Below are 129,865 nucleotides of genomic sequence, written 5' to 3'. Positions count from 1 at the left end.
CATACAATCCAGTGGCATTTAGTACATGCACTTTGTTGTGCAAACACCAACTCTGTCTCATTCCCAAACACTTCATCACCCTAAAAGGAGAGCCCATACCCACTAAGCAGTCACTTTCCATTCTCTCTTTCCCCAGCCCTTGGGAACCCCTCATCTGCTTTCTGTCTCCATGGATTTGCCTATTCTGGATATTTTATACATGCAGAATCATACAATATGTGGTCTTTTGTGACTGGCTTCTTCCACTTAGCATGTTTTCAAGGTCCATCCATATTGTAGCATGTATCAAAATTCCATCCCTTTTTATGGCCGAATAATATTCCATTGTATGGATGGACCACATTTTGCTTATCCAGTCATTCATTGATGGACACTTGGGAATAGTGCCCTTCCTCTTCTTCTTTTTTTTTTTTTTTAAAGGTTTTATTTATTTGTCAGAGAGAGAGCACAAGCAGGGGGAGAGACAGAGGGAGAAGCAGGCTCCCCACTGAGCAAGGAGCCTGATGTGGGGCTCGATCCCAGGACCTTTGGATTATGACCTGAGCCAAAGGCAGACACTTAACAAACTGAGCCATCCAGGAGCCCCCATCTCTCCTTCTCCTCCTCCTCCTTCTCCTCCTCCTTCTTCTCCTCCTCCTTCTTCTCCTCCCCCTCCACCTTCCACTTCTTCCTCTTCCTCCTTCTCTTCCCCTTCTTCTCCTACTCATTCTCCTCCTCTTTCCCTCCTCCTCTTCCTCTTATTTGTTGCAGTTAAAATTTTGTTTGGAAAAGTAGTATTTGCATATGGCACAAAATTTAAAAGATCTCAAAGGGTATACAGTACATTGTCTCCCTTCCACCCCTGCGTCCCAGCCATCCTGTACCTTCCATGGAGACAACTTACAGCACCAGTTTCTTGTGTCTCCTTCCATTCTGCACACTGTTTGTGAAACACAGCAACAGGTAACTATTACAGGCACCTACAGCTCCGTCACCTGAAGGCTTGGGGAAGGCATCTGGAAGAGGTATTCAGCCAGAAAGCAGTCATTCTCTCACAGGCTAGAACCTCCCTCAAGAAAGACTCCAAGCCTCCAAAGCAAAGACCTGTTCTGGAGGTATTTGTTAGGCAAATGGATCCAGTGTGGTAGAAATGGTGTGGATACAGCTGTAAATTAACAGCCGGCAGTGAAGACAGAAGAATAACTAGGAGAGGGGGAACTTTTTGAGGCAGATTCTGCAATCCCCATTCAACAGCTGTGTCTAAAGTGCGATGGAAGTTTCCATGGCAGAGAGCAGGGCAGCCGGGGTCACGGCTGGTGGAAGAAGAGAGGGCGTTGAGGTTCGGTCCGTTGTTGTTAGGGAAAGAAGACTAGGGCAGGAGAGATTAGCCACCGGAGAGGCCTGACTAGGTCCTGGCTTCTACCTCTGGAAGGTCCTGCTTGCAAAGCTGGTGTGGACCTGGCGTCTGGGCACTCAGCACTTGAACCATGCCCTCCCTTCCCTAACCAATAAGGACGGTTTACTGTGCCTACACTGTTTGTTCAAACAATATGTTTTATGATGAACACCTGCTTTGCTTAAAGGAGTCTGGAATTTGGGCAGTTGCTGAGCAGAGATGCCTGCATGACCAGCCCCCAGCAAAAACCTTGGGAGCCAAGTCTCCAGTGGGAATCCCTGGGTAGACACATCACATCCATTACTGCGTCTTCCGTTGCTCTTGTGCCCCCTCGCAGGAATAAGGGAGCATCAGAAGCCTGAGCTCACATTTCTCCGGACTCTGCCTGGGCCTTTGTCCCTCTGCTGATGTGCTATGTGTCGTTTTGCTGTAATAAACCTTAGCCATGCGTACAACTACATGCTGAGTCTTGGGAGTCCTTCCAGGGAGTTGCCAAATGTGGGGGCAGTCTCAGGGACCCCAAACCCCAGGGGAACCCAGGAGAAAGAAAGAGACTAAATGGGATTCCAATAAAAACTGTCTGGATCCAAAACAGGAATCGGTTTGTGCTATATTTATGGGTTGCCTTGGCTGCCAATGGTCTGAAAACTTAGAATCCCTTTAGCAGAACAGTCGTGGAAGACAGGAAGGGGCTGTCCAGGTGAGGGCTGCAGTGGCAGAATGCAGAAGGGCATCTCAAAAGGGCATCGTAGGGAATCAAGCCCTCACAGAACTGCTCAACATCCCAGTGAGTAATCGGGCAGGGGGTAGTCCGTGTACTCTTTGGGGGCTGCCCAGCCATTCTCCACCGTTAGGACAGGAGTGCCCCAGGGCAAAAATCGTGCTCCCTTCGCGTGGGAACTGTGGGCAGCTCTAGGCCATGGGGCCTGGTCATACCCATTCTCTTTAGGCCTTCCCTGCTCACACCATCACCCTCTTCCAGACCCTCTTCCAGGTCTTCCTGGTGACTTGTCTCCGTATCCACACCCCTCCCGCCTCTGTCATACATTCCGTGGCCCACGATTCCTTTTGAGGGTGACTGCACTGTCAAGGGCTAGACTCTCTTCCTCTCCTCTTGACCCACCATGCACAGAGAGCATCACAATTTGGCAGTGACCTCCAGAAGGTCTCCAACAATGAGAGTACCAGGCAGACACGACTGTGACCGTGGGGAATGGTGGCAACAGTATGACTCCAAGTCCCAGAGAGCACCTGGCCTGCCGGGTGCTGGGACTCGTCCCTCAGCTCTACGCGATCTCTGCTCCTCATTCTCTCATCACAGAACAGATTGTCTGGGATGGTCACATTCAAGGAAAAGGGGGAATGCCAGCCGAGCTCGGCCGCTCCTGCCCTGACCAGACACCAACTGATTTTCTGACATCCTCATAGAAAGGCATGCTGTGAAAACAAAGGCAGCAAAAGCAAAAATAAGCAAGGGCGACAAGGACGACCACAGCAATCGAAACAGCTTCTGGATGGCGAAGGAAACCGTCAACACAGGGAAAAGACAACCTACAGAATGGGAAAGAATAGTTGCAAACCACATATCCGATAAGGGGTTAATAGCCAAGATACACAGGGAACTCCTGCAACTTGATAGCGAAAAAGAAAATGTTTCAACTCAATTTAAAAATAACACAATTCAAAAATGGGCCAAGGCCCCAAATAGACATTTTCCCAAAGAAGACACACAAATGGCCAACAGGTACGTGAAAAGGTGCTCAGCATCCTTCATCATCAGAGAAATGAAAATCAAAACCACAAGGAGACATTGCCTCAGGCCTGTTAGGATGGTCATCAGGAACAAGACGAGAGACAACAAACGCCGGCCAGGATGAAAAGGAACACTTGTGCACCGCTGGGGGGAGGATGCCAACTGTGGAAAACAGTATGGAGAGTCCTCAAGAAATTAAACATTTCTGCCATATGACCCAGCAATCCCACTTCTGGGTATATAGCCAAAGGGAATGAAATCACTCTAGCTCTACTCCCATGTTCATTGCAACGCTAATCACAAGAGCCAAGGTATGTCAACGGATGAATGGAAAGAAACTAGTCTATCTATATACACATACACACACACAGTGGAATATCATTCAGCCTTTAAAAAAGAAGGAAATCCGGCCGTTTGCAACGATATGGATGCACCTACAGGGCATGACGCTAAGTGACATAAGCAGATGGAGAAAGACACACGCTGCACAGTATCATTTATATGTAGCATCTAAAAAAGAAGGAAGAAGTCGAATTTATAGACACGGGGAGTAGACAGATGGATCCCAGAGCCTGGGGGGGGGGGCGGGGGGAATAGGGAGAGGTTGGTAGAAGGTACAAACTTCCAGTTATAAGATGAACAAGGTCATAAGGTCTGAGGATCTAATGTATAACATGGTGACTCCAATTGATAATACCGTCTTGTATGGTTGAAATTGGCTGAGAACGTAAGAACTTAAGTGTTCTTACACAAAAATGGTAAACACGTGAGGGGATGAATTTGTTAATTAACAAATTGGGAAGTCTTTCACGATGTACATACATCAGATCACTATACCACACACTCTAAAAATATAATTTTATTTGCCAATTTTACCTCAGTAAGGCTGGAAAAAATATATCTTGATTATGGTGTCGGTGACAAGGTGACTACACTGGTTGACACGATAACTTGTGCATGTTCATTTTGAAAGCTATACTTCAATGAAGTTGAATTTTTTTTTTTTTTAAGAAAGAAAACAAGGGCGCGCTGTGTGCTCCGTGGGGTGGAGGCAGGGAATTTGGTCTTAACGCTAAGCTTGACCGGTCTTTCCCATTTGTACACACGCCAACACGAGACACACAGAGGAACAGAACACTGTATGTGCACTCTCATGGGCACACCTCACCCCTGCATGCATGGACCCGCAGGGATGCATAACTGAACCTCTCCCCCAGACGGCACTTTGAGGCCAGGCCAGAAGAGAAGGCCCAGCTCCATCTGACCAACTGGCCACAGGTGGGTCCTGAAGCCTGGTCCCTCCTGGGTGACCTTCCTCAGAGGGAGGAAGCTTCTCGGGCAGTGGCCTCTGGTGCTGGATTGGTCTCCTAGGGCCACCATAACAAAGGACTGCAGACAGCGTGGCTTAAAAAACAGAAATCTTTTTTCTCCCACAGTTCTGGAGGCCAGAAGTCTGAAATCAAGGTGTGGACAAGGTTGGCTTCTTCTGAGGCTTCTGTCCTTGGTTTGTAGGACCTTCATACGGTCTGCCCTCTGTGTCCGTCTTTGTCCTAATTTCTCTTCTTACTAGGGTATCAGTCATATTGGATTTGACTCTCATTTTAACTTAATCTCCTCTTTAAAAACCCATCTCCATATACAGTCACACTGTGAAGTGCTGGGGCTTAGGGCTTCGATATGTGAGTCCAGGGAGGGGGACACGATTCATCCCATAACAGGTGCACACTCAGGAAACTGCCCCCCAGCAGCAAAGGGGTTAAAGTTAGAAGCCAAGGATGGGGGTTGGGGAGGGGGTAGTGTGTGCCTGCATTAAGCAGATTAAAGGGGAAATACTGCTCAGAGGCTCAGCTATAATTAGAGAAATTAAAGTCAGGGCTGATGAGAGCAGGCGCTCTCCTGCCTTATAATTAGGGTGGGACTGGGCTTGCAGAGAAGTTTGGGTTTACCGCTTAGGGGCTCTGTAATGAGGGGAAGGGGCAGCGGAACTAGGCAGACTCCAGCCAAAGTCCTCACATTTGGCTCCGAACAGATCCGGGTCTGAAGCCCCAGATGACCCCTGATCGAAGCACACCCGCTCCACCCTCTAACAGAGGAGAGCTGGCCACCAGCTCCAACCTGGTCAGGGCAGATCAGCCCTGCTCCCCAAGAACTGCTGAATTTGCTCCCTGGGCTATAAGAGGAGGTATATGAAACCTAAAGATAGCAAAGGACTAATCCAGGCACCCTGGACCCACTGGGTCTAACAGAAAATACTCCCAAGGACACTCCTGGTAGAGGTGGGGCCAAGCCAAGTAATCGAGCAGAGCAGGATGCACTTGCAGGACCCAGCATGAGCAGCAAGTCCCAACTTCAGCTTGGGTCCGATGATGTGATACAACTTCTGTCGCTCAGGAATCTCAGCCTCCCCCCTTCCTTCTACCCTCTGCCCAAAAGAGGGAAACCAAGGAGAAACGGGAAAGTGTCCTGGGGCAGTGAGAGCAGAGCCAAGCCAGCAGGGGTGCAGAGAAGGAGACAGAGTGGGAACTGTACCAAGGGCCACTCAAGTATTTTTACTGGGAGCCCAAAGATGAGCCAGACAGAGCTCAGTTTAGTTTCCCCGAGGGCAGCCAGGCACACGTCCCATCTCAGGGCCTGTGTACTCTCTAAAGAAGGCCACAGGCTGTGTTTGGGGGACAAGACCTCCCTGAGGACCACACAAAGGTGGGGAGGAGGGTCCTGAGCAGCAGGAGTCCTGGCAGTGAGGCTGGCACAAAGAAAGGCCACAGCACCCAAGGGGGCAGTAAAAGGAGGGGCGTGGGTTGAGAAGCAGGCAGACCAGATCCCCAAGGGGGCTTGTAGGCCATGGTCCGAAGGTGGACCTTTCTGGTGCCTTTGGAGTTGTGGGAGCGAGGTGCTAGGATTCATGCCCTAGACGGATCGCTCAGGCTGCTGGGTGGAGGAGGGACGCAGGAGAGTTGAGGAGACAGGGAGGCCAGCTGAGGTGGACGGAAGTGTTGGTTGAGGATATATCTGGAGGGAAGAGCGCATCTCAGGGCTGAGATGTTAAGAGCAAGAGAAAGAAGGAGGTGAATATGCCTCCTGAGCGTGGAGGTAAGCAGTGTGGTGCTTGGGGTGGCTTATCTGAGAAGGGGGGTGGGGAGATCAAGAGTTTTGGCCTGGTAAACCCCGTGTGCCTGCCAGGCACCCTGCTGGGCTGCCAGGAAGGCAGCCTGAGATGGTTCTGGAGCCCAGGGCAGGTGTCAGTGCAGGGAGTAGAGATCTGGAAGACAGCAGCAGATGTTTAAAGACCCCTAGGGTAGCACTGTCCATAATGAGGGGAGCCACAGCCTCTGCGGCTAGTTACATTTTAAATTAACTCAAACGAAGTGGGAAGGAAACCTCAGCTGCGGCCACTTGCAAGTGTACATGTGGCTCGTGGCTCCCGTATGCACAGTGGGGAGAGAAGACATCTCCCCGATGCATCGCATAAAGCTCCACGGGGCAGTGCTGGGGGGCAGAGGGGACAGCCAGGGGCCGAGTCTGGGGCAGCCAGCACTGGGGACCACGGAAGGAGGGCATGGCCAGCAAGGAAAACCAGAAAACGTGGTGCTCTAGGAGTCCACGTATGCGACGGCGCTGACAGGGCCAGCCACTGAAGGCTGAAGCCCATTGGAGCGGGCTGAGGAGAGAATGGGAGGCGCGGAAGCGCAGACCACAAGGGGGAAGAAACGGGCAGTAGCTCTACGCAATAACCAGGAGGCAGGAAGGATGCTCGGGTCAATGTGGTCATTAAGGAGGCAGGACCAGGAGCCAGGGACAATGCCCAACAGCCACTTAGCGGGCTGCCTGACTGTGCCTCTTCCCAGGTGTCCCAGAGGCTGGGGGTCAGCAAGGGGAGGGGCCACCTTATCCCTCCCCCCACACACACACCCTCCCACCCTGGGCCGGCTGCCTGGAATGAGGGACAGCGGCACCCTGCTTTCTACGGATTCCAGATCCAGGTCCTACTGGCGCTGGCCCATTTCCAAGGACGGCTGAATTCTTCAGTGGGAACAGAACTGCTCTCAGGGGTCTGGGCCAGCAGGGCCATTTGTGCAGGGGCAGAGCTTTCTCCCTGGGGAGGACCCGCTCCCGGGCCCTGTGCCTGGAAGGCTCTGAGCTGCTTCGTGGCACCTTGAGCTCAGGGCAAAAGTGGTGGCCCCAGCCCCAAGCAGGCCGAGCAGAGCACAGGGGTGGGCCCCAGCAAGGGTTCTAAGGCCAGGCCCTGCTACTTCTTGTGACATCATAGCCATCACCCCACAGATCCCCCACAGGGAAACAGCCCCGGTCAGTCGAGGGTCCCACCCCACTCGTCCCCCTGTTCCCACAGAGGGGATCAGACCCAGGATGTTCATTTGCTGGGGCTGCCACACAAAGTACCGCGGACGGGGCGGGAGTGTGGGGGGGGCGCCTAACCAGACATTTACTCTCTCTCGCTCCTGGGGTCTACAGGTCCAGGGTCCCGGCGTGGGCAGGGCGGCTCTCTCCCAAGGCCTCTGACCCTGGCATGTGGGTGCCGCCTTCTCACCGCGTCCGCTCGGGGTCCTTCCTGTGAGCATGAGCACCCCTCACGTCTCCCAGATTCACCTCCTGTAAGGACACCAGTCAGACGGCAGGAGGGCACCCCCCACAGGCCTCGTTTTAGCGCGGTCACCTCCTCGAGAACCCGTCACCAGATACAGTCACAGTCTGAGGTCCTGAGGGGCTGGGGCTTCCACATACAAGTCTAGGAGGGACACAGCTCAGCCCGTAACACAGTCTATGGGTCCTGTTCCCGGACACTCCGGAGACAAGAGGAGGCACAGCAAGACGCCCCTTCCTCACAAGGAACCGCCCTCCGCCGCCACCAGGAGACACACCTCAGCCTGTTGCTGTGACCCAGCTCTGGGTTCAAATCCTCACCCACTGTAATGGTCCAAACTATGAAAATTCAGTTTGGGGACAAAGGAAATATTCCAAAATATTGAATGGTAGATTTATAAGTGGGTTCAATTTTTTCATTTCCCAGTTTTTTTTTTTTTTACAGTTAGTATGCATTAACTGTTGTCTTTAATGAATATTTTTTTCAAATCCCAGTTCAGCCACTTACTGTGAAACCATGAGCAAATACCGTGTCAGGCGCTTCATGTTTCCATCTGTGGAATCAGGATAATACTGCTTCCCAGGTAAGTGGCTGGATAATTATATACTACTACTTATCTCCACAGTTCTCAAACATTTTGTCCCAGAATCCCTTCTACCTTCTTAACAATTATTGAAGATCACAAAGAGCTTTTGCTGACATGCATGGTATTGATCCATATTTACTGTATTAGAAAATAAAATGGAGAAATTGTGAATTTTTAACTCACTTCAAAATAATAAATGCAATGATAAACTATTGCATGTTACACTAAGTCACATTTTTTAGTGAAAAGAATTCTAGTTTCCAAAACCACATAATTTTAGTGAAACGAAAGGTATTGTTCTGCATTTGTGAGAGGCTTAATCGAAGCCAGCTGGATTCTGGTGTCTTTGCATTTGGCCAGTTTCGACCAAAGTGTGCGAAGAACTCCTGGAGCCTCATGGGGACCCCAGGTTGAGAAGCGCTGGTGCGTGCTCACTCTGGCGCCAAGGGTCCAGTACGAACAGGAGCTATGCATTGGGCTGGGCAGGTGGATGTGCCTGGTTTGGGCCCCCCCAGGGGCACTGTCAGGAGCACAGGGGTGGCCCTATACCAGGTCCCAGAGATAAAGAGAAGTGACAAGATGAGAGACAACAGGTCGGGAGGTTGATGAGAGAGAATAGAATCGACCCAGAAAGGCAAACTGATTTGCTAAAAATATCCATCAGTTAGGCAGCTGCCCCCAACCCCTGCAACTGCCCCTCCCGATTCAAATCCACAGAAAGCCAAATGCAAGGCGCCCAGCCAGGATTGAGATGGCGCAATTAGACCATTTAAGACAAACTTTCAAAGCTCAGCCTCCCAGACATCTCAGACACACAAAGAAAATGTGTGTTCCGTGGACACAATGAGAAAAAAAATCCTTTTCCTTTTTTTGTTGCCCTTCCCTGTCCCTGCTCAGAGGCCAGCGAAGGGAAAAAATAAGCATAATTCAGCACAGATAAGACAAAAGTTTAACAACAAAGAGAACATCTTTCAGGGAGATGATTCAGCCACATGCGGGTAGGGAACAGCATTCCCCCAGGAACAGCATGCTGGGGTGCTGTCTGGCCCCTGAGTCCACAGAGGCCATGGGATGACAGGGGCCAGGTTGTGGGGGCGGGGCGGGCCTGAAGGCAACCAACCACTCTCCGGGGTGGGAGGTCCTTGCTGAAGCTGCAGAGATTGGTGGGGGCAGCACCCCCGAGGCTGCAGAGGACCTCTTTTTGGTCAGGGATGGGTGACTGTCCTTCTTCACTAAGCCTCCAAGAGGCCCTCAGAGTCTCCAAAGGAACAGAATTTGCAATTGGCTATTGGAAGAACATAGTCCCATCACTCTGCCCAAATACACTTAGACTTGCCCTGGCTCAGAATGGACCAGGTGCCTTGCTCTCAATCAGAAGAGGCCACCAAATGTCAATCAGTTACTGACCCTCCACCACCTCCAACCTCTGCTGAACAACAAGCCAACTTCTTCCTAAGAAGGGTGCTTCTCAGGGCACCTGAGTGGCTCAGTTGGTTAAGCATCTGCCTTGGGCTCAGATCATGATCCCAGATCCTGGGATCGAGTCCCACATTGGGCTCCCTGCTCAGCGGAGAGCCTGCTTCTCCCTCTCCCTCTGCCTGCCGCTCCCCCTGCTTGTGCTCTCTCTCTCTCTCTCTGTCAAATAAATAAATAAATAAAATCTTTAAAAAACAACAACAAAAAAAGAAGGTGCTTCTCTTCCATCCAAGGGTTCTGGGCCCTAGCCTTCGGCAGAAAGGGACGTCCTGTAACTACACTGGATGGTAGCTCCCACCATGCAAGACAGAAGCTTCCAGAGGGACAGTTTGGAAGGCTCTCTGCTCAGCTGTCATAACGAAATACCACACACTGCGTGGCTTAAACAGAAATTTATTGTCTCACAATTCTGGAGCCTGGAAGTCTGAGATCAGGGTACCAGCATGGTCAGGTTCTGATGAGAGTCCTTGCCCTGGCTTCTCACTGTCCTCCCATGATACAGACAGAAAGCAAGAGCTCTGGTATCTCCTTTACAAGGACATTAATCCTATCATGGGGGGCTCCGTCATCATGACCTCATCTAACCTAATTACCTCCCAAAGCCCCATCTCCAAATACCATCACATTGGGGGTTAGCACTTCCCTATGAATTTGGGGGACACAAACAGTCCATATCACTCCATAAGGCTCCTTCTCCGCTCTCCCCCCACAAGGGACCAGGGAGGCTGCTTCGCCATAAAACTCACTGCAGAGAAATGGACCAGGGCTGCCCCTGGGGAGGGGACTCCGTCAGTGCAGCAGGCCCCCTGCAACAGGAGGTCCTGAGCATCCACAGCATCACCATTTACAGAGAGATGCTCCTGGAATAAAATGCTAAGCAGAGGGACTTTGTTTTGGGGGGATGGGGAAAAGAGAGGAGAGAATTGATATTTCATGTGACCCTAATGTGTCTGTAAGTCTGCCAGGCTCTCTGCACAAACATTTAATCATCACACAACGTCACTAGTAGATGGTATTACCCCCATTTTACAGATGGGAAAACTGAGTTCTCACAGCTGGGAAGTCATCTGTCCTATCCCAAAGCCACGTAATTCCTACCACATCATATTCCCAGAAGAACCAGAGACTTCCCCAGGTTGAGTGGGGCCCCCCAAAGGGGCAACAGATTATTGGGGGTGGGGGGACAGAAGTAGAGTCTGGCTGATGGTCCTGACCAGAAGTGGTCATTCTTAGGAGGTCCCCTTTAGCTAAACTGAATTTAGCATGTCCTGTGAATTCCCTGGATTCTGAGTTGCTTTAAAATGTGTACTTGTTCAGGAAAGAGAAGAGAGTGGCCCGATTCCTGCTCACTCTCCCTCAGTGGCCTAAGGAACTGGCGTGCTCTGCTCAGTGAGGATGTCCCCTTTAGCCAGAGCGGAGGCCTGCCACGTCATTTTCACCAGCAGTGGAAGTGGTGGTGGGCACACTGTGTCCAAGGACCTCGATTCCACTCGGGTAAGCATGATCGTGAGGATGCATTCATGCAGGTCTGACCCAGCTGCCCCGGAGGATAGTCTCACTCAGCTTACCTCTCAGGCAGAGTCCCCATCTGCAACCACCGGCAAAACATCTCTTCATGCGAACATGTTATAGCTGGCATTTTTCATATACACGCTGCTACCTGCTTCTATATATAGCTGTACTTTGTGGGTTTTTTTTTTTTTTTTTTTTTTTTTTTTTTTTTTAAGATTTTTTTTTTTTTTTTTTTAATTTATTTATTTGAGAGAGAGAGAATGAGAGAGAGCAAGCACATGAGAGGGGGGAGGGTCAGAGGGAGAAGCAGACTCCCTGCCGAGCAGGGAGCCCGATGCGGGACTCGATCCCGGGACTCCAGGATCATGACCTGAGCCGAAGGCAGTCGCTTAACCAACTGAGCCACCCAGGCGCCCTGTACTTTGTGGGTTTTAACTGGATGCTCTATCATAGACAGAAGCAAGTTGTTAGCAAAGTGTAAAATTTGATAAAAATCAAATAAATTAGTAGACTGCAGAGGAGGCCTACCCGTTCCGGATAGCCAGAAAGAGAATGTTCCTGATCTATAAATGTGTGGGTGTTATTAGCTCTCCCAACACGTGTTGATTCCCATAGACAGGGCGGACTCTAGGAAGCCTCCAAGATGGCCCCAGCAATCCTCACCTCTGTGTCCTTGTGGAATCTCCTCTGCTTGGGCTCAATTGGTTGGGCAACTGCCTTCAACTCAGGTCATGATCCCGGGGCCCTGGGATGGAGTCCCTCATCAGGGTCCCCCTGCTCTGTGGGGAGCCTGCTTCTCCCTCTCCCTGCCACTCCCCCTGCTTGTGCACTCTCTCACTCTCTCTCTCTCTGTCAAATAAATAAATAAAATCTTAAAAAAAAAAAAAAAGAAGAGAAGAGCATTAACATAACTACAGTCTGTCTTAAAAAGAGCTCCACCATCCAAGGAAAAGCCCATAGGGGTGCTCGTTCACACATATGTACCTGGGCTCATCTTGGCTAAGTGCAGATCTCAGATGCAGCTTGGAAATTGGCCCAATGGGATGGGAAAGCAAGCATGAAAACTGAAGGGAACCACTGAAGGGAAGACAAGCAGCCTTGAAAGAGAAACTGGACTGGAGAGGGCTAAGGGTCTGCGAGCCCTGGGAGAAGCGAAAGGGGGAGTGAAGGGGGCAGATGAGAGGGGGCTGGTCAGGAGTCACCTACATAGGGGAGGACAGCTCAGCTCACCTCGAGAATCAGTTTTGGGACTGAAGGGCCATCCTAAAGATTCAGAACAGTGTCCCTGGCCCTTTAAGGTAGATGGCATTACTGGGCAGGGGCTTGCACGGCAGAGAGGCATTCTGTGAACGTGCACACAGACAACAGTCACAAAAACTCACGCCGATCCTCCACAGCCAGACAACTGAGCAGCCCACAAATACCCCCGAGTGCCCAGGCACACACTACCCAGAAGCCCATGGGGACCCACACTCGGACGCAGACCTGGGCTGGCACAGGTGAGTCACTGCCCCAGGGCATGGCTGGGGTGACAGCTGAGTCTCGGGGGGCCTCCCTGGAAAAGCTGGGCCCTCTCTGAATAAAAAAGAAAGGAAGATGAGGCTCTGTGGGAGGGACTTTCTAAAGAGCTCCCCCTCGGACTGTCCCCATGAAGGGCATTTCCCTTCCAGCGTTAAGCACGAAGCACATCTCTGATGATACAAATGAGCACCCCTGAGGCTTCCTGAAATGAAGCTGTTCAAAGCCACGGAAGGGACGAGCTCCCCGCCTCTGCGTCCGCCCAACCCCAAACTCCAGGCTTGGAGCAGCACCCCCAAAAGGGAGGCTCTGGCACATCAATAATAGGATGCCGCGATGATTGTTTGCTCCCCTGGAAGCTGGTAAATAATTCAGGAGAAATGCTTTCTCCCGTTTTAATTAATCCGCACAGAATTTCATCAGCAGACATGCACATCCACCCCAGCCAGGAAACAGCAGGTGCCAAGCCTCATTACCCAGCACGTGATGCCGGGGTTGCAAATAGAGACTTCACAGGAAGAAACCCTCAATCGCACTGGAAGGATGAAGCTGCCCTGAACAGGACACCCGGGGGCTTCAGAAACTTTGGGCCTCATTTCCCCCCCTCGCCACCCAGTGTCTCACCCTTAGAGCAGAGTGGGGAGAGAAGGAAAGTCCTACTCACCTTCACTGGCGGACACCCCGCCTGCAGAAGAGGCACAGTGCACCTGCTGGTACATTGTCCCGTTCAACACCCCCAGGCTCTGATCATGGTGCAGCTGAGCCTGCCAAGGGCCAGAGAAGACATGCCTCGTTCAGCATCATTAGGCAGCTGGTGAGGGGTAGAGCTGAGACCCACCCAGGTCTGTGTACCATCGCAGATGCGAGAAAGGATGCCAGGCACTCGGACGGGCCACCTTTTAGGGAGTCCTGGTGATGTGGGAAACAAAGGCAGAATAAAAATAACTAAATTTCCTGACTACCTACAGCTCATTGACAAGTCCCTGAAACAGGCAGAGGGAACTTTCTTTAGGGACTCAGCTGCCTCGATGTTTTGCTAAGGGCAAAAGGCAATCTTAGCCCAACCCCCAGGATCCTGTAAGTCTACTTGAACATATAAAAATTCCTTTGGAAACTTCCTTTATCTCTGCCCCCCACACACACACACCAAGATACATGTTGGCAATCATCCCCCAAGCATACGACCCACTGATACAAATCTGAATGGTCTCATGACTAAGGTTTTATTAGATGGTAATAAATGACCTTTTCCCAACAATAGCTAGCCCCTCAAGGTCCTGCGAACCTTGCTTCCAAAATTCCTCAGAGACTTACGCTATCCCTAACCCTTGTCCAACTTGAAGGTATATAATGGGGGGCACTCCTCATGACCCCAGTGCAGCTCTTTCTGCCCACGGGTCCTGTCCCCCGTGCTTTAATAAAACCACCTTTTTGCACCAAAGGCGTCTCAAGAATTCTTTCTTGGTTATTGGCTTCGAATCCTAATGTCTTTTCCTACATCACTGGGAAGGTGCTGGGAAAGGTCATCAAAAAAACGTGACTGCCAGGCACGTTTGAACTGAACCCAGGCACTCAGAGCCTCAACCCCACTCCTGTCCGTGGAGTGTGGGTTCTGCTTGCCTTTCACGCTCCCAGAGTCTGCTCCAAGGACATAGTCTTGAGATCATGATGTGGTGCTGAGAACACCTCCACGCTATATATATGACTGAACCCAATTAAGTATGGCAGGTGGGTACAGGGACCCATTCATCTTGCTGCCGCTAAAACTGCCACCTACCAACCAGGAGTGGCCTGCCTCCTTCTTCAGTCTCTCCCTGCCCTCCACATATGGAGAGGCTTCAGATTACACCCAGCAAGCTCCCTAGAGGGCTTCAGATCAACAGAGGGAAGGGCAGCTCAGAAACAGCAGTGGCTGCTCACCAAACACACTCACTCTCCAAATGGTGACCTCCCCCAAATTTGTCCACTCCCTGGAACCTGTCCTTGTGTCCTGATTCGGAAAAAGTCTTTGCATTAAGTCAGGGTCTCAAGATAATCCTAAATTATCCAGTTGGGCTTACATCCGATGACAAGTGTCCTTAGAAGACAAAGGCAGAGGGAGATTTGGGAGGGAGGGAGAAGAGGCCACGTGAGGATGGAGGCAGAGACTGGAGGGACTCAGCTGCAGGCCAAGGACCGCCTGGCGCCACCAGAGGCAGGAAAGATGCCCCCCTGGAGTCTTCGGATGAAGCAAGTCTCTACTGGCATGTTGATTTTGATGACTGCCTTCCAGAACTGTGAGAGAATAAATCGCTGTTGCTTTAGGCCACGCTGTTTGAAGTACTTCGTTCTTGCAGCCCCAGGACACTAATGCGCCTCCCAGGCTCAGCCAGCTGAGAGGCCAGGGATGGCTGGACGGATGGCCATCCCACGGCGGCGCGAAGAGAGCGGAACCCACGAAGGGAAGGCGGGCTGGTGCTCAGCTTGAGCAACAAGAGAGGGGGACCCCTTCGAGGGGGTGCCAGCAGGCTGGAGGCAATGCTGCGAGGAACCGACAGGAACCCAGGTGGAGACTGCGCAGTGGAAGGCCAGCAAGGCTGGGTAAAACTTAGATGCGGCGGGAGCAAATCCGCTCTACTTCGGGACCAGCTCCAACCACGCTCGTCCTTCTAGGAGCCATAGTGAGGTAAGATGGGAGACAGGGAAGTGTGCGCATGCGTGCGTGCGTGCGTCTTGCGACTACGTGCGTGCGCACGTCGGCGTGCGTGCATACGCGGGGAGGGCGGGGTACAGAATATCAAGGGTATTAGGGGAAAGTTACCCAAAGAGTGATTTGACCTTTTTCTGGCACTTTGCCATCCGTACTTTATTTTTCTCATATGTTTTTGCTGTAAAATTTCAGTCTGTGGGAAAAATTATGACAGTTCACGGTAAATATAACAGCTTAAGTCTTCAAAATATTAGAATAATTTCATATATAATTATAAAGACAATTCCGTATATAATCAAAAAATTGTAATCATGCATTAGAAAGTTAACATAATTTCATAATGTCATCTAATGATCTACCTAATCATCTAATATCTAGTCCATAGCCAAATGTTTAAAATTTCCCAAGAATGCCTGTTGTAACTACCTATTTTCAAACTGGTGTCTATTCTAGGTTTATGAATTTCATTTGATTACTCTCTAATCTTCTTTAGTCTGTAATAACATCCCCCCATGTTTAAAAAAGGGTTTGTGTTGAGATGAGATTCACACGGCATTAACAATTTTAAAGTGTTTCATCCAGTGGCATTTAGTACATTCACAATGCTGTGCAATAATTTGACTTTTTAAATAAAAATTTTTTTAATCGAGGGTTTTTTTTAATCATAAAAGTACTACATACTCAATTAAAAATACAATATATGCAAGCAGCATCAAGGGCAGAGTATTTGACCCTGAAATCACTCAGACCAGCAGCCCCTGGAGCCCCCCAGAGAAGCCCAGCCCCACAATGTAGACAGCACCATGCCCTAGATCCTTATGACTTCCTCTCTGGAAAACCCATTATCCTTGTCCCATGCCCAGAATGCTACTGGATGAGGATGGGGGGGAAGAACTCCTCAAACAACTCACTTAAAATATAAATGTCCTTGAAAGCCCTTAAGGCATGGAGGTGGGAATTCCAGTCCCCCACCCCCAAGCCTTCCTGCCACATACCAACACCCACCTCCTCTAATTTTCACCTTGTCCTCATATCCAGGCTCATACCCCAGGTGGCGGCAGCTGACCCCACTCTCCTCCATGATTGCCTCCTTAGGACCCAGGACCCAGCGGTGGTCGGTGTGGTGATCTCACCCCGGCCGTTTTCAGTGGCCAGAAATGGGAGGTGAAAGACCCAGTGTAGCTCCGACAGAATGTTGTTCCATCATAGACAGTGAAGTGCCCTGAAGACTATGGGGTGTGAATGTCTCTGTAAAGGGCGCTGAGTGGTAGGTCAGCTGTCCCCAGCACCAGAAAATGAGGCAGAATAGGGACAGAACCTCTTGCAGTTCATCTGCTGGATCCAGAGCTTTGGGGCCACAGCCTGGTGTGACCCTACCAGCTTTCCCATCCCGACCCAGCCCTTCCTGACCCAGCTCAGGATCCAGTGGCAAAATCCACTGTCAGGAAAGATCAGCAGCATTTCAACCTTGGTGTGCATCTGTCCACGTGCTCGCTCCCCTGGGAGAGGAAGACGAGAGAGAGAGAGAGAGAGAGAGAGAGAGAGAGAGAGAGAGATTTCATGCGAAGTGGCCTCAGCCTCATTTCAGCCTCACTGAACAATGAGCACAATGACCCCGTGGAGTGGCCATTCCCCAGAGTTACAGATAAAACTGAGGCCTCCAAAAGTTAAACTGCTTGACCAGGATGTCATCTAGGAAGTTGGCAGAGTATAATTTGAAGCCAGGTTTGCCTGTTTCTGAGTCCTCTCAACCAAGTGGAAATCAACCACCTCCATCTGACTTCAGTCTGTACTTTTTTAAAGATTTTCTTTATTTGAGAGAGAGAGAGAAAGAGCGCGCGCACACAAGCCAGGGGAGGGACAGAGAAGCAGACTCCCCACTGAGGGGGAGCCCAATGGGGCTCAATCCCAGGACCCTGGGATCATGACCCGAACCAAAGGCAGACGTTTAACTGACTGAGCCACCCAGGCGGCGCCCAGTCTGCACTTTCTAATTAATTTCTCCTTTCTAGCTTATCTCCTAACTCAGGCAAAAGACCCTGCGGGCAAAGTATCCAGTGGTGGGAACCAAAACTCAAGCCCCAAGCACTGCCCTGAGCCCGCAAGACCCCGCGTGATTGACCCTAAGACAATGATCAACCTGACCTTCACTGCCCACCGGCACGTATCCACCCACCTTTGTCCCACACTGTCCTTAAATAAACCTAGTAGTGTTTTCAGCACTTTCGAGACAGTCTGAGACGCTGTCTTCCCACTGCTGGCCTCACTGAAATAAATTCCTTTCTCGTTTCCCCACCACTCGTGTCTCTGCCTTTGGATTTTATCATCGGCGAGAGGCTGAGCCTGGTCTGTTTGGGACCCCGGAACCAGGTGCTTGTGCACGTGCACCCCGCTGCAGTGGCACAGGGTGAGGTCATCCTCTCAGCAGCCCCAAGTGGCCACACCGTGTATCTTCCTGCCCTGCTCCTGAACGAGGGGCCTTCCGCACACCTGCTCCCCAGCACAGATGCCCCGGGAAAGGCAGCTCCCCGGGTGCCCCAGGGACTAAAGGCAGAATGGTTTCTGCTGGAGAAGAAGCCCTGAAGCAATTGCAGATGGATGTGAGCAAGCTGATCGTCTCAGCTTATTGCTGCTTGCGTTCTGTCCTTAAAACCTTCCCGACGCCCCATTGCTGCCTGCATGTCAGGAACCTACCCTCCACCTTAATAAAACCAATCCCAGTCCTACCAAGTGAGAAGTTAGAGAGAGACCATATCCAAGGGGAGAGTTAATCTTAGAATCTTGGGTAAGAAGAGTCCACTGCAAAGTCAGTGCCCTGTCGCCCCCCACCCACCCACCTAAGTGCAGACACTGGATTTTGTTCAGGGAGTGAGTGGTTTCCTTTCACTGCAGAGAAGAGAGAGACAGGGGCGCCTTCATCTTTCCCACACGGAGCTCCCAGAGGAAGCTTGGGAGACCAGGGGAGGGTGTAAGCCTCCCAAGACCCTCCTCTTGGGGCTTTTCAATCCCCTCCACTCAGGCCTGTCATTTTCCACCCAGAGGAGGCATCTCAGAGCAGCAGGGATCCCTGTTGGCTCAGAGCTCAGCCCCAGGTTAGAGCAGAAGGACGGAAGTCTCTCCTTCAGAGTGGGGCTCGTCTGTGCCAGAGGACCCCCGGCCAGAAGCCAGCGCCCTCTGGGATGAAGCTGCAGTAGTCACTTCTGGGAGAGCTCCCAGCCTCTCCCTAACAGTCTGGGACCAAGCAGTTATGCAATTCTGGCAAGCTGAGAAGTTATCAAGATGAAACTATTCTCAGGAAATCAACAGAGAACTGAGGACAAAGCAGGAGAAAACAACACAGACCCTCTGGGACTTTCCAGCTAATGACATATGCCATCAGTCCTTTGGGCGTAAGCAGCCCACCCCAGTGAAGGCAGGAGGAAAGGTGCACAGCGGGCCCCAGGGGCAGTCACCGGAGCAAAGCCAGTGGACAGCCCACTATAAGGGCTCGGGGAGAAGTGTATTCATTTTTCCAGGTCTACCATAACAAAATGCCACAAACTAGGGGGGTTAAAACAACAGGAATGTGTCCTCACACAGTTCTGAAGTCCAGAAGTCTGAGATCAAAGTGTCGCCAGGACCAGGTTCCTTTGGAAGCTCCGAGGGAGAGTCTGTTCCAGGCCTTTTGCCTGGTTCCTGGGAGTCGCTGGCAAATCCTTGGCGTTCCGTGGTTCGTAGCTACATCACTCCTGTCCCTACCTCTGTCTTCGCATGTCAGGAACCTACCCTCCACCTTTCTCTCTGTGTCTCTGTGTCTCAGATTCCCCTCCTGTTTCTTAGAAGAAACCAGCCATCAGATTCAGGGCCCTAAATCCACAGTGACCTCATCCTGAGATCCTCAAGTTCATCTGCCAAGACCCCATTTCCAGATAAGGTCACATTCACAGCTTCCAGAGGCTGGGATATGGAATATCTTTGGTGGGGGGGACAATATTCAACCCACTACAGAAGGGTCACTGGCTCATCCTGGGGAAAAAAAAAAAAGAACAGGGAAATTCATCTAAGTCCCAGTAAGGGCAGCTCAGGCTGGTTGGCAGCTAAGTCCTCCTGCGGCCAAGTGTTGAGGGATGCCTTCACTGCAGATGTGGGGAGGGATGAATGACCCTGAAGTCAGCCTACGGGTTCCCATGCTGTATTCACAGAAGAAAGCCCAGCGGACCTCGGAGAGCATCCAGGGCCAGGAAAAGCCACTGAATTCCTCCTCGGGCATAAGTGCTCTGCCATAAGGGTGGTGACAGTGGATCAGGACCCCTCCTTTGAGCCCACATTTAGCCCTGGAGCCCCCTCATGGCGACGTGCAGCAATATGAGACATTCCGAGGCAAAATACACATATTCCTGTTCCCTAGTACTTTCTAGGAACTGTAGAGCTGGAGGAGAAAAAACAGACCCTTGGTTTAAAATGAGCTTATATATTGGTTTCAACTGTTGCTTTCCAGCTTTCCTGTTTGTGTTTTCTTCTTAGGTCAAGGGCAACAAGAGCTAAATGAATCACCCCTACTAGAGCTTGTACGTTATTATGCTCTTAGGCAAAACCACTTTCAAAAGAGTAGTATCTGGAAAGGTTTTCAATTTTCCACAAATTGAGTTATCAGTGCCTTCTAAGGAGGGAATGGAAGATACGGACAATCTGTGAACTCGGGGACTTAAATAGGAACATGAGAAAACGGCCACAAGCCGCAGGCTAATGAGGGATGCCTCACACCAACCCAGAGGGAGAGGGAGCCAGAACAGCCCAGCAGAAGCTTCATGCGAGGGCTTAGTGGAAGCTCATGGTGCGTTTGCATCTCCTACACCAGCTCAATTCCTCTTCCTTCCCTGCCCTCAGCGTTAGCCACACCAAAGGAGACGCCTGCCTCCAGATGCACACAAGCCAAAGGCATGAGCGGACCATCCAAAGCAGGGCGCCAAAGGACAGGAGCCTCATTTCTGCACCTGCAGATTTCTTTCCTGCAAGATGGCCAACCGGCACAGTAATCCCTCCATGCCTCCTGGCTGGCAAGAGACCGGGTCCACCCTCCACCCGGCACTTGTTAATTTTGCAAGTAGCGCAGGATTTGAGAGCTGGGGGCCTTGGCTAAATCTTTGGCCCAAGCTTTGGGAATTAATCTGAAGCTACTAGCTAAGGGCTGGTGGTGTTTGGTGACCAGGGACATGGAAACAAAGAGAGGTGGACCTGGTCCAGTGAGGGTCTCCACCTGCATACGAATCAGTGTGTGTCCCGGCTCACAGAAACCCTCCACGCCATCATGTTCATTCACACGCTATTTTTCAGATGAGGAAATTCAGTCTCAGAGAGTCCATGAGCTGCTTCCAGGCCCCCGGCAGGGACCAGAACCCCGGTTCCTCATCTGCCCAGAAGAGTAAGCAAAAAAAAAAAAAATCCCAGGAGGAAAGAAGGGACTCGGAAAGAGAGCCCCTGGCCCATGCTCCAGCATCTGGAGCTTTGCCTGGCCTTGGCTGATGTAGGACCTGCTAGGTAGCCCCTACACCCCAACTCTATCCTCTCCTAAATCCTGCTGGGTTGTTAGGCAGATGCCCTCTTATTCCAGCTGAGCAGACCTCGTTTGTATCCAACATTTGCCAAGCTCCCTAAAGTTCTGGGAGGGCAGAGCTCTATTACCTTTGCTCCCTAACGTACGGCAGCTGCTTGGTATTTGCTGGATTTATCTCAATAAGTGAGCATGCCTTAAACATATATTCATAAAGTTGGGAGGATTTTCCGCTTACCTGGTTGCACTCCCTCACCTGATCCCCCTCATAACAAACAATATACATCTAACAGGCAACTGTCCAGAGTTACAGGTGCCGGGTGAGGCTACATGGGAATGACACCAAGTATCTACTGAGCAGCATGTCAGGTCTGTAGTCTGCATTACAAAGGAACTGTAGGATCCCCTAGTGATGGCTATGTGCCACTGTGCGTTTGTCCACACCCACAGATTCCGCGGCACCCGGTGAACCCTGATGTTAACTCTGGGCTTCCTGCGGTGATGACGGGTTAGCACATGTTCATCGATTGTAGCAAATGCACCCCCTGGTGGGGATGTTGATAGTGGGGAAGGTTGTGTATGGGGGGCCAGGACAAGGGATATATAAGAACTCTCTGTACTTTCCACTCGATTTTGCTATCATCCTAAAACTGCTCTAAAAAATTAAGTCTATTAAACTGTTTTTTTTTAATTTTAAAGTAAAACTTAACGAATTTATGAAATCAGTGAGTTTTTGCCCAACCTGATTCCCATGGTAGATGGGAGAAGGACCCCCACATTTATGTTGTCCAACCTGCATTTGACAGACCCCGTGGCGCTGATGCTCGGGAAGAAAAGCCCAAGGGGCTCCAAGAGAGACGCTGGCTGATGGATACTTGTGGCCAAGGCTCCAGGGAGGGATTGAGGGTCCAAGGTGGACTCGTAGGGCCCAGGCAAGGCTTGCATTACTTTGCAGCCTGATTTCCAGTACCACAGTCGTATCAGCCAGTGGATTAGAGGTTACATCAAAATCCAGGCCATCAGCTTTACGTGGGTCCCTCCAGGAAAGAGTTTATGAAAAGCACTGGCTCGTCAGGACATAACTACCCTCTCGAACAAGCAAATGGGAGGGGTGCAGAAAACCAGGGTGCGCTCCCACCCTCAGAAGCCATAGCCCAGCTGAGGAGGAACAAGGAACACGCACTGCTGTGACAAACTACACAAACTCAGTGGCTTCAAACAACACACATTTTTTCTCTTAGAGCTCCAGTGCTCCGAAGTCCGAAATAGGTCTCACTGGGCTCACATCAAGGTGTTGGCCGGGCTGCGTTCCTTCCGGAGGCTCCGAGGAGAGGGTCTGTTTCCTTGCCTTTTCCAGCTTTTAGAGGGGTTTCTTGGCTCGTGGCCCCTTCCTGCATCTTCAGGATCAGCAGTGTGGATGGAATCCTACCCCTCTCCCACTCTCACCTCTGCTTCTGACACCCCTCTCCTTCCCTGTCTCTAAGCTTCCTGCCTCCCTCTTACAAGGACCCTGTGATTAGAGGGGCCCACCCAGATCACCCAGGACAATTTTCCCATCTCAGGATCCTTTACTTCATCACAGCTACGGAATCCCTTTTGTTGTACGAAGCGACATTTTCACAGGTTCTGGGCATTAGGACTGTGGACATTTTGGGGGCCATTATTCTGTGAACCACATCCACCAAACCATTAAAGTGACAAATTATATGGAGATGATTTTACTCAAAGAGATGAATTTGAGCCATTCTCAGCAAGGCAGCCCCTCTCAATGCCAAAATGCCTCACAAGCCTTCCACCTCAGCTAATTTTTGCCACCTCCTAGAACAGGGGCTCTCGGTGGGAGGCGGTAGGGACATTTGGCAATGTCTGGAGATATTTTTGGTTGTCACAACTTGTGGGGGTGGGGGGGATGGTGGTGCTACTGGGACCCAGCAGGGAAAGGCAAGGGATGGTCCACTTCCTGCACTGCACTGGATGGATGCTTCCAGAATGATCCAGCCCAGATGCCAAAGGAGTCAGGGCTGAGAAACCCTGCTCTGGGCAAGACTCTGGGCCACAAGAGGGCAAGAGGCATCCTACGGCTCTGGGCAGAATGGAAGAGATGTGCCTTCAGATCCACCAGTAGACTGAAGACGCAGGGGCAGGGACAGCCCAGAGCAACTCCCAAGCACTCCCCTACCCGAAAGGCACATGGCGTCTCTCTGTGACTCCCACCTCACCAGCGCCCTGGGCACTGAACCCCCACACTGCACAGACCCTGCTCCAGCCTCTCATTTCCCTCCCAACACCTGGGACTGCTGTTTCCCTTGCCCAGTGCAGACACTTGAAGGTACTTTGTTGCCGTGAGATACTTGTAATCTCATTTTTCTTTGCATGAAATGAAATCCACTCTGCAGGCCACCCCACCCCCACCCCCTGCCCCAGGGCCCCCGGGTCATTTGTCATCCTCACTCCCAGGGGACATTGGCAAAGAGCATAGTGAGATCTTCTTTCAGCAGCCTCTGTCATTTTTTTTTTTCCTATTTCCAAGCCTGAGTGTTAATACTTGCAGGCTTGACTGGGTTTAAATTGGCTTTACTGTGGATAGCTTGCAGTTTCCAATAACACAGAGAGACAAGTGGTAAAAAATGTGCACAGAAGAGCATAATTTGGGAGACGAAGCTGAATAAGACTGAGTCAGCAAATGCTGGACCCGCAGACCCTCTGCACCTGCTCGGCGCCTCAGCCCTACGCTTAATTTCAGAGGCACCTGGGAAGTTTAAACAATTTACTCCTTCCCCAATGCTTCTGAAATCTTCCTAGCCCATTCTCCTCATTTGATGGTTAATATGAATCCCAAACTCTACTGGACCTTCAATAAAACCGGGCCTCATGTGGGGCTATACTCCCCACATGCTGATAAGGCGGTGTTTCCACAGGCTTCCCCGAGATGCTAAGTAACTAAATTCTCTTGGACTGGATCGAAGAAAAGAGATGCCGAATGTTCTGAATTCAGCTTCTAGAATTCTAGTTAACCCAACGATGGAGTGGGCACCCAGGCAAAGGCTGTGTCTCGAGGCAACCGGGCCAAGCCTAGTGGAAAGAAGCCTGTCATGAGCTGGCTGTACCACCTACCTGCCCTCCTGGGCCAGCCCCCATCTCCACACTCCGTTCTGAGCCCTACCATGGGAATACCTAGCCCTCCCTCCAAACTCCTGTGCTGAGTTCTTGGGAGGCTCACATCAGAATGTACTTGAAAGCGTTCTACAAAGTCAGGTTGTGTAAATGTGAAGTCTTATTCCACAGATAAGGCACAGGCAACAGGAAGGGCCTTGGGGCCTGACCCACACAGAATTCTAAGGAGAAAATGCAACCCAAACCTGAACGTGACCGCAGAGCTGGCGAGTCCTGACTGCAATTTTGTGACTTGCTCTTGACCTGGTATACGACTTAACCTCACCATTTTTGCATCTTCACGTGATAGCAGGAATAACCTTTGCTCCTTGTGATGAGGGAAACAAAGGCAGAAGAAAAATTATTAAATTTGCTTACTACCTACAGCCCATTGACAAGTCCTTGAAATAGGCTGAGTGACATTCCTCTAGGAACTCAGCTGATTCAAAGTGAATACTTTGCTAAGGGCAAAAGGCAATCTTACCCTGGCCCTCCAGGACCCTGTAAGTCTACTTTAACATATAAAAATTCCTTTGGAAACTTCCTTTATCTCTACCCCCCAAGATACACATTGGCGATCATCCCCCAAGCGTATGACCCACTGATATACATCTGAAGAGTCTCACAACTTGAGTTTTTGGACCTTTTCCTAACAATAGCTGGCCCCCTGAGGGGGGTTATTGTTGTCAAAATACCTGGGAGGCATATGCTATTCCTAACCCCCTCCCAACTTGAGAGTATGTAATCGACCACCCCTCATGACCCCAGTGTAGCTCTTTCTGCCCACGGGTCCTGTCCCCTGTGCTTTAATAAAACCACCTTTTTGCACCAAGGACGTCTCAAGAATTCTTTCATAGCCGTAGGCTTCGAACCCTCACGTCTTTCGTACATCACTTGCAGTTGGGGTGAGGCATGTGTGTTCTAGCGAGGATAAAGCATGATGCCAACGTAAGCAGGAATGTCCCTTACATCTAACCCAGTCAAAACCTGAGTCCTGCTACCCTACTCTGTGGGTGTGTGGTGCTCACACTGTAACTGGGAGGAATGCCTTACTACCCCCTCATCACCAATATCGATATGAGTCAGAGTGGATGTACAAATTTTCCCCCAGGTTACTCTTGGTTGGGATCAGGAAGTGATGAATGTTTACGGGTCTGGGTTTAAACCAGCCAAACAAAAGAAAACAAACCTGAGGATAGGAACAAAGGCTGGAGAGGCCTACTATCTTGAAAACAAGTCCCATCTGTAGTCATAGATAAAGACTTAATGGCGCAGCATGAATTCCATCAACAAATGCCGTATTCATTCACTTCCCACTGTGCCCCAGGGAATAGATCTTCTCTTGGTATCCTGAATTCCATTTCCCATAAACATTCTAACTTGAAAAACAGAGGAGTATTAGTGTAGAAGAATCTGCAGTCATGGAAAGTATGGCAGCTATCTAAGTTCATCTCTTTTGCTCCTGGCTGTCCGACTGTCCCAGCGCCACCTGTGGAAAAGACTATCCTTCCCCCACTTGAATTGTCTTGGTACCTTTGTCAATTGGCCATAAATATAAGGATTTTTGGATTCTCAATTATTTTATACGGAGCCATCCTTATGCCAACACTGTGCTGTCTTGATAACACTTTCTTCAAGAGTAAGTCTGCAATAAAAAAGCAAAAGTACTTCCTATTTGTTCTTTTTTTCCAAAATTGTTTTGCCAATTCCAGGTCCTTTGTATTTCCCTACAAATCTTAAAGTCAACGTGTTGGTTTCTTTCTTTCTTTCTTTTTTTTTTTAAAGATTTTATTTATTTATTTGAGAGAGAGAAAGAAAGAGAGAGCACGAGAGGGGGGAGGGTCAGAGGGAGAAACAGACTCCCCCCCTGAGCAGGGAGCCCAATGCTGGACTCGATCCGGGGACTCCAGGATCATGACCTGAGCCGAAGGCAGTCGCTTAACCAACTGAGCCACCCAGGCACCCAACGTGTTGGTTTCTATAAAAAATGTCCAGCTGGGATTTTGAGAGCGATCACATTGAATTTATAGATCAACGTGGTGAGAGTTGACTTCTTGAATGAGACTGAATCTTCCAACCCATGAACATGGAGATTTTCTCCGTTTATTTATATCTTTAATTTCACTCAGCAACCCTTAGTAGTTTTCGGCAAATAAGAATTGCATTTTTTTTTGTTAAATTTATTACAGTTTTATTCGTTTTGATGCTATTGGGAATGAAATTGTATTAGTTCCATCTGCAGATTGTCCAGTACTAGTATATAAAATACAATTGGTTTCTGTATAGTGATTTTGTATCTCGACCTTACTAAATACATTAGTTCTGGGGCGCCTGGGTGGCTCGGTCGTTGGGCGACTGCCTTCGGCTCAGGTCATGATCCCAAGGTCCTGGGATCGAGCCCTGCGTCGGGCTCCCTGCTCAGTAGGAAGCCTCCTTCTCCCTCTCCCACTCCCCCTGCTTGTGTTCCCTCTCTTGCTGTGTCTCTGTCAAATAAATAAAATCTTTAAAAAAAATAAATAAAATTGGGGCGCCTGGGTGGCTCAGTCGTTAAGCGTCTGCCTTCGGCTCAGGTCATGATCCCAGGGTCCTGGGATCAAGCCCCGCATCAGGCTCCCCGCTCAGCAGGGAGTCTGCTTCTCCCTCTCCCTCTCCCCCTGCTTGTGTTCCCTCTCTCGCTGTGTCTCTCTCTGTCAAATAAATAAATAAAAATCTTTAAAAAAAAAATTAAAAAAAATAAAATTAAAATAAAATAAAATAAAATAAATAAAATAAATACATTAGTTCTTGTAGGTTTATTTGTCTGTGTGTGTATTCTTGGGATTATTTACATATAAGATTACATTATCTGTGATTGACAGTTTTCTTTGAAACCTAGATGTCTTTTTTTTTTTTGTCTTATTGCAGAAATGGCAAAAATGTACATTTTGCCTTGATCCTGATGTTAGGCAAAGAGCATTCAATCTTTCAGCAGTAAGCATGATGTTAGCTGTGGATTGTTCCATTGATGCCTCTATTCAGTTGAAGAACCTCTCTATTCCTACTTTAATGAAAGGTGCTTAGTTTTTGTTTAAGCATGGTGTTGGATTTTGTCAAGTGCTTTTTCTGCAATGTGAATGACCATGGAGTTTTTGTCCTTTATTTTATTTACATGGTGTACTACTGTGGTATAATAAAAAATACACAAGTCGGGGGCACCTGGCTGCCTCATTCAGTGGAGCATGTGACTCTTGACCTTGGGGTTATGAGTTCAAGCCCCACATTAGGTGTAGAGATTACTTAAAAAATAAAATCTTTAAAATATATATATACAGGGGCTCAGTTGGTTAAGCATCTGCCTTCAGCTCAGGTCATGATCCCAGGGTCCTGGGATCAAACCCCATGTTGGGCTACCTGCTCAGCAGAGAGTCTGCTTCTCCCTCTCCCTCGCCCCTGCTCCTGCTCTCTCTCTGGCTCACTCTCTCTCAAATAAATAAAATCTTACCAAAAAAATACATACGTGTGTGCGTGTATCTATATATATAGTCTTTGTCTCTCGTTCCTGGCACAGAGCTCCTAAAACCTTTGGAATTCCCTGAATGCTAAGAGCGTCTATCATTACCGTACGGGGCCTCTTCAGAGCATACCTGAGTTTATGCTAATCAGGTGACTCTGGGTGGGCCCTTACATAGCTTCAAGATGGCGGCTGGTTGCCAGAAGAACCAACCATGTGATTAGACAATTGGAACTTCAGTCCTACCTCCTCTACCTCCAACAGGGGGAGAGGAGCTGGAGGTTGCATTAATCATAACACCAGTGACTTAATCAGTCATGCCTACACAATAAAATCTTGATAAAAACTCTTGAACAAAGTTCAGGGAGCTTCCAGGTTGGTGAACACATCGATATGCTAGGAGGGTAGCATGCCCAGATAGGACATGGAAGCTCCAGGTCTTCTGCCCCACTTCACCCTTGCGCATCTCTCCTATTTGGCTGTTCCTGAGTTGGGTCCTTTATAATACAACTGCAATATTAAGTATAGCATTTTCCTGATTTTGTGAGCTGCTCTAGTGAATTATCAAACCTGAGGGAAGGGTTGTAGGAACCCCTGAATTTGTCCTCAGCAAGGCGGAAGTGTGGCAGCCTTGGGGATCTGGGATCCCCAGATCTTGCGGCTGGGATCTGAAGTGGGGGCTGAATGGGACTGAGCCTTCAACTTATGGGGTCTGTCTGGGCTAACTCTGGGTACTTAGAGTCAGAACTGAATCAACTTGTATGACATCCAGTTGATGTTGGAAAATTATTAGTGTTGGAAAATGACACAATTACATTGATTTTGGGATGTTAAACTAATCTTGCATTCCTGAGATAAATCCCACTGGGTCATGGTGTATAATCTTTCTTATATGTTTGTTTTATCTGGATTCAATTTGTTAATATGTTGGCCTCTATGTTCCTGAGGAATATTTGACTGTAGTTTTTCTTGTGATGTCTTTGGCTTTGGTATCAGGGACATATTGGCCTCATGGAATGAATTGGATTCCCCTCCTCCTCTATGTTCTGAAATAATTTGATAATTTAAACATTTGATACAATTCACAAATGAAGCCATCTTTGGCCCGGAGATTTCTTTGTGGGAAGAGTTTTAATTATTAATTTAATTTCTTTATTTGTTATAGGTCTTTTCAGATTTCCTAATTCTTCTTGAATCAGTTACAGTGTCTTTCTAGTTTGTCCATTTCACTTGAGTGGTCAAATTCTCCTTCTCCTGCCGTGGTTAACTTTCATCAATATGCCATGTAGTTCATGTTGGAAGTTGCAACATTTCCTCATTGACTCTTGCTCACCACTACATTTACACCTACAATTATCACTGCAGAGCCTGACCATGCCCATGTCAAGGAGGAAGATATGTCCTCTTCCCTTCAAGGTCCTTCTAGCTAGACTGAGAATCAAATTGACATAAGACAGATTAACAAGAGAAAACCAAATCTAGTTTGGTACATATGAGGAATCCGCACAGACATGAGATTCCGAAGACAGCCAGGCAACATGAGGCTTAGATGGGCTAAAGAGAAGGATAGGGTCTGGGGATACAAAGGGGAGGAATACCACTAGAAATGTTTGGAAAACAAAGATTGCCCTGTTATACATATACGTTTCTTAGGTAAAAAGGAATCTCTGTTAATGGCCCTCTTTCTGATACAGTCTCCTTTCTGATGTGAATTTAGGCAGTTGAGCAGAGGTAAGGAGCTTCTCCTGAATCTGCTGGGTTTTGATTGCTTTTAAAATAATGATTGAGGGGCGCCTGGGTGGCTCAGTCAGTTAAGCCTCTGCCGTTGACTCAGGTCATGATCCCAGGGTCCTGGGATCAAGTCCCACATCGGGCTCCCTGCTCGGGGGTGGGGGGGTGCCTGTTTCTCCCTCTCCCTCTGCCTGCCACTTCCCCTGTTTGTGTTCTCTCTCTCGCTCTTTGTCAAATAAATAAATAGAATCTTTTAAAAATAAAATAGAATTGCATTTCAAAATAATCTTCACGCCAAAGTGGCCCATCTTGGGGAGACCTGCCCTTGGCCCCTACATCCATCACCCTATCATACACTTGAGATGGGTATGGTATTAAGAGAGGTACAAATACAGGGAATTCAAGGTACGCACACCTTCTGCACTGGAACATGGAACACACCTCAGGTTACTTCACTGCAGCTGATCAGCTCTGTAGCAATAAGAAAAGTTTACCGGCAGCTATACACAGCATTCATTGTTCTGGGGCCAAGAAACAAATAATGATGTACCACTAATGGGCTTTTCCAAACAGGTTATTGTAACTTTCTTTCTTAAAAAAAAAAATTGGGGAGGGGCACCTGGGTGGCTCAGTCGTTAAGCGTCTGCTTTCGGCTCAGGTCATGGTCCCAGGGTCCTGGGATCGAGCCCTGCATCGGGCTCCCTGCTCCGCGGGAAGCCTGCTTCTCCCTCTCCCACTCCCCCTGCTTGTGTTCCCTCTCTCGCTGTGTCTCTCTGTCAAATAAATAAATAAAAATCTTTAAAAAAAAAAAAAAAATTGGGGCGCCTGGCTGGTTCAATCAGTAGAATATAGGACTCTTGCTCTCAGGGTCATGAGTTCAAGCCCCACACTGGGGGTAGAGCTTACTTAAAAAAAAAATTAATAGTGTGAAAATTAATAAAGGAAAACCTCACTAAAATGGAGTTGGGTTGTCCATTGTAGATCCAACAGGAAGAGACCAAAGGCGCAAGGCTTCAGAAGGTCAGCTATTACTTATTATGCCAGCAGGAGGAAGGTTTCCGCCTCACCAAGCAACAACCCAGCCAATGAGAGACAGTCATAGCCCAGCCAATGAGAGAGAGGCACAGCCCAGCCAATGACAGACTGTCACAGCTCAGCCAATGAGAAGCCCCCATGCGTCCAACTCCCAGTTTACTCCAATGGACTTTCTGTTTACAGCAGCCCTCCCGGCAGCGCCTTTGCGCCATAAAAGAGCCTGCTCTCCTTTGTTCTGTGGACCTGCATGTGGTTCTGCCGTATTTTGTGTGTGGTGTAAAGCAATTTTTTGCTCTTCCCAAATAAACCCATCTTTTGCTGGTAAAGTGACTGGTTTTATTTATTTTTAAGGTTAACAGTAGCAGCAACAACCCATTGTGAGCTGGCCACTACCCGCAGATGAATAGCCCAGCCATCCAGAGACCACAGTACAAAGGAGGAGACTGCTTAAATAGAAAGGATTACATAGGTGACCATTATCAAGGCAATTCTTCCCTCTCTGTGCCAGAATGAGTGGTTTCTTACTGGACACTTAAAGCATGCTTTTGGACTTTTTACCTTCTTTAAGGACACGGCTCCTGTCTTTTGGCTCCAAGAAAATCCTTTTAGAAACTTGGCAAGAGAAGCCCTGCCTAGCAAGATGGTGCTGCCCGCGTTGTTGCACCCGTTCTCCAAGCTGCTGGCTCCTGCCAAGGCTCCCAAGCGGCTCTGCAGCGCAATCAAAGTTCTACATTCGGGAGCCGCCACATGACAGACCTGACTGGCTGAAAGTTGGACTGACCTCGGGCACCTCCGTCTTCTTGTGGATCTATCTCATCAGACAACATAATGAAGATGTTTTAGAGTATAAAAGAAGCAATGGGTTGGAATAAACTATTGAAATACTAATATGATATGCTCCATATAGTGATTATACTAGTTCCTTTGGATTCACCAATCTGTTGAGTTGTAAACGTGAGAGAAAAAGTTGTATGTGAATGTATGTCAAATCAGCATTTGTGTTTTGCATCATTAAATGAAAAAATAAAAATATTTCTGTATTCTTCAGATTTAAGAAAAAATTGGCAAGAGAGAAAACAACAAAACTTAAGGCTGCAGGAGTGGCTAGAACAGAAAGAAGACAGTCAAGAGAAATCATGGGCCATGGGGTGTGAAATGATGCATCTGCTCAGATAATAAGGAAATGGACTGGGGTCCTGCACCCCAACAGATTTAGGTGACTTAGCTTTGGGTGGAGTCGGGGTGGGGATCAGTTTGCCCCAACATTTAGGACACAGAGGTGTGTTTCTGTGCTATATTGGGAATTAGGAAGACTTTTCTGTAACCATGTCCTAAGCTTTAAATATTCTCTGAGGTTCCTTCCATGTCTACACCTTATGATTCCAGGGCTTCCCTCTGAATCTGCCACGTTTCTGTATTTTCAAAAGCATAATAGAATAACTGTTCAGTCGCTAACTACTTACCAAGAGTCACCTTGTAGCTCAGATCTATACTAGTTGCAATAAATTAAGAAATATATTTGGCCTTTGTCCCCAGTTGTAGACAGAGCTCCTAAAACCCCTGGGATTTCCTGGGTGGTAGGAGGGTCTTTTGTTATTCATATGAGCCCCTTTGAGCACCCCTGAGTTTATGGTAATGAGGATAATTAGGATGGGGCCCCTAGATAGCCTCAGAGTGGGGCTGCTATCTGAAAGACCAAGTACTTACAACAGTGTCTGGTATAGTTAAGCACTTGGTATTTAATAGTGAAGTCTATAAACATAGAAAATTAGTCTTGGAAGGTCCCGTCTTGGAGGGCATGATGGTACTGTGTGAATGTGCTGGGGCTCATCTAGTGTATCACTATTTAACATGAAAGATGCAAATAATCATGCCCTGCTTTGGGCTATTTGCCTTTCACTATTTACACTTTCACTTGCAATGATTATCCTGATCCAGAAAAGAATTAAATGATAAAGCTGATCTCTCAGGAAAGGAAACGGACTGTATACCAAACACAGTGCACCTTATTTATTCTGCAAAGTAAGGAGACAGGCCAAAATGGTGCCTAAGTCAGAGGGTTTGCTGGTGCCAAGATGATGACTGTAACATTGAGGCTTGAGCAATGGAAAGTTGAACAAGGCAAAAGGGCCCACGGCGACCACCAGGCTGAATGCAAACAGGCTCATTAAACCACAGGCCCTAACTGACCAATGGGCTACTTACAACCAGACACAGTTCCTGAGGTTACCAAAAAAGGGAAAATTCCATCTGTCCCCATACTCCCTCAGGACTCCACCTGTAACTATAGCCCCTCACCACCACCTCGTGGCAGACTCTCTCTTTTGAGGTCCTGCCCGCTGCGCCCTTGCCGTGTATTCAATAAACTTCTATCTCTTTTGTTCTGCCTTGGGGGGATTCTTTTGACTGCACCACAGTCCCCCATCCAATCGGGATGCCCCATGATGGCCTTCAGTCTAAAGCAAGTTCTGGATGCAAAGCAAATCATTTTCGCAAAATAGCGCACACACAGTGTGGATTTGGGTCCAGCCACCTTCAGGAGGAAAGGGAGCCCAGATGCTCCTGCCTGGCTCGCTCTGACAGCCACATCGATTCGACAGACTACTTACCCAACATGCCAGCTGACAACATTTGCTGTACTCCTCTTTTATTTGAATGGTTGTAACAACATAAAAGAAGCAGAGAAAAAAACATCTGCTTTTTTCTCAATATGCTCTCACAGTGTCTACAAGATGAGTCATTAAAAGACTTTGCTTTCAGTTCATGTGACAATTATCCCCAAAGATCCCTTTTAAAATGTAAAATAGAAGGGAAAAAAAAAAAGTCAAACAAGCTTAGAATATAAACAAAGAAGATTGAAGAATTGGGAATATCTGACAACATTTTAAGGAAGAAAAGAAAATAAGAGGACCTACGAATTGAAATGCTGCCGAAAAGAAATGCCCAAATGAGTCTCTTTTGGATTTGATGTCTCTAAAACGGCAATCAGTTTTTTTCTTTAAATTATGTCTCAGTTCTCACAGAATTGGGGCAGAGCTACTCCTGATAAAAACATCAAACCTTCCAGATTTAACAGCAGCTCAGAAAACCAAGTCACAACCAAACGTACCAGGGCTCACAGACTGTTCAGACTATTTGTATACAAAGTTGAAAATAATGTCAAGTTTGAAAGCCACTGTAAAACATCATAGTTTCTTGGCCCATCAAATTAACAAAAAATATACTTCCTAGTATAAAAAAAATTTTTTTAAGATTTTATTTATTTATTTGAGAGAGAGAGAGCACAAGCAGGGGGAGCGGCTGGCAGAGGGAGAGGGAGAAGCAGACTTCCCGCCGAGCAGGGAGCCCGACGTGGGACTCAGTCCCAGGAGCCCAGAATCATGACCTGAGCCAAAGGCAGATGCTCAACTGACTGAGCCACCCACGTGTCCCATAAAATTTAATACATTATGGATCAACAAAAAGAAATCACACTCAAGAGAATAATAAAATAAGCCATAGACAATTGGGAGAAAATATTTGCAAAAGATACATCTGATAAAGGACTGTATTCAAAATACACAAAAAACAAAGACCCTAACAGACACTTCACCAAAGAAGATAACAGATGGCAAATACAAAGATGAAAAGTGCTCCCCAGTGTCTTCGGGGAAATGCAAATACTGGTACACACCTATCAGAATGGCCAAAACCCACAACACTGACGCCACCAAATGCTGCTGAGGCGGTGGAGCGACAGGAACTTCCCTGCATTGCTGGTAGAGAATGCAAAATGGTGCAGCCGCTTTGGGAGGCGGTTTGTCAGTTTCTTACCAAACTAACATACTCTTATCGTACGATCTAGCCATTGTGCCTGTTGGTATTTACCAAAGGAGTTGAAAACTTACGTCTACACAAAAAGCTGCACAGAAATGTTTATGGAAGCCTTATTCATAATGTCAAAATCTAAGGTGTGTACACCATGCTAAAAGATAAACTGAGGCATATTAAACATGTTAAGAGGTTAACAAAAATGTATTGGAACCCAGCAGCATCCAATCTAGCAGACAGAAAGGAGCTCCGAGGAGCTGTACAAAATGAAAGACTTTTATAGGCAGCAGGAAGCAGAAACAAAGGAGCTGTACCAGGCAAAAAAAAAAAAGCAGGTTGGTTATTGCAAGGCTATTTTCCTTTAGGGGATGGCATGGGCCCATCAGGCGATTCCTGATCAGCTGGTTTAAGATTCCATTTCTGGGAGAGCTGAAACGGTAATGGTGAAGGTGACTTGGGACTTAGCATAAAGGAATTTATTTGAGGCCTGGTCTTGTCTTGTTTTTAACAACCCAGACAAGGGAATATTATTCAGCGCTAAGAAGAAATGAGCTATCAAGCCATGAAAAGGCATGGAGGAATCTTAAATGCATAGCACTAAGTGGAAGAAGCCAATAATGAAAAGGCTACAGATTGTGTGTTTCCAACTAACTACATGACATCCTGGAAAAGGCAGAACTATGGAGACGGTGAAAAGATCAGAGGTTGCCAGGAGGAAGGATAAATAGGAGAGGCACAGAGGATCTTTAGGCAGTGAAACTACTCCATATGACACTATAATGTTGGATACATGCTACGTTTGTCCAAAATCACAGAATGTACACGAGGATGCACCCTAATGTAAACAACGGACTCTGGATGATGGTGATGTATCAGTGGAAGTTCATCAGTAGTAGCCAATGTGCCACTCCAGTGGGAATGTCGATGGTGGGGGACACTATGCATGAATGGGGCAGGGTGTATGGGAAATTTCTGTACCTTCCTCCCAATTGCACTAGAAATTAAAGTCTATTTAATTAATAATAATATTCTATTTTTTAATTCAATAAAGTAAAAAGGTTTTAAAGAAACAAGCAAAAAAGAAATCACACAGGGGCGCCTGGGTGGCTCAGTCATTAAGCGTCTGCCTTCAGCTCAGGTCATGGTCCCAGGGTCCTTGGATCGAGCCCCGCATCGGGCTCCCTGCTCCGCGGGAAGCCTCCTTCTCCCTCTCCCACTCCCCCTGCTTGTGTTCCCTCTCTCGCTGTCTCTCTCTCTGTCAAATAAATAAATAAAATCTTTAACAACAACAACAAAAAAGAAATCACACAAAATTTTAAGAGTCAGAATATTTCCATGGAATGGGTTTCCATATTTCTTTTTTTTTTTTTTAAGATTTATTTATTTATTTGACAGAGAGAGAGCACAAGCAGGGGAAGCAGCAGAGGGAGAGGGAGAAGCAGGCTCCCCGCTGAGCAGGGAGCCCGATGCAGGGCTCGATCTCAGGACCCTGGGATCATGACCTGAGCCGAAGGCGGATGCTTAACCAACTGAGCCACCCAGGTGCCCCTGGGTTTCTATATTTCTTAAGAAAATATAGACAGTTCTCTTCTTCAGAAATAGGAATTGTAGAGAAGAGTTGTCTGTATTTTACTTGCTGGGAACTAAACCAAAAGAACCCAACCAAACAAGCCAAAGTAGTTACAGTTTAATGAGACATTAACTTTTCAAACCCAATTATCTCTTCAGTAATTCATCTGTCCCACTCTATGGCTGGAATTTGATCCACTTGGCCCGAGACTTCCCTTTTCTTGGAGGACCAAAAATAACAGAGTGGACACTTAGGTTATATTGATGAGAGCGCAGAAGGCAAGCTGAAGACAAAGCACAAGGTGACACCCCGCAACCCCCCCCCCCCCATTTCTGGGTGGGGAAATGTGTTACATTCCTCCAGGAAACTTCCAACTGTCTCAATTCTTTGCTAGAGGGAAAAACAACCTTAGCTTGGTAATAGCCAGGCCTCCAGTATCTTGTAGGTCCTCCTTAGCATATGAAAGTCCTTTTGGACACCTCCCTTTTTCCTTACCTCCCCCAACTCCCAAGTATATAATCAGCCATTCCTCACAACCCCCACGCAGCAGCTCTTTCTGCCCATGGGTCCTGTCCCCATGGTTTAATAAAATCGCCTTTTTGCACCAAAGATGTCTCAAGAATTATTTCTTGGCCATTGGCTCCGGACCTCACCAACATTCCAAAACTACAATATTACAAAGAATATTTTTTTCAATTACAAAATGAGTGTCTCAAGGGGCGTCTGGCTGGCTCGGTTGGTAGAGCATGCGACTCTTGATCTCGGGGTCATGAGTTTGAGCCCCATATTGGGTGTAGAATTTACTTTAAAAAAAAAGGTGTTGGGGTACCTGGGTGGCTCAGTCGGGTAAGCATCCTACTCAAGTTCAGCTCAGGTCATGATCTCAGGGTCCTGGGATCGAGCCCCGAATCGGGCTTTGTGCTCAGTGCGGAGTCTGCTTGGGATTTTCTCTCTTCCTCTCCTGCCCCTCTCCCTGCTTGTGTTCTCTCTCTCTAAAATAAATAAAATCTTAAAAAATAAAATAAAAATTTAAAAAGGTGTTAAAAAACCAAAATGAGTGTCTCAATTTGAGGGAAAAAGGAAGGATACACATATTCTATTTAAATGATTTAATTTATAATAAAATGATTCAAGAACAGCAGTGACAGTTTCTAGAATCCCTCAAATCCTTGCTATCCTGTTTTTGACATTTATTCAAATGAGGCATGCCTAGAAATGGGTTTAGGAGATCATCATTCTTTTTTTTCTTTTTTTAAAGATTTTATTTATTTATTTGACAAGAGAGACAGCGAGAGAGGGAACACAAGCAGGAGGAGTGGGAGAGGGAGAAGCAGGCCTCCTGCCGAACAGGGAGCCCGATGCCGGGCTCGATCCCAGGACCCTGGATCATGACCTGAGCCGAAGGCAGACGCTTAACGACTGAGCCCCCCAGGCGCCCCAGGAGATCATCATTCTTGAGGACAGTTCTAAAGTCCCCTGATACAAAGCTCCTGGGAAGTCTCAGATGGGGGAAATTGGAGATTTTTACCTATTAAAGTCAGGTATAGTTCTCAAGTACAAGCAAGGCAGAGCAATTGTTTTTTAAGATTTTATTTATTCGTTTGAGAGAGCACAAGTGGCAGAGGGAGAGGAAGAAGCAGACTCCCTGCTGAGCAAGGAGCCTAATGTGGGGCTTGATCCCAGGACCCTGGGAACACGACCTGAGCCGAAGGCAGATGCTTCACCAACTGAGCGCCCTAAGCGCCCCAGGCAGAGCAAGGATTCCAAGGATTGTGGCCCTAAAGGAAATGTCTGATATTAAACTCAGGGCTAGTTCATTTCAAGACCTTTCCCTCTGTAGGCTTTTCCATTCCTTATCATTGGTGATGAGAAAGAACTATCCCAACCTTATCTATAAGACCCTTCTTAACACGGCTTTGGGCTTGCGCACGACAGGATTAACACAGCAGGTCTGAGACCACCATCCTGGGAAGCTGCTTGCAGACCTGGTCCTTGGCTGGCATGCAGGCTCTCCGAGCACTTCTAGCCGACAGTTAAGTGCTAAGGGTGGCTCACTGAGCCCTGGCTGTTGGGGCAGACGATGTGGTTTATGCTACATAAACATCTGCTTTCTCTCCGGGGGTCTGGCATCCCCGCTCACGCCAGGCAGAGAGAGCCCAGTGCAAACCCTGGGGGCTGTGTCCCCGGTGGGCTCTCCTGGGCAGGAACGTCACACACGTGTTGCTGCCTTTTCTGCACTGGGGGAAGAGGGAGCTCTCTGAGCGATCTCGCAGGGTGGGAGAGGACGTCAGCCCCCTCCATTCTGACTTCAGTCGGTACTTTCTAATTAAGTTCTCCTTTCTAGCTTATCTCCTAACACCCTGCGGGCAAAGCATCCCACAGGGGAACTGGAAATACCTCCTCAAAACAGTAAGGACTGTCCTGAGCCCGCAAGACCCCGCGTGACTGACACCAAGACAATGATCAACCTGACCTTCACTGCCCACCGGCACATACCCACCCACCTTTGTCCCACACTGTCCTTATATAAACCTAGAAGTGTTTTCAGCACTTTGGAGACAGTCTTTGAGACGCTGTCTTCCCACTGCCGCCTCACCGAAATAAATTCCTTTCTCGTTTCCCCACCACTCGTCTCTGGCTTTGCGCTTTGTCAGCAGCGAGTGGCCGAACCTGGTCTGTTGGGGCCCCCAGGGCCAGGTGCTCGTGCGCCCCAGCTACAAGGGGAGGGAGAGCCTAAGGAAGCCTGGGCCTGGATTCCTCCAGACTCTGCCCGGGTCTTCGTCCCCTGTGACCCATCCTTACCATGTCACCGTAATAAACCTTAGCCGTGGGTACACTTATAAGCTAATTCCCGTGATTCCTTCCAGTAAATCTTCCAACTTAGGGGTGCTCCTGGGGTCCCTTGAAACACAATCACTTATGCTCCTCCCAGTTTATTATTATTATTTTTAAAGATTTTATTTATTTATTTGACAGACAGAGACACAGCGAGAGAGGGAACACAAGCAGGGGGAGTGGGAGAGGAAGAAGCTGAGCAAGGAGCCCGACGTGGGGCTCGATCCCAGGACCCTGGGACCATGACCTGAGCCGAAGGCAGACACCTAACGACTGAGCCACCCAGGCGTCCCTATTATTTTTAATTGTAGTGAAACACGCATAAAGGTACCATCTTAACCATTTAGAAGTATACAGTTAAGCAGCATTAAGCACATTCACGATGCGCAACCGTCACCACTCTCCACCCACAGGACTCTTACCTCCCCCAGAGGACACTCTATATGTACTGTCAAAAAACAAAATTCGGGCGCCTGGGGGGCTCAGTCGGTGAAGCGTCTGCCTTCGGCTCGGGTCGTGATCTCAGGGTCCTGGGATCGAGTCCTGCGTCGGGGTCCCTGCTCAGTGGCGTCTGCTTCTCCCTCTGCCCCTCCCCCTTGCTTGCGATCTCTCTCTCCCTCTCTCTGATAAATGATCACCTTCCCCGGCGGGAGGGGCACGCAGGTTCCCTCATCTTCCTTTGCAGTTTGGAGAAGGCGCACGTGACAGATTACCTCATTGATGCTGATCCGAAAATCCCTCACTGGGCGCCTGGGTGGCTCAGATGGTTAAGCGTCTGCCTTCGGCTCAGGTCATGATCTCAGGGTCCTGGGATCGAGTCCCGCATCAGGCTCCCTGCTCCTTGGGAGCCTGCTTCTCCCTCTGCCTCTCTCTCTGTCTCTAATGAATAAATAAATAAAATCTTAAAAAAAAAAAAAGAAAGAAAGAAAATTCCTCACTGACTGGTTCAGGCTACACTGGCAAGGAGTTTAGGTATTAAGTCCAGATTAGGCGACTTGGTTTAAGTGACGCCATTTTGGGCCTGTGGTTTTCTTTTTAACCCCATTAAACACACTTCCCCATTCCTCCACCCACCCAGGCCCTGGCAACTACTATTCTACTTTCTGTCTCTATGAATTTGACTGTTTTAGGTTTTTGACACACGTTTTTTGTCCTTTTGTGACAGGCATATCTCGGTGTAATATTCTCAAGGTTCATCCGTGTTGTAGGTGTTAGTGCTTTACACCTTTGCACAGCTGAATGATTCTCCCCTGTATGGACAGCCCAATTGCGTTTGTTCATTCATCTGCAGATGGAGACTTGGGTTGTTGCCACCTTTTGGCTACTGTAAATAATCCTGCTGTAAACGGGTTATACAAGTATCTCTTCAAGTTCCTGCTTTCAGTGGTGTTGGGTATATACCCAGAAATGGAATTGCTGGATCACATGGTAATTCTAGTTTTAGTTTTTTCTGGAACCACCCTATTGTTATCCATAGAGGCTGCACTATTTTATGTTCCCACCAAAAGTTTTCAAGCCTTTGGGTATGGGAAGACTCTGGGGAGGGGTTGGGGAGCTCTTCATACTAGTGGAGAAGACATCTGTGATTCAATCAAGGTTGTTCAAAGTCTCAACCAAATTTCAATATATACCTCATTAAATTTTTGATAAAAGAGCACACACCCCCCCATGTGAAACCAAGCTAAGACTTTTACTACGCACAGATGTGAAGATAAAATTATTTGACAGAGTGTATGAGACAAGTATAAAAATTAAACTCTTTATTTCATTGTCACATTTCCTTTTTAACTCAAATATGAAAAAAATTTAAAAGATGAGCTTAATGTTACCAGTCATCTGAAGGATCGACACTATTCATAGACATAAAAAACCGAGTAAAAACAAAACCCTGGAAAACACAATGTGAGTACAGAATTTCAAATGAGTATGATTGCCACATATCAGTTGGATGCAGCCCGGAAGTCATGTTCCTGACTATGCACCACACCCTATTTCATTTCCTTCTTGACACGAGTTACTAGGAATCCTCCCAGGGGACTTGAGATGCTATGGCTTTCTTGGAGGGAAGTATTCTGGGTCATTTACAGAAGCTACTTAACCTCTACCAGCCTCGTTTTGCAGATCCATTATGAGCAAATGGAGTGAGAGCCCAGGAGGTGTGATGTGGGAATGCAGGGCCTACCCAGTGTGAGCTTAAATGCAAGGGAGTTTAAGCCTGGTGTGATAAGCAGCCTCGTAAGATGGTCCAGAGGATCCCTGACTCCTGGTACTCACCCCTTGTGGAATACCATCCAGAACTACTAACTTGCGTCTAACAAAAAGAATACAGCACAAGTGATGGGATGTCACTTTTGAGATTAAGTAACAAAAGACTGTGAATTCTGTCTTGCTACCATTCTCTGGCTTTTCTTACTTGCTTTCTCTGATGAAGACAGCTCCCATGTTGTGAGCTGCCCTGAGGACAGCTCCATGTAACAAGGAACAGAGAGGGTGGACTTTGGCCAACAGTCATGAGAAACGAAGATTCTTACCCAGGAGCCTCCGAGGAGCTTACTCCTGCAAGAGTGAGCTGAGCAGTGGGTCCTTCCCCAGTTAAGCCCAACCCAGCCTTGTGACAGACCCTGAGCCAAGGACCCAGCCTAGCCACGCTGATTCCTGACCCACGGAGACTGTAAGACGGTAAGTGTATATCATTTTAAGTGGCTAAGTTTTGGGGTAATCTATGATTATACCATGATAGACAACTAATACACCTGGGTAAGCAGTCACATGCTTAAAGAGTCAATAAAATCACTTGTATTAATTCTGCAGTAGCATTTACAAATTATTTATATAGGATCAACAAACAACTGGGTTTATGTCAACTTCGAGAAAGAAAACCAAAACTTTACACAACCTGGAACAAAAGAGTTTAGTGCTCCACACAAATGACATTTCTCTAAGGATTCCAGCTAACCACACAGCTTCCTGACTCCCTGCAGGACATGTGCCATCAAGTCTGAAAATCACACTCCACTGAATTTCTTCAAATTTGTAAGCCAACTATAAAAATCTCCAAACTTCTAAACGGTCTTTAAAAAAAACAATAGAAAACAAGGTATTATCTGTCCTTTTGGCTGAATTTACCTTGCCGTAAAACTTATCCTTCTTACAGTTAAATATCACAGGTAAAAGTGAGCTCTCCCATTCATAAGAAACGTCTAAACAGGCAAATCCATAGAGACAGAAAGCAGACTGGTGTTTGCCAACGCCAGGCCAGACAACGGGGAATGACTGCTAAAAGGCATGGGGCTTCTTTCTGGGGTGATGAGAATGTTCTAGAATTAGATCATGATGCTTATCTGCACAACCTCATGAATATACTAAAAAAGAAACTAAATTGTACACTTTAAAATGGTGAATTTCATGATTTCTGAATTATATGTCAATTAGAAAGAATTTGTAGGGGCACCTGGGTGGCTCAATCGTTAAGCGTCTGCCTTTGGCTCAGGTCATGATCCCAGGGTCCTGGGATCGAGCCCCACATCGAGCTCCCTGCTCTGCGGGGAAGCCTGCTTCTCCCTCTCCCACTCCCCCTGCTTGTGTTTCCTCTCTCACTGTGTCTCTCTCTGTCAAATAAATAAAATCTTAAAAAAAAAAAAAAAAAAGAATTTGTAATGCAAGCTCTTATGGAGGAAAGTGAACGAGCCCATTTAAACAACCCACCAGATAGTTATGCTGCATTCCCCAGACACACATGAGGAATGATGTCTGCTCTAGGACAGACGGCAGCCTGCTACTACAGAATGGCTTACATGTCCCTTTTTCTTTCTTTCTTTCCTTTTTTTTTTTTTTGCATTGCATCTTCTAAGAAAATGCTAGCAAAAATCCTCCTCTGGTAAATGTGTATTGTTGCTGTTGTTGTTTAAATGTATTTTGGGGGGGGCGCCTGGGTGGCTCAGTCGTCAAGCGTCTGCCTTCGGCTCAGGTCATGATCCCAGGGTCCTGGGATCGAGCCCCGCATCGGGCTCCCTGCTCCGCGGGAAGCCTGCTTCTCCCTCTCCCACTCCCCCTGCTTGTGTTCCCTCTCTCGCTGTCTGTCTCTGTCAAATAAATAAATAAAATCTTTAAAAAAAAAAAAAAAAATGTATTTTGGGGGGCACCTGGGTGGCTCAGTTGGTTAAGCGTCTGCCTTTGGCTCAGGTCATGATCCTGGATTCCTGGGATCGAGTCCCGCATCGGGCTCCCTGCTCAGCGGGGCGTCTGCTCCCTCTCCCTCTGCTCATGCTCACTCTCGCTCTCTCAAATAAATAAAAATAAAATCTTTAAAAAAAAATTCTGGTGGGGCACCTGGGTGGCTCAGATGGTTAAGTGTCTGCCTTCGGCTCAGGTCATGATCCCAGGGTCCTGGGGTCGAGCCCTGCATCGGGCTCCCTGCTCAGCGGAGAGTCTGCTTCTCCCCCTCCCTCTGCTTCTCCCCCTGCTCATGCTCTCTCTCTCTATCTCTGTGACTCAAATGAATAAATTAAAAAAAATATATATTTTTTAATGTGTTTTGTTCATTTACCTGTTAGATTCATTTTTAAAACTTCAGCAATTTTTACCTCGTTTTATAATAATTAGCTACTCCTTGCTACGAATGACAAGGTAGGAAAACTTACCAAAGCAAAACGTTTAAGGAGGAAGAAAGTGCAAATCTTTCCAAAGATTCCACTTCAGCATCTCACAATTTATTTAAATGTCGTTCGCAGACACATATGTGGGGCGGGCATATGCTCCCTATTATTACACAGTAGCACACACCCCATGCCCAGCAAGAATCTTCACTTGACATTCGGCCTAGTGTTCTGAATCAGGGCAGCATCTTTCAGCGAGAACAGGAGGGCGAAGAAAACATTTACACTCCATAACATGATTATAAGGAACTTGAGACAGAGGAATTGAAAAACAACATTTCTGAATGAGTATAATTGACAGAACAAGTTTCCCTTATTCTGCTTGTTTTAAATAGCTAATGTCTGTAAACTTGAACACCAACCCTGGCAGACTGAGCAGTCCTAATTCTTTGATTTTCCTTCCTGAACATCATCCAATACTCTGCGGAAAGGGAAGGTGGCTCCTTCAGCCGGGCTCTCCTCCCCCGGGCCGCCTGCAGCTGTTGTCCCACCTGGCAGGCGCCCCGGGTCAAATGCTTCGGTAGTCAGAGCCCCGGGCCACGATGGCGGCGGCGGCCCACTCCACGGAGAAAAATGAAATAGTCCCAAAGAATCCAAATATCACCATGACCAGGAGTTGCCAGTGAAGAAGCAAGTAGTTACTGTAGAAAAATGCCACGGCTGCACAGATGGACTGAGAAGAAACAGACCAGGTCAGAAGATGCACCCAGAGGACCCCACCAACCCCCAGTCACCAGCTCACAAACGCGCACCGTAAACTCCCGCTGAGAGCCGGCAATCGTCCGGCAAGTGGCATTCTGTTATTTAAAATAGTATTTTGTGGGGCGCCTGGGTGGCTCAGTCGGTTGAGCATCCCACTTCGGCTCAGGTCACGACCCCAAGGTCCTGGATCAGGCCCCGAGTGGGGCTCCCTGCTCGGAGGGAAGCCTGCTTCTCCCCCCGCCCCCCCCCCACGTGTGTGCCCACTTGCTCTGTCTCAAAATAAAATCTTTAAATAAGTAAATAAAATTTATTTTGTGAGAAACTGAGTGATTAATAAAATAACGTACACTCCCAGTCAGAAATGGGCTTGTCTATGTGACAAAGGGACTCTGGTATCTAAGGCAAGAAGCCTCTCATCTGAGCACTAAGACCAGAACGGAAAATCTCTTACAGGAGCCCGGGGGAGAAAATCACACCCTTTGCTGCTTCCTAAGTCCAATCAGAAATACTTTAAAGGATGCCCCTGCCTCTCATTTCAAACCCATCAGGAAAACAATGTTAAAGCACTTAAAAAAAAAAAAAAGGCACCCACCTCAGCCCAGCCCAAAGGGGAGCTTACCTGCACAAACTTGAAGACCGCAAAGGCCGGCGCGCTGTCTTCAGAGTACAGAAAGCCTAAGATACTAAGCAGCTGGGTATTGAAGCAGCTGTCCCCAAGACCCAACAGGAAACTGCAGAAGATGGCGACTTCTTTGCTGCATAAAAAGGAAAATGAATTTAGAAAGAGCTCTCTTAACAGTATTTGTTGGAGCCCTTCCCAATGTAAAAGCAATTCCCTTACAAGAGCATTTCACTTTCAAGTTATAAACACTATGAAACAAGAAGAAATAAACACTGGACTCTACAACGTAAGAATTTATGCTCAAGGGGCACCTGGGTGGCTCAATCGTTAAGCGTCTGCCTTCGGCTCAGGTCATGATCCCAGGGTCCTGGGATCGAGCCCCGCATCGGACTCCCTGCTCTGCGGGAAGCCTCCTTCTCCCTCTCCCACTACCCCCTGCTTGTGTTTCCTCTCTCGCTGTGTCTCTCTCTGTCAAATAAATAAAATCTTTAAAAAAAAAAAAAAAAGAATTTATGCTCAAACGCACTCACCTGCACAGTCCAAGCAAACTCTGGTCTATGAACTATCTGGGAGCAAACACTGGGTTTGGGCAGGGCCGCCCTTGGATGGTGGATCTGGACATAAATGTCTACATCTATAATGAATTTGAGTTGAGTGCAAGGAAGTAAGATCCTCAAAACGGACATAACCAACTGTAAATGGACCAGATGGCCTACCCTTTCCTCACCGTTCTTCACTGCTCAGAAAGCAGACCTATTATAACATCACATCAGATACTTATATGCTCTTTCATAGATCAAGAAAAACATTTAGTGGGCTGAAAGGTTAAAACCAACAATTATAAAATAACTTGGGATTCTCACGAGCTCCTATTTAAAATAATTCTGGCTTCATTAACATTTGACAGATGACCTTATAAAGAGAACAGACTTTCAGAAAATGATTAACTGCTCCATTCTGAATATCTAGCCACCCATTACCTCCCACCCTTCCTTAAATCACTAGAAAAATGACAGTCACTATACCTGGATTTGATGTAAGCGCTGCTATCAGTCCCTTCAACAGGAGCAATAGGGGCATCCCCAGGCATGTTGAGAAATATCAAATAAAAAGCTATAAAATGCACCAGGATGCCCAACAACACAACTGGATTTCTACCAAAACGATTATTCTTGCTCAGCAGGCCAAAGAGGCTTCCACCTGCAGAACCAATGGAATAGAGAACAGAAAAACACAAGGCCAGATTAATAAATCAAAATTTTGTTTCTTTGAAAAAAATAAATAAAACAGATAAACCAACAACTAATTTAATCAAGGGAAAACAAACACAAATATTAAAAATAAAAAATAACCGGGGGGCGGAGCAAGATGGCGGAGGAGTAGGAGACCTGGATTTCGTCTCCTCTCAGGAATTCAGCTGGATAGGGATCAAACCATTCTGAACACCTACAAACTCAACAGGAGATCAAAGAAAAGAAGAGCAACAACTCTCTGAACAGAAAAGCGACCACTTTCTGGAAGGTAGGACGTGCGGAGAAGTGAATCCGAGGCGATATTCGGGAGGATAGACGGCGGGGGAGGGGCCTCCGACGGCCGCTTCTGGCAAGTGATAGAGCCACGGAGCACAAAGTCGGAACTTTTTAAGTCTGCTCCGCTGAGGGACGTCACTCTGGTGGCGAAGTGGGGGGTGGAACCCTCGCGGGACAGTGTGGTCTCAGGACCCTCGGGGTCACAGAAAGACCGGGGGTGCCTGAGTGTGGCAGAGCTCCCAGGTATCGGAGCAGGGAAGCCGGCTGCAGAGACGGAGCCCAGGTGCGGGCTCTCAGCTCGGGGATGCCATAAACCGTGATCCGCGGCAGAGTCGGGCCACTGCTCCTCCAGCAGGGACCCAACAAGCGGCAGATCCGGGGAGACTCACCTTCTTCCCCCGGGAGGAGAGGTGCGGGAGCGCACCGCGGGAATCTGCTGGGCTTGGAGACTCCACCCGGGGTCGGGTGCCAGATAGAAAGGCGCGGTCACAGGCCGGGTGAGCGCGGAGTGTGGCCGGAGACCGGGGAGACGGGAGTGACTGACGGCTTTTCTCTGGGGGCTCGCTGAGGAGCGGGACCCCGAGTTCTCGGCTCCGCCGGGGCGGAGACTGGGAGGCCACCATTTTCACTCTCCGCCTCCAAAGCTGTACGGAGAGCTTGCAGGGAACAAAAGCTCCGGAGAGCAAACCCGAGCAGATTACTTAGCCCGGACCGGCAAGGGCGGGGCAATTTTGCCTCCGGCAAAGACATTTGGGAACCACGGCAACAGGCCCTTCCCCCAGAAGATCAGCGAGAACAGCCAGCCAAGACCAAGTTTACCGATCAATGAGAACGGCAGAACTCCAGCGCTAGGGGAACACTGCACATAGAATTCATGGCTTTTTTACCATGATTCTTTAGTCTTTCAAAGTTAATTATTTTTTTTAACTGTCTTTTTTCCTTTTTTCTTTTTTTTTTGAATTTTTCTTTTTCCCTTTTTCAACCAACATCTTATCAATCCCTTTTTTAAAAAAAAAACATTTTTATTTTTCATTTTTAAAGTCATATTCTATCCCTTCATAGTAGTTACCCGTATTTTTGGCATATATATATAAGTTGTTCTCTCTTTAAAATCTTGAGATAGTTTCTTCTAACAGATCAAAATATACTCTAAATCTCTAGTGTATGGTTTTTTTCTACTCCCCTGCCTGATCACATTCTCTCCCTTTTTTCTTTCTTTTTTTTTTTTTAATCCTCTTCTTTCTTTTTTCAAACAACTTATCAAATCCTTTTTAAAAATTTTTTATAATTTCCATCTTTACAGTCATATTCCATCCCTTCATCATATCAACCCTTATTTTTGTACATATATAAGTTTTTCTTTCTTTAAAATTTTGGGAGGGACTTTCTTTTAACAGACCAAAATACACCCAAAATCTAGTGTGTGGCACTGATCTATAATCCAGCCTGATCATATTTGATCACATTCTGTTTTTGTTTTGTTTTGTTTTGTTCTGCTTTTGTTTGTTTTTATCTTTATCTTTTTCTTTTTTCTTTTTTTCTTTCCTTTTCTTTTTTCTCTCTTTCCCTTTCTTTTCCCACTGCTTCAGGTCTTTTCTGATTTGTTTAGAGTATATTTTCTGGGGACGTTGTTACCCTTCTAGCATTTTGTTCTCTCATTAATCTATTCTCCTCTGCACAAAATGACAAGACGGAAAAAATCACCTCAACAAAAAGAACAAGAGGTAGTACCGACTGCCAGGGACCTACTCAATACGGACATTAGTACGATGTCAGATCTAGAGTTCAGAATCATCACTTTAAAGATACTAGCTGGGCTTGAAAAAAACATGGAAGTTATTAGAGAAACCCTTTCTGGAGAAGTAAAAGAACTAAAATCGAACCAAGTAGAAATCAAAAAGGCTATTAATGAGGTGCAATCAAATATGGGGGCGCTAACTGCTAGGATAAATGAGGCAGAAGAAAGAATCAGTGAGATAGAAGACCAAATGATGGAAAATAAAGAAGCTGAGAAAAAGAGAGATAAACAACTACTGGATCACGAGGGCAGAATTCGAGAGATAAACGATACCATAAGACGAAACAACATTAGAATAATTGGGATCCCAGAAGAAGAAGAAAGAGAGAGAGGTGCAGAAGGTATAATGGAGCAAATTATAGCAGAGAACTTCCCTAATTTGGGGAAGGAAACAGGCATCAAAATCCAGGAAGCACAGAGAACCCCTCTCAAAATCAATAAAAATAGGTCAACACCCCGACATCTAATAGTAAAACTTACGAGTCTCAGAGACAAAGAGAAAATCCTGAAAGCAGCTCGGGAGAAGAGATATGTAACCTACAATGGTAGAAACATTAGATTGGCAACAGACTTATCCACAGAGACCTGGCAGGCCAGAAAGGACTGGCAGGACATATTCAGAGCACTAAATGAGAAAAATATGCAGCCAAGAATACTATATCCAGCTAGGCTGTCATTGAAAATTGAAGGAGAGATAAAAAGCTTCCAGGACAAACAAAAACTAAAGGAATTTGCAAACACGAAACCAGCCCTACAACAAATATTGAAAGGGGTCCTCTAAGCAGAGAGAGCCTAAAAGCAACATAGACCAGAAAGGAACACAAACAATATACAGTAACAGTCACTTTACAGGCAATACAATGGCACTGAACTCCTATCTTTCAATAGTTACCCTGAATGTAAATGGGCTAAATGCCCCAATCAAAAGACACAGGCTATCAGATTGGATTAAAAAACAAGACCCATCAATATGCTGTCTGCAAGAGACTCATTTTAGACCCAAAGACACCCCCAGGTTGAAAGTGAGGGGGTGGAAAACCATTTACCATGCTAATGGACACCAAAAGAAAGCTGGGGTGGCAATCCTTATATCAGACAAATTAGATTTTAAACCAAAGACTGTAATAAGAGATGAGGAAGGACACTATATCATACTTAAAGGGTCTATCCAACAAGAAGATCTAACAATTGTAAATATCTATGCCCCTAACATGGGAGCAGCCAATTATATAAGGCAATTAATAACAAAAGCAAAGAAACACATCGACAACAATACAATAATAGTGGGGGACTTTAACACCCCCCTCACTGAAATGGACAGATCGTCTAAGCAAAAGATCAACAAGGAAATAAAGACTTTAAATGACACACTGGACCAAATGGACTTCACAGACATATTCAGAACATTCCATCCCAAAGCAACGGAATACACATTCTTCTCTAGTGCCCATGGAACATTCTCCAGAATAGATCACATCCTAGGTCATAAATCAGGTCTCAACCGGTACCAGAAGATTGGGATCATCCCCTGCCTATTTTCAGACCACAATGCTTTGAAATTAGAACTCAATCACAAGAGGAAAGTCAGAAAGAACTCAAATACATGGAGGCTAAAGAGCATCCTACTGAAGAATGAATGGGTCAACCAGGAAATTAAAGACGAATTAAAAAAATTCATGGAAACCAATGAAAATGAAAACACAACTATTCAAAATCTTTGGGATACAGCAAAGGCAGTCCTAAGAGGAAAGTATATAGCAATACAAGCCTTTCTCAAGAAACAAGAAAGGTCTCAAGTACACAACCTAACCCTACACCTAAAGGAGCTGGAGAAAGAACAGCAAATAAAGCCTAAACCCAGCAGGAGAAGAGAAATAATAAAGATCAGAGCAGAAATCAATGAAATAGAAACCAAAAGAACAGTAGAACAGATCAACGAAACTAGGAGCTGGTTCTTTGAAAGAATTAACAAGATTGATAAGCCCCTGGCCAGACTTATCAAAAAGAAAAGAGAAATGACCCAAATCAACAAAATCATGAATGAAAGAGGAGAGATCACAACCAACACCAAAGAAATACAAACAATTATAAGAACATATTATGAGCAACTCTATGCCAACAAATTAGATAACCTGGAAGTAATGGATGCATTCCTAGAGATGTATCAACTACCAAAACTGAACCAGGAAGAAATAGAACACCTGAACAGACCTATAACCACTAAGGAAATAGAAGCAGTCATCAAAAATCTCCCAAAACACAAAAGCCCAGGGCCAGATGGCTTCCCAGGGGAATTCTACCAAACATTTCAAGAAGAATTAATACCCATCCTTCTGAAACTGTTCCAAAAAATAGAAATGGAAGGAAAACTTCCAAACTCATTTTATGAGGCCAGCATTACCTTGATCCCAAAACCAGACAAAGACCCCATCAAAAAGGAGAATTACAGACCAATATCCCTGATGAACATGGATGCAAAAATTCTCACCAAAATACTAGCCAATAGGATCCAACAGTACATTAAAAGGATTATTCACCACGACCAAGTGGGATTTATCCCTGGGCTGCAAGGTTGGTTCAACATCCGCAAATCAATCAACGTGATACAATACATTAACAAAAGAAAAAACAAGAATCACATGATCCTCTCAATAGATGCAGAAAAAGCATTTGACAAAGTACAGCATCCTTTCTTGATCAAAACTCTTCAGAGTGTAGGGATAGAGGGTACATACCTCAATATCATAAAAGCCATCTATGAAAAACCTACAGCGAATATCATTCTCAATGGGGAAAAACTGAGAGCTTTCCCCCTAAGGTCAGGAACGCGGCAGGGATGTCCACTATCACCACTGCTATTCAACATAGTATTGGAAGTCCTAGCCACAGCAATCAGACAACAAAAAGAAATCAAAGGCATCCAAATTGGCAAAGAAGAAGTCAAACTCTCACTCTTTGCAGATGATATGATACTTTATGTGGAAAATCCCAAAGACTCCACCCCAAAACTGCTAGAACTCATACAGGAATTCAGTCAAGTGGCAGGATATAAAATCAATGCACAGAAGTCAGTGGCATTCCTATACACCAACAACAAGTCAGAAGAAAGAGAAATTAAGGAGTCGATCCCATTTACAATTGCACCCAAAACCATAAGATACCTAGGAATAAATCTAACCAAAGAGGCAAAGGATCTGTACTCAGAAAACTATAAAATACTCATGAAAGAAATTGAGGAAGACACAAAGAAATGGAAAAACGTTCCATGCTCATGGATTGGAAGAACAAATATTGTGAAGATGTCAATGCTACCTAGAGCAATCTACACATTCAATGCAATCCCCATCAAAATACCATCCACTTTCTTCAAAGAAATGGAACAAATAATCCTAAAATTTGTATGGAACCAGAAAAGACCCCGCATAGCCAGAGGAATGTTGAAAAAGAAAAGCAAAGCTGGCGGCATCACAATTCCAGACTTCCAGCTCTACTACAAAGCTGTCATCATCAAGACAGTATGGTACTGGCACAAAAACAGACACATAGATCAATGGAACAGAATAGAGAGCCCAGAAATGGACCCTCAACTCTATGGTCAACTAATCTTTGACAAAGCAGGAAAGAATGTCCAATGGAAAAAAGACAGTCTCTTCAACAAATGGTGTTGGGAAAATTGGACAGCCACATGCAGAAGAATGAAACTGGACCATTTCCTTACACCACACACAAAAATAGACTCCAAATGGTTGAAAGACCTCAATGTGAGACAGGAGTCCATCAAAATCCTAAAGGAGAACACAGGCAGCAACCTCTTCGACCTCAGCCGCAGCAACTTCTTCCTAGAAACATCGCCAAAGGCAAGGGAAGCAAGGGCAAAAATGAACTATTGGGACTTCATCAAGATCAAAAGCTTTTGCAAAGCAAAGGAAACAGTCAACAAAACCAAAAGACAACTGACAGAATGGGAGAAGATATTTGCAATTGACATATCAGATAAAGGGCTAGTATCCAAAATCTATAAAGAACTCATCAAACTCAACACCAAAAGAACAAAGAATCCAATCAAGAAATGGGCAGAAGACATGAACAGACATTTTTCCAAAGAAGACATCCAAATGGCCAACAGACACATGAAAAAGTGTTCAACATCGCTCGGCATCAGGGAAATCCAAATCAAAACCTCAATGAGATACCACCTCACACCAGTCAGAATGGCTAAAATTAACAAGTCAGGAAATGACAGATGTTGGCGGGGATGCGGAGAAAGGGGAACCCTCCTCCACTGTTGGTGGGAATGCAAGCTGGTGCAGCCACTCTGGAAAACAGTATGGAGGTTCCTCAAAAAGTTGAAAATAGAGCTACCATATGATCCAGCAATTGCACTACTGGGTATTTACCCCAAAGATACAAAAGTAGGGACCCGAAAGGCTACGTGCACCCCGATGTTTATAGCAGCAATGTCCACAATAGCCAAACTGTGGAAAGAGCCAAGATGTCCATCAACAGATGAATGGATAAAGAAGATGTGGTATATATATATACAATGGAATATTATGCAGCCATCAAAAGGAATAAGATCTTGCCATTTGCAACGACGTGGATGGAACTGGAGGGTATTATGCTGAGCGAAATAAGTCAAACAGAGAAAGACATGTATCATATGACCTCACTGATATGAGGAATTCTTAATCTCAGGAAACAAACTGAGGGTTGCTGGAGTGGGGGGTGGGGTGGGAGGGATGGGGTGACTGGGTGATGGACACTGGGGAGGGTATGTGTTCTGGTAAGCGCTGTGAACTGTGCAAGAATGTTGAATCTCAGATCTGTACCTCTGAAACAAATAATGCAATATATGTTAAGAAAGAAAAAAAGAAGAAGAAGAATGTAGCAGGAGGGGAAGAATGAAGGGGGGGAAATCGGAGGGGGAGAAGAACCATGAGAGACGATGGACTCTGAAAAACAAACTGAGGGTTCTAGAGGGGAGGGGGTTGGGAGGATGGGTTAGCCTGGTGATGGGTATTGAGGAGGGCACGTTCTGCATGGAGCACTGGGTGTTATGCACAAACAATGAATCATGGAACACTATATCTAAAACTAATGATGTAATGTATGGGGATTAACATAACAATAAAAAAAATTAAGAAAAAAAAAATAAATAAAAAATAACCATTGAAACAGAAGAAAATTTAAAAATCAGAATAGACTTCTAGGTCAGTGGGGTAACAGGGAGTAGACTTAGCACCTGCCTAAAAAAAAAAAAAGTACAAAAAATATGAAGCAGTAAGTTTGAAGACACGAGATATCAGACAACAAAGGGCAGTGATCTCTGAGACAGGACGTGAAGGAAGGGAGCCCGCAGCCCCCCTGAATGGAGGGACACCTAAGTGGCTAGAGTTCCACAACAGGCTATCAGAAAGGAAAGCTGCACAGAGAGACAATTCCAGAGATCTACAGAGGGTCCCTCTGAGTCTTCCCTAAGTGCTGATCAGCACATACTGTGAGTACATTAGCAGAGGCCCCCGAAAGAACCATCCAAGAGGGTTAGATATATTAGACGTATTAGCGCCCCACCCTGGGCTGGGAAAGTGCCTCCTCCCCTCAGCCAGACAGGAAGTCTTACGACTCACAGGCACTGGGTGTGCACAGAAGGGTCTTCCCTCAAGAGTGAGCAATAATGAGCCCCTGTCTGAGCACTGCTCTGGTCCTGTCCAACAAACCTTAAAAGCAAGCCCCAAAAGAATCATACTGTTTCCAAGTAAATGAACTGCAGCCAAGAACAAAGCTCAAGAGTATTTATAAGAATACAAAAATATCCAGCAGTTCACAAAGTCTGGTATCTCCAGTATGACCAGGCAAAGCAGCAGGAAAATAGGACCCGTCATGAGGAGAAAAAGCAGTCAAATGTGGAGTTATCATACGACCCAGCAATTCCAGTGCTAGTTACATACCCAAGGGAAATGAAAACATATATTCACACAACTGTACATACATGTCCACAGCAGCATTAATCATAATGGCCAAAAAGTGGAAACAACCCAAATAGTAAAATGTGACATATCTGTAAAATTAAATATTATCTAGTGACAAGAAAGGATGATGCTAATATGTGCTAGAACGTGGAAGACCCTTGGAAACATTATGCTAAGACCTAAGAGACCATGTATTCTCTGATTCCATTTACGTGAAAGTCCAGGATGAGCAAATCTACAGATAAAGTACATTAGCAGTTGCCTGGGGAAGGGCAATAAACATGTTCTAAAATTAGACTGTAGGGATGACTCACAACCCTGTGAATGTACTAAAAAACACTGACCCATACACTTTAAGTGGGTGACATATATGGCACGAGTTATATTTCAATAAAGTTGTAAAAAAAAACCCCCAAAACCCCCCCAGAACTGTCATAGATATTAGAATGAGCAAAAACATTAAGACAATTACTCTCACTGTATTCCACATGTTCAAATACATATAAACACCCGGTACGGTTCCAGGTGTGGGCAGTAAAGCAGGGAACAAAAACCACGGAAGTCTGCTCTCCCCGTCACGCTGATCACCGCCGGCCACTCTAAGGGTCCTATGGGTTTTTACTGTCTGTGTTCTTCCCTAAGCCATGAGCTCCATGTGGGTGGGGAGTCTCTCGTTCATACAATGGATGCACAGTAAGTATCTGATGAACTGGAAAGCTCCCCCTAGAGGACCATATCCAGCACAGCGCTCCAGGCGTCGAACCAGCCTTGCTGACCGAGGGATACCTGAAGGCGTTGCGCCGAGCAGCGGGAGGGTATGGAGGTGTTCAATCCCTATGTCGTACACCTGAAACTAATATTACGCTGTATGTTAACTAACAGGAATTTGAATAAAAAACATTTGAAAAAAAAGGAATACCTAGTGTGGCACAATAAAGATACACATTGGTCTTTGCCTTGTCTGTCCTCCTCCCCGCTCTCTGGCCCAGAGCTGCTCCTAGAACCCTGAAAATGTCCTGTGTCAGGCGTGTCTTCTGTTCTCCATTACTCCCTTTTGACCACACCAGAGTTTATGCAAATTAGGTGATTCCTGAGGGGATTTAGGGGTGGTCTAGTTAGCTTCAGGATGGGGGCTGGTTGCAGAAGGACCAAGACTTGCTTAGAGGGTTGGAACCTTCAGCCCCAGCCCCCAGGCTCAGGACCGGGGAGAGGGGATGGAGATTGAGTTCAATCGTCATTGGCCAATGATCTCATCAACCCTGCCTCTGTAATGAAATGTCTGTAAAAACCCCTGAACAGTAGGTTTGGGAGACCTACCCTGGTTGGTTGGTGAACGCATCCACGTACTGGGAGGGTAGTATACCCTGACTCCACAGGGACAGAGCTGTCTGTGCTTGGGACCCTCCTGGTCTTTGCCCTATGTGCTTCTTCATCTGCCTGTTCATCTGTATCCTTTATAATAAGCTTTAGTGGTAAGTATAGCATTTTCCTTGGGGCTCATGGGAACCTCCAAACTCGCAGCCATGTCAGACAGAAGGTAGCCTGTGGACCCGGGACTTACAAGGGGCACCTGAAGTGAGGGCGTCTTTGCGGGACTGAGCCCTCAGACCTGTGGAGTCTGACACAAACTCCAGGACTCAAGAGTTCCAAGTGGATTGTCTCGAGGCACATCCAGCTCGTGTCAGAGATTCAGAGGACACTTTCCCTAAGTATTTTAAGAGAAAAAGCTGGGAGAGACTATATGTTTTCCTACTTACAGTTTTGACTGGGAATTATATGGGAAACACCTCATAGTTATCTCAGAACGATGATTAAAAAAAAAAGACATACCTGTCTGGGTCAAAATAAGCAAGGAAATTAAAATTCAAGGACAGAGAAGTGAAGTACACTTACAATACCTATGGTAACTACAACGAACTGATTTCACATAAAAACATTTTTTAAACCAACCTAAGATTTCTCCAATGCCAATGAAAATGCCAGAAAGTCCAATGAGGCTTTTCTCTTCTGTTCCGAATTTATTTACAGCACCAATACACGTTCCATAGACACCAGAGAAGAAAGTCAATTCCAGACCTTTAGGAAAAAAGCAGATTTAATTATACATTCACAATCTCCATTCTGGGTTCTTCTTCATGGCTGGTGGTATTTGAGCTTTATATACATACACAATAAAATTCATTCAGCCTGACACGTTACTCCCCTCAAGCAGAGCAGTTTTATGCTACGTAGCTGATGAAATGGAATTAGCCACAAGATGGCAGTTGCCACGTATTTCGGATAAAAATACACAACTCAAAGAAGCAAACCCTTTAACCCTTCTGTTAAAAATCGTCCTTCGGGGCATCTGGGTGGCTCAGTCAGTTGAGCGTCTGACTCTTGATTTCAGCTCAGGTCATGATCTCAGGTTGTGGGATCAAGCCCCACATCAGGCTCCGTGCTCAGTGGGGAGTCTGCTTGAGATTCTCTCTCTCCCTCCGCCCCTCCCTCCTGCTTGTGTACCTGTGCACACGCACGCACACACGCCTTCTCTCTCAAATAAATAAATAAATATTAAAAACAAACAAAATGATCCTCCGTGCAGAGACGGGATGGACAGAGGATGGTACACATGTAAGTCTGTAATAGTGATTTTTTAAGTGCTTTTAACCCTTGTTAATAGCTCTCCAAGGTTAACAGGAATGTAGGTCTGGAAAACCAATGTATATTATCTACCTTTGCTTAAAGATAAAATGTTTTCATTAAACTCTTTTTCCCAGAAAAAGAAGTTTTAAAAATTAGGGCTAAAAAATTAAGGTCAATCAGCAGAAGACCTCATTCCTTAATGCTACAAAACTTAACTGAATTTTAAAGACGTTTACCATTTATTCTACTGCTAAAAGAAAATGTTTATACCTATAAGGCAAATAAAGGCAAAAGTAATCACTGGCACATTATGACACTTTTTTTTTTTTTAACATGATAGCACTTTTTTTTTAAAAGATTTTTTATTTATTTGACAGAGAGACACAGCAAGAGAGGGAACACAAGCAGGGGGAGTGGGAGAGGGAGAAGCAGGCTTCCCGCAGAGTAGGGAGCCTGATGCGGGGCTCGACCCCAGGACCCTGGGACCATGACCTGAGCCGAAGGCAGACGCTTAATGACTGAGCCACCTAGGCGCCCCAGTAGCACTATTTTTAAAGATTTTATTTATTTCAGAGCGAGAGAGAGCACACGCACACAAGCGTGAGCGGGGGGGGTGGGGCAGAGGGAGAAGCAGACTCCCCACTGAGCATGGACCTCCCCCGCCAACATGGGGCTCGATCCCAGGACCTAAGCCGAAGGCAGACGCTTAACCGTCTGAGCCACCCAGGCACCTCAACACAACAGCACCTTTTAAAAGGGAACAGATTCGGAGGATCTGAGAGCGCTCCGGGGACTCCGGTAAGCCACAGAGCTCATTCCATGTCATTAGAAAGTATATGAATCCACAGAAAGTTAGAAGGATTTACTCAGGGTTATTTTCTGCAGAGCTCCATTTTGCCTTAAAATCACTGGTTGCAATGAACCATGCCTCCCAGGGTTCCACCCTTGTGTAGAATCCTCCCACACTGAGTTTGGGCTGGCCCTGTGATATGCTTTCACCAGGGAAATGCAGTCAAAGTGACACTGGGCTCATGCCAGGCTTAAGCCTTCAGAAAGTCTGGTTGTTTCTCCTTTTGCTCTTTTTGGAGCCCCTAAGCAATCTGGCCTTTCTCTTGGGTCAGAAGGAAGGGATCACTTGGGAGGGGGTCATGCAGCCACAGAGACTACGGTGAACAGACAGACACCCAGCCTTGCATTGAATCCCTTCAGACATGCAAAGGAAACTATCGAGAAGCCGTGGCCCCCGCTGCCTCTAACAGGACCCAGAAGAGACCTCAATTAAGACCATCAGAAGAATCATTCAGCTGAGCCCCATCAGTGCACAGAGCTGTGAGAAAGAATTATATGGTGGTTGTTTTCAGTCCTCACTGTCATCACGCAGCCACAGAAAACCCAAACCGTCATTAAGCCCTTACCTGTATAAGCAGTTGTAATACTAAGGAGCAGCATCTCCTTGGTGACACATAACTTAAGAGACTTTCCTGTAAGAAAGAAAACAATGTAAGACTGCTTAATTAGATTTTAATTACCCCAAAATTCTAAAACATTTACTTAACCCAGACACCCCTTGTCCATAACGCCAGTAGACAAATACAGTGGGACTGAGGTTAAGGATTCAGATGCTGAAGGGATGAACTAAATCTGTCCTGTAAATAAAATGTTTATTCCACCTGCTTAGATATATTCTACAGTGGTGTTTTCCCCAACACATTCTCCAGCTTGAATCTCAAACAACAACATGGAACGGAGAAAAGAAATAGGATCAAACAAAACAAGACTATGTGAACAGACTTGAGCGCAAGTTAGGCTAAGGGCCTCAATGGCTGGAAGCGCGCTAACATCCCGGGGGAGGGAGCGGCTGCAGAGCGGCTTGAAGACTGGACTCCAGATGACAACTGCCACCCAGGGAGCTTGCTGACCGCACCAAGGCTGCCACACCCCTTCCTGAGATTCTCAGTTCTCTGGATCTGGGACCGAAGCTTTAGTTCTGCATATTTGCTTAGGACTACTTTAACGTCTGTTTTTACACTGTTCAATGTGGTGGAAATCTGCAATGGAAAATGCAGGTCTAAAAACTGCATGTTTTAACTGTCTTTTTGAACCTGCTTACATTTCATAGTTTAAGGCCACTGATCTAAACTAGTCCTAAACGAATAGTGGCTCCAGATTTTAGTTCTTACTCAACTGCTGACTACAAAAGTTACACAAGACACAAATGGTCTGTCCTGAATTTCGCCACATGCAGAAGAGGATACTTTTTTCTCTAATCTCACTGAAATGTAGTAAGACTAAATGCAGTAAGACATTTTCACATATTTCCAGGAAAAAAATTATGATTAATACAAGGTTTAAAATAATACTTTTAATTTTAAAAAATAACATTAGCAAAGCATATTTGTTTTTGAATAATCAGAATATTTAACAAAAAGAAATTTTAAAACATAATCTAGAATGATACCATAACGGTGACTACATGTCATTATACATTTGTCCAAACCCATAGTATGTACACCACCAAGGGTGCACCCTCGTGAACTGTGGACTCTGGGTGATGATGATGTGTGAATGTAGCAGGTGCATCAACCGTAACAAATGCGCCGCTCTGGTGGGGGACACGGATAGTGGGGGAGACTGTGCATGTGTGAGAGCGGGGGGCTCTCCTCCTTCTCAATTTTGGGAACTCTCCTCCTTCTCAATTTTGTTGTGAACCTAAAACGGCTATAATGGGGTGCACGTGGGTGGCTCAGTCAGTTAAGTGTCTGCCTTCAGCTCGGGTCGTGATCCCAGGGTCGTGGGATTGGGCCCCACATAGGGCTCCCTGCTCAGTGGCAAGTCTGCTTCTCTCTCTCACTTGTTCACTCTCTCAAATAAATTTTAAAAAATCTAAAACGGCTCTAAAATAATGAAGCCTATTAAAAACAACAACACAACATCATCTATTTACAGAAATAGACAAACCAATCCTAAAATTCATATGGAAATTCAAGGGGCCCACCATGGCCAAAATAATCTTGAAAAAGAACAAAGTTGGAGGGCTCACACTTTCCAACTTCAAAGCTTGACAGTCATCAGCAAAGCATGGTACCAGCATAAGGACAGACACATGCATCTAGAAATAAACACTCACATTTACAGTCAATTGATTTTCGACAAGGACGCCAACACAATTCAGTGGGGAAGAAGAACAGTCTTTTCAACAGGACAACTAGGTGGCCACATGCAGAGGACTGAAGTTGGACTCCCACCTCACAACATAAATAACAATGAACCCAGAATAGATCCCAGACCTAAATATCAGAACTGAAACTGTAAAAGTCTTAGGAGAAAATACAGGAGCAAATCTTTGCGACCTGGGGCTAGGCAAAACCTTAGGACACCAAAAACACATGCAAAAAGTAAAATGTATAAATCAGCCTTCATCAAAAATTTAAAACTTTTGTGCTTTAAGAGATACCATCAAGAAAATGAAAAGTCAACCTAACGAATGGGAGAAAATATTTGCAAATCATATATAAGAGACTTTTATCTAGAATATATAAAGAATTTTTACAACTCAGGCGCCTGGGTGGCTCAGGCATTAAGTGTTTGCCTTCGGCTCGAGTCGTGATCCCAGGGTCCTGGGATCGAGCCCCACATCGAGCTCCTGGCTTTCTCTCTGTCAAATAAATAAATAAAAATCTTTAAAAAATATATAAAAAAAAGAAAAGAATTTTTACAACTCAGCAATAAAAAGGCAACCCATAAAAAACAGGCAAAGGACCCGAGTAGACAGTTCTCTAGAGACGCGATGCAAATGACCCACAAGCGTGTGAAAATATGCTCCGCATCCTTAGCCATTAGGGAAATGCTGATCAAAACCACGAGACACCACTTTACACCCATGGGGACAGCTATCATCAGAAAGATAGATAAGAACTCAAGGAAGCAGAGAAACTGGAGAAACTGGAACCTTCAGATACAGCTGGTGGGACCATAAAATGGTTGCAGCCACTCCGGAAAACATCTGCTGGTTTCTCAGAAGGTTAAACACAGCGACCAGAGGACCCAGCAATCCTACAACTCCTAGGTACCTACACAGAGCTGTGCAGATGTACATCCACACAAAAACCTGTGCACGGATGTTCAGAGCAGCATTATTTATGATGCCTACAAACAACCCATTCTGCAGAACATGCAAGAACATGGATGAGCCTTGAAACCACGACCAGAAGTAAAACCAAAACCGTAAGTAAGAGAAACATGTCACAGAAGAGCACATATAGTACTATTCTATGTATACAAAATAATATCCAGGATAGGCAAGTCTAGAGACAGAAAGCGGATTAATGTTTGCCTAGGGTGAGGATGGGGGTGGTGGGGAGGAAATGGGGAGTGAATGCTAATGGGTAGAGAAATTCCTTCTGGGGTGAAGAAGAGGTCCTATAATTGACTGTGGTGATGGATGCAGAACCCCGTGAATGTACTAAAGGCCACTGAACTATACACTTTAAATGGGTGATTGTACAGTGTGTGAATTATATTCAATAAACCTATTAAGAGAAAAAATATCATCTAACAGCTTAATGGATCTTCTTCGAGACTTAAAAAAAATTTTTAATAGAAACAAATTTCATTATACATACTATTTTAAAATTTGTTTTCACATAAAAGGCAAATATTTTCTTTTTTTTTTTTTTTAAAGATTTTAATTTATTTGACAGAGAGGAACACAGCGAGAGAGGGAACACAAGCAGGGGGAGTGGGAGAAGGAGAAGCAGGCTTCCCAAGGGGCAGGGAGCCCAACGCAGGGCTCGATCCCAGGATGACCTGAGCTGAAGGCAGACGCTTAACGACTGAGCCACCCAGGCGCCCCGAGAGCAAATATTTTCTAACATTCATCGAGTTCATTTTAACGGCTAGGATAATCTACTGTGTAGAAATACCGATGCCTTGTAGTGAAATATTTCAATTACTTTCAGTTTCTCACTAATATAGACATCTTAGCCATTAAATCTTAACAGAAATTCCTAATTACTTCCTGAGGTATTAGTGGAGTTGCTGGGGTAAACGTACAAACATTTCTAAGGCTTCTGATAACTTGCTGACAAATTGCTCTTCAGAAAATACTACAAATATCCTATCAGCAACGTGGTCTTAGGCATATAAATACCTACTCCCTATAACACGGACCATTATTTTTTTATCTTTTGAAATTTGATGGAAAACTTTCAAATTTGCATTTTATACTTAAGCAAATATCTTCCCTGCCATTTTAACTCTATTAGGTTGTTTTGATAGATGAAGTTTTACAGTTTAAGCAACCAAAGGGCATTCTTTTCCCTTATCGTCTGATCCTTGAAAGGCTTTTTTTTTTTTTATTTTTAAAGAGAGAGGGAACACAAGCAGGGGGAGTGGGAGAGGGAGAAGCAGACTCCCCGCTGAGCAGGGAGCCTGCGATCCCAGGACCCTGAGATCATGACCTGAGCCGAAGGCAGACACTTAACGACTGAGCCACCCAGGTGCCCCTTGAAAGGCTTTTCTTCACCCAATCAGTTTCTTCACTTACTTTTCTAGTTTCAATTTTACATTAACTCTATTTTCCTACACACTCCACTCCCTAACTTTGCTTATCGAAGAGTCTCTTTTATTGTATTTATTGTATTGTGGACGTGGGCCCGATTCTAGAATCCAGTTCCACTGCTCTTTCTATTCCAAAGTGTTCAAATGAATTCACAATTGACTTTAATATTTATTAGGGAAAGTCCTCCTTTTCAAAAATTCTCTTGGCTATTCTGATTTATTCTTCCAGATGGACTTCAGGATTGTTTTAAGACCAAGAAATAAATTTTAAAAAACTTTCTAGAATCCTATCAAACATATACATTCGGTTGAGGAATGAAATGCTTTTCAGATAAGCAGGAGCCTTTTCTTTACAACATGCATCACAGCATCAATAGAGGGAATGTGATGATTAAGAATAAATAAGGGGCACCTGCGTGGCTCAGTCGTTAAGTGTCTGCCTTCAGCTCAGGTCATGGTCCCAGGGTCCTGGGATCGAGTCCCGCATCGGGCTCCCTGCTCGGCGGGAAGCCTGCTTCTCCCTCTCCCACTCCCCCTGCTTGTGTTCCCTCTCTCTCTGTCTCTGACAAGTAAATAAAGAAAATCTTAAAAAAATAAAAAAATAAAAAAGGCGACCACATGAATTCTTGGCTAGAAGTTGTGTGCTTTGTGTCCTCTGACTTAGGCCATGGCTGATTAGATCAAGAACTTGCACCCTAGCCCAAGGCAACCTGTGGGCTACTCACAAGCAGAGCGTGTAAGGCCAAGGGGCCTAACTCAAACAACATGGCCCCTAAAAGGCTGCTCCCCACTAGACAGTGGTCAGAGTCTCTCCTTGGGAGAAAAAGAGGCTGAGAGAGCTACAGGCAGAAGCAAAGAAGTGGCCCACATCAGGCCTTATGAGACCCAGAAGCCATGTTTGCCGGTTTCTGAAGGAACCACAAGACGGCCGTTACGGGAATCATTGGCTTTGCCTGTCACAGTCAGGGCTCGGATCGCAGCTCAGCAGTGTGCTAACTATCTGACCTTGGGTAAATAATTTCTTTAGCTAAGTCTCAATTCTCTCTTGTATAAAATGGAGAGAATGGTAGGTGTGTGTTCTAGGATACTCACAGAGCGGTTGTGAGACTAACACAAAATAAACACGTAGGGAGGCGTAGCCAGGAAGAACCCTCCGCAGACAAGCCCAACTGTTCTTCCAAACTCAGTTCTGAGGAGATGGTCTGTGTGTCCTCACTGCCTTGTCAAGCACCAGTCCCTGAGCTCTCTGCACCTCCCTGTGTCTCCCCCGAACTGCACCAGGCCGGGCAGTCAGGTTCCCGTCCATCCTGCACACACCCCAGTTAGACCCTGGCTGAGACGACTACTGAACTGCAGAGCCGCATACCTGGAAGAACAAAAACACTGGAGGATCGTCAATCCAAAGTTACTGGGGAAAGGGGGAAAAGCAAATGTTGTAGCTGTTCCCGAACAGCTCTTGCACTTCCGACACAGAAAATACTTACTGAACGCATCTACTGCTTTTCCCATAGTGCTCTGCGCAGACCTGAAAAAATAAAACAAAATATCGAAGTGTTTTCCCCTGAAAACTGAAAAGAGATAAAATGCTATCATATTTTCATTGACGTTCGTCAAAGCTCCGTCCTCTATATGGTCTGGCAAACATTTCCATTGCCTGCAATGCTCCTCGCTCCGGGGTGTCCCTCTGGGACCCCATCCTTGCCTCAGAGAACAAGGTGAAAGCGCCACCTGGGTGACCCTTTATTAACAGCCGAACACAATTCTCTCATACTAAGCTGAAAGCACACAGCCACGCGTGTCCTTCTCAGAAAGGATACTTCAGGCAGGACAGAAATCTCCTCCACCCTGCTATACTCATACTGTAAAAACACCTTGTAAGAACTCAATCTCCCTCCACTCTGACTCCTTCAAAACTAAGTTGTGCAGGGTGCAAACTCTTCAAAAGCGACGCCAGCACCTATGCTCCACAGCTGGGTGCGGGAGAAGCTGGGGTCAAAAATGTGGGCTTCAGAGTCTGCGCTGTGCTCGGCCACTTCTTCGTCATATGGTTTTTAGACAAGTTACTCCATGCCTCCAAGTTTCACTTCCCCATTTATAAAATAGGGGTGCTACCACTTAACCAAAAGAATTTAATGAGACCATGTAGCTTAAGTATAAGTTGTTTAATGTGATTATGCTAAAGACATTTATAAAAGATTACGTTTCTTACTCTGCCTGCCGATAGGGTAATATCTACTCCTCTGCCATCTTTAAATATTTTTACGAAAAAGAAAAAAAAAAAAGAAACCTCATAGAGATCTATCTGACTTATATAAATGAATTAGCGACACAAAAAAGGTAGTCTGTTCTAACCAATAGGAAAAACCTTTTTTCCCCCACCATAAAAACTCACGTCTTCCCTGGAAGCAAAAACTCTTTAGACTCCAAGTAACTGATAGTACTCTTGTAGTTGGATAGGATCAGGTATAGGATTCTGGTATTTTATATTTCAAGCCCCAAATAAGTAGGAACCAATTTATATACTCTATAGACTATTAAAATACAATTAAGCCAGCCAGCACTCAGGTGCAAATCATTCCCCATTCAATTCAGTGAGATATTAAAGGGAGCCATTTCTAGTAGGATACTAAAATAAGACGATCCCCACGTCCTGCGAGGATGGAGGGCACAGAGTGAGATCACATTCAATCCCTCTCAAACCCTCCAATACCTTCCCATTTCACTTACCGCTCTAAGGTCTCGACTTTGGAGGGTAGCAGAACGTGCCACCCCAAAACATGCTTTAGTATATTGATTATGTTGAGCTGTAGGCACTCAAAAAACAGCAAATATGGGTACAGGCTTTCTTTGAGCTCCCCTCATCTGCCTAAAGAAAGAGCCTCCAAAAGGAACTCAACTGTTATAAATCACCTCTGGGAGTCTCATCAGACAGGGAAGACCGGCTCTTGTCATAAGAGAGGAGGCCAGCCACCGATGGTACGTCACAAGCTATCCTATCTCCCATCTATTCTTCTACGGGTCTGCTCATCCTTCCATAAAATCATTTACTCTCCTGTAAGAGGCCTCCATTCCTCCTCCCCTTTCCCTATTTAGATAGTATATAGAGCCTAAATTCTAAGCCAGCCTAGGGAATTACTCACTCTCCCCTGGGCTTCCTTCATGTATACATGAGGAACATGTGTGAATAAACTTCTGATTGCTTTTTCTTCTTATTAATCTTTATTACAGGGGGTCTCAACTGAGAACACAGGAGAGGGAAGGGAAAAGTATTTTTCATCCCCTACAACTTAAATGTTACCTTCTCAGCCTTCCCCAGCAACTCCATCTGTAATTTTACATATATACATATACGTATATATATGTGTGTATTACATATAAATAACTGTTATAGTATTAAATTGCAAGCCAGCCCCCCACCTCCAGCCCGTACTTCTATACCCTCCTCTCCTTTACATTTCTATTTTCTAATACCAGATGGCTAAGACGTAAGGGTTCTTTTGGGGGGTAATAAAAATATTCTAACATTTGTTGTGGCGATGAACACACACTTCTGTGAATATCCTAAAAGTCACTGAATTATACTTTTTTTTTTTTGAGAGAGCATGAGCATGGGGGTGGGAGGGGAAAGGGAGAAAGAGAACCTTAAGCAGGTTATATGCCCAGCACAGAGCCCAATGCAGGGCTCAATCTCAGAACGCTGAGATCACAACCTGAGCCAAAATCAAGAGTCAGACCCTTAACCAACTGAGCCACCCAGGCACCTCTGAACTGTACACTTTATTTTTATTTTTTTAAAGATTTTATTTATTTATTTGACAGAGAGAGACACAGCGAGAGAGGGAACACAAGCTAGGGGGAGTGGGAGAGGGAGAAGCAGGCTTCCCGCTGAGCAGGGAGCCCAATGTGGGGCTCCATCCCAGGACCCTGGGATCATGACCTGAGCTGAAGGCAGACGCTTAACGACTGAGCCACCCAGGCACCCCTGAACTGTACACTTTAAATGGGTAAATTGTACAGCATGTGAATTATAGCTCAATAAAAACTGTTTTTAAAAAGAATTCCTACTTCCCTCTCACCCACTAGAAAGCTCCACGAATGCACGAACATCTCTCTGTTTGTTCAACAAAACACCCTGCAAACAATGCCTGGAATAGACACTCAAATATAGACTGAAGGGAGGGAGGGAAGGAGGGGCCAGAGACGCAACTGCCAAGAAAGAAATTCCTAGAGATCACCCAGCTCACAGGGCCTCACACATGCAAATTACACATAAGGGGGCCACTCAGGTAGGACACTGAGCTGCCTTTTTGCATCCTCAAATCATCTTAAGGCCTTTAGTGGAATCCTTTAAAATCAGATCCTACTTTTTCCTTCAATGGCTTTTTTTTTTTTTCTTTTTGAGGGCAATTTGGGGGCAGAGGGAGAGAGAGAATCTCAAGCAGAACCCCCTCCTGCCCCTGTGCTGAGAGCAGAGCCTGACACTGGGCTTGATCTCAGGACACTGAGATCATGACCTGAGCCCAAAATCAAGAGTCGGATGCTCAACTAAGCCACCCAGGCACCACCCTTCAATGGCTTCTAATCACACCAAGAACAGAACCTGCGCTCCTGCACAGCCCCCCAGAATCGATTCCCTGACTACTGCAGATACTCCTACTTCCACTCCCTCCCTGTGCCGAGTCCCATGGACCTCCCTGCAGCCCTGGCACCCACCGCACCCCTTCCCACCACCTGGCCCTGGCAATGGCCATCAGCTGATCGTCCCTCCTCACCAGTCAGGCCTCAGGGAGCCACCCAGCCCTCCATCACCTCCCCCTTTCGCTGCCTTCTCGAGCACTTACTTTGCGGTTTTACATGTGTATTATCTACACCCCCTCCGAAATTAAGTCACACAAGAACAGGGACTTATCTGTCTTGTTCACTGCTGTATCCCTCAGGTTTAGAAGGGGGCTGGCACAGGGTCTGTGCTATTTATAGAATAACGACAAGAAAGCTTCAAGTTTGGGAGACAATTCAGGGAGAGAAAACGCTGAAAGGACAGAGCAATACTCCTCAGCACTGCACCTTATCAGTTATACAATCCTCTATCTATCCACGAAGTTCCTTGAAAACAGGTGGGCTGTATTTGTCTGCACAGCACCAACATCTGACATTTGCTAAACGAACAGGTGTTTTAATTTTTGCTGAATCTGTGGTATTCATCTTCATAGAATCCTTCTCCAATATGTTAGTTTATGATTAAAAATATATACACATAGTTGATGTTATAAATATGTATCATATAGATACATACGTGTTCAAATCAAAGGTAACACCTCTCCTTTTATTTTTATTTATTTACATATTTTTTTAAAGATTTTGTTTATTTATTCATGAGGACAGAGAGAGAGAAAGAGAGAAGCAGGCTTCCCGCGGAGCAGAGAGCCTGATGTGGGGCTCGATCCCAGGACCCTGGGATCATGACCTGAGCTAAAGGCAGACACTTAACCGACTGAACCAAGGCGCCCCTCTCTTTTGCTTTAAACAAACTTAGTGAAATTTTGAATGCTTAATGATCCTCTGACAGGAGGATTTTAGGCCTTTTGGGGATTAACAAGGCAGCACAGAATGCTCAGTGCCAACGTTTTAACAATAGATAAAAGGCTATAAGGTAATCTTCATAATTTACTGATTCAGAAGCCAAGCAAAACGAGACTGGCAAAGATTTCTCATTTCCCTTTCCTCAAACCTAGATAATACCTGCAGAGAAATTGTCTGTGATATTTTAGTTTTACTTATAATTGAAACAGGTTCAAGGTAGTTTACAGTTTTTAGAAAAACACAGGGCTATACACCTCTTTCCCCATTTGGACTACTTTGGGGAAGAGCACGCACGTAAGTTAGGGCCAAAACCCAGCACTGTGCACAGGAGCATGGGTGTAACTGAGGATCTTCAAGGACAACTGTTGATGGCCCTGCCCCTCACACTCGCCACAGGAATGGGGATATTTTAGGGTTGGGTCAGAGACAGTAACAGAGGGCAAAGACTGTCTTCTATTTAACTTTATAAGCCCGCATCTTTGTACATTAAAACACACGGGATGCCGGCTGAACTGAAAGAGGAAATCGAGGCCCAGAGAAATAAGGGGATTATGGCTACGTCCAGGGTCATACAGCTTGTCAGCCACAACCTGGGATTAGACTCAAATCCCCTGCTTCTCCTTTCCTTTCCCTTCCTTCTCCCCACAACTCCCCTTTTGTCTTCCTTCTCTTCTGATTGGCTTTGAAACCTTTCCCTCGGCTCCTGGCCGGCTCAGTCAGTAGAGCCTGCAACTTTAAAAAAAAAGACTTGAGAGAGAGCGAGCAGGAGCAAGCACATGTGCCTGAGGGGGGGCAGGGAGAGGGAGAGAACCTTCAGCAGACTCCCCGCTCAGGGAGCGCAGAGCCAGAGGTGGGGCTCAACCCCAGGACCCTGAGATCATGACCTGAACTGAAATCAAGAGTTGGACACTTAACCGACTGAGCCACCCAGGTGCCCTGAGCCTGTGACTCTTGATCTCAGGGTTGTGAGTTTGAGGCCCACGTTGGGGGTGGAGCCTACTTAAAATAAAGAAATAAATAAAAATAAAACTTTTTCCTCCTGTCTGCCCAATGCTGGATATCAGTTAAGGCTGCAAAAAGGTTGGAAATCTCTAAACTACATCAACTCAAAATACATTTTCAAATAAAAAGGAATGTTGCCAACTTCTTACTCGTTGACTTCCAGGTCCTGGTCATCAGAAGACTCATCTTCTCCTAGGACGTTTTCAGAATCTGGCTGCCGAATGAGAAAGAAAAGAACTGTCCCCACGAGGCTAATCACTGTCAGGGCAATAAACACTGTTCTTCGGTCACTCTCTAGAGAAAAAAAGAAGAAAGCTGATAGCACTGGCCATGCAAACAATTCAAGTTGGTGTTATGTTCAGAGGTTGTTGAAAATCATCCAAACATTTCTTTGTTAAATGTTTACTTTATAAATTAGTGAAAATCTCAAACAAGAAACTCAATGGAATACCTCCACCTTTGTCTTTCAGTTAAAGAAATACTAATAAGCCAAAAGAAAAACGGCACAAGAAATTAATCATATTGTTTTAACCAAAGAAGCGTACAGACAAAACAAGGGTTCAAAAGTCTAACAAGCGACTAGTATGCTCATACACAGCATAACCTTCTCCTATACCTTGAGCTGCTTAAAGCATAGTCATAAACTAAAATCCTAGCTTAATAATATAATATAAGGAAAAAAGTTACTACAGATGAAAATCTGAGAGGACTTAAGGCAGCAAGGTTCATTAGAACAATCTGAACAGAGCAATAATGGATATTTTGTGAAACTATTATCTTTCGAACATGTGTGAATAAAGCAAAGTGAATAACACAAACCTGATATTTGAGTTTTCCCCTGCCAAGCAAAATATATGTAGAGATTTCCGAAGAACAAGCTGCGGGAAGAAAAGGGAGGACAGGATGTTGAGGATTTATTTCCATATTTACAGTTTGTAGAGCAGTTTTTCCATTATTTGTTAAAAAGTGAAAGAGAAAAAGATTTTTTAAGCATATATAATTTTAAAAGTATTTACCTGCCCTAGATTATTTAAAAGTATCGACTCCACCCTAACTCTTTCTGAAAAACTGACCCAGATGGAATTTAGTCTCCTTCCACGTGACAGTGACCTGATTCCGCCTGAACCGCCCTTCAAAGACTTGACTCTCTTTGAACCATGTGATTTATTGGGACTCTGGAAATGACTACTTGGAAACACGCTTATGCTACTTCTCAAATTCTGTATTTTAAAGAATCTATGGGGGAAAAAAAATTCATGATTCAGATACCTGCATCTAATCAGATACTTTAGCATACTTTCCCAAAGAAGGAATCGTTTGCCTACACTCTGGTTTCTTAATATACATCCCCTTACAACTAAACATCTGCATTTATGAAGATTTATCAATACCACAATTTTAGGTAATATCCACGAGGGTAAATCCTCAGGACAGATTCCACGACAGAATGACCATTCTTGCTTTTTTACTTAGGAAATATAGAACATGTTGTATCATTCAGCCCTGATATAATTAGTCTCATTTAAAATTTTTTTTTTAAAGTTCACTTATTTTTAAGTAATCTCTACACCCAACACGTGGCTCGAACTCACGACCTTGAGATCAAGAGTCACATGCTCCCCTGACTGAGCCAGCCAGGCGCCCCTCACTTTTGAATTTTAATATATTCGTTAATAGCTATCAGTTATTCGTTAATAGCTATCAATATGCAGCTCAGTGGGAAGGATGTGGTCTTTGGAATCCAGATAAGGATGGTTTAAATCAGGTAAGTTACTTCACTTTTAAGCCTCTGTTTTCTCATCTGTAGAACACAGATTATACCTTCTGGTCTCATGAGGTGGTGAGGATTACTGAGATTTAGTAATGAAGCCAACAGTCCCTGCCTGAAATATAGCAGATGCTAAATACATTATGGTTAACATGATTTTCTCTTTACTAATCACGAGTCCCAATTAGGCAGGTCCATGCATTTCATGCAATTTTATAAAACGTTAAATCCGTATCATATGCAGCTAGGAACTCAAGTCATGGAACACAGAAGACTGGAATTTTCAACACAACAAAGATCTAAAAAAATGGTGTGACAAAAGAATTAAAGGAAAGACTGAGCTCCAGAAGGATTATTACCTAGATTGTAAGAGTGCCCAGAAAATTCCACTGTTTCTCCCAATAGTATGCTCATCTGAATTTATTGTCAGGCAATTTCCTTGTGCTGTCCAAAGCACTGAAATTCAAACCAAAAGTTTGTCAAGGGAATGAAATCACTTGGCTTCACAAATGAAACACATGATACTCTTAAATAAATCCCAGAAGACAGAGAAAATAAACATCGAAATGCTTACCGGCAGCTGCAATTCCAATGAAAACAGAGGCTGTGTAGAAGGACCATGGGAGAGGCTGGATAAAAACGGCAATGTACATGCTAAAATGTAACAGGTCAACGCATTACGGTCAAACAATACCTCATATAGAATGCCAATTATGCCTTCTAGGAATCTGTTCTGAGAATTCTCTTTTTTTAAAAGTCAATCTGTAAAGGACTTCTCCAACACTAGCTAAAGTGTTGGGGGGAAAGAGGACAAATGTGACCTACTCATTTCTTAATTTACTATTCTGAATTTGTAAGATCGGACATTGAACGAGGGTTTGCAACTGGCCTTTGCCAATAGCTCGGCACGGGCTGGGACTGTCATTCTACAACCCAGAAAAAAAGCTTAGTTATCTCGGTTGAATTCCTGTTAATCAACTTGATATAAAATAAGATTATTTCACGGGAAGTTCTTTTCAACTCTCATAGAAAGAAAAAAATAGAGATATCTATTTTTACGAATAGTAAGATGAAAGGAAGTATGCACACATGCCACCACATTAAAACAACATGGTATCCCTAGGCATCAAGGAGAGAACCAAATCCCTAAAATACCGCCTGTATTCTATTCAATCCAAGTCGGCAATTTTTTTTTTTTACGTAATCTCTGCACCCAACGTGGGGCTCGAACCTACAACCCAAAGATCGAGTGTCACATGGCTTTCTGACTGAGCCAGCCATGCACCCCCAAATCAGCAATCTCTTGTGAAAAGTTTACTATATGCTTGGAAGGTGCTGAGGGTGTTTGGATTAAATGAAAGAAAATCGCACTACTCACCTGTAAAATAAACCACTTGCAAACATAGAAAGCTGAGGTCCTATAATGGCAACCACTGATGGTGTAATCAAATTTGAAGCAGAGAACACTCCATATATAATTGCCATGCTGTACACATAACACATAAAAGGAAAAAACAAAACCCTTGAATCACTGTCTCAAAAGTGCGTTTTTTCAAATCCACTTAGAGTCTATAGATTTTTTTTGCCATAAACATTCATTTCTTTAGCTGGAATTAACAATAATTCTATCATTAAGCTGAATCCTATAATGAGGCTTTCACTTATACAAAATCTTGAAGTCTCATCAAATTTCCCTTTGAATCAGCTTGCCTTGGACAATATGCTTTTAATGGACTGGTAAATTATAATAACAGCTAACATATAACATGTAACAGACACCGAGCCAAGCGTTTTATGTATGTTTTCTTTATTAAATCTGACAGCTCTATAAAGATAGTATTATTATTATTATCCTCACTCTACAGAAAACGGAAACACAGAGGGGTTAAGTTACTTGCCAAAAGTCCAGCTAGATAGCTGGTGAATGGTGGAGCCAGAATCCCATCCCTGGTCATCTCACCCCAGAGGCCCTAGTCAACGAGTCTGCTCTACAAACTTAGTTTACAACTCCTGGCAACTGCATGAAATTTCACTGTTATAAATGACAAGCACAGAGTTATCACTTCCTTAAACCAGAACTTATTTAACTCAATCTAATGGTCTCTTCTGAACATTATTCAGCTACTATAGACCCAGCCCTAGTACATACATCTTGTAGCAAAGTATGACTAAAACCATTTTGAGGGTCCTGAATTCATTTACTGGACACTATTTACAAACCCAAAGTAAATTATTCTTTGGCCTTTATGATCCTCTCAAACAGTAAAGGTTCTCTGGAATTGAAGACAAAGCTCTACTAAAAACTGTGGTATTGTTAAACACTTTAAAAATGGACATTTGGGGCGCCTGGGTGGCTCAGTTGGTTAAGCGGCTGCCTTCGGCTCGGGTCATGATCCCAGGGTCCTGGGATCGAGCCCCGCGTCGGGCTCCCTGCTCAGTGGAGAGTCTGGTTCTCCCTCTCCCTCTGCCTGCCTCTCTGCCTACTTGTGCTCTCGCTCTATCTCTCTGTCAAATAAATAAATAAAATCTAAATAAATAAATAAATAAAAATAAAAAATGGACATTAGCACCCATTTATTCTCAAATATCATATATAAGATCAGGTTTAGGATAGGTAATAAAGAACCAAATAAGAGTTGTGGGGAAGGGGGGGATGTTGGTCAGCATCTAATAGTTAACTGCAGAGAAATTAAGAAACCCGTATGTGCTTATATCCATGTGTGCATTACACTCCCAGCTTCAGTCACAATGTACTAGTGACTCAGGAAGGTCTTTTCACTTTATTTTCTCTGTGAAAGTGAGACTAAACACCTTAACAAAAATCTAAAAGCTCCTGATGACAGTATGTTAATCATGAAATTACGACAGGACCGAATGTTTCAAGAATCATATAAAACACCCTGTGTTTAGGATTGAGAAGATGTAATTATGACAACACTTGAGTGTTTATTAAATGCCAGGCACTGTGCCAAGAGCTTTACAGGTCAACGCATTATCTGAGCAAGGAAACTGGGCTCAGAGAAGTAACTTGCCTAACACAGCGCAGTGTGAAGTCATGAAACCAGGATTTCAAACCCAGTATTTAATTCTACATGAAACGTAAACTCATCACCTTTATTCTATTATGTTCTCCCAAACAGACCAGTTACCGAGAAAAAGCAACCACTACTAATTCAATCACAGTATTATTGCCAAAAATTCTGATAAGGTTTAGGTAACTACTGTAATAGATCAAGTAAGACCAATCATACCGTACAATACCTGGTGTATCCACTGCCGTGAAAATCTGTGCTATTTAAGCTCCTGATGACGGTTTGCTGCGTGGAAGATAAAGCTAATCAATGAAAACATTTCGCAGTCTCCCTCCCCATCCCCACAAAAGTCTGTCTCCAAGAACTGAGAATGAAGCACCCGGTAAAGTAAAATTCAAGATACTCAGTACTTCATATTGAAAGTCAACTCTGAGACAAAAAAAGGGACTACAAAACGGGAAAAGGCAAACCGATGACGGGGCGGGGGCGGGGGGGGCACATCAACTGTAGCTAGGCCTTGGGGTTCTTTTCTCCTCAATTCTCCCAATACGAATGGAGACTTTAGTACAGACAAGAAATAACAGGTCAACATACAAACCCCAAGTCAGATCAGAGGAATAAGCGGTCTTTTAACTCCCCGTCCCGATACAGTACTAATAAGAAACGTCTGACACACGAAACTAAACCGAGGCATAAAAACCGAGGAAGGGTAGGTGGGAAAATACAAGGTGCAACTTAAGCGCGCCGTTAGGCACAATTACTGTTTATTATCGTTTTTGGAATGCGTTATGAGAGGCACTTCAAAGGAGGTAGGACAGATCCCGACTCACCGCCACATTTCCACAAGTTTGAAAGGCGGTGAACATAAACATAAAGGCAACTCCTAAAATGATAATGTTGAAAAGCTTTTTAGATTCCGGGGACATTGTGGCTCAACTCTGGCGGAGGTCAGCAGCAGCCCGGGGCGCTCAGCTCTCCTCGGGGGAACCCACTGACAATCCTGGGGAAGGAAATGAGACGGTGAGGAGAGGAGGCAGATCCAGGAGCAAGGCTGCCAAGCTGTCAAACTTCCAGTTCTTGGATCAGAACCGCGGGCCGAGAGTGAGGTTCTCCCCACGGGCAGTTAGGACATTCCCAGGATCCGATCCGAGCAGGGAAAGGCCCGACACCCGGAGAGGTGCCAATAACGTCGCGGCTCCAGGTTGACGGGCCCGCGAGCGGGATTATGGGCCAAGACCGAGGTGCAGCGGCCGGCGCGGCCCCGCCCGCCTCGCCGGCCCTGACTCACCGCGGGTCAGGCGACCAGGTCATCTGACCGCAGCCTCGGCGCCAGCCGCTCGGCCGCCTGGGAAATGTAGTCCTGTGCAGCCTGAGACGTGCAGGCGCGCCGTGTGGGGCTACAAAGCGGAACCCAGCGGAGAAGTCGGGAACTGCGGGAGGGAGCGTGGAGACATCGTAGCGGGGCCTGAGAAGGCTGGAGACCGCGAGGCAAACGGGGGTAGGGGGAGTAGTACTCCCTCTGATAAAGCGGGAACCTTCTGCGGAGGTTCGAGCAGAAAAGCTGCGTGGAGCTCGTATACTGGCATGAAAAGAAGGCGGGGCCTGGAAGGGGAGCGCTTCCTGTTCCTCCTGCGGGAGAGCGCCCGTACGGCCTCGCAGCCGGAAAGAGCGTTTCGCGGGCTTTCCAACTGCCCACAAATTCCGCTCCCCCCTCCCAGCAATAGTGACTCCGCGCTTTTCGGCCCGCCCGCCGGGCTCTGCGCAGGCGCGTCCGACAGAGGCGGGGCGCGTGGCCTCGGCGTTGCGGGGCGGGGAGGGGCGAGCCAATCAGGGGATTCATTTCCGGGTGGCGCGGGCGCCATTTTGTGAGGAGGGATATAAACGGGCGCTAGGGCCGGTTGCCCGCCCAGTTGTTTCTTTGGTGGAGTCGAGCGCTGCGGCTTTTCGCTCACGTTTTTCTCCCCACCCCGTCCGGCCTCGCTCAGCGTTTCCACGCGGAAGCCAACTGCCGGAGGCGCGGCGCGGCGTCGAGCCGGCCTAGTGTGAGGAAACCGCCGCCTCAGCCGAGCGCGCGGGCCCGCCCAGGGCGTTAGTTTGTAGGCGCGCAGTCGCGGCCCCCGGCCGGCTCTCCAGGGCCATGAGTTACGGTCGCCCGCCTCCCGATGTGGAGGGCATGACCTCCCTCAAGGTGGACAACCTGACCTACCGCACCTCGCCCGACACCCTGAGGCGCGTGTTCGAGAAGTACGGGCGCGTCGGCGACGTGTACATCCCGCGGGACCGCTACACCAAGGAGTCCCGCGGCTTCGCCTTCGTTCGCTTCCACGACAAGCGCGACGCCGAGGACGCCATGGACGCCATGGACGGGGCCGTGCTGGATGGCCGCGAGCTGCGGGTACAGATGGCGCGCTACGGCCGCCCCCCGGACTCGCACCACAGCCGCCGGGGCCCGCCGCCCCGCCGCTATGGCGGCGGCGGTTACGGACGCCGGAGCCGCAGGTAAACGGGCCGGGGGCCAGGGGGGGAGGGCGGGGGGCACAAAGGTCCGCGCGGACACGTGGCGGCGGCGGGCGGGCGCGGGGCCGCGGCGGGCGGCGGGGAAATGGCGCCCGGGCGGCGGGCGGCGCGGTAATGGCGGCGGGGCGGGCGCAGCACGCGGGCGGGGCGCGGCCCTCGGGTCCCGATGGCCGCCCTGACGCCCGGCCCGTCCGCCCTCAGCCCTCGGCGGCGCCGTCGCAGCCGCTCCCGGAGTCGGAGCCGGTCCAGGTCCCGCAGTCGCTCCCGCTACAGCCGCTCCAAGTCTCGCTCCCGCACTCGCTCGAGGTCGCGGTCCACGTCGAAGTCCAGGTCGGCGCGAAGGTCCAAGTCCAAGTCCTCGTCGGTGTCCAGGTCTCGCTCGCGCTCCAGGTCCCGGTCCCGGTCCAGGAGCCCTCCGCCCGTGTCCAAGAGGGAGTCCAAGTCCAGGTCGCGCTCCAAGAGCCCCCCCAAGTCTCCCGAGGAGGAAGGAGCGGTGTCCTCTTAAGCGAATGGTAATGTCAGCGGGGATCCGAGACACATGACCCGAACTCAGAGATGGGGTTTGCAGGAGCTTGTTATGATCCGTGTTAATGTAGAAGTGGCTCCTGATGTCGGGAGTGCGGCTGTGAGCTAACTCAGCTTTGGGAGTAATACGAGAGGGGTCTGCAGAAAGGATGTGCATAAAGCTTAGATAATAATGGCTGTTTCGTAAACTGTTTGAGACCTATTAATGAAAATGACTATTTCTTGCTGTTTTTATCCAACGTCTGCATTTTCCCCTTTAAAGCTGCGGTCTCCTGTTTGATAAAAGAATATTGGCCAGTATTGCAGATTTTAACTGATTTGGCTGATCCTCCAGGGACCAGTTTCTGTGGGCGTGTATTGGAGCAGGTTTGTCTTTAAATGTTAAAGATGCACTATCCTCTTAGAGAAAACGATCAGTTCAACTATTGTTGTACTGACTGGGACTTGATATTCTAATGGATGTGGCAAACGAATTGCAAAAAGAAGCAATGAACTTTTGGAACCCCAAAAAAGTTTACAGGTATTGCACTGGGTGGGGAAAGGATAGTGTGTCTTTAACTCTCAAATTGTTTGGTCCTATTTTTTAAAAGGAAAGGGCCCTAAGTAGCTCAGATATTAAAGCTTTATTCTCAATTGCCAAATGTTTCGTTTGAGAACTAAAAATTTATCTTAAAATAGACTGATTTTCTGATTTCAAGTTGTTTTTGTTTGGATACCGTCCTTTTTTTTCTCCCCTCCCCCCCCTTTTTCCCTTCCTCATATCATTTTTCACCTTGGTTATTTGGCCAAGATTGCATAAACACAAATTTGTAAAAGCGGATGGTAGCCTCTGTGAAAATTTCCTAATTGGGCCTTTATAAAACTGATAATGGCTGGGTGGAACCTTTCCGTAACCTACTTGTTTCACCAGAGCCTTAGTAAGTACATGCCTGAAACTGAAACCATGTGCACTTTCGGCAACTTCATTGTAATGGGAGGTAAACTGAACTTTTTTCTTTTCAAACCTAGATGGGTCAACAAGCAACATAACAGAAGACTTGGGGGAAAAGGACCACACACTCAGTCCATCGAAGAGTCCTTGGAACAAGCAACTGGCTATTGAAAAGGTTATTTTGTAACATTTGTCTAACTTTTTACTTGTTTTAAGCTTTGCCTCAGGTGGCAAACTTCATTTTATGTGCCATTTTGTTGCTGTTATTCAAATTTCTTGTAATTTAGTGAGGTGAACGACTTCAGATTTCATTATTGGCTTGGATATTTGAGGTAAATTTTCCTTTTTGTTTATATAGTGCTGACTTTTTTTGTTTGAAATTAAACAGATTGGTAACCTAATTTGTGGCCTCCTGACTTTTAAGGAAACGTGTGCAGCCATTACACACAGCCTAAAGCTGTCAAGAGATTGACTCAACATTGCCTTCATTCCTTAAAATTAAAAACCTACAAAAGTCGGTGTAAATTTGTTTGTATATGCTATTTACCTTCAGATCTAAGTGGTAATCTGAATCCAAATTTGTATAAAGACTTTTCAGGTGAAAAGACTTGATTTTTTGAAAAGGATTGTTTACCAAACACAATTCTAATCTCTTCTCTTGTGTATTTTTGTGCACTAGGCGCAGTTGTGTAGCAGTTGAGTAATGCTGGTTAGCTGTTAAGGTGGCGTGTTGCAGTGCAGAGTGCTTGGCTGTTTCCTGTTTTCTCCTGATTGCTCCTGTGTAAAGATGCCTTGTCGTGCAGAAACAAATGGCTGTCCAGTTTATTAAAATGCCTGACAACTGCACTTCCAGTCACCCGGGCCTTGCATATAAATAACGGAGCATACAGTGAGCACATCTAGCTGATGATAAATACACCTTTTTTTCCCCCCTTCCCCCAAAATGGTATATCTGATCATCTTCATGTATGAACTTAAAATATGGAAAATGTTAAGGAAGCAAAATGGTTTGTAACTTTGTAAGTACTTATAACATGGTGTATCTTTTTGCTCATGAAAATTCTGTACTATAACCATTGTTTCTGTAGTTTAATTAAAACGTTTTCTTGGTGTTAGCTTTTCTCAGAATATGTCTTGGTCTTTTTTCCCCCCTTTATTTGAAAGACCTGTGCAATTACCTTGTGAATTGTTACTGACTGTACAGTATGAAAGTGAAATGTTTAGTAGTTGACTTTTTTTCTAAGTTAAAAAGTGGAAATGCCATTTCAGCACCCATAACCCCTAAAATCAATGCTCTAAGGTAGCACTTTCTTGAGGTTGTGGGTACCCCCGTCTCTCAGCTTAATTTATGCCGTTTTTATTTTTATTTTTTTTCTAAAGAACAATCCAAGTCCCTTTTTTTACAGGTCTGTTAATTTTTGTTTTCATGGCTTTGTAACCCATGAGTGTTTAGGTGACCCACCACCATCTTTAAGGCCGACAGATCAGACCATCTTCAGATTCAGTGCTTGTACTCCCAAGAAGCTGAAGTGGTCTGAGTCTTAGTTGGCATGCCAGGTTGCTAATTAGTATTGACATTGTCCCAGAAGAACCTGTATGTAGGTGTAATTCAGAGACTGTCCTTTGCAAAGGAGATGACCAGCATTTCAACAGTATGTCTTCCTGGGAGGGCAGATTCTGCTATATCTTCTTTGTCTGCATCAAAAGACTCCAGAGGAATGTGGACACATTTCATATCCCACTTGTAGAGCAAAGCTTCAAGTGACCAGTCAGCACTGAAAAAAAATAATAAATTGTTTTTTTAAAATCATGCTTTTCCTGTTTTGCTTCAGATGCATTTTCATTTTATCCTTAAAGTAGATATTGCATGAGGATTAGGATTTAAGTTTTAATAAAACTGAGAGTAGACCAAGCTTATTCAGGCTTACCTTCTTACCTGGTAAGTGGACCACAATTGGACTTTGGGGTTTTTTTCCATCAAAAAGTAGACTGTAGTTAAGATGTCTTCAAAATCTGGGAAGAAAGGACTCCTTAAATGGACTTCTTACATCATCTCTCCAGCCAAAGTTATTATTGACCAAAAAAGTTTTTACCTTCTGGTTCAAAGAACACATCAGATGCAAGAATAATATCTTGTGGTGGTAGAGCCAGAAGATCCTGAGATACATGTCCCCATGTCAGTCCTACGACACGCACCTGTGGCAGGTTATTCATTTCACAGCTTTTCCGACAGATTTCTAGACAGTAAGGCAGCTCTGAACTGTCCGACAAGATCACTTCAGCACCGCATTTTGCAGCCATAATTCCTGGAAGGCTCACTCCAGCTCCAATCTAAAAGCATTTCAAAGTTCTTAGCGTTGCAGGGAATTTGGGAACTTAAGTTTCCCTAAGTACAGAGTCCGTCATGAGCTGCTCATATCTACAAAATGTGCCACAATTGCAGTGCTTTACTATATGAAGCTTAAGCTCTTCAATTTGTAGAAATTACTTGAGATTCCTCTTAATTGGGTGGGAAGGTTAAGTCCCGTACAGGGCCCTGTACTCTGCAACTGACTTAGGTGCTTCCAAACTCCTGTGTATCCGGCGACTTAATTGCTTAATATGCCCAAGGCAGTTTGGGACACTTGTTCTTAACAGTCTATAAGGGAGCTCCTAATTATACAGGACATTGGGTCTCTAGAAGCTTGATGGGTGACTTGCCTGCACACCTGGCCATTATGGCTGTTACTACCAATTTTTACTGCTTTTATGTGGCTATAACCTGACAGGTCTGAAACATGGCTTCCTACAAAGGGGATTTTCCAGTTGGGCCTTCCAAGTGACAAGGTCTTAAGCATGCTAAGGACTAGCCAAGGAATGCCTTGTATTTTAAAACAAGTTTCCCATTTCCAGTTCTGAGCAAGAGCTTGGGAGATTCTCAATCTTTTCTGAATGTCTACAAATTGCCACTGTTCAGGGCCAGAAGGATGCCACGTATCTTCACACCCCTCACATGGTTTTGCAAAAGTTAAAGAGGTGTTACTAAGTTTTGGGTTTGTCCTCAGCCTTCAGATTTAAGCCTTGTACCATTTCTGCAAACTTGAGAAAAGTTTATTTCTCCAAGTGTTTAGCAGTCTCATGTCAGGTGGAGTGATGAGAAAGAGTTCTGGGATACTCTCAAGATTTCCAAAATATGGAAAGGGCTATTGTATGAGAAACTGCATGTGACACACTAGACCCCGGATGACCCTGTTGGGACACCCTGGAAAGATGGTCTTAATGATTGCTTCCATGCCAAGATTCTATAACTATTAATTAGTCAATGGGCTTCACTTAGAATAAAGGTCAGCATAACATAAAGGGCAAGGCGATATTTTAGTCTCGATGGGACTCCTGTGGTCTCTGGTGCGTGTTCTTTTTTTAAACAACTTAAAATGTAAAAAGCATTCTTAGCTCACATGACTTACAAGCTGGCCAAATCACCCGATTTAAAAATATTTAACAAAAGTCAGTAACAAGCACGTAGACTTAAATCTGAACAGAGCATTTTAGGAAACCTCAAGGGTACTTGTACCTCTAAGACAGCCTTGCCCGGCAGAGATCTTCTGTGAAACCACAGGTACTGAGCCAGGACCACCGCACAGGGCCAAACATACATTCCATACTGCAGATGCAGCACCTGAAAAGAATTTTTTGTATGCCAAAAATAACTCATCTGCTGGCAGTTGGGAGTATATATTTTTACAGCAATTAGAGTGCCCGACATTGGACAAAAATGACAGTTCCCTGCTGTCCAGTTCACATCCCATGGGGTATATAAAACCGCAATACCGTGTGATAAGCATTCTTCATACACTCATTCACTCAACAAGCATTTACCCAGGCACTGAATGGCTAAGGATGTAACTAGGTTATCATGGAATACACATATACACACACATACCCTACTGGGAAAAAGACAAGCCACAAGTAAGCAAATATATTTTTAGTTGGTGATAATGCTAACAGCAGCAGGTGATGTGAGAGAGTAGTGGGGGCAGGGAGAGGTGGGGAGACAGTGACCACAAGGTGGCTGTCCTAGATAGGGCGAATGATTCAGGCAAGGGTCCTGAAGCAGGAACTAAAAAGCCTCTGGCTGGACCACAGAGGGCACTGACCGCAGGGGCATGGGGGCTGGGAGGCAGGGTTGTAGTACAGAGGTCAGTGGGAAGGCAGGGACAGACCTGTGGGGTCTTGTAGGCCACAGGAAATTTAGCTTTTATTGTAAGTGCAGTTAAGAATGTATCAGAGGATTATATTCACAGGCATAACTTGGTATGCTTATGGGAAACAATGAGTCCAGGAAGACATTCCAGAAGTTTTGAGTGCAGCTCAGTCCTGGAATTAGGAAGGCAGGCAGCTTACAGAGCCTTTGGAAAGATACAGAATTGTGAGAGCACAGTATTCAGGGAGGCAAAATAAGGACTCACACCTTTGGAATGAACCTGCCTGAGTTCAAATGCTGGCTGTGTAACTTACTAGCTGTGTGACCTCACCCGTTATTTAACCTGTCTGTGCTTCAGTTTCCTCACCTGCAAAAAGCCTATCTCATAGGGTGACTTGGAAGACTCAATGCAAACTACTTAGTACAGCGCCCGGCACAAAATAAGCAAAGCAAGCTGTCATTAAACTGCAAAACTGCAAGTCTTTCTGTTTTCTAGAGCAGAGGGTGCTGCTAGTGGACTGGCTGGAAAGGGGGCTGAAGTGGTGTAAGTATCAAAGGTGAAGGAACTGAAAGTCTGAACTCAATCATTCAATTCACTCAACAGAAGTATTAGTGCCTAGGCACTGGTTCTAAGTGTAGGGAGTGCAGCGTGAATAAAATGCCTGCCTGGTAGATTTTACCCAGGATACAATAAAGGATTTCTGACCAGAGCAGTGAGTGAGTTTGCAGATTTGGCTGTAAAGGGGTCTTTGTTCTCACAGGGAGTTATCTTCACCTCCTAAACTTGGAAAGAAGTCCCAGTGGGTATTTCAACACGAAGGCATTTAAAAACTATCAGAAATGGGTTTCACTGGAGACTTAACCTCCTCTTAGGCGGTTTTTCATCTTCAAATTATTTTTGCTAATATCTACCTCACAGACTGCTGTTAAAATCGAAACACTGCAACGTCCAAGTGCTTTGAAAAACCGGACGCATAACGTATTACTTCTATTATTTGTGAGAGTTTGGGGACAGCCGTGAGCTGAAAAGAACAAATGAGTGCCAACCCAAGAAACTTTATTTGAAAAGGGACAGTGGAATCCCCGGTCCTGGATAAAGCTGAATTAAGAAGCCCTTCAAAATCAAAGAAAATATTTGGTGTCAAAAATGCCACCTTTCCGGCAGGATATATTCGATGTGGAAGGCCCTTTTCCCGGCAGGGCCCCTTCAGGCCACAAACCTTCCCGCCCGGAGGTCCATCCTAAGACAGGGTAGCCGCCAAACCCCGCCCCCACCCCTCCCAACACCCCCAGGTCGGCTGGGAACGGCTCCTGCCCGGGGCGCCACCGCAAAGGACCGGAGGCACCTGCCGCCGCACGCACCTGCGGGACGCTGACCTCCAGTACGGCCCCCTCGGCCCCCAGGCCGGGCTCCTCCAAGAACCGAAAGCGCTGGGCCCGGACCTCATGCCCTCGGAGGCCACGCTTGCCCAGGGGGGAATCGGGGACCCCCGGACGGGCCGGGAACAGCGAAGAGCGCCGGGCTGCCAGGCTGCGCGCGCGGGAAACCCCTGGCCGGCTGGGGCCGCCTCACCGGCGCCACGTGGCCCTTGGCGGCCCTCCCGGGTCGCTGCAACTCGACCGCAAGGGCGGGGAAAGCACCCTTCCGGCGACGCTGTGGCCGCACAGTGAGAAGACACCGGAGACCAGGGAAAAGAGATACGGAAGACAAGCGGCCTCGGAGACTCGCACGCCGGAAACGAGCCGCGCATAAAGCGGCCCACGCCCGGAAGTGACGCGCACACCGGAAGCGGGCGCGGGAGAGGCGGAGCCGTAGTGAGGCGGCTCCTCGATCAGCTCGACCTTCCCAACATGGCGGAGAGCCGGCGAATGTGAGGGCGGACCCCGGAGGTGCCCGAGCCAATGGCTCACCGCGACAGGCCGGGGGGCGGGGAAGACGGCAGCCGCGTGCCCAACCCGAGGCCCGGGAGGTGGTTGGGGAGTGAATTTTCTGGAAGGCGAGTTTAAAGGCGCCGGGCCAGAGCGAAGGGCGTTTGGGTGCCGCCGCCGCCACCGCCTCCACCGCCGCAGCCAGTGCCCGGGCCGGGAAGGGGGTGCGTTGGAAGCAGGAAGCGAGGCGCGCGGAGGTCGTCGCGGGAGCAGCTGGTGATCCCCGGAGGATGAACCACAAGAGCAAGAAGCGGATCCGCGAGGCCAAGCGGAGTGCGCGGCCGGAGCTCAAGGACTCGCTGGACTGGACCCGTCACAACTACTACGAGAGCTTCTCGCTGAACCCTGCGGCCGTGGCGGTGAGTGGGCCGGGGTCGCGGGCTGGGGCCGGGCATGGGCATCTCCGGGCTCATGCGCACCTCCCCCAGCGCCCAGCGCGGCACCTCTGAGTGCCGATGGGCGCACTCGCACCCCGCGGAGGTCCGGGTCATCGGCGCCCGGATTTCAGGGCGGGCCGCCTTCCTCCCGCGCCGCAGCTGCCGCCTGCCCGGCCACCTGGAGGCTGACGCCTTTGGCGATATCCACAAGGAGGACTGTCGCCCCTTGACCCCTTTGGGCTGTGGGGCCCCCGGGGACTTGACTGTGGAGGCCCATGAGTGGGAGATGCGAAGCCCCCTTCCCCTGGTGGGGCGGCGCAGGGTGCGACGTGTCAGTCCACACGCAGGTCCTTGTCCCCCCCCCCCAAAGATAAGCCAGAACGAGAATCTGGTTCCTTAGGTATGTCGTTGCTAATTGGTCCTGGGGGACGCCTTTTGCTGCCGCTGGACTTTTTTTTTTTTTTTTTTAATTAACTGGATAGGTCTTTTCTGATTCTTTCAGGATAACGTGGAAAGGGCAGACGCATTACAGCTGTCTGTGGAGGAATTTGTGGAGCGATATGAAAGACCGTACAAGCCGGTGGTTCTGCTGAATGCCCAAGAGGGTTGGTCTGCGCAGGAGAAATGGACCCTGGAGCGCCTAAAAAGGAAGTACCGGAACCAGAAATTCAAGTGTGGTGAGGATAATGACGGCTACTCCGTGAAGATGAAGATGAAATACTACATCGAGTACATGGAGAGCACTCGGGACGACAGCCCCCTTTACATCTTTGACAGCAGCTATGGTGAACACCCCAAAAGAAGGAAACTTTTGGAAGACTACAAGGTGCCCAAGTTTTTCACTGATGATCTCTTCCAGTATGCCGGGGAGAAACGCAGGCCCCCTTACAGGTAAAGTACCTGGCGGTGAAGCTTTTACGGTCTAACGTAGGACAGTATGTGTCACCTGAGCTCAGTCGGCTAACCTTTTTCCATAACAGTGAGTGGTTCTCCTTAGTTGCACATGGAACTTACTTAGGGGGTTACTGCTGCCTGCCCAGGTCCTACGGCCACAGACTGGTTTTACTGGTCTGGGTTGCCACCTGGGCATCAGGATTTCTGAAGGCGCCCCAGGTGACTCAAACATGCAACCAAAGTTAAACCACTGATCTTTAAAGGAAGTTTTAGTAGTTGAAGCCCGGTAGTAGTAAGCCACATCAGTGATTTTTTTTCTTCTTTCTATTACGGAGCATTCCAGGCATGATTCATTTAGCGTTTCTGCGTAGCAGGATTTATGTAGTTTCTGAAATAAAGAACATAATGTATAAGACTAAAAACTCACTATTTGGTGGCGTGTGTGTACAGTTAAATTACCTTTCATATCTTGGACGTTTCCATCCTTTAGGTGGTTTGTGATGGGGCCACCACGCTCTGGAACTGGAATTCACATCGACCCTCTGGGAACCAGTGCCTGGAATGCCTTAGTTCAGGGCCACAAGCGCTGGTGCCTGTTTCCTACCAGCACGCCCAGGGAACTCATCAAGGTGACCCGTGAAGAAGGAGGGAACCAGCAAGATGAAGCTATTACCTGGTTTAGTATCATTCATCCCCGGACGCAGCTTCCCACTTGGCCACCTGAATTCAAACCCCTGGAAATCTTACAAAAACCAGGAGAGACTGTTTTTGTACCAGGTATAGATGAACTAAGAGAAAGTACATTCTTTGATTTCAGTTATTTGTCATTTCGGAGCACAGGTGTATATAGAAGGAATCAAACCTGTCTGCATGCTGACTCTAAACGAACTGACCGCTTCCCACCTCAGACAGTGATGTGCGGCTGTGTGCTCAAGTGCTTAGGGGGCTGCTCTCCACGTCTCTTGTAATCTAAACACATAGTGCCTATTGATAAACTTTCTGTATGTAAAGATTCTACTCATTTTTATGCCTAGTAGTTATCTGGTGTCTCTGTGGACTTACCGTAACTTGTGCATATTTCTGTAAATTGGGTTTTTAATACAGTGTAGCATTGGCCGGGTTGAGCCAGGAAATAGGAACTTGGGGCTAAGAGGAAAGACGTCCCATACCTGATAGGCTAAGTGTTTAGAGTGAGGGTATTTAATATTGAAGATAGGTGTTCTCCTCCTAGGAGCTGAAGAACTTGCTGCCTTTACAGTTTTGAGCACAGTTTTGGATTAACAGGGGTCAACACACTTTTTCTGTAAAAGGCAAAGAGTAAATATTTCAAGCGCTGTGGGCCAGACAGGGTCTGTTCCAACTGCTCAACTCTGCCTGTGGAGCAGGAAAACAGCCACAGACAATCCGGAAATGAACGGACATGGCTGTGCTCCAGTAGAACTTTCCACAAATAGGTTGGGATTCCTGGATCAGGAGAAGCATTGACCAGTCTTGATCTCATGTCTCTGAGTCTCTACCTGTCTCACCTATAGATGGGTAGATAGGAACTCTCTATTCCTGAAGCTTATGTTATTTGTGATTGTGCAGAACCAAACCCTATTTAACTGTGTATTTGTTGGATTTCAGGAGGCTGGTGGCACGTTGTCCTTAATCTTGACACCACCATTGCCATCACCCAGAATTTTGCCAGCAGCACCAACTTCCCTGTTGTATGGCACAAGACGGTAAGAGGGAGGCCAAAGTTATCGAGGAAATGGTATAGGTGAGAGACGTTTTTTTTCTTATTTTTGTCTTGTTCCAATTCCTACCCCAGAGGTGAAATGGAAAGAGTCCACTGCTGCAGTAACGTGTGCTGATCTTAGGCCTGGGAGAGCTGGGGCTGCAAAACCGCACAGGCAGAGGAGAGTGGGTCCAAGGTCAGGGCTAGTTCTCAGGATGCTTGCCAGCCTCCAGGTGACAGGGTAAGACTCTGCATGTTTGATCAGTCAGTCAAAACATGGTCATAATTGGGATTGGTTCTCATTTTCTGTTTATTTGTTTTGTTTTATTTTCTGTTTTTGTTTACGTCCCCCCCAAAGCTAGCACTAGCAAAGGAAGCCATTTTGTTTGGGTTTTATTTTGGTTCTTTCTTTTTCTTACTGAGAAGCATTATTCCCTTTTGAACTTATTACCTTCAGTTCTTGTGAGTGAGGTGACTGCCCTGGAGACTTAGCTCCTCTGTTTATCCACAGAACAGATACAGCACGGGCAGCGGCAGTGCAAGCCACCCCCAGCCACCCCGTGCCACTGTGTCCCAACCCTGACCTGGAGGGACCAGCTCTCGGGGTAAGAGAGGGATCCTGGCTTGGTCAGTGCTCAGCCTCCCTGCTGAGAGGGCCAGCAAGGGTGGTGGCTTTGTTCTCCCCGGACTCACGGGCACCTGAGGCCCACTTACTCCATCCCGTAGGCCACTGTGTGCTGTGATTTGGTCATCTTAAAGGCCTTACCATACAGCTGGTCTTTTGTCCCTGGTTAGAGTGGATGCCAGATCAGGTCCCTAAGGGGAGGGCTGCTGCCTCTGAAAGTCCAGTTCAGTTTTATCTTCAAGTGAGGGGAACCCTTTCTGTTGCTTGACACTTCTTATTTCTTGCAAACCCAATTGTTGCTACTTGTACAAATAGAATTTAACCAAGCGCAACTGCGGTCACTCAGTGCTGTGTTGTGGAAAGGAAGGGTGTAAAAAAATCAGCTAGGAATGGTTCAGGAAAAAACACAAGGAAGAGAGACTCTTTCTCCCAGGTGGAAAAAAAAAAAAAAAAAGACTAACTCGGGGCAGCTTTGCCTCACAGGTCGGCAGCACGGCTGGCTCCTTTGCAAAGGTCATAGTAACTTGCGTGCCGCTAGGTTGCCTTTCAGAAAAGCCTGAGCAGCACGGTAGGGCTTCTGTTCCCAGCCTGTGGATCCGTGTGTCCTCACCACTGTCCAGCACCCATTCTGAGCCAAGGCACCTGACTTCCCAGGTGCTTCTGAGAGAGACAGGCCTCAGCTTTGAGTCCGGGTGATTGTGTGCAGGTGTTGCTGCCGGTCCCAGCGCTGGGAACGATGTTTCTTGTCTCTTAGGATCTTGAAGCAAGAGCACCCCGAGCTGGCGGTCCTGGCTGACTCGGTTGACCTTCAGGAGTCCACAGGGATTGCCTCGGACAGCTCCAGTGACTCCTCCAGCTCCTCCAGCTCCAGCTCATCCGACTCGGACTCGGAGGTGAGGCCTTGCTCCCTGCCCAGGCCCTCGGGGCAGGTCACCCCGGGAACACCAGATGTGACTCTCCCCTCTCCTGTCCGGGAGAGAGAGAGATGAGAACATCTCTCCACTTTGTTCCAAGAACTACAGCTGCCACCATTCCTGCTGGGTGGTGAATTTTGCCCATGTTACAGCCTTGCACGTGTGTGGGGGGGTGGGTGCATGCGCATGTTGTTGCAGTAACTTCAAGAGGTAAAAGTATTTGGGGATTTTGTTAAGGGAATGGCCGAGGATCACACAGCTCATGATGGGGTTTCAGACTTAGAGCATTGTCACCTCAAAGCCCATGTTGAGAATTGTCCCTGTGGATGTAAATTGTAAGCCTGGAAACTCGGCAAATTCAGTGGTTTGTTAGAAGCTAACGTCATTTTGGGGAAGAGGAACCTGTGCCCTTAGCAGATGAAATTTCTGTTTTAGCGCTTCGTGTAATCTGGGGATTTGGTGTTTTGCAGGGGGCAAGGGCGGGGGAGTGGTGTGTTAAGTGCTATACTTCTGTGCTTCCCTCCTCGGGGTCTGTGTGGACGCAGTGAAATGGCATAATGCAATCTCAGAATCTGACTGTAAGATATTCTTAGAGCGTGTGTCCCAATTTCGAACAAATAACCCTCCCGTTGGAGAACACTGGAGGGGCAGCCGGCATGTGAGGGAAGTTGCAGTGTTTGGGAGGCAGAAACACCGGAGGGAGACGGCCATTCAGACCGTGTTGGGGCGCGGCGGCACATGGCTGCTTCACTTCTGGGAGAACGCGGATGACATTTGTGCCGTCTCCTGAGGTCGGAAGTTTATTTACAGACAGAATGGGTTGCATCTCGTTGAGTTCCTGTTTTTTTTTCCTTCTCCGTCCAGTGTGAGTCTGGGTCTGAAGGCGATGGGACGATGCACCGCCGGAAGAAGCGGAGAACGTGCAGCATGATGGGAAATGGGGACACCACCTCCCAGGACGACTGTGTGAGCAAAGAGCGCAGCTCCTCCAGGTGACCACGCACGGCTGTTGTCTGTGTAGGAGGACATGCCCGCGGCGAGGGGCAGGGCCCTGGGGAGGGCAGCCTTTTGGATCTGCAGACAAGGGGAGGGCCGGAGAAAGCCAGAGAACGAGGACGCCCTTGGAATAGGAGTCCGTTCACTTAGCATTTGCTACAGTAGCTTTTTGCTCCGCTACCAGTGCAAAGTAATGTGGCTCATTTTATGCATAAAGGCAAGAATCTGTGTGGATGGTGCCAAGGAAACCCTTAACGTTATTTAATAAAAACTAAATCCATTTTATATCCTTGCAACTTTTATTCTTTGAGAATACCAGAACCTCCCCTTGTTGCTCTTCCTGTGGTGTTGTGGGAAAGCAGTCACCCCACTGCTGTGTGCTCTCGATGGGGAAGGGATGGTTACAGCACTTGGGGGCAGCCCAAGAGAAGGTCCCTGGTGTCTCCCGAGAGCCTCAGGGCCGGCCTCCCGCTTTTCCCCCCACTTGCCATTGTTGCTTTGAGCGCTCACACCAAGTGAGACATCCGTGAAGAACTCCAATTTTCTATAAGGTCTTCATCACGTCTCCCACGTTTGTTTGCTTGCTTGTTTGTTTGTTTGTTTGCACCAGATTGGGTCTAAATAAGTTAAAACTTAAAATCAGAGTCAGTAAGGTAATCTCTTTGCCAGCGTGTGCCCTCGTGGTGGACACGGAATGGGCTTTCAGTGAGTTTTGGACCCAGACTCTTCTCACGAGCGAGTCGCAGTGTGTCTGGCGGCGGCAGTAAGCGGGGAGCTTTCGGGGAGCTTTCAGGGAGGTAGTTCAGTACAGAAGCTCGGAGGACTCTAAACGTCTGAGGGCCTGGCCTGCCGTGGGTGACGTTGCTGTTGTGTTCTCTGTATCTCTGAGCAGCTGGCTGTTTTCTTGACACATGTTAGGAAAGTGTAGGACCCACAAGCCTTGCTGTCTGTTTTCCTCTTTCTCTGTGGTCAGACTGGAATTCCAGGAGAAGTTCAGGTGTCCCAGTGACACGAATTTATGGGACTAGACTATGCATTTCTCAAGCAAGTCATCCTCTTCACAGCCATTGTTAGATTTCTCTTCTTGCTTTTCTAAGGTGTTTCTGTTGCTGGAGACTCCCACCTGCCCGTGATGTGTGACTTTATAATTTGTCAGAAAAAGTTCTAGGGACAGCCCTGCCCTGAATTGCATGTGGGGTCCTGGGGTTCTGCTTAACATTTCCTTCCAGCTTTGCACCAGCTGTGCTGTCTACATGCTGATTACAGGCAGTTGTACTTTCCTTGGCAGGATTAGGGACACTTGTGGAGGCCGGGCTCACCCCTGAGCAAATAAAGACGCTCTCCCTGAGGTGGCTCCTGTGTGCGCTGTTGGCCACCACCTGACTCAGTTCTCACGTCTTCTGCTCCCACCTTCTCCTTTGTCTTCTTTGAATTTGGATAACCTTCTCTGGTCCAAGCTTCTGTCTTCGGTCAAATGCCGTTTTTACTGCTTACTAAGAATAGATGGTCAAGAGGTTTCGAAGCTCAGCAAGCTCAGTGACACCCGAAACACCGAAGGCTGGCGTGCTGTCGGGTGAGGAGCTCTGTGCTGTCACCTCTAAGCCACGCTGCTCGACCTCGAGGCCGCAGGGCTGGGATCCCTTGAGTGTCTCGCTGCGTCTGATACCTCAGCGACGTTGGTGAGGAACCTCTGCTGTCCGAGAGCCGGCTGCGCACAAGCAGGCCCTGAGGGGTGAGTGGACTCGGATTTGTGTCTGAGCCAATTACACGTAAAACGTGCTGCGCACACGCCACCTTCCTTTGTGTCACCGTTTGTCCAAAGCCGCGCTCCGTGGTCGTGACCCAGCCAATGCGGGCAGCACCGCTCACCCCTGGTTTTGGACGAGTTACCTTCCCTCCACCGCCAGAGAGGCTCTTAAATTCCGGCAGTGTTTTCGTGTGGTGTATTTTGGGGGCAGGATGATACGTCAGGGTTTTTGTTTAGGAACGGAGTGGGAAAGGTGTTCAATGTGTTCTTATCGCAGAATTCAAGTTGTGAATAGGGCCCGCTTCTAACAGGTGTGGCCTCTTCCTACCATGTGATCCATAAGGCAGAACCTCTCACTCTGTAAGAGACGTCACGAGTAGTGTCCCTGTTTGTTTGACCAGCAGACATTAGGTGGGTGGCTTGTGCTGCACGTCTGGAATAAATCCATATATGGTGCTTCTAGTCTTTGGGATCTGTTTAGGCTTCTCAGTAACTCTGGTCTGAATCCTTGGGGATTGACCAGCAGGTTCCATCTCTTGCCCTCTCAGTTCACCTGCTTGCCTTAATCTGTCCCTAAATTCAGCTAAATTTAAATAAAAGTAAGAGGGGGCTTGTCAAGGATGTGCCCAGTGAAAAGCACTGAGCAGCGTGCCCCGTTCTGGGCGGGGGTGTAGGTAAGGGCATGAGCAGCCAGAGGGCAGCAGGAGTCCCCGGGGAGCAGACGGCCTGGAATTATGTGGTGTTGCCTCCCCAGATCCTCCCTGAACATGGGTATAATCTGGGGAATCCAGGGCTCCTCTGTGCAAAGGTTATAATTTTAACAGACTGATGATCATTTCTTGACACTGGGTCGGTCATGTGGCTTTCCTCTAGGAGGCTGGTTCCCTACTTTGTCTTGGTCAGTTTTCTGCATTCTCAAATGCCGATCCAGAAACGTGGCCGGATTGGATGGAGAACGTCCACCATGTTCCTCGGCGTTGGCGCCTGTCACCTGTCCCTCAGTGCCGCTCTCCTTCCCCACCAGGCCACCCGGGCTCAGGCAGCCCTGCTTCCATTCCAGGGTGTGTTTGGGTGTGAGTAAAGACAAACCCTGAATGTGTCGTCTCTTTGTGTTCACACCTGAATGGGGTTCCTGTCTCCTTTTTAAAATGTTTTTGCCATCTTCCAAAATGCTTTTTTTCTTTACGCCAGTATTGCTGCCGGGCTCACACCTTCCTCTCCGATTCATATCAACTTCCCTCTAAACTTGAAAAAACAAACAAAACCAAAAGGCTGTTTGCCACGAGGGGGCAGGATAGGACACTTTTGCAGTGGCTGGGATGACAGGGTAGAAGTTTGAATGGGAGAGATTAGCCTTGTCAAGAGGCCAAAGGTGATTCCTGTTTGACAAACAATATTCAGAAATAAGGGATCCAGCCCACCTGACAGGCCCACAGTGACCTCACCAGAAAGCATCTGGATCACACAGCTTATATGTTGCGGTTTGGCTTTTGCCACCCCATGAGTGAGTGACCATGGGACAGTCTTTGTTTTAGGCAGGCCAGAGATTCAACACCTCCCACCCCGCCCCTGTTCCTGTTGCTGTGGGCCACCCAAGCACACCATTATGGAAATAAAGCAGGGATGAGGTGGGGAAACTGAGAAGGGAGTGCAGTGATGGCTGGGTGCTTGGGACAAGGTAGGAAGTGGGAACCAGGGGCCATCTGTTCTAAAGTTAACCCTTCACCCCACCTGGTCTGAGCTCCTTCTCTGAGTGGTGTCAACAATAGTAAGGGCAAGGACATGACATGAAACTTCTCCAACTGAAGACCAACAAGCTGGGTCCTGGAAGAAGGGTTCTTGGACCAGTAACTACTGATAGGGAGGAGCAGGGTGGAGGAAGATAGCGTGGGGCTCTGGGGCTTTGGGAGTGAGCACCAAAGACTTTACCATCAGCCTGAAGTATCCAGTGCCGCACACAGGCAGGTGTCTCTGGGGTCAGTAGTAGTGCTGGGATATTCAGGGGACACCTTTTGAGGGGAGAGTCACCAAACACAGGGACGTTCACATTTGGCTTAGGCTTGCAGATGCCCATTTGTGATCTTCCAAGCGTTCAGCTTGTGTTTGAGTGCCAGGCACTGTTCTAGGTGCTGGGGATGCAGCCGTGACGTGCCCAGGTCCCTCTCCTCGTGGAGCTGAAAGTCAGTGAGCGCGCCATGCCCGGTTCCTAAGGGTCACTCGTCAGAGTAGGTGGAGTCAAGCACATCCATTTCCATGACCAAAAAAGCAAGGTCAGACCTTACTAAATTCGAGTCCATGAGATCTTCATAAAAGAACATAAATAACATCATAGTTGGGTTCTTAGTATTTGGATTCTCTCTAAATTAGCTAAAGATATTTAAGGATCGGCAAGAAAGTTGTTGGTATAAGTGCTTTATGAACTTACTAGAGGTTCAGCCTGGATATGATTTAGGACTTTAGACAAGAGTGTGGGACAGAATAGGAGTTTTGCGGTAAATGTTGTAAAAAGTGCTCTCTAGGATGTAGGCGTGTACGTGCACAGCTGTAGGGTCCTTGAATTGTGTGTAGCGTTTCCACAAATAAGTTGTTTGTCATGTGTGTGCTGGGTACTGCTGATGGTTCCCTGTGGAGTCTGGTTTCTCCTCATACTCCCGCGTCCCTCCCTGCCTTCTGTCAATATGTTCTACTGATGTTACATTATATACAGCAAAACTAGATGACCCTCGTGCCCCGGCCCCCTCGGGTGGTGGCTCTCGACTTCCGTCTCATCATTAGTTCAAAAACTTGAGATGTCTAGCCCCCACTGAATGTCCCATGAGAACTGGCCCGGTCTGCTGTCTCCAGGGTGACTGGACAGTGCAGAAGAACTGGGACCGTGCAGAGTCCTTGTTCCTCCTGCCACTGCCACAGAGACACCCAGCAGCCTGCTCCATCTGCTTCCGTCTCGCCGTGGGCTCCGCCATGGGATGCCTGTGGCTCCGCCGTTTGATGAGTGTTTTTAACTTTCACTTGGATGAAACTTGTTTATCATTTTAAATAAAGCAACTTGATTTAGAGTTGGGTTTTTTGCATTGTTTTATTCTTGTTTCTTCCCGTTATTCATCCGTTATTCATCCGATAGTGCATACAGAATGTAGCTAAGTTTGCACAGTGGGTCCCCTTAAATGTATACTTTCAAACAATGAAGGCAGGGGACAAAAAAGAAGGCCCACTTTGGCTGAAAGTCCCCCCAGGGGTCAAAAGCCAGTAGCTGAGATAGGAGCCCCATTCCACATTTTATAGTTACAGGGCATTTTTCACCAACCACCACTGAAACTCCTTTTGCTGGTACCCCTTACTGTTATGGGAAGCAACAGGACTAAGCTCCCCCTCTTCCTGGAAGCCTGCTGGTCATAACTGGAGCTCAGGAAGAAGCCTAAGCACATACTTGTGTCTTCCATGTAAACAGCACTCCATCTAGCTTCTTGGCTTGCACCAGATACCAGCTTAGGCACTGTAATATTTCCAAAAAAGCAATAAATGTATCCTAAGCAAAAACTGGCACCCTGTTTTTTCATCTGGTGCCTGACAAACTTTGCCCTGTGTTTATTGGGAGTGGTAAAGACACAATTTTTTTTGGTTACAGCATATCTATCACAAACAAGCACAACAGGAGGAAGGATCTGGAGAAACAAAAACAGTAGACTTCCCTTCATTCTACCCTCCCATACACTCGAGAATTACTCCAAGAGGAAAAGTCAGTAGGGGAGCAGAGTTACACCTGGAGCTGAATTCCAGAAAGCAGCCTTTGGGGGGCAGCCACGTTACAATGAGGCTTGTGTTGAAGGCTGCTGGGTCTCAGGCCGGAAGGGGCATTCACCGGCCAGGAACTAGAAGTGTTCCCAGAAAATGCTGTGGAGGAGTCTGGAAGTGGCCGCGAGTGAGCGGGGTTAACGTTTGCTCTTCATGGTCTTGCAGGCAGTCCGGTGCCATGCTTTAGGTGAGCCTTCGGCCTTACAGGGCCTCAGCATTTCGCAAGCAGCGGTTCCAAAGTGCTGGACCTTCTGTACAGGGCGGAAATGATGCCGAAAATGACAGTCAATCTGAGGGCGCCTGAGGAAAGAGCTTTTCAAGGTGGTTTTCAAAACAAATCGAAGCGCAAAGCGTCAGGCCTGCCCGGTGCAGGGCGGGGCTGGCCCTCCTCGGGCCTCGGGAGCGCCGCAGCAAGGGTCCGGGCCCTGGTCCCCCAGCCGCCGAGCCACCCCGGGGGCCCGAGGGGGCGGGGCGCGGGCAAGGGCTCCGCCCCGGGGCGGGGCGCGGGCGGGGCGCGGCGGGCTCCCTCGGGGTCCCCGCGGGCGGGCACTCGGGCGGCCGCGGCGCGATGGAGGCGCCGGCCGAGCTGCTGGCCGCGCTGCCGGTGCTCGCCACGGCGCTGGCGCTGCTGCTCGCCTGGCTGCTGGTGCGGCGCGGGGCGGCCGCGAGCGCGGAGCCCGTGTCCCCGGCCAAGGCCCCCGGGACTCCCGCACCGCCCGACCCCTGCGCCCCAGAGCCGGCGGCCGCGCCGGAGGGCCCGGGGGAGCTCGAGGGGCCGGGGGAGCGCGAGGCGGCACCGGCGGAGGCGGAGGAGCAGGCCGCCGAGGCCAGGCAGGTACGGACCCGGCCCTCCCGGGCGCCCCCTCCCCACCCCGGGGCCCTCCTCCCCCTCCCCCTAGCTCGGGCAGGACCAGGGACCGGGCCCCCAGCCCCCCCACCCCCCGGGAGCGCAGAGCCCGCGAGCAAACTCGCCATCCTGCCCCCCAGAAGTGTCGGCGAGCGCCGAGCCTATCGGAGTTGTGCAGTGTGTTCTGCTCGCGGTCCACTTCCCGGCCCCGGCTCCCTCCTCCCCTGGCTCGGGTCACACCCACCGCTCGCCCCGCACCCCTCCGGCCCACGGGTTCCCGGATCCACGTGCATGTGGCTTATTTCAAGGTCCGCAGTAATGAGAGTTGTCTGGATAACGAAAAAATAGTCATACTTTAAAAAAAGAAAAAAAAAGCTGATTTTTCTTGTTAAGCCAATGTGAAATCCAGATTCCAGAGCCAGTGAGGTGGGAAGCGCATAGGGCGGGGCCGAAAGAAGAGGCCTTGCACAAATGCAGTCATTTTTATTGTCCTTTTCAAACTGTACACGTGCTTTGGCACATCTCCCCTGGGCTTGCAGATAAGCCTGGCCTGGATGGAGTGGAGGAGAAGATAAAGCCCTCCTACAGGGCCGCTGAGCACCCCCAAACTGACCCTCCTGCTTGTGCCCCAAGCCCACTCCCTGCGGTCCATCAGCTCTGTCCTGACCACACGCCTTGCTTCAGGACATCCAGAGAGATGGGCACCCATCCCACCAGCCCCATACACTTTTTCCAGAGCTTCTCTTTACATCCTCTTTACATTGGAAACCTACTTGCCAGGCATTGCAGGGATTTCAGCACCCTTGACCTCTGCAGGCTACCACCCAGGGCCCTGAGTCAGATCAGAATGCCTTGTTCTTAGTCCCGAGCCCCTTTTCCTGCAGGGGAGAATGGCTGGAGCAGTAGAAACCGTGAGCAAGCTCCTTGGGTGCCTTGTCAGTGTATCTGCAGGGCCTTTTTGAATTCTGCTGGACACAATGGTTTACACGGGAGAGAACCCTTGAGGGGAAAAGGCAGTGAGGCTGGGCCAGGGTGTTTCTCTTTGCTGAGTAAGTGTACGGGGGGGACCCCTCTGAGCAGGCGCTTTGTTTGACAAGTGGGTGACTAATTGTGTCATGAGAGCGGATTCTCACCAGCCTGAGGAGGGCTGTTGTAATCCTCCCGGGGAGGACAGAGACTCGCTTTAATGGAGGCCCAGCTGCTCTTGCTAACCTCACCCCTGATGATGGCAGGAAGGGTTTTGGACCTGTGCTGGTATGTTAGGTTGGCTCCCATATTTGGGATTCTGGCTGCACTCACAGCCTCCTGGGCACAGGAGAGACATCGGGTCATTCTCAGCCTGCCCCTAGCTCTCAGCCAGCCTTGCTCCTCTGGGTCACACAGGGCAGCAAGTTCCAGACTGAAGTTTGCAACGCCTGTCGTGGTGCTCAGTCGTGTCTTGATCCTCTGGGTCACAGCACTTCTGAGAGGGCTTCCTACGAGGCCTGTGGGCCCTCAGCAATTCGAGATCTGATGGGGTGGGTTCGGTGTTGTTGGTCAAGAGCCGCCAGAGCACAATTTGCCTCTGTCAGGAAAACGCTCGTCCTGTGGGGGTGAGTGGGTGCTTTGGAGGACAAAGCATATCACAGGGTTCACATGCGGGGCAGCTGCTAGATGACTCTGAGAGTTGAGCCTTGTGTCTGTCCTCCCTGTGCAACATCCTGTCCCGAGATTATCCCAACGTAAGGGTTCCGTTTAAGTCAGTTTCCTCACTCAGGGCTCTTGCCCTGCCCTTGTGGGTTCAGATCCCCAACCCTTGCTGAGTTGCTGAGCCCCCCTCAACTCCAGCTGGCAAACAGTAAATCATGGCTGTGCCTCAGGCCCCGGGGGTCAGATGCTGGGGGGACACATATCGCTGTCCCCCACTACTCTGCCTTCCCAGTGGTGGGATTAGCCCTGGAAGAGCTGCTAAGAAATTGTCTGGATATGGAATGGCGCATTTCCGAGATCTGATTATCATATTGCCGAGCCCGAGACCAGAGAGCCGAGCCCAGAGAGCCGGTAGAAGGACCCTGGGGAAATGGGGGGGGAGGGACAGAGCAGCCACCTTGCCTAACTAATGGCGCTTCTTCTGATCCAATCATCTTTCTGCCCAGCCAGGCCTGGGAGGCCCAGGGCAGCTGCTGCCTCTGATTCACAAAGCTGATTATTGAGAAGGATCCGGAGCCCAGGGAAGCAGCCTTCCACCCCAGGAAGCAGCCTTCCACTGCAGCTCTGGGTCACTGGGAAGCAGCCCCATGGGGAGCAAAGTAGTGTGATGGGCTGAGACACTGGGCAGCCACTGAAGAAATGGGGGATGATCAGCCGGCCAGGGCAGGGAGGCCAAGCAGAGGGCAGAGCTCTATTATTAGAACCTCTTTCTTGTCATGTCTCCTAGGGGTGAGTGTAGGGGTGGGCAGCCGAGGAAGCATGACAGGCATGCCGCACCCTCACAAAGAATCAGGGCCAACAATGTCACAAATAAGAGCTGGTCCCTTTTAAGGCCAGAAACAGTGCATTTTGGTGCTGATGTGTAGGCTGCAATTCTAGGATGGCCGAGCTTCTTATCATATGCAGGTATGGATTCCAGCAAGGCTATGTCATAAGATTCCCAAACAGTGGTCAAGGTGAAGGTCAAGGGTCACTCAAATAGTACTAGAGTTACGTCTGTGCCAGAGCTCGGACTTCTTGGCACTCAGGTCCTCGCTCTGCTCAGCAACGGAGTAGGGACAATGACACCAAACAGAACAGGCAGGGAGATTCATCTAGATTAAAGACTAAAGGACAAAACAGGCAAATGCGATGCCTGATCCTTGATTGGATTCTGGATTGCAGTGAGGGTGGGGAGCTATAAAGAACATCTTGCAGATAACTGGGAGTTGTTTCAAAGGAATGGTAATACTAGATCATTTTATCGTATCGATGTTCAGTTTCTTGCATGTGATGCCGGCGTTGTGATTATGTAGAAACATATCCTTGTTATTAGGAAGATGCATGCCCGGGATGCCTGGGTGGCTTAGTCAGTTAAGCATCTGCCTTCGGCTCAGGTCATGATCCCAGGGTCCTGGGATCGAGTCCTGTGTTGTTGGGCTCCCTGCTCAGCGGGGAGTCTGCTTCTCCCTCTGCCCCTGCTTGTGGTCTCTCTCTCTCTCTTTGACAAATAAATAAATAAAATCTTTAAAAAATGAAATAAAATAAAAGGGAAGATGCACGCCCAAACATTTAGGGACAATGTGTCACGTTTCTAATAGTTACACACATAAGCACACACAAGAGAATGGAATGATGGTAAAATGTTAACAATTGGTGAATCTAGGTGAAGGGTATATGAGTGCTCATTGTTTTATTCTTCTGATTTTTCTGTAGGTTGGAATTTCCCAAAATACAGTGTTGGAGAGTACGCTTATCTTGATGAGCACTGAGAAATGTATAGAATTGTTGAATCATTATATTGTATACCTGAAACTTTTATAACACTGTATATTAATTGTACTTAAAAAAAAAAATACGGTGTTGGAAAAAAGAAACCCAGTGGGGGAATTTCTCAGGAAAGGGCTTGGTTTTTCAGACATTCCGGTGGTACTGGTCTGATTGGGCTGCCCAGCCTCCTCTGGCAGCCCTCACTGTGCAGCTGGACCCTGGTTCACCTTCTTTTTTTCCCTTTTTTTTTTAAGATTTTATTTATTCATTTGTCAGAGAGCACAAGCAGGGGGAGCAGCAGAGGGCGAGGGAGAAGCAGACTCCCCACTGAGCAGGGAGCCCGATGTGGGACTCCATCCCAGGACCCCGAGATCATAACCTGAGCCAATGGCAGACGCTTAACCAACTGAGCCACCCAGGCACCCCCCTGGTTCCTGCTGTTAGGTCCAAGCTGCGTCCCCTACCCTCACCATCCTCGTCACCACAGGTGTGCCCCTGTGCCCCCCACCCCCTGCAGAGGCCACAGAATGATTTAGGAGCAGGTGAGTCCCCTCCCCCATCATCTGTTCCAACCTTCGTGATGCCAACATGGCCCCACTTTCTGTTCTCTTAACAAAAGCGCAGAAGCCAGCTAGCGGAGGGCCAAATAGATATTTGGCAGTTGTTCATATCACTTTGGAATCTTGTCTCAGTCAGCTCGGGCTGCTATAACAAAATACCACAGACTGGGGCTCTTAAACAGTAGACATTTATTTCTCACAGCTCTGGAGGTTGGCAAGTCCAGGATCAAGGTGCCAGCCAATTCAGTTCCCAGTGAGAGCCCGTTTCCTGGCTCGCGGGCAGCCGCCTTCTGGCTGTGTCCACACATGGTGGAGAGAGAGCTCTCTGGTCTCTCTTCCTCTTCTTATAAGGACAATAATCCCTTCCTGGGGGCCCCACTCTCAAGACTTCATGTTACCGTAATTACCTCCAAAGGCCCCACCTCCAAATACCATCACACTGGGGCTTAGGGCTTCAACATACGAGTTTGGGGAGGATACAGACTTTCCATCTATAGCAGGTCTAGTGATTTGCTGGGAAGGAAACTGGAAATAGCCCAAATGTCCATTAATTAGGACATTGGATTAATTAGCAAGTTGGTAGAAATAAGTAAGGAAAAGTACAGAACATAAAACAGTGTGTTCACAGTAATTACAGTGATGAACATCCCTGAACAGAGGACGATGCCCAGAGCTGCAAACAAGAGTTCAGTGTTCGGTAGTGCAAGAGGGTGTTTTATGTGAAGTCGTTTAAGCTCATACTTTTTTTTTTTCCATGTGAGAGAGAAGTCTGGGACTTTCCTAATGGCTCAACTTTGTTCTTTCTTCCAGAGATAGTCTTGTTTGCACACAGAAAATGCAGCTGCCAGTTAGAATTTTCTACTCAGTGGGAAGTAGTAAATTTTTAAAGAACATATCTTAAGAAAAAAGCTGTCTAGGTTTGAGGGTTAGAAAGGAAACGTGGAGCATGCGCCCTTTCAGACAGTCTCTGTTTGTAGCCCTGTTCTTTCCCAGACCGTCGGCCTCAGCCACAGTGTGGGAGGGCTGAGACAGCCTGAGACCATTGGTGGATGTGCTTCCTGAGAAATGCCCAATCTCTGGTGGCTCAGGCATTTCTGGAACAACCTGAGTCCGACCACAATCGCTTGGCTGCTGTTAGGGACAGATGAACGAAGCAGGACTTTGATGGGGTTCAGAAACCTCCTCCTGTAAGGGGTGCTGTGCACGGACAGAGCGGCTTGCTGCTCAGTCCGAGCCATGAAGGAGGGCTGGGATGCTGCGCAGGGTGTCCCTGCCCTCCTGCCGGGGAGGGAGAAGGATCGGTCACATCCTCCTGGCCACCGGGGCTGAAGAAGAGCAAATGACATTAACTGGTCCGAAGGAAACCTGGTGTGAGAATTCATGGTACTTGTTCAACTAATATCTTTGCCTCTGAATAGCCATAGGACTTGGGGGAAGTCATATAACCTCTGGGCCTCAGTTTCCCCAAATGGAAGGGGTTGAACTAAAACCATCTCTGATCTCTCCTAGAGCTTTCCCATTCACAGCTCCTGTTTCGTGGCCTGTGGGGGAGGGGTTGTGCATGTATGCACCTGGGTCTAGTATTTGCAAGTAAGAACTCCCTGCACTCATTGTTAACTCTGGCCAACCTCTGCTTGAGACAGCCCTGGGCATGTTCTCAGCAAGAACCTAATTCTGTGACCTTGGTATTACTAGTGTTTCTCCTGGCCAGATGCTGATGTGCTGATGACTCAGATTCTGAGCTCAATCCCAAGACAAGCAAATACCTCCAGCCCGGTGGTGTCCTGTGAAGATCAGTAAACCCTACTCCTGGGGGGTCAAAGCATTCTTATGTTTATTCTTCATGAAGTCTCACCAGTTCCTGTGCCCGTGGTTGAGGCCTCCTTAGAGACTTTAAACACTAAACACCTGTCTTCTATTATGACCCTTAAAGTTGGTCCTGGTCAAAGTTCTTCAGCCTGGTTGGTCCCCAACGCAGCGGTTTCATTTCCTCCCACCCTTCTCGTTCTGGTCATGTCAGTCCGTGAGCTCTCCTCCCTGTGCTCAAGCGTCTCTATTTATCCCCTGCCCCCGCAAAACCTAGACACAAAAATTCCACCTAATCCTTGCTGATAAGGGGAGAATGCGCATTTCTGCCCCTGGGTGTTTTTTTTTAATGAGGCTTTTGATGCTCTCCAAATCCTCTTTGTAGGAACAATGCCCAAAACCGTTAATCTGATGGGATTGGATCTGGCATGCTTGGCCATCTGAGCAAGAGAGTGTGTGTAGGGCTTGTGAATGTGCCCTCGATTGGGATGTGAGGTCGGAGTCCAGGATGGCCCTTTTCGTCTGGCTGGTTGAACTCGGCTCTGCAGCCTGGCTCCTCCCTGCCCCCGGGCCTTGTGTGCTGGGCCGTGAACTCTAGATCTCAATCTACTCCCCCCCTCCCCCAGCCCTGCCTCCTGAGTCAGCCTCTTACCCAGTATTCTTCCTTTGTTCTTTGTCCATGCTGGAAAAGCTCATGCCCATATCAAGTGGACGACTCACTTCTAGGCCTGTCTTCCAGAACACGCTGGCCACTGTCAGTGTGATCAATAGCTGATGGTGCCCAGCCTCTCCTTGAGTTTGACGTCCGGTGGCCGGCCGCCTCCTCAACACTTGCCCATGGTTGTCCAGTGAGCCCCTGAGGCCACCTGAGACCCCCGTGACTGTTAAGAGTTCTTGACTTCTGCCCTTGGCCACTCCCTGCCCCCACTGTTCTTAGTCATCTGCTTGGAGTTCCTCCACGGCCCCCCGAAGCCGCTCAGGCTGAGAGCCCACACGACATCCTCGTTTTCTTATTTTCCGGCCTGAAGTCCCTCCATCAGCAAGTCCTGTCACCTCTGTCTGCAGAGTACCTCCTGAAGTCAGGCTATCCTCTCTCCTGCGGTCCGTGGCTCACCTGGGCTGTGCCATTCGCTCCCAGCGGCTCCCCCGGCTTCCAGCCCGCCCCCCACGTTCCATCTAGCAACGGGCACCACCTTTATCACATGGAAACCACATCCCAGACTCTCCTGCTCCAAGCCCTGCGATGGCTCCCGTCACATGCAGAATTAATTCCGAACTCTCAGCATGGCCCCTGTGGCTGGCTCTGCATCCTGTCCCAGCTGTCCCCGTGCCCCCTCTGCCGTGTCCCAGACCTGCACCTCAGCTGGAGCCTGGGATTTGCTCTTCGCTCTGCCTGGCAGACCCTTCCTGGCTAGACTTCCACACAGTTGTTCCTCTTCACCTTTCAAGTGTATGTGTCCCCGAGCACCTTTGTGAACATACAGTCCCCAACCCCTACTCCAGCACACCCCCCTCTCTGGCTTTCTTCACGGCACCCTGTGTGGTCTGAGGTTATCCTTTATGTTCGTGTCCTTTGTCTGCCGCAGCAGGATGTCGGTTCAGGAGGATGGGCCTGCCACGTTCACGGCCACATCCCCAGCCGCTACAGCGGGCTCAGCGCACAGCAGCGCCCAGTACATGCTTGTTGAATGTGTGAGCTGCAAGAACGACGAACAGAAGGAATGCCGGTGGCCCCTGCCACAAGGCAGATGATGCCTCCTCATAGCACTGCCCCGGGCAGCGGGCAGAGGCTGTTTCTCCTCGTGCCCCAGGCCTCTGGCCCAGGACCTTGTGTCTTGTCTGCATGCTCTAGAGCTGTGTGTCATGCCCCAGACTGCCCTGTAAGGTAGTGAGCTCCCCGAGGCTAGAAGTGTTCAAACAGAGACTGGATAACTGGCGATGCATCAATGCAGCTAGGGTTTTGTCTTGGGTCAAAGCCACATTAGATCAGTGGTTTTCCCACATTTTTAAAAGCACTAGATACCTTTTTCCTTCTTCAATCTTAGATGGAAGTCCAGTGTGTAGAGCTAAAGCAGAACTGCTCTGTGTGTGTGTGGGGGGGGGTCTTGGCCCCTCTATTCCCACCTCCCTCCTTACAGCAATCCCTTCAGTACCGCCTCCCTGCCCCCCATGGAGCTCCAGGGCTCTGCCTGCTGAGCCAGGATAAAAACTGAGCTCAAAACCATTCTCGCCAGGCCCTGTGACCTCAGAGGACCCCACGCAGATAGAGGAAGGAGGAGCACCCAGAGGTGAATGGGGAAGGGCAGACCGTGTGCCCAAGGCTTTGGTTCCAAGAGTGACCCCAAGTTCCTGCCTGCCCTCCCATGGCACACCCCCACCCCCGTGGGCGGGAGAGGAGAGCACCTCCCAGTAAGCATTAGGGACTGACCTCACAGCCTCTGAAGCAGGAGGACCTCAGAGGCCGGGGATTATTTGAATTGAGCACAGCAGCGGTCATTTTAGGGTTTTAGTAGGAAAAAAACATCATAAAGCTGGCATTTGAAGATATTCTCAGAGCAAATGAGTTGGGGGAGAGTAAGGTCAAGGACACGGTGCCGTATCCGTATCTGGCACTGAGTGATTGGCAGGAGCATGGAGAATGCGGGTGGGGGGGTGGTGATCGAGAAGTGGAAAGGAAGCGGCTGGCTTGGATCACCCTTCCCAGGCCGTGACAAAGTGTCAAAGATGCTGTGACCGCAGAGAAAAACTGACGATTTGAGAGGAGCCAGTTTAGGATAAGAAGACGTCAGTTCCTTGTCTAAGGGGATGTGCCTTACCCAGCTGCAAATATGGATTTAGAGGGCTGGCCCGAGCGTCCTCGGCCTGAGCTGTCACTTAGGCGCGCAGTGGCTGAGCTGTTGAGACGCGCGGGCGGAGAGGGCCGCCGTGACCTCGGCCGGCCTGCCCTCCCCGCCCAGCACAGGCACTCGGAGCGGGCGCCAGCTCTGCGCCCTCTGCTTGCCCGTAGCTGTGCCCCCCTGAATGCACAGGATGAACAGCCCGATGGCCTAATGGACTCTTTCTGGAAGAGGGGAGAGCCTTGTCAGACCCACTCTGCCTGCGGTAGGAGCCGGAAGGCAGCCCCCGCACCCTGCCCAGTCTCGGTGCCCCCCTTGGAAACCTGCCGACGTGCTGCGGTGGATGGGGCCTGACCCAGGCTGCGGAGGAGGGCATGGGGAACCGGGCGGGCCCCTTGAGAGCTTCCTGTTCTCTGTGCTGGCTGCTGCAGGGTAGGGAGGGACAGGTATCCCCGTGGAAGTGGACCTGTGGTCCTCTAAAATCATCCTGGATTAACGGGGGGGCTTGTTGTAGTCACAGCCCGACTCAGCTCTGGTGGGTGGTCACAGGGTCCCAGCAGGTCCTGAGTGCAGGACCCCAGGGCAGAACCATCTCCTCGGGCAGACAGAAGGATGTCTGGTTCTCTCTCTCTGTCTGCCTCTTCCCCACCCCGTCTCGGGGCCCCTCTCTCTGTCTCTCTCTCTCCCTCCTCTGCTTCAGCGCGGGGCATCAGGCCTGGATCCGCCAGGGCAGCCGTAAATGGCAATGTGCTGCCTGCAGGCTCGCGCTGGCTCCGAGAAGCCTCCCTCCTTGGCCTCTGGGAGCCCCTGGCCCCGGGGCTTGGCCTCTCCCCCCAGCCAGCCCTCCCCTGGGGGAAACAGCTGAATTGGAGAAGTGTCCCGGGACATGTGAAGTTAAAACTTGGGCTCTATCCAGTAGTGGAGTGCTGGGACTCTGGTCAGTGAGGTGAGGGGGTTGGGTCCCAGCCCCAAACTGCCTTGGTGACCAGCCAGGATGACACCAGCTGTCGGTCTCAGAGGGCGTCGCCAATTCACAGTTTTCACAAAATTGGTTTACTTTCATTAGAGCACGGTGTGTTGGCTTGCTAGGGCTGCCGCGACCACGTACCACAGACTGGGCGGCTTGAAACACAGACCTTTCTTTTCTCCAGAACAGTGAGGTCCAGCGCGGGCAGGGCCGCTCTCTCCCGAGGCCTCTGTCCCCGGTATCCAGGTGCCGCCTTCTCGCCACGTCCTCACGGGGTCTTTCCATGAGCACATGCACCCCTGGTGTCTCTCACGTGTGTCCTTTCTTACAGATTTCCTCTTAAAAGGACACCAGTCAAATTGGGTTGGGACCCCCCCTCATCGGCCTCATTTTAACTTAATTCCTTCTTCAAAGGCCCTCTCTCCAAATGTAGTCACAGTCTGAGATACTTGCAGTTTGGACCTCAGCCTGTGAATGTGGGGAGGGACACGATTCAGCCCACAATGCAGGGTACCTTGCAACACGCTCAGGACCAAGGGCATTGACCGGAAATCGACAGTGATGGCCTCTTGCTGGCTTGCAGTCAGCACTCTGAGCACCTGTGGGGTTGTGCTGGCCCCAGGCGTGGTCCTAGCCCAGCTATGTGGGGAAACAAGCCCAAGGGTGGGATTCAGACCTCGAGACCCCCAGGGGATTGCCTTCAGCCAGGGGCAGCCAGTCCTTCGCTGATTCATTCAACAAACACTGAGCTGGGGGCCAGAGTCCCTTCACCTCCCAGTTCAGGCCTGACATCCCCTACCTGCACTTTGAACCCCCTTCTAGGAGTTCTTCCTGCCTCTGATCCTGCCCTCACTATGCCATCCCACTTCCTGCTCCAAAAATTCCAGTCTCCTCGCGTTTCTCCCCATTTAAAAGCTGCTGGGGGCCCCTCGTTGCCTCGTCCCCTGTAAGATCTCCCCGGTCTGAGCCCTGCCTCCTGACCCCCACCCTGCAATCCCCTGCAACCACATCAAACTCCAGCAAGTCATTGCAAAAGCTGTGATGCTCCCTGCCTGGCGTCCCCTCTGGGGCCTCGCCGTGCCCCTCAAGCTCAGCCGAGCTGCCCTCCTCGGGGCCCCTCTACCCTGTTGCTTAGACACACAATGTGCTCCAGAAAACATACCTTCAAAACTGCACGTGCCAAAGCAGGACGGAAGGTGGGACGTGTCGTAAGAAAGAAGGTAAAGAGGTACGGCCTTTCCGACGGCTCTTGCTCCAGCATTTTGTGCGTGGTTGCACCTTACCGCCCTCCTTCACTGTCACACACATAGTTCACCGTCTGGAGGGATGCCCAAGGGCCACCAACTCCAAAAGGTTGGCCGTCTTTGTCCCAAGGGCACTGTGTACGAGACCCGCGCCCATCTTATTACTGGTATCAGCACTTCCCATTTTCCTTTCGTGTACATGTTTTTTATAAGATAAGGGCAAAATGCAATAAACTGTTTTTTGGGGGGGCGTTTTAAAGATCTTATTTATTTGAGAGAAAGAGAGGGATCACAAGTATGCAGAGCGGCAGGGAGTGGGAGAGGGAGAAGCAGGCTCCCCGCTGAGCAGGGAGCCCAATGCGGGGCTCCATCCCAGGACCCTGGGATCATGACCTGAGCTGAAGGCAGACGCTTAACCGACTGAGCCACCCAGGTGCCCCAGCAGTGTTTTGTTTAATGATGGACTCCTTTCCATCATGGTGATGTCATCTAAAGTAACCCAGGGAAGACTGCAGGTGGGGGGGCTGGGGAGGGCACCTCCCCGCAGCACCATTGGAAGCTTCTGTCACTGCCCAGCCCTCAGCTGCTGTGCTGCTGGAATCGGACGCGGGTAGCCCTCTCCCACGAGGACTTGACCCGTTCTGAGCTTGCAAAGTAGGGTGTGATCAGACAGTGACAGGGTGACAGCCACTTGGCTCAGTCAGCTTTCGCAGAACTGGGAGTTGAGTCGCTCAAGGATAGGGAAAGGTCAGGCTGGAGTGGCCTCGGGGACAAGCACAGCCAGGGGCTCCCACCTCGGGGACCAGAGCTCCCTTCTCCCCCAGCAGAGTTGGGCCATGGGTCCCCTCTGCATGCTGGTCCCTTGCGAGAGGGGCACTGACTGCCTGGGGCAGTGCCCACCAGGCCCACGGGCTTCAAGGGGCATCTTCTGAAGGAAGGGGATTTCTGCACAGACAGAAAGCAGGACGTGGCCAACTCAGCATTGCTTTCCAAACTTCATGAAGTCTCCAATAAAAAAAATATATTTTAAATTGCATCCCCATATATAAAGCCACAGAAGCACGCCAGAAATTTTATCAAACGGGAGGCGCCCGAGTGGCTCAGTCGTTAGGCGTCTGCCTTCGGCTCGGGTCATGATCCCAGGGTCCTGGGATTGAGCCCCGCATCGGGCTCACTGCTCCGTGGGAAGCCTGCTTCTCCCTCTCCCACTCCCCCTGCTTGTGTTCCCTCTCTCGCTGTGTCTCTCTCTGTCAAATAAATAAAATCTTTAAAAAAAAAAAAAGAAAAAGAAATTTTATCAAACGGTATCTCTGTCTACCACACACATAACACTATTTATCTTTCATTTAATTCCGGGATACAGGGGTACCCCCAAAGTCTTAGTGCAGTTTTAAGTTTTAATAACTTGAGAAATGTAAATGCTACAAAGCTACAACACACATCCGTTGAATATTTACTTATTTAAATTCCTCTTATACTTAGCTTCCTGACATTTGAATGCCAAGTTTTTCATTTTAATTCTTTGTGCGTGCCAGAGTCCGGATGGGTAGGCAGGTGGAGGAGCCCTCTCCCACGGGCACCTTGGTGAGCTGGTCAGCCTCCCTTGGAGTCATGTCCAGGCAGTCAGGTGTGCATCAAATCCTCGTAAGATCAAAAGGCTGGTGTCACAAAGGCGGTCCCACAGTCACTGAAGCTCGGGCCATGAATATTTTTTGGAAGTTTGAAAATCAACTAGAGCTATATCTAGCACTGGACTGTGGTAATTACACGAATTTGAATGAGAAACAATCAATATATTTAAAATGTAAATAACCTTTCCAATGTCATTTTTTGGTATGTTTTTAGCATTTATGCTTCTGAAATTATTAAAGCTGAAAACCACACTAAGACTCGGGTTGCATATTTAAAAAAAAAAATCGGTAGCGACCTCTAAATTGCTTTCCTAACCTGCCAATGGGACCACAACCACAGTTTAAGAAACAGCACACTTCAGGGGCGCCTGGGTGGCTCAGTTGGTTAAGCAACTGCCTTCGGCTCAGGTCATGATCCTGGAGTCCTGGGATCGAGTCCCGCATCGGGCTCCCCGCTCAGCGGGGAGTCTGCTTCTCCCTCTGACCCTCCCCCCTCTCATGCTCTCTCTATCTCATTCTCTCTCTCAAATAAATAAATAAAATCTTTAAAAAAAAAAAGAAACAGCACACTTCAGAAGTCAAGTGCAAGATTCAAACGTAGACCAGTCTCCCCCCGGGAGAGTGTTGGCAGGTCAATTTTCACTGTGTCCCTCTGGGATGGCCTCGGCTCTTGATGTTCTCACCTTGGATGGCAATTATTTGTGTAGGTGTCTTCCCAACTGGATCATGAGTTCCTTGAGGGAGGGACTGTGCTTCTTTCTCTTTTATCTTGGTGTCCCTCACACATAATGGGAGAATCGACCTCTCTAGTCTCGAAATTGGGCTGATTTCTGGGGTCCAGCCCTGAATGGGTTAATGGCTGTTTGTCTCTCTTTTTTTCTTTTTCTCTTTCTTAAAAAAAAAGAAAATCAGATTTCACAGTTCAGAGACCCCTGTGTAGCATTCCTTAAATATGTTAGGAATAATTAATGCATATTCATGTATATTATTAGAAAATCCAAATATACTGAAGTATATCAGATGAACAGAGAAGGGCCGCCCCTCCCCCAAGGTAGCCCCGCCCCCAAAGGTAGTCACCACCAGCAGGGCCTTTCGTGTCCTTCCAGAAAACCTTTCCTCAGCATTTATGAGCATGGAGGTGCCTTTCCATTTTTATATTTACACCAAGAAGATTGCCCCTCTCACATTGTGCTGCCCCTTGCTTTTTCACTCTTGGTGATTTACCCTGATGCATTTCTCACATCAGTTTGTGTGGTTGCCTCCTTTTTAAAGCACAGTGTTGCGTGGCGTATGCACACCGTGCCACATTTAACCTATTAATATCGTGGTGAACTTGTTAACCAAATATATTTCACTGTAAGAGATTTAACTCTAAGGATGAACATTTCCTTGTTTCCAGTTTGGCGTGTTTTCTGCTGCACACAGAGTCCTTGTATAAAAACCTAAACAGATGGTTTTCCAGTCCAGAGCATATCCCCAGAAGTGGGTTTGCTGGGTCAAAGGGGTGTCTCCTTTTCCTGCCTCCCCCGAAGAGGCCTGCCCCCCTCCCCACAGCCACAAAGACGCTTTGCTGTGCAAAATCCTGGGGGGCATCACGGTGGCGCTCAGGGCAGCGTGGCTCCCATCTTGGTGGTGCTGAGCTTGCTGGACACTGCTAAGCGGAGAAGTCCGGCTCCTGCCTCCTGCCCTGCCCCTCCCGGCTGCACTTTGTGTGAGTCCCAGGAAACTCAAGGCCTTTCGGGGTTTGCCACTCATCACCGGTCGTTGGGCTTGTGCAAACTTGCAGGCCAGCTTTGCTGGCCCTGTTTTGTGAGGGAGCCTGCTGCAGGCCGCTTCATGCGCCTGCCCTGGGAGCGGAGTCCCAAAGGCCTCGGCGTGCTGCCCTCTCCACCGCGGGCGACTTTCTCCTCCTGTGTGTGCTTCCCTCTCTAAACCCGCAGATGTGTCCGTATTTGCCCTCTGGCTTCCCCTCACAGTTCCCTGGGCCACGCCTAAAATCCCTGTAGCTGGAGGATCAGCGCATCCCAGTCCCCCCCAGCATTCCTGCAGGTTGAAGTCACTCCTTCCTCCCAAGAAGGCCATCTTGGGACACTCCTTCCAGCCATCTGTTTATTGAGTCCATTGGTGGGAGAACGCTGGGCCTGAAGGAGGTGGAGCTCCAGTTTTGGAAAGATGGACACTGAAACTGTTAGGGGTAGAAACGAGGTGCCAGGAGGCAGAGACAGAGTCTGTGCCCGTGAGCGCCGCTCCTCTGTGATGGCCCAGCCCTGTCTGGGCTCCAGATGGCCCGCCAGCCCTCCTCTTGTGCCTTTAGTTCTAGTCACTGGAGCAGGGTGGGGGCGGGGGCGGTCCCCTGTCCTGTTACCAAAATGGCATCCAAAGGCTTTGACAGGCCACCCACCCAGAAAGCATAAAGGGACTGAGGTTCAAAGGTCAAAAGCACAGCTCCTTGGGCCACAGCTTCCCCCTTGTCATCTCGGCCACACAGCGTTTGCGCAGAGCTCACATGGCTTCCACCCGCAGGTTGACCATCGCCCCCAGGGTCGGGTGGCTTTCACCAAGGAGTCAGGCACCTGGATGACCGTATCAGAGTGAACCCTCTCGAGCTCCTGGCACCCGGTGCTGACTCTCTCCTTGTCTTGCAGGAAGAGGAGCAGGAGAAGGAGCAGGATGGCCAGGAGGGCCCACCCAGAGCAGTGCCTGAGGAAGAGGATGGTGAGTAGGACCCAGCCTCCAGACTGCAGCCCCCCAGCCCTGTCGCCTTTGCTCTTTCTCTCCCCACTTTCCTGTCTCACACTGAGTTGTCTTCCGAATACAGAAGGCCCATCTCGCCAGTAAATTGAGCACCCTGACCTTCCATTTCCTGCCCTGCCTCCTAGCTCCCCTCCGGTCACTGCTTGTGCATTTCAGTTTCTTGCCAAGCGTCTCCCGATCTATCTGATGGGGACGAAAGCCACTCACAGGGCCACTGCCCAGGCGTTCTGCACAATGAAGGCCCCAGGGGAGGAGACGCCTGATTTCCAAGCAGCTCAGGCTAACTGGCCAGACCTCCCTGCCATCAGACTCTGGCCGGCCAGGGCAAGCAAGCGGGAGTGACCGGGAGCATTAAGAAAACTGGCCAATTGGAACCTGACCGGGTGGAAGGCCGTGGGTTTGCCCTGGGCACCCCCAGGGGCCAGTGTCCTGGACAGACAGAGACAGAACCACACATGGTCTGGGTTTCTGCTGGGTCTGTCGTGTTTTATTTCTTTAAAAAAACAAAAACAAACAAACAAAAGCAACATGTCAACACTTGTTAAATCTATATGGAAAGTACATGGAGGACTTATTACTCGTACTTTTGTGTATGTTGGAAATATTTCATCATTTTTTAAAAAGTGGGACTGTTGCCGTGGCTTTCAGCTGACTGCTGGCGGGGGCAGTGGAAAGAGCGGGTTGCAGGAACGCCGTGATCACGGCTGGTGTGGGCGTGTGGGCCAGCAGCAGGGCAGCGCTGGGGGGCCCACAGCTCCCCACTGAGGCCCCATGGGGCTGGGGCTTCTCAGTACTGCCTCAGAGGAGGAGGGAAGGGCGGGCAGCTGCGGAGGCGGGAGGGGAGTCACCTGCTCTCCCTGGAGCCCTTGGTTCTCCTCCATCATCTGCAGGTTAGAGATGCACAGGAACTGTGGCCCTGGGGTCTGTCTATCCCTGCCTCGTGGCCCCAGGTGGCTGCAGGGATGCCCAAAGTCAGGATCCTGTTAGTGACTCGGGGACACAGAAAGGGGCTGGAGCCGAGGCCACCAGAGGCCCCTGGCCAGGACGAGGAGAGGCTCACACCAGCCTCACACCCTGCCTGGTCAGGGGCCCTCCCTCCTTGTTTGACTGCTGCCCCCTAGACATCCCCCACCCCCCAGCCGCCTCCTGCCAGCTCTGACAAGGCGAGGGAGGGGAGGTTTGTGGCCGCAGCTGTCCGAGGAAAAGAGGAGCAGGCCCCCAGTCCCTCTGCAGTGAGCAGCTCAGCTCTCAGGCTAATTGATTAGTGTCGCTCAGACACCCTCCCTGAGCGACCTGGTGACTCACAGAAGGCTGCAGGAGGAAGTCCTGCTCCCAGGAGGCCCTCACATCGAAACCTCCCGGTCTAGCGAAATTGGATGTGACTGTGTATTCCTTGGTACACCACATTCGATGTGATTCAGTGAAAGCCTTTTCTAGTCGTTTGTTCTGCCTGGCCCCAAAAACATCAGACTAATCAGACCTGCCCCATAAATGGAAACCTTGAGTCGTACCCAGCTGGCAGAATTTTTTATGTTTTATTTTTCTAAAACATAGCAACACAGTGACCTTGATGTTGAGGTTAATTGGTTTTCTTTGTCTGGTGGGGCCAGCATCCAGCGTCGGTTGTGAGCTCATGCTGAGACCGCAATCTCTGTGTGATTCCGCCCCTCTGGCAGGCTTTTTGGGGCTTTCCGGACCACCAAGGACCCAGGCCCCTCAGACAGCAGCTCTGAATCACTCAGCAAAGTACCCAGATTGCCCGATGCAGGCAGCCCACACCGGGTGCTGTTGGAAGCCCCCGAGTTCTGTGGGCCCACAAGGAATAGAACTCTCCCGCCTTTGCTTGTTGGCCTGAGCAGAGCTCAGCCTGGAGGAAGAGCTGGTCAATGGGGGCTGGAGTCCCCAGTGAGGAGCGGTGGGACTTCACTCCCCTGCCTGTGCACCAAGCCCCATCTCACCCGGAGGAAGAACCAAGTCCCCTCCCCCGCCCTTGATGACCTGGCTGCCCCCTCTCTGCCACCCAGGGCCACTGACCTCCTTGCTTTGCTGGATCTGTCTCCCCAGACACCGCAGGGCTCAACTCACCACACCCTCTCAACTACCATCTGCAAAACCCTTCCTGATGCCACCCCCACCCCACCCCCGGTGAAGCTTCCAAGCAGCTCCCTCCCTGCCTCCCACACCCCCATCCTTTCTGCAGAGCACGCGTGACCAACTTCAGACTGCATTTGACTTATCTTTGCTTGCTGTATGTTTTATTCATTGCTAAGTCCCCAGCCCCTAGCATAGTGCAAAGGAATGAAGAGCAAAGGAATCCTTGTACAGATGTAGTAACTTCTTCCTAAGGCAAGGCTTCAGCCCCTGGGCAGTTGGCTGGGGTGAGGGGGCCACAGGAGGACTGTGGAGCCCACCAGCCTTCTCCTCCCGGGCAAGGTTTTGGAGAGAACACGGCTCCCATCTCGTAACATTTGGGTTCTGAATTTGCATCCAGAACCTTCTTCCTTCAGCCCAGAGAGAAGCTGAATCCGAGGGGCCAAGGCGATTTCCTCCCCCCTGGGCCCACACCAGCCTGTCTGATCAGGCAGGACAGCCCCCAGCCAGAGGTGAGGGTGGCCTGGGGCAGGATGTGGAGGTGTTTGAGATTCCTGACGTTGGAGTGACAAAGAGGTAAACCCTCTAGAACAGAACTGAAAAGGACTACATCTGTGTGGGAGGGTGATTTGCTGGCCTCCGCATTTCCCTTACTCAATTCTTTAAGCCTTCCTGGGAATTAGACAAGACAAGCCATTCAGTCTCTGTCCCGGGGGTGGCCGGAGGCCGTCTGCCCTACACCTGCTGGGCTGAAGGACCACTTCAGGGCATCACTTCCCGAGGGGACTCTCTCCTCCCGGATGTTCAGCCCAGGGCAATGCTCTGGAGGGCTTTCCTCTTCTGTCCTGCCGCCTGCACCTGTGTGCCCAGCACCTGTCCTTGCTCCCTGTGTCACGTTCCTGCTTTCCTCTGCCCAGACCTCTGGTGTGCCCTCCTCAGGCCTCGAGAGCGTTTGTTTTAAGGCAGCTAGGAGTCTGCTCTTAGGGGTTGGCAAATCCTGGTACAACTATTTAGTAATATGTGCCAGTTTTGATGCCCAAATTCAAAACGGTGTGAAAAATGCCACATCACTCCCATGTCCTACCGTGGGCTGGATGCATTGTTTCAGATTTCTAATCACTGGTGGGCATCCCCAGGCCCCGGAGCTGGAGGACCACAGCAGGAGGCTCAGGAGTCCCTGTGAGTCAGGGAGCCCAGCACCCTGGCACAGCCTGCTCTGTCTGATGTGATTCGCCCCCCAGTAATGGGGGGGGGCTTCAAAGACGAGGGTAGGCCATCCTCACAGACAGCGGCTTGGCGGGAGCCTTTGCTAGAGAGGGGCAGCCAGACCGTCGTGTGGACGGCTCAACCCGGTCTTGGAGGGGAACCATCGTTTGGTGGATGGAGCTGTGCTGTTTGAGGAGGGGGACTGGTTTCTCCCCAGCTGTTTTGTTTTTGTCTCTGTATCCCCACTTGGAGCTCCTAAGTTGCCGTGGGACTTCACGGACAGAGTGTGGGAGGAAGGCCTGTCCAGCAAGAAGAAACGTCAAAAGCACCCTCTCTGAGGCCCAGCAGCATCTGTGTGGGGAACTGGGGGGACCCCCTCTGGCCCAGACGGCCCTTTTGAAACTAACAAAAGGGGAAGAGGACCCCGAGTCTGGGGGAGGCCCCCAGCACTCAGACCCTCGCGCCGGCTCTGACCCTGTCTCCTCTCTGCAGGGGGAGAAGTCTTCTCCTTTAAATACAGCCCCGGGAAGCTGCGGGGAAACCAGTACAAGAAGATGATGACCAAAGAGGAGCTGGAGGAGGAGCAGAGGTAGGACGTGCACCTTCCTCTTGGGACCGCAGGGCACCAGCCGCCGAGCCCTGACCGTCCTGCCCCTGCGCACTCGGGCGAGCCGCCGCCCCCACCCACTGCCACTCCCCCATCTTCGGTTTAGGGGATCTTTCCTGTCCTGGCTCTCCTCAGCCAGGCTCGGTTTCCCCTGGAGACAGTCCCCTCGGGGGAGCTGGGGAGGAAGGCAAGGTGGCTGAACCCCTCCCCTGCCCGCCTCGCCCCCTCTGGAAAGGGAAAAGCGAGAGGCCGGGAAGAGCCTGGAGCAGATCCCTCACACGGCGAGTTCATGACAAAACCGATCTGTCACTGCAGGACAGGGCGCGATCCTCCCTGCTCGTCCATTTGGCAGCTCCCCTCCCTCCCGCCCCTCCTCGCCCAGCGTCTGCGGCCGGTTTCTATCTGTTCTCCCACACAACTGCGGCTGCCTAGCTCCTCAGCTTCACGGCCCGCGCCCCCGCCAGACACCCATTGCACACCCGTGGGCCTCCCTCCATCCCGCCAGGGTGCTAAGGAACACTCTGGAAGCAGCAGGACAGCTGGGGAGAGAACCAGTGGTCAGAGCCCCAGCCCAGCTGTCTCCTGCACGCCCCCCCGGGCCGGCCTGGAGCCTGGCGTGCTGGGCGTTGTGCTTCGGTTCAAGCAGGAGTCTCAACGGGAGCCCAGGCTGGGGTCCTAGGGTCGCAGAGGACAGGAGGGCTTATTCGAATCCATAACTCACACACCCTTTCATTGCCGCTGGCCACGCCACTCAGGGTCCCTCAAAAGTCAGAAGCTGCTTTGCCTGCGAGAATCCCCACTTCCCCTCCCGCAACTGTCACCTGCCTCTTCCAAACCTGGCCTGGAAGGCTCTTCCCCTGGGGCGGAGGGGTGGCAGCGTAGGCACAGCCCGAGGAAGACCCGGAGCAGGGGAAGGTGGCCTCCACGGGAGCCCCCCCACCCCCGGTGCTGCTGACACTGCCTCTGAGTGTGACCCGGTTTGCTGCCTTTATATTTCAGGATTGAGCTGACCTCTGACCTCACTTCCCTGTAGCAAGTTCCTTAGGTCCTGAGCCACACATATTCTTGCAAATCCTTTTGGTAAGGAGACTGACTTCTTAGACCAGTGGTGCTTCCCTCCTCCTGTCTGGTAATGTGTCCCCAACATGAGTGTCGCGGTCTAAACCTCCCCTCCTCCGCCGCCTTCATAACCAGTAGATACATTCTGTGCACCAAGCGGTCTCATTCTTCGCTAGCACGGGGGTCGCTGTGTGACCCGGCCCCCCTCCCAGGGCTGCAGGGTTCTGGGAGCCCAGTGGACATAAGTTCCGGGTGGGCCTCATGGACCAGCTGGTGGGGAGCTAGCGCCCCCTTGTGAGGCTGGGGCCGAACTGTCGTCCCCCTCGGGAACCGCTGGGTGTCGCCCTGCCGCTTCGTCCTGCCCTGAGAAGCAAGCCTCATGTGGAAAAAAAAAAAAACAAACCCTTGTGGTGGGACAGGCAGGTTTTCCGGGTCAGAGGAAGGAGTGGCCGACTGCAGCCCTGGTCAGTAAGCTCGGTGTGACTGCAGCACAGCCACTCTTTGTTTTCCCGTGGTCTGTGGTGGCTTCCACGCCGCTGTGGCCGGGGCAAGTAGTTGCAACAGAGAACACGTGGCCCACAGGGCCCAGAAGAGTCAGTATCAGGCCCTTTACCAAAAACATTTGCAGCCCCTGGATTAAGAATAGGGAGGGCGGGATGCACCTGGGGTCCCGCAGAGGTCCCTGTGGACAGAGCTGTGGCCAGGACAGGCCTGATTCCGGGGGCTCGGGCAGGTGCTCCCTGTGGATGTGAGGAGCCATTGGAACAGAAAGGACAGTTAGGGGACAGATGCCAGGCCTCAGGCTGTGGGGTCAGATGGCCACCGTCCCTGGGCTCCGAGCCAGGACCTCGGGAAGAGGGAGGGAAAGTCTCTTCTCTGTTATGATTAGACAGCAGACTCTGCATCGCCCAGGGTGGGTCTCCCCCCAACAGGGTCTTGGGGGGCCTCTCGCACCGATTCACACTTGGCTCTTCTGTGGGGTGGAGACCGCGCCCTAGGGCTGCTCTGGGGGTGAAGGAGGAGCTCTCCTCTCCTCATCTGCAGGCTGTGCCCCAAGTTGAGAAGGAGGGGCTGGTGGACTTCGCGACCCTTAAACACGGTCCTCGCTCAGTGTGATGCCGTCCTCACAGGGTGGAGCTGGAGTTCATGTTCATTTTCATTCCTGCCCTTCCCCAGCATGCTCCCCGCAGCTGTTGCACGCATCCACCTGTGCCGTCCGCTTGCTGTCTCCTGCCCCTGCATGCGGCCAGCCCACAGGGCACGGCGTGGGGCCCCTTGACCTGCACCCCTCTTGCAGCTGCTTCTGTCCCTCTCGTGGTGATGCTTGGGGTTGCAGAGGCTGGCGAGTTGGGCTCCGTCTCCTCATCTACAGCACGGTGGTTCCCGTGTGGCCCGGGAGAGCCGGCGGGCACAAGCTCGGTCTGGTCCCAGCTGAGTCTAGGAGACGGCCCTAGGAGTGCCAGGACGAAGAAGAACATGTATATGGTTGTTAAACCACTGAAACCACAGGCCAGCGAAGCGTGCCCTCTTCTTTGCCTGTCAGATTCTTTCCCACCAAACTCTGCCTGTTTCTAATCCCTTTCCTGGCCCTCTGGGTCCCAGTTGAGTTGCAAGCTAGTAAAGAAATAAATGCTGCAAGTCCCTGACTAAATTTATCAACTCAGCCAATAAAGCAGTAGTAGGCGGAGCCCGAATCCTTAGTGGGCACGTGATCCAGCATCCCCTAAAGCCTCACCTCATACATTCTCAGGGCAGAGCACTTAGGAAGCAGGACTAAAATCAAGACCCCAGATCGTTCCTCTGCGTGTTTAAATGAACATTCCCATCTTTGGAATCGCTCACAGGTCAGCTTCCTTCTGCCCGAGGGGCTGAAAACGGCCGGGTTTGCGAATCCAGAGCAGGTTGCTGCCTAAGGAAGGCCCTGTTCTGTCACGGCCTGCCCCCTCCTCCGAGGCTTCTCCTGGGGCTCGGGGCTCACGGCATCCTTGGCCAGCCAGTCTCTCCGGGAGGTGCCACGCCTATCTTCAGAGCGTGGCTGGGACAGTGGGCTTGCGGGCTGCTGACGCTCCTCCGGCTCCCGGAGCTAGTGAAGCTGGAGAGCTTGGCGAGCTCGGCAGGAAAAAGAAAGAGCAGCCCTGCCCACTCCTGTCCTGTGCGCCATCTGTTCTTCCCACCTTCTGGTCCAGAGGAAAGTCTAGACCAGGCTGGCTCTGGTAGACGGGAACCTGGGACCCCAGCACCCACTCCATTCTGAAGGTCCTCAGAATGTCCTGACCTTTCTGGAAGGGGACACGACTCTGGTGGAGGGTGTTTTGTACGTCATCACAGGCAAGGGGGAGAGGAGGCCAGGGAACCCAGGCTGTGGGATATTCTGGTGTCTGCAACCTGGTGAGTCCACAAGGGATTTGCCAGTGTCAATGTTTGGAAACACGCGTGTCTCTGATCTCCAGAAGAGGGCGCCGGAGGGACAAAATCGGGTCCCCTGCGATCTCTTGTCCTTCGGGGTGTCATTGAGAAAAGGTGGACACGCATCCTAGGGTGCCAGTGGCCCCAGCGGGGACAAACCCCGCCAGCGGGAATAGGGAATAGAAGCATGTGATAGGATGGCCCCAGTAAAGCACGTAGCCAAAGATCGGAAGCACCCAGTATCTGACCTGCCCAGAGGTAGGGTCTGCCCGACCTAACTATATGCCTCATGGACTCCGGACTCAGAATGGGGTGCGCCAGGCTGCTGAGGTCCCGTGCCGGGCCAGGCCAGGTCCCGTGCCGGGCCAGAACAGAGTGTCCTACTGCAGGTGACGAGAAGCAAACTGCCCCGTGTCTGAGAAACCAGTGTCCGGCCTGGCGTCTGCAATCCCAAACATCCTCCTCCACATCCCCGTTTCCCATTTCCTCCCCCACGATACTTGTTAGATGGAAGAAGTAAAATAAATGATCTTTTCTCCCTATTTCTCTTTACAGAACCGAAGAATAATGAAGTTATCCTTAGCCTCCTGCTAAAGGCTTTTCCTTTTGGCATCTAAAAAGCTTGAGAGATAAAATGGAAATCCCCAGAGCGGAGCCATGCAAGCTCCCAGGTGCCTCTGGCCTGCATAAATCCGCTGGGACCCAGACCCTCCATCAGGACCTGTCCCTCAGCGGGGAAGGTGCCGGGAGTGCCTTGGCCCCCGGGGTAGAGGTGTTTGTCCCTGTCGGTGTGGATTGCTTGGTTAAGCAGGGGTTTCGTAGACTTTGGTTTTTCTTATCGCTGAACCCTACTCTCCACTCACCGTTCGCACCTGTGAAATCAGCAGTGACAGCCCCCTTATCATTTTTAAACCAGTGTAGCTTCACTCCAGTGCCCCCACCCCATCCCCAGCCCACACTGGCCTTTTCCTTCCCTGGAGCCAAACCAAGAAAGACTCTGAGGCATTCCAGACAGCTGAGGCAGAGCTCCTGTGCTCATCAGCTGCTCAGGGAGGGTGGACTGTCCTCCTTTCCCTGGGGGCCCACTTCCCTCTTTCTATCCGGGGGCACGGTTGTTGGGGGTGAGGGACGCGTATTGATGGCCCCACAGCAGGGAACCAGCGACAACTCTAGATCTGTGTCGCCCTTAGTCCTCATTTAGAGGAGGCTGGAATCCGGGCCTCTAGTGGCTCAGAGGCCTTTTCGCTCTCACCAGCTCAGCCGAATCTCCACCTTCGCTTTGGCAGAAGCAATAAGAATAGTCTGCTTGAAATAGATTTCTTGACTATGTTTCCTAGAAGGTGTCATAGATAAGTTAGAATTTCACCAGATAATGAGATCAGTCCCAGATCTGTTTCTTGGAATTTTATATTGGACAATATTTATATTATACCAAACTAATCTGCAGTTTTTAGATGTGTTGGTTAAAACATTTTTTTAAAGCAGTAAGTTTATAGAAAAATATTTTCCATTTAATGGAAGGCCGGGATGCCAACCCCTGGGGCATGTTACATTCCCAGTGACCTTCTCCTCTGGGCCTACAAGCTTAGGTTCAGGGCCGTAGTGCAGATAAGGCGATGGTGGGCGAGCCCACATCGAGCCACGTGACGAGTAGATTTACCCTGTTGGCACTCCTGTCCCCACTCGGCAACAACAACAGCCTTACCCAGGCTGGGATCTTACTGCTACAGTAAGTAGGTGCCGCCCTCCCAGGTTAGTTACCGAACTAGTTAGCTCTCTGGAATCTTTCTGCACGTGGCTTGTAGGCGCCGAGCCTCACGTACTCCTGATGGCTTGGATCTGTGTATTCAGCCTTTGTTCAGCCCAATAAACTTTGAGTAGATGATCTCGGTTACTGTGTGTTTTTTCAGTTTTGCTTTGTTTTTAAGAAATAATCTCCTTTGAAACCCATTAAAATTTGAGCTCTCTCTCATTTTGATGCCTATTACTCTCTAGCAGAGTGCAAGTCATAGGTCCCCCCTGTTAAAAATGCCCAGGCGCCACAGCCATCGAAAATATCTGAGAATATGTGTTCACTCTGGGCGGGAGGGACTGTGATTCCATCCAAGGAGCTCAACACACACTTTCTCGTCCAGAGAGGAAAACGGACTGTAGGAATCACATTCCCAGGGTGACAAAGTGAGGCTGGGATTTGGGACTTCAATATTTGAGTCTCTAGATGCTGCTCTAGCCAGAAAACCAACTTCTGGATGGGAGATACGGGGTTCCTGCAGGAGGAATCTGTTGGGACGCACGTGTAAGACCAGACGCTCGGAGCCCGCCCGCCTCAGGCAGCGTTCCGGGTGCTGGGTGGCCAGAGGTCTTGCCAGAGCCCAGCCACGCAGGACCTGCCGTTTTTTGGCATTTCTGGCTGCAGGGAGGGGCTGAGAGGGCCGGGGTGCAGGGTGTGGTGGCCCGGAGACACCACAGAAGCCAGAAGCCAGCCGTGCTGACAGCCCCGCGCCTGGAGCGGAACGAGCAAGCCCCAGACCGCCCCTGCTTTCTGCTGCAGTCTTGCCCCGACCTTGCAAACTGTTTGCGCTCCTGGGAGTTGTGCTGTGCTGGTCAGATGGTGTGGCCGAGCCTCACAAAGACAACAGCACGTCGGTCCCAGCTGCCCAGCCCATTCTGTGGTAGGAGGGACGGGGCCCCACTGGCCACGAGGTATCTGTGCTAATCAGGACAAGGCGCTCCTTCCTCTGAGCAGTGAGACCCCATGCCAACCCTGCCCCCGGGTCAACCCCCATGTACACCTCTGCGTGTGCCCCCTACGTCTCGGCTGGTCATGGTTTTTGTCCTCATCCCTCTAAACTGAGGCTGTCGCTAACCTGTTTCTTCACGGGCTCGCGTTCCAGCCACTTAACAGAACAGGCCTCTCCCCATTTCCTCCCGGGACGTGCCAGGTCGACGCTAAAAGGGGGCCCGAGGGGAACCCACAGGGTCACTTGGGTCCTCCCCAGACCCGCAGGGAACACCCAAGACGTAGAGCCGGCTTTTAGAACCTTCCAGCTGAGGTCGTTCGGCCACGCGAGCTCGTGGGTTTTGAGTGGGTTTCGCTTCGGTTTGATTTTCTTCTTGTCCTGGAAAGCAGACACGGCAGCAGCCAAGAGCGCGGGGCCCCAGCCCCGGGCGCACGTGGCGACCCCCCACTCCGGGCTCGGAGCACCCTTTTCCTCTCTGTCCTCTCTTCCCCACAGAGTGCAGAAGGAGCAGCTGGCTGCCATCTTCAAGCTCATGAAGGACAACAAGGAGACGTTTGGGGAGATGTCCGCGGGCGACGTGCAGGAGCAGCTCCGGCTCTACGACATGTAGGCGGCCCTGGCCCTCACGTGCAGACGTCAGCGGGCCCCTTCCCTCCCCCACGCGTAGCCGTAGAGGTGGATGACACACGGATCGCGCAGTTCCCACAGTTAGGCCTCCTTTTACGGGAATCGGGATCCTTGTCGTCAGAGTTAGACTTGTTTGCTAAGAGCATGCTCCCCTCCTGCTTCCTCCCGTGCACTTACAGAGGCTTCCAGAAAGCCTTCTGAGGCAGAATGAGGGTGCAGCGTTGTTAGACTGGACACCCAGGCAGCAGGACCCGTTACCCCTCTTCCCCACAGCACCCCCGAATCCTTTCCACACCAGGTGCCCGGAGTGGGGGGGGGCTGTGCCCGGGGTTTCGAGCTGCTGCCTGCCCTGACTCGAGCGTCCTTTTAGCAAAAACCCTAACTCAACACCCACCTTCCGTGCTGGAACGGATCAGTGTAATCAGAGCTGAGACCCGCGAAGAGCTCCTCCCATTTAAGCATGAGACTTAACTTTCCGTGTAAGGAAGCGAGGCTCATTTGAGTGCTTATCACGCAGCCGGGACCATGCTCGCTGCTAGGGAGAGACATCCAGGATGTGACATGGTGCCCACCATTAGGGGGATGAAAGTCCTCCAGATGCTAGGGAGAGACATCAAGGATGCGACATGGTGCCTACCTGTAGGGGGACGAAGGTCCTCCAGAGAAGACGGGCATGTGTGCAGGGAAAGAGCATCTCCCAGACAGCATGCAGGAAAACACCAAAATGACCTGACGGGACAGTGTCTGGGACACCTCGGGCTCAGTAGGTTTCCGGGAGTTCAGCCAGCGCCGGACAAGGCGAATACAGCAGCTCCTTCATGCTGCGCGGGCCCTGTTTCTGCTCACCCCATTGGCAGGAAAACTCACAGCAAACGGAGTTAGGGAGGGTCTGCTGAGGAGAGAACCTATGAAGTTCTTATAAATATTTTGTATTTGCCGAAATAAAGCTAAATCAACACAGTGAACTCCAAGAAGCAGTGGCCTTTTGCGCACCTGACATTAGTGATGGTGGGGGTGAGTTACTCTCCTTCCTTCCTCTCTCGCCCGCTACTAGAATTCTCCTTGAGCACCTCCCCTGCCTACGGCTGTGATTCTTTTGCTTCCTTGCTGACACTCTGCCCAGGAGGAGGGTCTGCTCTTCTATCCCAATATCGGTGGTTCTTTCTTTTATAAAATTTATCTTTTTGTCACTGCTTTTTTTTTTATTATTATTCTGATTTTAGAGTTCTTTGTTCCCTTAGTCACCTCCCAGGGACCCCTTCTCCATCACTGCATCTTCCCACGCACTGGGTGCGTGCAGCGGGCAGGGCCACCACCCCCAGGGGGCCACCCTGCCCATCACGTTGCTCTGCTGCCAGATGATGGCCCTTCCTCTTCTCCTGCCTGGATCCTTCCTCTCTGATTGTACCAAACACGAAGGACTCGTGTGTACTTGAGTCAAAATTCCCACGGCTATGGGAAGTAAACTCAAGGAATTTTCGTATCCTTGGATCTGCTAAGATGTCCCAACAGCAAGGAACAGAAAGCTCCAAATCCCCCGGCTTACACCAGAGAGGAGCTGGGTCACGGAGGAGCCCAAAGGCAGAATGGGCCCACGCGGCCGTCCCCGTGGCTCAGAATTCCTCGCGCTGCGGGCTTCTGTGGCCCACTAGCTCTCCTCGGGCTTGCAAGACGGCCGCAGGAGTTCGCGTGTCATGTCCAGATGCAGGAAAAGGGCCGTCTCTGGCTTGTGTCTCTAGGAGTTAGGGAACCTGTGCACCTGCACCCCCCACCTCCTTTCAGGTCCCAGTTGGCCAGAATATGTCATGTGTTCATGCCTCAACCAATCTCCAGCAAGGAGATGGGCCAACCACGGTTGGCTGAGGTACCTGGGGCTGGGGCCGCATCCCCTGAACACAGGGCCATTCACAGGAGCAGAGAGCTGGAGCCGTCAGGATTCTGTGAGGAGGGGATGGGGGAGGTGGTTGCTGCGTAGACACCAGGACCACTCTGTCACCTGGTGGGGACTCGGGAGCCTCTGAAGTATGCTGCATACAGCACCCTGCACACCTCCTGGGTGGCGGTCCTGTTGCCCAGGTTCCACACTGGGCCGCTGATGCTTCCAGGAAGCACTGCCGACTCACTGGGGCTGTGGGGGTGGCTCTGCCGCCATTTCCAGCTGAGCGTCCACCCGTGTTTATACCATTCCTGTTGCCTCATCTGCCTCACTGGGGTGCCCTCGAGTCCATCTGTGGCCAGAAGAGTCCTCTCAGAACCCACTTCAAACCCATCCCCAGGTGTCCCACCAGATCGCAGGACTGCTCCGGCTCAGGAAACTCGAAGTGCCTTGGAACAAATGTACCTGCAGATTCAGAACCCATTCGGAGAAGCTTCCCGGAGTTCTCAGAGTCAATGGCAGGGCCATAACTCAAAACCACAAGGTACCATCCCACCCTGCAAGCTGAGAGCAAGAGGAGACCCCCTGTTCACAGCGTTGGGTGAAGAAAACCACCTCGATGCCATTAGGGCCACTAAAAAGCATAAGGTACGGGGGAAGGAAGCAGCAGGACCGGAGGGAGAGAGCAAACATGGAGTGAGCCTTCTGTAACACAGGCCACGGCAGGATGCCACCGACGTGGCACCGCTGACGTGGCACCGCTGATGTGGCACCACCAATGTGGCACCGCCGTGCAGGGCCCAAAGCCACAGGAGCTGACAGAAGCCAATCTGAAGACTCTGTCCAGCCTGGGGCTTGAGAGACTTTCGGATGCCCAGAGTCTCCGCCCTCCCCCTGCGCCCCCTCACCACTCCACCCCGGAGCCCTGTGCACAGGCCGGCCTCCCTACGTGACACAAAAGGCGGTGGCTTGTCACCCATCACACACATCACACACCCGCAGTGCGCGAAAAACCAAGTCCACAGACAATTCATTTCTATTTACCAAACTCCACTTGCTAGAAACTTTTCAGGGCCACCTTCCTTCAAAATGTCCGTTGTAGGGGCGCCTGGGTGGCTCCGTCGTTAAGCGTCTGCCTTCGGCTCAGGTTGTGATCCCGGGGTCCTGGGATCGAGCCCCGCATCGGGCTCCCTGCTCAGCGGGGAGTCTGCTTCTCCCTCTCCCTCTGCCCCCGCCCGCACTTGTGCGTGCTGTCTCAAATAAATAAAATCCTAAAAAAAAAATGTCCGTTGTAACTGCCACCATCCAGACTAAATTAGGTGTCTCCTCACTTCCTGTACTAAAAATGGCCGTGTTGAAGAAAACGTGCAAACTAAGCAGCTTTAAGGGCAATCTAAAACCTGGAGCAACTTTGCTGTGAACTCCTTGTGCACACAGCTCTTTTTTCCCCTTTTTGGATGATTTGTACTTGTTCTCAATTTTTTTTTTTTAACTACTCTCAACACCCATTGTGGGGTTTGAACTCACAGCCCTGAGATCGAGTCACACCCTCTATCGACTGAGCCAGCCAGGCGCCCCTTGTTGTCAATTTTTTAATATTTGAAAATGAAAATAATATCTGAAAATGAAAATAGTTTTCCTAAAAACAGATCACATTGAAGATGTTTTGTTCTTCCCAATTTGATTGTGAGAAAATACATTTGTCCACAGGACCTCCCTGAACTCAGATTAACAGTTTGTCCTCTGGGCCTGGAAGACCTCAAGTGTCAGCACGGCTGGATCCAGGCAGGCCAGGCCACATGCCTTCTGAAGGCCATGGCATCATTTCTCTGGAACCAGACAGTGCTGGAGAAGGGCAGTGAGGAGCTCTGTGTCTCTCTGAGCCACATCTGCAGGGTTGCGTGGGCACAGAGAAGCCCACAGTCACCTACTGGGCCCTTCATCCTCATTGTCTGGGATCCACGTCCAGTCTCTACTTCTCACGGTGGAGGGGACATATATATTACCTGGAAGCAGGTAAAAGTCATTTTCTTTCTGTCCTCATCTCCTGGAGAAGCCCTAGAGAGGAGCGGGATGCCAGAAATCCTTAGCTCCCTCTACTGTGTGGCCCTATTTAGAGAACTTGAGGCCCACCCAGCCCAGCATGACTGCTTTCCGGATCTAATGCTGGGTCCCAGAACAGGGACCAAGCGTGGCGGATTTCTATTGTCACCGATTTTTGTTTTGTTTTTATTTTACTATTATTATTACTATCACTTTATTTAAGATTTTATTTATTTGACAGAGAGAGAGCACAAACACGGGGAGCAGCAGAGGGAGAGGGAGAAGCAGGCTCCCCGCTGAGCAGGGAGCCCGATGTGGGACTTGATTCCAGGACCCTGGGATCACGACCTGAGCCACCCAGGCATCCCAGTATCACTTTGTTTTTATTCTATTTCCCCCCTAAGGCTCCCACCAGATGCACCACCACCACCTCTACCCCTTCCGTGCAACCATTTTTATTCGTGTTGGTTTTGTCCTTGCAGGGTCTTTTTGCTAAAGGTGGCGGTCTGTATACGTCTCTGGAGATCACAGCAACTACCGCTGGCTTCCTCATTCTCTTTAATGCTTTAACGTGGTCTCCTATATAATGCTCCATAGTGCTGACGTCCCTCAGTCACTTCAACCATTCCCCTTGATGGCCATTCGTGCAGTTTCCCATCTTTGGCTAATTCAAATAATGGCACTGTGAATAAAACTCTGTGCATATAGAGGTCCCTGTTTGTGGAGGCGTATTTTCAGAGCAGACCCCTAAAAATGGATTGCTGGGCCCAAGGTGAATGAATACATGGTATTTCGTTAGATGCCCACCCACCCTCGGGTCTCGGGCCGGTTTGCACTCCACCAGCAGCACACGGGAGAGCCGGTGTCCGCACCGTCCTCTAGGCAGTCCCTCGTCAAACTCCGAATTCCTGCCAATCTGACAGGTCAGAAATGTTAGCTCAGGCAAGTTTTAATTCGCATTTTTCCTATTATGAGAAAGGCTGAGCATCCATTCAAATTTTTAGGGGCTCTTTGCATTTTTTCCCCCCTGCAAACTTCCGTTCTCTTTGCTTCCCGTTTTCTACTGAATGTCGCCCACTGGACCTTCGCTTTAACTCCCGGAACACGCATGGTTCCGGGGATCTCGGTGATCACTGCGGGCGCAGCGCCCGTTTTCGTCCAGCCCTGATCCTGCATGTGGAAGGGGATGCTTTATTAAGGGGCCCAGAAAATCTGGGTAATTCCAGGAAAAGCCTACCAAACTCAGGAGCCTCCATGAAAGCCTCACGCCTAACACAAGAAAAGACGACAAACTCGCCGCAGCTTCAGCCCATTTATGCGTTAATTAGGCGCCCCTTTTACAGAGACTATGGCTATGAGGCTCCCCGCACCTGAAAAACTCAAGAGCTGCCACCAATCACCCAGCCTAGCCGGTAACCCACCGCGACGTCTCAGTGGTTAGAACATCTGCCAATCTCTCGCGCAGGCAAAGAGCTTGACTGCTACTGGGTACCGCATCCGCCCGTCTCCTCAGAGCCCGCCTTGTCCCGAGGTGGGGAAGTCCCGGATGTCCGGTCGCATTTCCTCATTGACAAGGGCATTTGTCCAATGAGAAGTGCGAGCTGGCCCGTCCCGCCCACCCCAGGCCTCGCCCTCGCCACAGGGGCTGCGGGGAGCGGGGTCTGGGGTCCGGCTCTGGGTCCGGCTCTGGGTCCGCGCCGCCACCCCTGTGCTCGCAGTCCCGCGCGGCGCCGCCCCTCCGGCTCAGGTCGGGAGATCGGTCCCCGCGCCCAATATCCCGCCGCGTCGACGTGCGGTCTGGCGAGCTGGACGGCCAGGAGCCGGCTTCCAGGTCCCTCCCGCGACAGGGCCAGGAGCCCCGGACTGCCCCTGAGCAGTGCACCGTGCTAGACCCCGCGTAGGGAGATGAAGTCGCGCCGGTCCCTGCACCCAGGAGCCCACCATCTCCACCTTCATCCCCCAGCACGCCCCAGGCCCGCCCTCTAGTAGCTTCGAGAAAGTGGCCCAGGGTTTCAGAGCTGAATCCAACACACACACACACACACACACACACACACACACACACACACCCGGTCCTGCAGCTGAATCCAACACACACACACGTCCTGCAGCTGAATCCAACACACACACACGTCCTGCAGCTGAATCCAACACACACACACCCCGGTCCTGCAGCTGAATCCAACACACACACACCCCGGTCCTGCAGCTGAATCCAACACACACACACACACACCCTGGTCCTGCAGCTGAATCCAACACACACACACACACACACACACACACACCCCGGTCCTGCAGCTGAATCCAACACACACACACACACACACACACCCCGGTCCTGCAGCTGAATCCAACACATACACACACACACGTCCTGCAGCTGAATCCAACACACACACACACACACACACACGTCCTGCAGCTGAATCCAACACACACACACACACACACACACACACACACACACACCCTGGTCCTGCAGCTGAATCCAACACATACACACACACACGTCCTGCAGCTGAATCCAACACACACACACACACACACACACACACACACACACCGGTCCTGGAGCTGAATCCAACACATACACACACACGTCCTGCAGCTGAATCCAACACACACACACACACACACACACACACTGGTCCTGCAGCTGAATCCAACACACACACACACACACCCCAGTCCTGCAGCTGAATCCAACACATACACACACACACACACACACACACACCCCGGTCCTGCAGCTGAATCCAACACATACACACACACACGTCCTGCAGCTGAATCCAACACACACACACACACACACACACACGTCCTGCAGCTGAATCCAACACACACACACACACACACACCCTGGTCCTGCAGCTGAATCCAACACATACACACACACACGTCCTGCAGCTGAATCCAACACACACACACACACACACACACACACACCGGTCCTGGAGCTGAATCCAACACATACACACACACGTCCTGCAGCTGAATCCAACACACACACACACACACACACACACCGGTCCTGCAGCTGAATCCAACACACACACACACACACCCCAGTCCTGCAGCTGAATCCAACACACACACACACACACACCCCGGTCCTGCAGCTGAATCCAACACACACACACACACACATCCTGCAGCTGAATCCAACACACACACACACACACACACACACACACACGTCCTGCAGCTGAATCCAACACACACACACCCCCCAGTCCTGCAGCTGAATCCAACACACACACACCGGTCCTGCAGCTGAATCCAACACACACACACAGACACCTTGTTTTTCACATTCCCGGTTATACCTGGGCCTAAGGTAAAATCCAGTAGAGCCCTCTTATGCGCACAACTGCAAGTAACCGTATTCCCACCAGGGTGCCTTTGGTATTGGGCTGACCTTCAGGACGGTGCAAGGTGAAATGAGACGCCTTGCTTCACCTGTGCTGGAGCTTTCACGTCATGGCCCAGGCAGCTCAGCCGGGTTTACTAATGCACCGCTGAGTAAGTGTGCAATCAAGTAGGACTTGGGGGTCTCCCATCCACCCACCCAAATCCATCCAAACCCTAGCAGGGACCCCATCCCCACCCCTCGAATCTTCGGGCCGGCTGGTGGCCTGGTCCCCTACAAATGAGAACGAGGGCCATGCCTCAGACCAGGCTGGGTCGTTACGGGTTACTGAACTGCTAAATAACTGTCAATCTGCAGTCAGGGTTATTTGAAAATCTCAATTTTCTCACTTCTGTAATGACTTTAATTACTTTTTGTTGAGCTCTCCAAAAGGGGACAGGTTGTACTGACAGGCTGTCAGTCCTTTAGCTCCTTCAAAGGGTTCTCATATTCACGTCAGCCCTGTTGGGTGGTGTCTTTGCTTGTCTTGTAATCAGCTTCAGCGATGCTGCCAGTTAAATTTCAGGACAGGAGGTAGCTGGCAAGGGGAATAAAATTAAGAAAATTGTTCTCAGAAGAAAAGGTTCACTGAAAGTAACGGGAGCAAGGGGGTGAAGCACATAAGATTCCAATTAGAATATTGAGTAGTGTGAATTGGCACATTTATACTTTCAGACGTTTATTGAGCCTGCCTTCATGCAAAGCACTGCACTGGCTGATGTAATGCTAAATGAATTTGACTTGGTTTCTACTTTCAAAGCAAGGTGAGATGAGAGTTCACTAACTTTTTGGAGTGCATGCTAAGTGCAGAGCACTGTGTGAAATCTCCACAACAAATCTGTGAAGGACACAGTAAACGTCTTCTTTTATAGAAGAGGGAAACAAGACTCAAAATTGTGAAGACCGGGGCGCCTGGGTGGCTGTCACTTAAGCACCAGACCCTTGGTTTCCGCTCAGGTCATGATCTCAGGGTCATGAGATTGAGCCCCACTTGCCCACATACATGGCACTCCACCCTCAGCGGGAAGTCTGCTTGGATTCTCTTTCTTCATCTCC

The 129,865-nt window shown here is 49.0% G+C and overlaps 5 protein-coding genes and 1 pseudogene across 21 annotated transcripts; 4 read left to right on the top strand and 2 right to left on the bottom strand.

The window, feature by feature from the left end:
- The first annotated feature begins 30,706 nt into the window (after nt 1-30,706).
- Nucleotides 30,707-31,493, top strand: LOC118544559 (NADH dehydrogenase [ubiquinone] 1 subunit C1, mitochondrial pseudogene; annotated as a pseudogene).
- An 8,915-nt stretch (nt 31,494-40,408) lies between these two features.
- Nucleotides 40,409-75,267, bottom strand: MFSD11 (major facilitator superfamily domain containing 11). Of its 3 annotated transcripts, XM_078066149.1 has the most exons (14): nt 74,793-75,267; nt 74,335-74,504; nt 73,734-73,789; nt 71,851-71,958; nt 71,047-71,126; nt 70,832-70,928; nt 69,524-69,582; nt 68,854-68,998; nt 63,607-63,647; nt 57,979-58,044; nt 55,889-56,014; nt 45,668-45,842; nt 44,640-44,775; nt 40,409-43,991 (listed from the first exon to the last, which is right to left on the bottom strand). In XM_078066149.1, the coding sequence occupies exons 2-14, from the start codon at nt 74,428-74,430 to the stop codon at nt 43,827-43,829; spliced, it is 1,350 nt and encodes a 449-aa protein (XP_077922275.1). In that variant the 5' UTR covers nt 74,431-74,504; nt 74,793-75,267; the 3' UTR covers nt 40,409-43,826. The 3 variants fall into 3 exon arrangements, with proteins under 3 accessions (XP_077922275.1, XP_077922276.1, XP_077922277.1); XM_078066150.1 differs by lacking the exon at nt 74,793-75,267 and having other exon boundaries at nt 71,047-71,101; nt 73,724-73,789; nt 74,335-74,785; XM_078066151.1 differs by lacking the exon at nt 74,793-75,267 and having other exon boundaries at nt 73,724-73,789; nt 74,335-74,407.
- A 119-nt stretch (nt 75,268-75,386) lies between these two features.
- SRSF2 (serine and arginine rich splicing factor 2) lies at nt 75,387-78,605 on the top strand. 7 transcript variants are annotated; one of them, XR_004916199.2, is made up of 4 exons: nt 75,387-76,003; nt 76,223-76,533; nt 76,809-76,912; nt 77,555-78,605. XR_004916199.2 is itself a non-coding variant. In XM_036088586.2 (3 exons), the coding sequence occupies exons 1-2, from the start codon at nt 75,642-75,644 to the stop codon at nt 76,524-76,526; spliced, it is 666 nt and encodes a 221-aa protein (XP_035944479.1). In that variant the 5' UTR covers nt 75,391-75,641; the 3' UTR covers nt 76,527-76,533; nt 77,555-78,605. The 7 variants fall into 7 exon arrangements, 2 of the variants coding, with proteins under 2 accessions (XP_077922279.1, XP_035944479.1); XR_013445225.1 differs by having other exon boundaries at nt 76,223-76,912; nt 77,555-77,652; nt 78,157-78,605; XR_004916201.2 differs by lacking the exon at nt 76,809-76,912 and having other exon boundaries at nt 75,391-76,003; nt 77,555-77,652; nt 78,157-78,605.
- A 226-nt stretch (nt 78,606-78,831) lies between these two features.
- Nucleotides 78,832-83,429, bottom strand: METTL23 (methyltransferase 23, arginine). 5 transcript variants are annotated; one of them, XM_036088588.2, is made up of 7 exons: nt 83,023-83,429; nt 82,573-82,682; nt 81,759-81,865; nt 81,031-81,135; nt 79,571-79,808; nt 79,406-79,490; nt 78,832-79,252 (listed from the first exon to the last, which is right to left on the bottom strand). In XM_036088588.2, exons 3-7 carry the CDS (start codon nt 81,762-81,764, stop codon nt 79,087-79,089), a joined length of 600 nt encoding a protein of 199 aa, XP_035944481.1. In that variant the 5' UTR covers nt 81,765-81,865; nt 82,573-82,682; nt 83,023-83,429; the 3' UTR covers nt 78,832-79,086. The 5 variants fall into 5 exon arrangements, with proteins under 5 accessions (XP_035944481.1, XP_035944484.1, XP_035944480.1 ...); XM_036088591.2 differs by lacking the exon at nt 82,573-82,682 and having other exon boundaries at nt 81,680-81,865; XM_036088587.2 differs by lacking the exon at nt 82,573-82,682.
- A 244-nt stretch (nt 83,430-83,673) lies between these two features.
- Nucleotides 83,674-93,918, top strand: JMJD6 (jumonji domain containing 6, arginine demethylase and lysine hydroxylase). 3 transcript variants are annotated; one of them, XR_004916196.2, is made up of 7 exons: nt 83,674-83,948; nt 84,469-84,857; nt 85,351-85,637; nt 86,487-86,622; nt 87,092-87,185; nt 87,960-88,098; nt 88,984-89,111. XR_004916196.2 is itself a non-coding variant. In XM_036088581.2 (7 exons), the coding sequence occupies exons 1-7, from the start codon at nt 83,820-83,822 to the stop codon at nt 90,438-90,440; spliced, it is 1,245 nt and encodes a 414-aa protein (XP_035944474.1). In that variant the 5' UTR covers nt 83,674-83,819; the 3' UTR covers nt 90,441-93,918. The 3 variants fall into 3 exon arrangements, 2 of the variants coding, with proteins under 2 accessions (XP_035944474.1, XP_077922278.1); XM_036088581.2 differs by lacking the exon at nt 87,092-87,185 and adding an exon at nt 90,404-93,918; XM_078066152.1 differs by lacking the exon at nt 88,984-89,111 and having other exon boundaries at nt 87,097-87,185.
- A 1,258-nt stretch (nt 93,919-95,176) lies between these two features.
- On the top strand, nt 95,177-122,440 carry MXRA7 (matrix remodeling associated 7). 3 transcript variants are annotated; one of them, XM_078066147.1, is made up of 5 exons: nt 95,180-95,489; nt 110,630-110,699; nt 114,528-114,624; nt 115,642-115,722; nt 118,663-119,992. In XM_078066147.1, the coding sequence occupies exons 1-4, from the start codon at nt 95,223-95,225 to the stop codon at nt 115,673-115,675; spliced, it is 468 nt and encodes a 155-aa protein (XP_077922273.1). In that variant the 5' UTR covers nt 95,180-95,222; the 3' UTR covers nt 115,676-115,722; nt 118,663-119,992. The 3 variants fall into 3 exon arrangements, with proteins under 3 accessions (XP_077922274.1, XP_035944573.2, XP_077922273.1); XM_078066148.1 differs by lacking the exon at nt 115,642-115,722 and having other exon boundaries at nt 95,177-95,489; XM_036088680.2 differs by lacking the exons at nt 115,642-115,722; nt 118,663-119,992 and adding an exon at nt 121,344-122,440 and having other exon boundaries at nt 95,178-95,489.
- Nucleotides 122,441-129,865: the final 7,425 nt, after the last annotated feature.

The sequence above is a fragment of the Halichoerus grypus genome, chromosome 2 (genome assembly GCF_964656455.1).
Source record: "Halichoerus grypus chromosome 2, mHalGry1.hap1.1, whole genome shotgun sequence".
NCBI lineage: Eukaryota > Metazoa > Chordata > Mammalia > Carnivora > Phocidae > Halichoerus > Halichoerus grypus.
The sequence above is the reverse complement of the archived record's forward strand: the minus strand, read 5'-3'. Positions and strand labels throughout refer to the sequence as shown.

What these genes read in the sequence shown, in the direction of transcription:
- MFSD11 (XM_078066149.1), bottom strand. Translation starts at nt 74,430, where the DNA reads ATGTCCCCGGAATCTAAAAAGCTTTTCAACATTATCATTTTAGGAGTT. An exon ending in CACGGCAGTGGATACACCAG is followed by an intron (nt 71,959 to 73,733) that starts GTATTGTACGGT and finishes TTATGTGTACAG; the next exon opens with CATGGCAATTATATATGGAG. An exon ending in AAAAGCAGTAGATGCGTTCA is followed by an intron (nt 58,045 to 63,606) that starts GTAAGTATTTTC and finishes TCTTTCTTACAG; the next exon opens with GAAAGTCTCTTAAGTTATGT.
- SRSF2 (XM_078066153.1), top strand. Translation starts at nt 75,642, where the DNA reads ATGAGTTACGGTCGCCCGCCTCCCGATGTGGAGGGCATGACCTCCCTC. An exon ending in TACGGACGCCGGAGCCGCAG is followed by an intron (nt 76,004 to 76,222) that starts GTAAACGGGCCG and finishes GTCCGCCCTCAG; the next exon opens with CCCTCGGCGGCGCCGTCGCA.
- METTL23 (XM_036088588.2), bottom strand. An exon ending in CGGGCAAGGCTGTCTTAGAG is followed by an intron (nt 79,809 to 81,030) that starts GTACAAGTACCC and finishes AAATGCTTTTAG; the next exon opens with ATTGGAGCTGGAGTGAGCCT. An exon ending in TCCACTTACCAGGTAAGAAG is followed by an intron (nt 79,253 to 79,405) that starts GTAAGCCTGAAT and finishes ATTTTTTTTCAG; the next exon opens with TGCTGACTGGTCACTTGAAG.
- JMJD6 (XM_036088581.2), top strand. Translation starts at nt 83,820, where the DNA reads ATGAACCACAAGAGCAAGAAGCGGATCCGCGAGGCCAAGCGGAGTGCG. An exon ending in TTATCGAGGAAATGGTATAG is followed by an intron (nt 86,623 to 87,959) that starts GTGAGAGACGTT and finishes CTTGTCTCTTAG; the next exon opens with GATCTTGAAGCAAGAGCACC. An exon ending in AAAGAGCGCAGCTCCTCCAG is followed by an intron (nt 89,112 to 90,403) that starts GTGACCACGCAC and finishes TTTCCTTGGCAG; the next exon opens with GATTAGGGACACTTGTGGAG.
- MXRA7 (XM_036088680.2), top strand. Translation starts at nt 95,223, where the DNA reads ATGGAGGCGCCGGCCGAGCTGCTGGCCGCGCTGCCGGTGCTCGCCACG. An exon ending in AGGCCGCCGAGGCCAGGCAG is followed by an intron (nt 95,490 to 110,629) that starts GTACGGACCCGG and finishes CTTGTCTTGCAG; the next exon opens with GAAGAGGAGCAGGAGAAGGA. An exon ending in AGTGCCTGAGGAAGAGGATG is followed by an intron (nt 110,700 to 114,527) that starts GTGAGTAGGACC and finishes TCCTCTCTGCAG; the next exon opens with GGGGAGAAGTCTTCTCCTTT.